Below are 135918 nucleotides of genomic sequence, written 5' to 3' on the forward strand. Positions count from 1 at the left end.
ATTTTTCCCAAAGTGATGGCAACACCCCTTTAATTCCAGCACCAGGGGGGCAGAGGCAGGCAGATCTAGGAGTTGGAGGCGACATTGGTCTACAGAGCAATTTCCAGGATAGCCAGGTATACTCAGAGAACCCTGTCTCAAAAAGACAAAAATCCAATGACATAAAAACTCCAGGCGTCATTCTGTATCCCTGGCTGACCCGGATCTTGTTACTAGACCAGGCTAGTCTCAAACTCACAAAGATCCACATGCTTTTGACTCCAGATTGTATTAGGATTAGGGGTATTCTCTCCCCTGTCCCCCGCTTTAGACTGGGGGGTGGGGCAAGGATGTCACTGTGAAGTTCAGTCTCACCTTGAATTTCTGGCAATTTTACTAGCACCAATCTTCCTGCCTCAGCCTCCAATGTCTTGCTGGGATTAATCTAACTCTGAATGAAGTGCCTACTCTTCATTTTAGTTGGTATGTGGGGAAATGTACACCATAGAGGATAATTCCTGGTTCTAATGTACATATTTTTAAACTAAGTAGGTTATTAGCTGGGCTGTGGTGGCTCAGGCCTTTATCCCAGAACTTGTGAGTGAGGAAGAGGCAGGCGGATCTCTGAGTCTGAAACCAGCCTGGTCTACAGAACGAGTTCCAGGACAACCAGGGCTACACAGAAAAACCAAAAACATTAAAAAAAAAAAAAAAGGGTTGGGGACTTAGCTCAGTGGTAGAGCGCTTACCTAGGAAGCGCAAGGCCCTGGGTTCGGACCCCAGCTCCGAAAAAAAGAACCAAAAAAAAAAAAAAAAAAAAAAAAAACAAGATAAAAAAAATCCATCTTGAAAAATCACAAACTTTAAAAATATAAACTAGTAGGTTGTTGGTCGGTATCTTTTTTTCTTTTGGTTGGGTCCAAATGTTATACTATCAGGTACCATATTGCTCTCACTTCGTTCTTCCTTTAGGAAATGAAAATACCATTCCCGGGAAAATAAGAGGAGTGTTTGGGAAAGCTAAGGTTAAAACGATATTGCTGTGAGCTGGTGTTCAGCGGGATCAGCATTACGTTCACCCCTCTCCTACATTAATTTGTTCTTCCTAATTTCACAAGAATAAGGCAGAACTAAAGTAACTCATACAGATAAAGTTTTGGTATTAGACCAGTAGGTCTAATTCTGTATGCTAAATTCCTTTCCTCCATTGTTCAATAATATCCCCTCCAGGTAGCCAAACCCTCCATCTAACTCTTTCTTGCCCTTCCACGTCTGCCTTCCAGTCACCCTTGACTTCCCAAGTCATCTTCCTCAGGATCCTATCTGCACACGACCTTAAGGTTCCGCGGGCCACCTGGCCCTGTGGTCAAGGTAAATCCACGCCTAAGCTGCCCGGTAGAGGTGGTCTCAGAAAGTGCTGCGGGGTCGAGGGGGTGAGGAGAGAGCTCGTACGACGTGACCCTCTCATTCATTTGCCTGGAGTTCTCATGCCAGAGGCCTGGCAGGTTCTACTATTTCCCAATTGTTTACTCGCCAAGATTTCGGGTCCACGGGCCTCCCGGCTGCGCCTCGCACGCTGAAACTTCATTCAAAGGCCAGGCAGGGAGGCCCACGAGGTGGTAAATGGGCTGATGGATGACCTCAAGGCCACTTCCTCCCTCTTGGCGCCCTTCCCCCAGTCCACTGACCACCTTCTTGTAAACAAAACTGTCCCCCAGGGCGAGGGGAGGTCTTGCTCTTCTGCGCCCTCTCGCGCAAAGGGTTAATTTTCCGGATCGCACGAGGGGGAGGAGATTTCCCTGTAGACGAGTAAAAAGCGTGATGGACAAACGTGCGGGCACTAAGACCGCAAGGCATTCATTTCCTCCTACGGTGGATGCGGACGCTGGGAGGAGAGCCCCTGAGCTAGGAGCTGGGAGCCGAGGCGCAGGCAATGCTCAACCCTGGATGTAGCTGAGGCTGGGAGAGAGATCGGCCAGGAGACTGACGGCGGGGCAATACCTAGGGGGGTGGGTGGGGGAAGCAGACAGGAGAGCACTCAAAATAAAAGGCTCTTTACAGATTTTTTTATTTTGTATAGAGAACACGTAGCGACTCCGAAGATCAGCCCCAATGAACATGTCAGTGTTGACTTTACAAGAATATGAATTCGAGAAGCAGTTCAACGAGAATGAAGCCATCCAATGGATGCAGGAAAACTGGTAGGTGATGCTTTCGCGTGATACTGTCCCCGGGAGTGCATTAATGTCGGTATTCCCAGTCTGAGCGTGAGCGGAGCGATGGATTGCCGGCGGTAGCCAGCAGATCGCGGAGTTCTAGGGTCTCATGTCTGCAGGAGACTCTGAGGCTGCATGAAGCGTGTGTTTTGGGGGTGCCCTGTGTGAGCTGCGGCCACGCGGGCATCTTTGTGTAGATTATATAACGTAGAATGTATAATATGTGTACTTGGAATGATATACGGAGGACGGAGGCATGTTACAATCCAGCTACCCCACCTGTGCTGTCTGTCTCCCTGCTTTCGCTTAGATTTGGGGGTTCTGCTTGGCCTCCCGCAACTGGAGCGTGCAAGGCTGTGGAGGGAGGACCGGGTCTTCTCTCCCTTTAACCCTCTTCAGCCCGCCTCTCTCTGGTCCTTTCCCTCTCCCCATCCCTCGTGTCCTTCCTTTCTCCTTGTAGTTCTTCCACTTTACTGCCCTCCCTTGACTGCCGCCTCCAGCCATAGATGCCCAAGGGTCCTGGACCCCTTCCCCACTCAGATTACTTTCCGGTTTCATAAAGACATCGGGGAGGAGGGGACAATGAAAACTGCAATAAAAATGAATGAACCGGAGCAAGTGGAGCCACGCCATTATTAAGTTTCTGTGTAAAGGAAACGCCTTTTGGACACGCTTGTCTGTGCGGAGCGCCAGTTTAGGTACTAGGAGGCTCTTGCCCGGCAGTCTTGGAGGTCTTTCCCCAGAACTTCGAATGCTGGAAAACATCTTGTTTACTGAGTTCCTCCTGTCAGTCTTGAAAAAAAATCCCTGTGTGGGAGGCGATCCAGTGTCACCTTGCAATATTTAAGAAGGGAGCTCCCTCCTTCCCGTAGACTGAGCAGTGTTGGAGACCTTTCCCTCTGGTTTAGTGCGAGCCCCACGACCTCCCCACCCCCACCCCACCACCCCCTCTGCGCAGCGGCCGGCCCTCGAGGGGCTTCCGGACTCGGGGAGGTTCCGCTGCCGCGTGCGAGGGCGCTCGCGACCTGCCTTCCCTCCCTCCATTCATCAATGGGAAACCGGAGACGCCGGCGCTCCCGGGCTGGGGCGGGTGGTGGCAGCCGCCCGGGGAGTTGCGGGAGGCGGAGGCCGGGAGTTCGCCTTCCCCAGCCGGGTCCGGAGCTGGCGGCTCCCGCCCCTTCCCGCCCGCCGGGCGCGCGCCCACCCTTGGCCTTCAGCTTGCGAGTTGGGCCCCTGGGCGGTTTACGGCGGCGACCGGGCGGAGCCAAGACTCCGGGGCGCGCGAGTTTGGGCTGTAGCATGGCGGCTGCCTGCCTGAAGCCCCGAACCCCAGAGCCACCTTGGTGCGGTCGCCCGCGTCCTCCAGGAAGCCGAGGCCGAGGGCGCAGGCCCGGGTCCGGGGCGGGATTGCACCCGCGGGGAGTCTGGATCGCCCTGTAAGGGGGCGGCCATTGGGACGCCCGAGCGCTGCAGGAAGCCCAGCCCCCTCGGGCTGGCGTTCAGGGGGCTTGGAGGTGCACTTCCGCTAGGGGTTTGGAGGGCGGTGACCTGAGCTCAGCTTGCCAGCCTAGGGCTCCGGTCTTCTCTGAGACTGTTTGTCACCGTCCCTTGCAGGGCTCTAGCCTGCCTTTCTCTGCCTTCCTCTAGTAGCCCGCTGCTCGCGTTTCCTAACATGCTGTCTCTAGCTTGCTGCATCCCGGTTGGGCCTGCCATTCCGGAGTAGGCTTTCCCAGCCTCTGCAGGCGCATGGCACTCACTGCCCGCCCTCGCTGCTGCACCACCCTGGTGCATACTGTCTCTGTTTGTTGCCCCCCACCCCCACCCCGTTTTTTTCCTTAAGGCTACTTTCTGTGCCTGCCCCAGGACCATTTCCCGCCTCTTTCTCCAGACACTCAGTTAAGTGACAGTCGCTGTCAGAACTAGGCAGGTCCATGGTCCTCATTGGGACTGGAAATATCCCAAATACACTAATTTCTTTTCTCTTGTTACTATTTGACCACTGCTTATTAGCTCTTGAACAGTACTTTTGTTCTTCCTGACAAAGCATTTTCGTTATTTTATTTTACTTATTATTTTTATTTCTTATTTTAAAGGTGGATATTTACACGTGTGTGTGTCTCTTAGCGCATCACAGGCTGATGAGGGCAAGGTTCTGGTCTTTTTTCCCGTCTTGAGTTTGCAAAGCATTTTGTAACGTGCTTTATACGTGGCAGATGCTTGCAAAGTCCAGCGATTAAAACGTTCGTTTTGCCGCCAGCACTACCTGTTCATATCCCTGCCTGAGGTTCAGCATGCTTGGCTAGAGTTTTGAATGCTATTCTAGTCACGCTGTAGAATGTATGTCCTTTCGGTCTTTTGATCCTTGGCGTTATATTTTTGGATTGCTTATTACAGTGGAAAGGCCTGTCCCTTCCTTGCTGATCCTAGCCACGTTCCCTTTCTACTTCATTATCTAGTCCCCTCACAGCCTGATTTTAGAACTTTCCTACCCGCTCTCCCAAACCCCAGCAACCAAGATGTCTTGGTCAAAATGAAGGTTCTCTTCTCATGTCATTAGGCGGGAATGCCATCATAAAAGCTTGTATATACCCTCTTGAGAGGGGAGTTGAGGGGCTTGAAAACCATGAAGTCTCATCTTCACCTGATCTAGTCACTTAGAATGGTTTCAAATAGCTTCTGAAAGAGAAACATGCAGATAAGCCTGTGCGCTCCCTGTCTTTTGAGAACTTATTTGCAACTGTTCTTTAAAAATCTGGTAGACCTAATCTAAACAAAGCTGCTAATTGTAACAAATCTCTAGTGAGCTGAGTTACCACAGCATCTGACCACTGCTGAGGTCTGGGAGTGGGCGAGCCAGGCATGGTGCCTTACATTACACTAGTCTGTATATAGGAACTAGCCTCATTTAGGAGCACTCAGAATAAGGAGTTGGTAAAAAACCAATCCTACAATGCTTTCTTACCTTAGTTCCTTCAGCATCCATTCATGGGATGGGGCCCCAGGTCTCGAGTAGTCTTAGGTGTAAACTCCTGCTGGCTAGGCTGAGACAAACTCCTGAAGTTTATTGTTGCTTTCTTAGTTTAACCTGATACTCACTGGCTTAGATATGAAACAGTGTAGACTTTACTTTTGTAGCAAATAGTTTCATTATAGAATAGACTGCAATTACAATTTTCCTGCAAAGTGGTAAATATGTATTCCTTTGGAGAATCCCTGTGTGATTTTCTTGAAACTGCTTCCCAGTTAAAAATATCTTGGGGTAATATTATCTGGTGCAGTTTCTAACATCAGGTAGAGAAAACTGCCTGCCTTTTAGCCCCAAATAACATTTTGGAGTTCCAGTTTCAGACTGGAAACCCCTTGAGATTTAATAGTATCCATATAGACGTTTTGTTCTTTTATGACCTGGCTGGCCAGTACTTGTGCTCGCTCACAAGGTACTCAATCGGTAAATGCTGCAAGCGAGGGAGCAAAGTCAGAAAGGCTGGAGAGAAGACATAAACTTCGTTGAGAAGGAAAGCAGGCTGTGCCTTCTCCTCTCCTGCAGCCTGCCAGGTTTGTGCTAAGACAGTGGATGCTAGTTGCTCCGGTTGTAATTGCCTGGCCAATGATGATTATCTTCTGATGTCGGCTGACACGCTGTTCACCAATAGGAAAGCAGGAGGCCTGTGCTGACTGCTGTAACATTATGTATGTGGGGTGACATCATCAAAGGGCTTGCCTAGACTCTCACGAGCCCCTCCCCCCTCTCCTGGCATCCTCCACACATCCAGCTTTGAGTGCTTTGTATATTTTTTCTGACTTTCTCCTCTCCCGCGGTGATTTCTAGAAGGCTTCTTATTGTTTTTCACGTTTTGTTCTGTATTCTAGGGTTATGAGACAAATTTCAGAATGAAATACTACCCAACAGAGGAAACACTTTTAACTCACAAATTTATTTTTACTGAAGGGGAAAAGGGGACTTTAAAGGGAGCTACATTGTGTCTCTACATCCTTATGTATGAAGTTGAAAAAGTAATATGGCGTAGCATGTCAGCATTCTAGAGCATTATAAACCTGTGTCAGCAGTTCACATTTTTTTTTCTCGAATGGATAGATTTAGGCTGTTTATCCTGTAGGGAGAGCAGCTCTGAATTGCTGCAAAATTTTTCCATGTAACTTGGCTGCATACATCTGAGGGAAATGCTGGGAAACTGTGGCATCCATGGTGTGTACAGAATAGGCTAGAATTTTACCGGGTGATTATTAACATTACCTGAATTTGGATCGGTTATCAAGACAATATATTTAATTCTATATGTAATTGTTAATTATTTTGAAGAATCACACCTCATGCTAGCAAAATGACTGGTAGGGAGGTCTAAGGGACTGACAGCCTTTCCAGTGAACTTCAGGGTACAAGTTCATATACGTTAAGAGATAGAAGCTCTGTATCGTAGAGAAGGAATCAAGCCTATTGTAATCTAGGAAGTAATAAAAAGTTATGTGGGAACTTGGACCTGAACTTCCAAGTATCTCTCAAGTATTCATATGTCTTTCCTTGTTCAGGGTCCCAGGGATGAGAGCCAGCTTAATGCAGATTACTTTATTAATCCGTTACCTACCTATATGTTCGTGTTAGTCTATGGGGGCCAAGGGGGGTTGTTTGGATTTTTATTTTTGTTTTTTTGCTGTTTTTTTTTCTTTTTTCTTTTTTTTTTCCGGGGCTGGGGACCGAACCCAGGACCTTCCTAAGTAAGCTTCCTAGGTAAGCGCTCTACCACTGAGCCAAATCCCCAACCCCTTTGCTGGTTTTTTTGTTTGTTTGTTTGCATAAGGCTTTTTGTTATATCTGTAGTTTTTTATTTCTTCTCGAAAATTGGTTGCCTTTGATTATAAAGGTGTCATGATACACATTAGAATTTACCCTGCGGTCTGCATCCAACAGTCTCTTCATATGTTTCCTTGAAAGAAGACTCAACCCAAGAAATTGGAAAAGTTACAAGAGGGAAGAAGACCTTTAAACGTAGGAAGAAATAACCCACCCTCTTAGTCATTAGCTCGCAAAGTAAAATGCAGAGTGGATCGATATTACAGCAAATCAACCATCCATCCCGTTCAGCGATCTCGGTGAAGTTAGGTCCAAGCGTTTTCTGAAATTGGTTTTCCGGAATCATTTGCCTTGGTGATATCCTTCATTCTCACGGAAGGACAGTGAGCTGTGCTGTGCTTTATTATGAGGAGTCAGACGCCAGTGCATCAGGCTTGACTCGACCTAGCCTTTGTTTACCCCTTCAGGGCCATCTGCCAGCTCCTAGTTGTTTCCCAGTATCATCTTTGTCGGGTGAACTCAGGCATTTACTTAGAAAAGTTACCCATGATTCATGTCGACAACCGAATGGAGTCTGCATGAAGCCATCCTTGGCCAGGAAGGACTACATTTACCTATATTACGTTGAGGCCGGTGCAGATATGTAATGTTTGCATATTATTCAGATAAGTCCTTTTAAAAGTGTCTCTTCTCGTATTTACTCTTCAGTAATAAATTTTACAAATAAACAGGCCTTTTAAAAGTGTCCAGCCACAGGGTAAGAGACTAGGAATTTGGTAAATCTTTTTATACAAGAGCACCCAAAGGCACAGGCTGGAGTCTGTGCATTTAACCTGCTTTGTTTCTATGTTTTGATGTTGAGCATGGGTGATTTTTAGTCTTCAACGTTTTGTCTTGTTTTTAAGACAGGTTGGGTATATTTAAAAAAAAAAAAAAGCCAAGCTCAGCTGGAACTCAATCCTCCTGCCTCCATGCTAGAACTACAGGTGTGAACCCCTTTAGCCCCAGCTGATTTCCTGGACCTTTATTCTTTGTGCATCGGAACCACCAGTCCTTTTAGGGACCCCTTGGTGTAACTGGTCATCCACTGTTACATTTGACTTTTAAGGCTTCACTTTGAACCCAAGGGGGAAAAAAAACCAGTAAAGCAGCTAAGACAACTGTGCAGAATGTATTAGGTCAGTTGCCGAGTTAAATTATGCATGCTAATTAGCAGACTGATGGACAGCCACTGGTGTCTCTCAGATGTTTGCTTTCAAAGCTTCGAGCTTCAGGCATTCTTTCTGAAGTTGTGTGGAAAGTTAATTGCAAGGATACAGGGAACATATCATAGACATGCATTTCATACATGAGATTTATGATCACATTTTAAGTGAAATATAGCTCCATTTCCTCAAACTATTTTTCTTTAAAAAAATTTCTTTTTCATGTGTACGGTGTTTTTGCCTGAATGAATGTCTTTGTACCACTTGTCTGGTGCCCTTGAGGATCAGAAGGAAGGCATCCCTAGACCCCGAGTTGCAAATGGTTGTGAGCCACTGTGTGTCTGCTGGGCCCTCAGGAAAAGCAACCAGTGTGTTCCTCTTAATCATTAAGCATCTCTCTAGCCCTTTGAGAGATATTTCTTTAAAACTCGTTCACTTTTACTTATGTGAATCGTGTGTTTGCAAGTGGCCATGGAAGACAGGAGACATTGGATCCCCTGGAATTGGAGTTCTATCTCATGTAAGCTTTTAGCAAGTGCTGACCTCTCCAGCTTACAAAAGGCATTTATTTCATAAAGAGAAGTTTCTTTCATAAAGAGAAGTTTCGGATGTCTTAGTTCAATCCTTACTTCTTTTAACGTCTGTCCTTGTTTTTTTCTGAGCTAGGAAGTTGAATGTCTGAATGAATGTTACTTCTTTGGATTATCGGAATGCTGTTCTTTGAGGACTGTGTACAGGTGGTTGAGAGGTGCCCATTCGACGTTTGTCTTTGTTAGAAGATTCTGTGTGTGCTCGTGACCACGCATGTACACAGCAAATGCTAAACGTAACTTCAGAAATAATGAAGACTTGATATCCATTTTTTAAAGAAAAACTTCTACAAGAACTTTCTGAGTTAAACAGACTGCTAACATTTTCAGTAAGCTATGTCCTAGTAAAATTTACAATGTCAGAGGCTAGCTCAGGCACTTGCATAAATCCAGCACTTGGGAGGCAGAGTCAGGTGGATCTCTGTGAGTTCGACGCTAGCCCGGTCCTAGAGTGAGCTCCAGGCCTGCAAGGCTACATGGCAAGACAATTTCAAAATGAACATGGAAAGAACAAAGGGCAATGCTGTGATCTTAATAAGTATTAAGACTGTGATACTTGGCCATTTATCCTAATATTTCACCCAGTTACTGCTGGGGTGTTTTGCTGTCGTTGTTAATAATTATTAGCATCCTCGAGTTTTTTGTTTATTGTTTTCTGTCTCTTGGGCCAGGAATTTAGTTTCTGTCCAGGGAGGAATGGACTTTCAGGTGAAGGTCAGGCAGTGGAACTGAATGCTTTGAGGTTGGGATTTCAGGGTCTTGTTTGGACCCTGGGGCCTAATGAAAACAACACTGATGAAAAGATTTGTCTCCAAAACTTAAAAAAAAAATCCTTTGTGGAGACTCTATCAAAGCCCCTGGGTGACGTAACTACAGAGGAACCGGGGTAGCTGTCCCTAACGCGGTCAGAAGTTCAATAGAAGGCATTTTACAAGGAAAAGTACCTTGCACGTCAACTTCAGCAACTTCCTCTCAACTTTATGACATCCAGGTATAAAGTTAAGGGTCTAAGAAGGTAGAATAGATTTTCTTCGATTCAGTGCAAGGATGATAATGCCTCTTACTACTTATTGATTACTTATTGATTACAATGTTCCTTTTCTGAGATTTTAAGAGCAATGATTAATCCCTGCACCAAACTCATACCACATTATTCATTCATTCATTCATTCATTTATTTATTTATTTATTTATTTATTTATTTATTTATTTATTTTCTACCAAAAGCATACTGCTTTATATAAAAAGAAACAGTCACTGTGTGTGATTTGCCGGTAGGGACAAGTAGATAAAACAGCCTTTAGGCCTACCTAAGGCTTGAATGGGGGAGGAAGTCGTACAGGCCCAATTGTCCTATGGCTTAAATATTATTAAGTATTCAGTTAATACAACAATACACATGAAACCGTAGCTGCCCCCCAAACATTCCTGTGGTTTTAGTCAGTGGTCTTCAAGTGTCTCTTACCTTAACCTGCTTTAAGTGGATTCCCAAACACAGCCAGAATAACTGCGGAAAGCCCTTGTCCAATTTACTGTGTGCAGTGGCCATAAGCCGTGTAAATTACTTTAATCACTGTACGCATTTTTAGCGAATATTACTGGTTCCCGAGTTTTACCACCTTTAATGATACTTGAATTATAGGACGTTGACAGTTTCATCTAAAATACTGGCACCGAGATTTGGAACGTCTCTTAAGCTTTGGTCTTCACGGTGTTCTTTGTTTCTTACACTGAGCGTGGTTCTAGACCCTACAGGGGATGCCGGCAGTCATGCTCTCCTGGGACAGGTTTTAGTTGCTGGTTCCAATCTGATCTGCTGATAGAAGCACAGTTAGAACCTAGGAAGTGGGGGTTGGGGATTTAGCTCAGTGGTAGAGCGCTTGCCTAGCAAGCGCAAGGCCCTGGGTTCGGTCCCCAGCTCTGAAAAAAAAGAAAAGAAAAAGAAAAAAAAAAAGCCTAGGAACTGCCGGACTTCCTACAGTATGGACGCTTAAAAAACAGCTTTCATTTTCTTTTTGAAACTTTTTCCCAGTTCTAATGCCACAAAAGTACTTGTTATAGGAAACATAAAAAAATTATAAAAAAAAAAAAGAGCCAGGGGGAAAAGACATTTTCATTTCTTACTTAAAAGTAACCCCTGCTCTTTCCATACATTCCAGTTCTCTTCACAAGGCTTCTGTGGCCACTAAGGCATTTGGTGACAAGGTGCCTGACATTGGCATGGTCTTACGATCTCTCGACATCTTTCTATGCTGCTGTTTTGCTTTTACATAATAGATTTTGTTGTGTCTTATTTAAGCTTTAACAGTGGCTACTTCCTGTTTGCCTTCTTGTAGGTAAGCACCCCTTTCCCTCCCCCACCCCCAATTTTGGTTTTTTGTTATTTTGAGCCATGGTCTCCTGCCTAGCTCTGGCTGTCCGAAAACTTGCTATGTAAACCATGCTGGCCAGGAACTCACAGAGACACCTGCCTCTGCCTTCTGAGCACTCCCAGCTTAGGGAACATTCTTATCAGGTAGAATGTTAGACTTTGAGTATTTTGTTATAAATATAAATATCTTTACATTTATTTTTGTTTTATGAATGTTTGCTTGCATATATGTGTACTGTGTGTGTGCCTGGTGCCCTCAGGCGTCAGAAAGAGTGTAGGATTCCAGGGGCTGGACCTATAGGTGTTTGCCAACCACTGTATGGATGCTGGGAACTAAACTTGGGATAAACTTGGATTGACTTCAGGAGCAGGAAGTGTCCTTGACCGCTGAGCCCTTGCTCTAGCCCCAAGGTGATGATGAGCGTCTTTAAATGTTCATTTGTTTACTCCGTGACTTCTTTCGGAGAAGTGTTAAGTTTTAATTTCAAAGATTATGCTGTTCACAGCATGGCTGATAATGAGAGAAGTTGGATGGATTTATACTCTGGCCAGGATGGGCAGAATCTAGACTTGTGACAGGGCAGTATTTAGACTCACCAGTAAAGATGATTGCCGGGGTCCAGCCTCGACACAGGGTCGGAGTTCTCAACTGGAAGCAGGGATATCTGGAGGGCGCATAACAAATATACACAGACTACTCTTTGGGTACAAACCGACAGGCAATTTCAAGGCTTAAAGTCTCCTCTCTCTCTCTCTCTCTCTCTCTCTCTCTCTCTCTCTCTCTCTCTCTCATCGCTTGTGCACTCTGCTTTTTTATTGCGCTTTTCTTTTCTCGAACTCCCACACTCACGCACACCTCTGTTCATTACCCTTTCATTCTCGCACACAATCTTCATACACACCTCACATTCCCTCTTCACTCACTCTTCACATGTTCTCTCATGCTCTCTAGCCTTTCTCTTGCCCCAGTCTTTTATTGATAATCCAAAAGCAGGAAGAAAAAAGACGTTGTATAATCATTGCCAAATCAAATTCAAAAGAGCAACCACATCCCACAAAGAATTAAGAAGTACAGTTGTTCCCTTTGGGAATGTTTCACGCTTCCCCTACTCCCAGGCATGTGGCCAAAATAATAATAATTGCAAACTTACCATTATTTAAACTTTCACTTTTAACTTATTATACTTCAGAGCTGAGAGCCCCGAGGTCAGCTACTTGCATTTTCCTGTGAAGCTCTAATGATAAATGACATGGGCAAAGCTGCCAGGCAGTGTCCAGAAAGAATCAAGTTAACCCTTAACTCAGTGGTTCCGCTAGCTCTCTCTTCCTTGCACACAATGACTCTCGTAAGAGTCCCAGTATTTTTACTTAGTTTACTAGTGTATAATTTTATATATTCTATACTTCCTTATCCAGCAACCACTCTCAAATGTTATATAAAACTTAATTCCTAACTTCAATAACTTTTTCCTTTCTTAGGGTCCCAGTGTTGGCTCTAATTCATTTTCTAATAATTTCTTCAAACTTTCTTTGCAAGTCAAGCACTAATCTGGAACTACCATTGTGCAGTCATTACATTGTTTCCAAGATGAGAACACAGGGCATGCACCTGGGCCATTAGGGCTGTGCTGTGCCCCTATGCCCCAATTTCCAATTCTTTAAGAATCATTACATCAAGGAACATCTAGTTTCATAGAATCCACCAGAGCAGAAGGAGAAAGAAGTAGGAAAGTCAGATATAATAGAATAATTATGCACACCAAGGCCAACTGAAAGGCAGTCATGCACAAATGAAATCTATGCAGCTGTTGTCCAGGGCTAAGGTTAGGAGAAATGGGAACAACAGCTTTTTACAAAGAGCTGCTGCAGGCTACTGAGATGTCTCCATCCCGGCCTACTGCTGGCAGTCCCTGTCATTGTATGCTGTCCCCAGCAGATGATGTCATGTTAAACACCTTTGATAAGTTGATTGTGGACAAATGAAGACATCCCATTGTCATTTAACTCTCATCTAAATCTCTGGTGGCCTCAGAGATTCCGTTTCTGTTTGTGTTCTTTTGTGTCCTTGTAAATGGTTTCCTCCTGTCTTTTCCACCTCGCTAGTTGTGTACCGTACTTTGTGTTAGAAAGATTAGCATGTTGTCCAACATGACCTCATACTTTCTTCTCTGGGAGGATTAGTGTGGTCTCTACTGCACTAATTACATAGTTGGGAGCAAATTAGAACCAGTTTAGTGGCTGGGTATTGGCCCACGCCTTTAATCCCAACACTTGAGAGGCAGAGCTTTGAGTTCAAGGCCAGCCTGATTTACATAGTGCGTTCCATGACAGAAAGAAAGAGAAGCGACAATTTAGTGTATTCCGAAAAGACGAAAAGACTCATTTTGTATCAAATCAATCGAAACATTTGTGGTTGCCCGAAGAAAGGTATTAGATTCATCCTTCAAGTGCATATAGAGAGAAGTTGTATCTTTAGCTTCCTGCCAGTGTTGCGCTTTCTTACTGTTGAACTCACTTTGCAGGTTTTGGGGGGTGGGGGGGGTGTTCGGCAATCATTTCTTATGGTAGGATAGTACAGTGGTGAGTGCTCAGCCTGCAGATTCAAGGTGGCTGGGTTTAGGTTCTTGCTCTATCTTATAGAAGCCTGGTAATCTCTGCTCCAAGCTGGAGATGTTCTTTGCTACTCGTCTTTGACTTCCACTTGGGGAAGGTGATACAATGAAGTCAGCTGTCTGCAGGCTGTCAGAATGAAACCTACAAGCAAGTGCGTTCGATCTCCAGCACCCTGCCTAGCCCATACATTTTTTATTACACGATTTACAGTCGCCCCCATTGTTGACTCTGTGGGTTCAGGTGAGAAGAGGGAGTCTCTGGAATTATAATACAATTTATGAGGTAACCCCCAAGATGGCTGCGTGTCAATCCTGCAAGCTGATAGGTGCCAGTGGGTAGGGTCCTGAGGGATGAGAAGGGAACATGGTTTCAACTGCACCTGAAGAAATCTGCACTCCAGATCTTGGCAAGAGAAAATATTAATAATATTAATGCAGTGTCATCAGAAGCCTTTCCTGGGCGCATTTTGAAGTACTTTGAGAATCGGTGCTTTTTCTGTGATCCCACCTAATGATGAAGATGAAGGACAGCCAATTGATAGATGAATCGATGGTATATTTTCATAGAGGACCTGGGGTCACTGCAGTCACTTACGTGTCAAATGCATGCAGCCTTCCTCTGTGTTACACCAAAGGTACAATTGCTCTGCTGGTCAGTGAAGTGATAGTGACTGAACATTTGGGGACGGTTTGTGCTTTCATGAAATGTTTGGTGATTGTTCAGAGAACCTTCTATTTTTGGTGGCCGAGGCCCGACTGTTTTGTTAATGAACTTGAAATTCCACATTATCCCCTATTGGTTTCCTTTGCTGTGCATGCAGAGTCAGGGGACAAGGGTGTTTCTTCTGTCTGTTCAGGTAGGGTTTTGCCTGGTGGCCTTAGTGGAACCCTTAGTGGCGTGCCTTGCAGCTAAGTGGGAGCCTGTGTTAGCTAATGTTTATATTATCCGTAGGTTGTTTCTATGGGCAGTTCCACAGTAAAGTCCTTCTCAGATGGAGGGATTTAAATCCTTGGTATTTATGGTCTTAATACAGAGTAAAGCAATTCTTCATTCTTTTTTCTTTTTTAAGCACACACACACTCTTCCTGTATCAGATTCATAGATGCTAGGCCAGTGCTCCGCTCTGAACCATATCCCCAGCAATAGCTTTATTCTCGACGTGATGGTCCAGGTTCCGAAATAGAGAACTTCCTTAGATGGCTTTCAGTCCATTCCTCTCTGGGTGGCTTTCATTCCTTTAGGATCTTTTTATTACATATTGATTTAAAAGCTACCCGTCTTTTATGGTTCTATTCTAACTAAACTTGTTCAAGACCAATACATATTTTCAAATGCCTATTCTGACCTTTCTCTGAGCCTTTTCTAATGCAGTTCCTCAAATGTCACTTGGGAGCCCACTGGTAATCTACATAGACATTTTAAAAATGTTGGGCATCTTTGGGATTTGTAGAGGAATTTTAATCCAGCAACATGGCCACTCTGGCAAGGGATCACATCCAAAAACCTAGGTCTGTGTGATCCAGTGGAATGCAGACAAGCCACACCCCTTTAATCCCTTTGGCTGGAAAGCAGACATACCCTTAGTACACACCTTTCAGGTAAAATTAGTTTGTAGAAGGAAGCAGACATATTTGAAAGTGACATCTAATCGAGTGGCAAAGGACTCCGAGAAAAGTTTGACCGAATGAGTCAGATAGGATACGCCCAACTTTCATGACAATAGCACCAGAAAGAAAAGCTATTTAAATGCAGCACAGGGAGAGTCAGTTGTAAGGCAGTGTGCAGTGAGTGCAGGACAGTGGAGTTGACTTCACCTCTGAGTTCATGCAGTTGGGTTCCTGAAGTTCAGAGGCAGTTTTTCCAAGCAGAGCAGTTCATTCAGAAGCCGAGAGAAGTCAATTGGTATCAGTCAGCTTGGGGAGGAGTTTGGGCCAGAATAGCTGAGTTGAACCAGCCAGCCAGAGTTCAGGGGTGGGATGAGCTTAATCACCAGTAAGTCTCCCAGACAGCTACACTGGAGAATAAGTGTTTTGAAGGGTTTAAACAATTAAATACTTTTTATTAGGATACTAACTTTATTGAAGCTTATGAAAAATTGATAGTTACATTCAATGAGGGAGCCTGTATTAGACTTGCCTAGAGGAAGAAATATTGGAGACTTTCCCAAAACTACTGCCTATGAAATTCTAGAAAACGTAAGCATCCTGTCTCCAGCGAACCACTAGCGTTGTCTTTAGTTGCAGCCGTCTGCCCCCTTCCACCAAGAGCAGGTTTCTCTGTTTCGCCCTGGCAGTCCTTGAACTCTTGTGTAGAGCAGGCATCATTTTGCATACTCAGGTATTTTAGGTCTGTGGAGGACTCTGGTGAATGGAGAAGCTCTGATCCCTGTAACTTGGTGCTGTCCTGTCTTCTTTGAGGCTGGGTCCCTAAACCCTGGATTTCAGACTCAACTCCTCATCTAAGGCCAAACTCTGGGCTGCTCCTCTTGTAACCTCAGATCCCAGCCAAGTCTTGTGTGATCTCTGTCCAGTTTCCTTTCTCTGAGCACCCTCTAGCCTTCCACCACTGCCCTTTCTTCTGTTAGTCACCTGCCTCCTTCTCTTTAGTCCTTAGCATTATTACCTGCCGATCTTATCATCCCTGTGCTTTTAAAACACACAGTGGCTTCCCATTGTTTACGTTTTGAGAGGCTCTTCGACCTCCGTGACCTTATTAAAGTTACCTGCTGTGGCTGCTCTCCTCCCAGCCTGTCAATATTCCTTTTGCTTTTTCCTTGTGGTTTGCTCTCACTTGATTCATAAAAAGATTACTGTTTCCTCCCCTAGTAAGTCTGTGCCAGCCACAGTATTTATCAGTAGTTACGCGTGTTGTGCATGTTGTGTATGACTAGAAGTTTGGATCTATGCGGCCATGCCGAGGGCTCTCTTCTCGAATTCAGATGTATCTGATTGTTCTCTAATACAGCTTTTTTATTTCCTCAGTGAGTTGTAGAAGGCTGACCAGTGTCTTGAAAATGCACGTCTTAATTGTGTTAGCTGGTCTTATTTTTACGATGAAAAGACTTAAAGTTAGTCATGAGTGTGTAACTTTTAAGAGATGCTTGCTAATTTGGGAGAGGAGTCGTTCTTTTTAGTTTCCCCTAGAAACAGGGTGGAAGGATAAACTCTAATGTGCAGGGGGTACTGGTTGGTGGAAGGCTGTTTTTGTAAAGAAAGTTTACATTTACAAGAAATCTCTGTGTGTCTGTATAGCATCTAGTGTGTCTCACTCAGGTGACCATTTTTGTTTTTATATTGTATTTATTTCTTCAAGGCATTGAGAGTTTTTCTGTGTAGCTCTGGCTGTCCCAGAACTTTCTTTGTAGACCAGGCTGCCCTTGAACTCAAAGACATTGAAAGGTGTCTGTGGTAACAGACAGTTTGACTGTATGCTTTGAAGTGAACACATTTTAAAGTTAGCATTAAGGCCAGCCTATAGTTGAGTAGAGGCGCACAGTTTGAGAGGGCTAATGAATTCCAGTCTTCATCCCACTAACTGTGCTTCTTGGACTAGGAGTTAAGGTAGAGGGGAGGCCATAGTTTGGGGTTATATTCAAGGTCTTTCTCTAGTAAGAATTTACTACTCCTCATTTTATTTTTTTGTTTTTGTAGGAAAGGACGTTATTCTTTAAGAGAGAAGGTTAAAAGATATTAATTAACCTTAATATTTTTATGCACCGACTCAGGAGTGGATCTAGTGGGGCTAAGGCCCCCTAGGGATAGAATTATCTAATCTAATCGAGCTGAAAGATTATGCATAAACCTCTCCCTAGAGAGAAAGCATGAATCCCATAATTAGCCAAGGGACCTTGTGGCACCTGGCAACATGCTGCACACATTCCTGGGATAGCTTATTAGCAACTCTGCCTCACTGAAGGGCGTCTAGGCCGGATCTAGGGCAGCTAAAATAAAAGGTCTTGTTGCTGAAGTGATGGCTGTTTGTGGATGGCAGGTTTGTCCCAGGGTATGGATCCCAGGCGGTGTGGTCTGGGCGGAGCAACGGGCTCAGCTTCCTCGTGGGACTGCTTGGTAGAGAAAATTGTTCTAGGCGTTGTTCTGACATCCGCCTGCTTCTAGACTCCTCGAACCCCTTAGGGAGAGATGGAGTGTCGCTTCGGAGAGTACAGAAAGTAAGGTTGTTGTTTGTTCTGCTTTTCATCTGACTGAGCTAGCCAGGAAGTTTTCTCAGTCCAGGACTCGCCTTTCCATCCTAGTCTTTGGCTGTCTAGTGGTCATGCCAAGAAACAAGATGGCGGGAGAGGAAAAGAGACACTTCAGAAAGCTGCTCTAAAGTCATCTGGGTTCGCTTTCTAAAAACCTGAAAGGAGCTAGCGGCACTCAGAAAGATGAGATACCATTATTAAATTGCATACCGAGTTAAACACTTTTTTTAAAAGATTTATTTTATTTATATAAGTACACTGTTGCTGTCTTCAGACACACCAGAAGAGGACATTGGATCTCATTACAGATGGCTGTGAGCCACCATGTGGTTACTGGGAATTGAACTCAGGACCTCTGGAAGAGCAGTCAGTGCTCTTAACCGCTGAGCCATCTCTCCAGCCCCGAGTTAAACACTCTTGAGTGGAAAAAAGCAAGCTGTCGATTAGAAAGGAGAACGCTGTTTCAGTATAGATTTGTTGTCAAAAACAAATGCTGTGGATTTATTAAGGTGAATTACTAAGCTAATGATTCATATACTAATTGAATTACGATAATTAATGTTCCGGGCATAGTAGACTTGGCTTTTTAAGAATAGCATTAAAACGTTGTTTCCTCACAGGCTAATGTATCCTGTAGTACTTTAGTCATTTAATCTGCTCAACACTGTAACTTCTTTTATGTTATTAAAAGAAAGGGCAGGCTTCTCTTTCAAGTAATTTTAAGGGAAACTTTCTTATTATAGAAATTCATTGTTAACGTTCACTTTTTTTTAACAATTAGCTACCCCAGAACAAACCATGAAAACTACGTGTTGCTTCGTGTTCTAGAGCCACACGTCTTTACATTTGTCAGTATTAAAACTACCACTTGTTAAACTCAAACTTTTCTAACTAGGGTGATTTCTGAAGATGTAGGCACAGCTCCCAACAGAAGAGAAAGGCCTCCTGCCCTCTCTCTACCTCTTTAAAACCTTCCATGCAGAGTTTAAAAAAAAAATTATCTTGTTTGATTCTTTCTTTCTCTTTTTCAGACAGGGTTTCTCTATGTAGCCCTGGTTTTCCTAGACCTAGCTCTGTAGACCAGGCTGGCCTCAACCTGGAGAGCCACCTGCCTCTGCCTCTGTAGTACTGGGATTAAAGGAATAAAGTCACTTCCAGCTAGTTTCTTTGTCTGTCTGTCTATTATCTATCTATCTATCTATCTATCTATCTATCTATCTATCTATCTAATCACAATATAATTACATCTTTTCCCCCATCTCTTCCCTTCCTCCGAACCTTTCCCTCTTGCTTTCTTTCAAATTCATGACTTTTTAAAAAAATTGTTACACCCATGTATCTATATGTGTTTGCGTATTCCTAACTACCTAGATACAACCTGTTCCGTCTATGCGATGTTCCCTGTGTGTTTTCAGGACTGACCACTTGGTATTGGGCAGCCAATTGCTGTACTCTTTCTTCCCCAGAGGAGACCACGTGCACAGCGTTCCTTTTCTTTCTTTGGTTGCTTTATTTAGTTCTTTGTGTAGGGCTGAAGCCTTCTGGGCTTTTCACAATTTCAACCGAGTAAGATTAAGCTGCTTTCATTTTAAAAAATAAGTTTCAGTACTGTTGCCATTTAAGATGGGTATTGTGATTATAAATAAACGTCACTGAGGACGGGGTTTATACCCTGAGTCTAGCATCTGTGGATGCAAACCTCAAGTTTGGATGTTAGAGTGTGGTGAGCTCACCGAGCGGGTCCTGTGGCTTAGCTTTGTTATTCTCTGTGGAGAATTCAGGCAAGCCTAGGGTTTCATTTTGTTTTGGTTTTAGGGTTTTTGTTTTTTGTTTTTGTTTTTGCTGTTGTTGTTTGTTTGTTTGTTTGCATTACAAGGATGAAATGACACACCCAGGATGGGACGCTTAACAGATCAAACGAAAGTTTCCACTAGTTTTTTAGAATTATCGGAATAAGGAAGAGGAAGCCCCGCCTGGGACCTATGAGTTTATCTGTCCTCTGACTAAAGCTTTTGTGGGGACTAGGCATATATAAGCGCCCTGACCCCAGCCCTGCTGAAGGCACTAGGAAACTGTGAGGTTGAGTGTATCTAATGTGTCTCAGTGGATTACAGGAAGTCACAAGTAGGTGCAAGGTGAAGCCTGCCTCAGGACTGAGGTTACACAATGGAAGGAGCTTGGTTTGTTCTGGGTTTGCAGTTTATGATGTCTGGGTGTGTTGTAACAGATCGTGTGTTGTCTTTAGGTAGTTAACCGTATAACAGCTCCATAAGTCTTGTCGAAGTGCGTTATCCAGGAACATTGGCAGTGCAGCTGTCCTCTGAGATAAGAGTTACGATGCCTTGTGTTACTTATGTTTTCCTGGGTGTTCAGCTGGCCTTAGCCACTCAGGACACATACTCAACTTTCTGAAATAAAAACTTGCAAATTTACATTTGTGTATATATATTGTTTTACTCTAGAATTATAGAGATAGACACACTTTTTTTTTTCTGTTTAAGTGCAAGGAGTACTATGTTTTAAATTGTTAGAGAAAAGATGTGTGTTCCTCCAGACAACTATTTTTACATTATTGTATTTTATTTTTGTGTGTTTGGGTATTTTGACAGTATGCATGACTGCAACATATGTGTGCCTGGTGTCCTTAGACCACTGAGATCCCTCGGAATTGGGATTCCCGGTGGTTGGTTGTAGGTTGGGTGCTGGGAATCCTGCCTGGATCCTCTGCCAGAGCTGCCAATGTGATCTCCTTCCCTCACACCCTCCCGTGCCCCACTCCCCCCAGTGACCTATTATTTTCACTGACAAATGGGTGTTTTCTGCAGTTTACCAAATTCTAGGACAATTCGGTGAACATGAAGTACAGTGGCATGCCTATGTATGGTACTATGAGGACATGCCTAATAAGTCAGCTAGAGCGCCTAACCACTGAGCCATCCCACCCTCTCACTTGACTGAGCCCACAGACCTTTCGAAAGAAATAAACTGTTACCATTTAATACTTTTTGTTAAGAATAGGCCTGAAAACAAGATAATACATTAGAGAAGATTTGGAAAATATAATTAAGCAAAAAAATAGTTACCACCAAGATAGTTCTTATATTTTAGGATAAATATTTTTAAAACATTCGATCCATCTCTTTTGCTTGTCTGTTTTCGAGACTCTAGTTATCAGGGTGGGTTTCTATCCCAAGCCCCGTCTTTCTTAAAAAGGATGGAGAAAGAAAAGAACTTTAAGAATGTGGAGCTTCGGGGGGTGGTGGAGAAGTGGCTCAGTGGTTAAGAGCACTGACTGCTCTTCCAGAGGTCCTGAGTTCAAATCCCCCACAACCACATGGTGGCTCCCAGCCATCTGGGATCCGATGCCCTCAGAGCAACAATGTACTCATCCCTAACATAAGTAATTCTTTAAGAATGTGGAGCTTCTCTGAACTGTAGCATTTCTAAGGTTCTAACTCTGGGCTGGAGATGTATGTAATTCAGTAGAATTATTCCCTGTTTGAGCATAGCTCTGGGGTCAGTTCGTGGGACCGCATAAATCGAGGGTGGTAGAGGCAGGAAGATCAGGGATTTATGATTATCTTCCGCTACTAGCAAGTTCTAGGCTGGCTGGACGGGAGATTAAACAACAAAAAACACACCCAGGACACCCTACTCCCCCACCCCTCCACACTTGACCTCAAGGATTTAACTGTGATCTTTGGAGTACAAAATTTTGTCAACGTCGAGATCAAGTCACAGCTCCATACTCCTGATTATGGTAGTTAGGGAAGTTTTCTTTCAAGACTCCACGCAGGTGAAGCCAGGGGTTTTGACCTTGGGTTCACTCCGTGACCCTGGCTTTGTTTTGAGTTTGTGTAGTCTTGGCTGGCCTGGTTCTCAGATAATGCCAGCCTCTGCCTGGAGTGATGGGATCAAAGATGTGCACTACCACGTCGAGCGTTTTTCAGGGTCAGACCAGGCTGTCTGACCACCTACCTGCCTCTGTCTCCTGAGAGCTAGGATTAAAGGTGTGCACTACCATGCCCAGGTCTCAATAACACCTATACGGAAGATGTTGGTGGCTTCTGAAATGATGTTCTTCAGAGCGTTTTTGAGGAACTAGGGGTGTGTGTGTGTGTGTGTGTGTGTGTGTGTGTGTGTGTGTGTGTGTGTGTGTTTAGAATCATGTTGCCCACACTCTCTTTTTAAGTAAATGAGATTCTAGACTGATTTTTTTTTTTCTTTGAGGCACACTGGATAGGAAGGATTGCAATTTGGGAAGATAAAATTGATCAACGTTTAGAGACGTTTTTACTGTAAGTCACAAGGAAGTTAAGAAACAATTTGACTGTAAACAAAGTTCCTGGTCTGAGATTGTTCAGAAATTTCCAGTTTATAGCTAGCGAAGGGGAGGGTAAAGTTTGTATATACTTAGGCCTTAACATGCATGATTCACCGTTGCTTTGACGTTTTTATTTGAAATATCTTTTTATTTTAAAAAGGAGTATTATCTCTGTAGGCAATCTTCCCAAGAGTTTTGTTAGTTATCAAAATTCATGACTTTAAGCTGTTTTAGAAACTTTAACCAGACGCTGGGCATGAACTACCCCCTCCTCACCATGTTCCCTTCGTTTTCCTTGTCTTTCCAACTTCCTTTCTCTTAATATTTTTTTTCAGTACTATGACCTCCTTGGTGGTTCTTTCTCAGTTTTTGTGCAAAATGAGCTAATCGAGGACTTCCGAGCTGCTCCGACTGTAGGTAACAGGATTTTAAGGCCCAGAAAATGATAATGCTTTTACTAGTTTGCGTTCATAAGCCATTGGTCACTGAATTGTCATGTCAAATTCTAGGTTCTATTGGAATTGCCTTCTGTCACCTTTAACCTATAAGCAGTTTTTCCTGCATAGTTACAAGATGGCTGCCGTCCCATGTCGCCAAGCTTCTGACCAGCTTTCAAACAGAAAGGAAGAAATGAGAAAGTTATCTCTTCTTTTTTTTTTTTTTTTTTTTCTTTTCTTTTGGAGCGGGGGACCGAACCCAGGGCCTTGCTCTTGTTAGGCAAGCGCTCTACCACTGAGCTAAATCCCTAACCCGAGGAACTTCTAAAGCAGCATCTTGGTCATGTTTGTTTGTGTGTGTGTGTGTGTGTGTGTGTGTGTGTGTAGGTCAGAGGATAGCTTGTAGGAGTTGGTTCTTTTCTTCCACTATGTGGGTCCTGGGGACCATACAGAGAATCGTCCTTGCTTGGTGGCAGGTACTTTTTTGCTGAGCCATGTCGCTGGCCCCCAACAGGTAGTAAGAACCTTATACAAGGCTTTGTCCTTCTTCTTCTTCTTTGAAAGACTTATTATGTACAAGTAGCCGTCTTCAGACACACCAGAAGAGGGCATCAGATCCCATTACAGATGGTTGTGAGCCACCATGTGGTTGCTGGGATTTGAACTCGGGACCTGGCAGAGCAGTCAGTGCTCTAACCACTCATCTCTCCAGCCCAGCGTTGGCCTTCTTACAGAACGGTTATCCCTGCCACCAAACCTGGATCACACCTTGTGGACCCTTTGATGGCAAAGAGCCTGGGATTTCTTTCCCCACCCTTAACAAAGGCACCGATGACCCCGAGACACATGGTCCAGCAGTGTCTGTGTTAGCATGGGGAGGCAGGGGCAAGATGAACTCCGACTGTGTTAGCCAGTGCATCCACTCTGAGGAAAAGGAAGTCCCTTTAGACTGAAATAAACCCTGTTCATCACGCACTTCTTAGAGAATACGCTTAAAAATGTGCAAGTATTGAGTTGTTAGTGGCGTTGAATGTGATTTACTCTTAAATCTCTACAAAGAGAGAATACAAAGTGCATCCCTAATGGAAGTGGGAGAGAGACGCTTAAATCCTGTGAAGCCAACCCTCCGAATTGCTGGGACAGGAACCATTTCTGCATTCCAGAAGACCCTGGCCTGCAGTTCCTATGAGGAAGCGATTGTAAAGTTGGACTTTCTTTTTAATTCCATTGACCTTTGATGTCATGGGAATTACACTCAGAATCAGTGATTGGGTTTTGTTTTTTGTTTTTTTTCTATTCTGGGACCCTGGAATCTCTCCCTACCTCCTGTTTTTTTTTTTTTTCATTTAAAACTATCAAATCATTCTATTATAGTGTTATTTAATATATCGGTTGTATTGGTATACAACAGTGTTAATTGGTTTCAACTTCAGGACAAGGGATAGGGTGCATCTCAAGGCAGACATGGCCTCCTGGTTCTTCCAGCATCCCTCACTCCCTATCTGGTATACCCTGTCCTGAACCTTGAACTTTTCAGCCCAGGGGCTGGGCTACCCTTCCCCCAGAGGTTCCTCCCTATGTAGTCCAAACATTTGCCCCCTCCTCTCTCGCTCTTGCTCTCTTCTAACTCCAAGTTCAACCATTCTTCCCCCCACAACTCCCCTGGCCTCAATCCTTGTGGCCAGTGTGTAAGACCCGACACTTGGTCAGTGGTACTTACTTAGAGACACCCCCACCCCACCCCTCACATACACCCCACCTCACCCCCTCAGTGAGACACTGAGACACAGATTGATGCAAATTGAGGCGGGAAGCTGGAACCTGGCCTAGCCTTGACCTGAGATGGGTTGGTATAAGGCTGCAAAAGCCCCTAGAGTCCTTCATTCCCCCCTTTTTCTTGTAAAGCTCCAATCTTGGAACTACAATCGGGGGTCTCTGGTGACTAACTCATATTCTTCAGGTCCTGTCCTCAGGGTCTCATGTTGCTGGCGCAAGACCAACAGCTATACTACACCTATTCTCTCTTTTATGAAGGCTATAAACTTGTTCAATATGCAGGGTCCAAAGGTCAACAATAGCAGGAGAGCAATTAGGGGTCCTAACAAGGTGGATATGAGGGTGGTTAGCCAGTTAAACCAAGACTCACAACCAGCTCTAACTCTGTTCTCTTTCTCTCTTCCGTTTGGGTAGACCTTCTCTTACCTTGACCATCGTCATACCCCAATTTGAACAACCTGAGTCCCCAGGTTTTTCTCTTTAGCCATCCCGTTCTTTGCCTGAGTGAATCTGATTATTATTGGGTTACAGGTGGCGTTTGCACGGGGGCCTGTTCCAATACCCTTGGTCCCCCTGGTACGGCCCCCCAGTCATTAATTTTTGTTTACCATGATCAAGTCCCAAGAGGAGGAGGGGTTCCAGTAGGTGTCTCCTGTAGTCTCGCATCCCCCAGGCAGCGTAATAAAACTGTTCTGGACCCCCACATTGGTGAACTTCTGCCAGGCTTCTTCCATCATGAGGGCACACGTAAATGGGGGTCCTCCACAGGTCATGCCTCTGTGCAGGGGATGCACAGTCTATAGCCGTGGTGTCCCTGAGCCCCACCCCCCAGCCCATGGGCAGTTTGCTTCCGTTAGCGCTCCCATCATGGGTCAGGATGTCCCACAAGTCAAGTCCCTCCGCCAGCTGGCAGAGGTTGAAAGTGAGGTCAGGCCACCAGGGGTTGAGGGGTCTGGAGGCCGTCAGGGAGGCGACCTCATCGCCAAGTCCAGTGGAAACCACAGTCCAGGTTTGACAGACGGGCCCTGCGTAGGAGTTGCACAGGATGGGGGAAGGAATCAAAATCCAGAGGTACCACTGGGCGATCATGCTTGTAGGGAAAGCCGCAACCCATCCAGAGAAAGTATCTACACATACTAGGAGGTATTCGTTACCATATTTTCCTGGCTTAACCTCTGTGAAATTGACCTCCCATTATACCCCAGGTCGTTCTCCCCTAGGTAGGTCTCTTGTCCTGTTAGTTTTTTTGCTGCACGAGTGTTCACTGGCTGGTGTATCTTACACTGTTCTACTGTCTCTCTGGCTACAAACCTAAGGTCTGTTACATATACCTTAGATCCCTTGACTGCTTGGATGAGCTTGCTATCCCCTGAATGAGTCCATTTATGCATTTGGCCTAGTGACTCTTTTGCTTGTTCTCTGGGGAGTATAGTTTTCCCCTCTTGAGTGTGCCATTGTCCTTCCTCCTCTAAGTAATAGTTGGTGGGGTGGCTAGCAATTTGGGCCTTTTCTTCTGCTCTATATTCTAAGTGAGGGCATCCCTTAGTCCAATCCCAGTTCCCAGAGGCTGTACCTTGCAGGCCCATAACCAGGATAGGCTCCTGCATAGCCACTTCTTGAGCCACTCAATCTGCCTGGTTATTGCCCCGGGCCACTGAGTCTCTTCCCTTCTGATGTCCTGGGCAATGAAATGAATAATACTCACAGTTTCTGGCTTCATCAGGGCATTTAAGAGATCCAAGATGTCCCGCTTGTTTCTTATTCCTTTTCCCTCTGATGTGAGCAGTCCTCTCTCTCTTGCTATATAGCCCCGTGGACGTGGGCTTTGGCAAAGGCGTACCTGTTATCTGTGCCCAGAGGTAGAGGTTCAGCCATCCCAGATGACATTGTGTCGTTCACCATGGCAGCACCCACTCATCTCTGACCTTCATGGAGAAAACTGCTCCTGTCTAAACCGGGTAGCCTCGGCTCCTGGCAGGGGTCGATCGGAGAAGTCTTTCCTTCACCCATGGACTTCCGCCAGTATTTCTTGACACTCGTGCTGTGGTGGCTCCAGGTTGGGATCGGGCAGCAAAGTGGCCGGATTGAGCCCAACTGATGGAGAATGTAATCCATGTCAGCTGACCAGTGGCTCCAACTTCTGGGTCTTTCAAGTCTAAAACGGGTTACCAAATTCCGAAGGTGGCAAAGAACTTAACAGAGTGTAGGGTCAGGCATAGTAGGGTGGATGTTAGCCGCTTGACGGTTTACCTCTCTTAAGTCCTGGACTGGGTGATAATCATTAGTGCCAGGATTCTTAACTGGCAGGAGCAGGGTGTTCCAGGCTGAACGGCACTTACGAAACATCCAAGCTGGAGGAGCTTTTTGTGCTTCTCAAGACACAAAAGTAGCCTGCGCCTTGAGTTCTACCACCACAGGGGGATGGCATTTTGCTTTACCCATCTCTGCCACTTCCACCCAAGTTCTAGTGGCCCCTTGGATGCATGTTTTTTGTTTGTTTTGTTTTGTTTGCTGGAGATTGGCCCATCAGCTTGGAGGACTGAGTGTTGAGCCCCAGTATCCACCAAGAATTGGGTTTCCCCTCCACTTTCAAGGTTACTGTGGGCTCAGGGAGGGGGTCCGGACCCCATCCTCCCTAGTCGCTGTCTTCCCCCAGGGCTAACACCTTCCCTTTTGGGGGAGCTTTTCCCAAGATCTGGGATTTCCTGCCCCCAGTTCCGTTTGTCAGGGCACTCTCGGGTGGGCCCACTGGCCCCTCTCCTCACAGCATGCATGGTCCTTTTCAAGAGGTTTTCTGTCTTTCTTTGGTTGGAGTCTCTCTTCTCTGCTTTCCCTAACTACTGTAGCTAAGATTCTCTGTAAATTCCTTTCCTGTCACTTTTCTTTTCTCATCTCCCTTTCATCTTCCTTTCTCTTTCTCTGCTCCTTCTCCTCTGTCTCCCGGTTATGGTAGACTTTCTCAGCAACCTGTACTAAATCCACAACCGCTTATCCTTTTGTCCCTCTGGCCTCTGAAGCTTTTTCCTGATTTCTCTACTAGCCTGGTCTATAAAAGCCATGGTCACAGTAGCTTTGTGCTCCTTGCTGCTGGGGTCATGGGCGTATTTTGGCAGAATGCCTCCACGAGCCACTCTAGAAAGGCTAAGTCCCTGCTCAACTTCATGTACCTTGGTCAAATTAGCAGGTCATCCTGTGGCACCCTCGAGACCTGTCAGCAGAGCCTTGTGGTCCTTCTTCCACATTAAAGTTTCAACCAGGTCTAGTCAGGAGAAAGCCGCTGTCGACAATGACAGCCTGGTCAATGTAGAGCTCATTACGGAAATGTAGATTCAAAATATCGGAATGGCTTTACATCCCCTTAAGTCTTTTTAGAAACTACATTGCAAGCGATGAACTTTATTTTTACTTGTTTCACATTTTGATCCAGAGTTTCACCATGTGGCCCAGGCTGGTCTCAATTTTGTGTCTTCCTACTTTAGCCTCCTGACATACAGGGACTCCCAGCCTGTACCGTCCCTCCCACGGCTTCATTTCCGCCCCCGAATCCCCAAGCATAAGTATAACTTAAGGAAGCATTTGGTTTTTTTTCATAGTTTGAGAGTTGTTTTGGCAGAATGCTGACTGACTTGGGACTGTTTAATAACAGGAGAATTACATTATGGATAGCCTGCTGTATATCATGAGATCAGGTCAGGAATTAGTCCCATCCTCAGGTGGAATTAAGTTTCCTGTTACAGTTTTTCAGGGTATGTAGACTGAATGTCCTAGTATTGGCTATTGGTGGGTGTTAGCCGTGGGTGGTACCGATCAGTGCCAGCCCTGGGTGTTGTCAGGGGCAGGACATGAGGCAGTTATTGCTGCCCTGAGACTCACAGTCCCAGAAAACTGGTCTGCAGACACCACACAGCCTTGCTTCCTTTTCATGCCCGTCTCAGGCTGGTTGAGCCTCTCTAAGTCCCACCCTGCAGTCTGTTCTGTGTAGGTGGAGAAAGTAGGTCGGAGGAACTATTTCAGTGCACAGGTGTGCAGGTGGACCTTGGTCTTTCCTCTCAAACCTGTATGTTAGTTCAGTGCATGGGGAACCCTAAAACATTGCTCCCAGAGGGGATATAAAGGTAGGTTTATGGTCAAACAGTTGACTGATTGGTCAATATGTAACCTTATTTTATGTGTGCTCGTGCTAAAGACACCTTCCTATATATATATATATATATATATATATATATATATATATATATATATATACACACACACATATCAACCATTCACTGCCACCACCTCATGTGACAAAGCAGCTCATGTAATGAATGCATTTCTTTAGAAAACATGTCTCAGGCTAGAGAGATGGCTCAGCAGTTAAAAGCACTTGCTGTTCTTTCAGGGGTCCTGAGTTCAATTCCCAGCAATCGCATGGTGGCTCACAACCATCTGAAAACACGATCTGATGCGCTCTTCTGAGGACAGCAATAGCGTACCCATATACTTAGAAAGCGTGTCTCATTTTTGTGCTTAAGAGTATTGTACAGCATTTTAGTCTTCGGGGCCACTTTAAGGGAAAATATTGTAACCAACAAAACTGAGGAAAGGGTACTTGTTTTAATGTATCTAGTACGGAGGGCATTGAGAGATCGCCATCTTGCTTGACCTCAATGAGCATGTGCCATCAAGTTGGAGATGTTCCCCTGCCTCGAGCCTGACAAGTGACCATGAGTACACACATGCAAAAGTACCACAAGGTTTTAAAAAAATACCTCTTACTATTTTTTTGACCACTTCATGCCTGTATCTTGGTCATACCCACCCGGAGCTATGAAATTTTAAGTCTGTCTTCTTGAGGTGACAACGAGGTTGGACTCCACTGGTGGAAAGTCATATCCTCAGTTTAAGTTTTGTGGGACAGAGGACAGGCCCCAGAGTTGGAGCTCTTGCTTAACCATTCTCAAGGCCACGAGAAAACCAAGAATAAAACAGAGTTCCATCTACATTTATAATGGCAACTTTCACCCTAAAATACTTTTCCACAGGACACTGGAAAGGGAAGTCCTTGTCCCCTTTCGAATTTAAATAATTAAAGCCTGCTTTTAAAGTCGGAGGTCAGAAAACATCATTACAGGAGGTAAGAATGAGATGAGAACAATTGTTTTCCTCCCGATCTGGGGAGGGAGGTGGCTCATTCCGGATAGGCAGTGAGTTCTTCGTTCTTTTATGAAGATGGAAGGAAACTGGATTGTGTCTGCTCGAAATGCTTAGTTAGGGACTTGGCTTGGGCATTTACCAAAGATAAGATCTGATTACGGAGAGCTTACCCTGTGCCTACCTAGGGGACAGTATGCCACGTTGGGTTTTGTGAAGGTTGGTCTCTCTGATTGAGTCTTGAAAACAGGATAGGGTCAGAGGTAAACTGGCAGAATGTCGTGCATTGCTAGTCAGTGAGCCAGGTTTCAAACCCGGTCTGGGGGCATCTCCAAATGGATGGCCCCCATCTCCAAATGGATGGCCCCCATCTCCAAACAGATGGCCCCCCATTTCTTCCTTTGGTGTAAGACTTTGGCACATACTTGGGACATCATGGAAAACCATCTCTTCAGAAATGCATTTTTGTTGAAGAAGGTTCAGCTGAAGAAGGTTCAGCTCAGAGAAAATACATGAGATAATCAGGATTTGAAGACATCTGTTTACCTCTATCAGTTGTCTGTTAATTCAGACCAGTATGAATACCCAAGGGAAAATCAGGTCAGAATGCCTATTCATTCTTTGAAGACTGCTAATGTTTTCTTCAAATGATTCCTTTTATGTTACCTAAATTCTGGTTGCACTCAAAGCAACACGAATGCAAAGTTTCTACTAAAACGTGAGTCATAGATAACACACCCTCCCTAACTAGCCCTTCCAAGCACTAAATCTGAAGTAGCAGCCCTAAACAGCACAGGGGAGCCCTCCTTAAATGGTCAGATACTTGTTGGCCCCCAAAGGCCTTGCAGGAGTTTTATACAAACCGTCAGGATAACTTGAGAGACATTTGGTCCCATGAAAGCTATTTTGCGCGTGTTCTTGATGAAGAAAAACTATATAATAAAATATATGCTGATAGGGTTTCCCCCGGTTCCTGATCCTTCAGTGGGCCCTTATATAACCATTAAAATCTTGCTATTTTGACAGGAAATTGACACTCTAAAATGGGAACAAGCCTACAGCAGGTGTAATACAATAAATGTCAACTTATAGAGCACATGTGCACACAATATACAAACATACAAATATAGTTACAAATATACAAATGTTCTTTGACATAAAGTATAGTTAGCCTAGGGTTAGGATTTACACAGTGTCTACACTCATACCATATTCTAATTGTGATTATCTCACACGACTAATGTTTACACATTGTCAGGGGTCTCAGAGTAAATCAGTGCACCACATACTCTTCCTAGTTCAGAGTGTTGGCCCACAGCAGCCGTGTGTAGGGAGGTTGTGCAAACAATCCTTCGGGTCAGCCAGCTGGTGACCACGGAATGACCGGAGTAACTGGCTATTACGAGAGACAGGCAAGGTCGGCTTAACTATTTCAACTTGGGCTACTGTCTATCCAGAAAGGAAAAGTGTGCATGCAAAATACAGGTTGGTCGCTGACCTACAGCAACTACTGGCCACTCCAGGCCATGGGCTTTGTAGGCGACTAAGAGGCAGGGACTCATATGGTTAGAGTAACCAAGTGGACACTGGAGGTACTGTCATGGAGTACTGCCGTGTGCTAGAAGCAGGAGGGCTAACCACACTGAGATATGGTGGCAGTGTGCAAAAAAAAAAAAGAAAAGAAAAAGAAACCCAGAAGAGCAGATTTTTAAGAGCATTCTTACTATCTCCAAAAAGCAACGTCTAATGACTGCTGGAGGGGGCTAAGTGCTTTCCCAGGCGTAAAGGACAAACCAAGGTATTAGAGAAAGACTCGGGCAAGTTAGAGATGAAAATGTCAAAGAACATGCAGTCCAGGGGCTAATATGGGCTTGAGCAACCTTCCGGCGATCTCAGCTGATAGCAGGTTGGAAATTAACCTTCAGTGCCTGAGGAACAGTCAGTGCTGCTGGTATCTGCACCTAAGATCGGCTCTGGGCTAGGCTATTCTTTTTCTTTTTCTTTTTTTTTCTTTTTTCTTCTTCTTCTTTTTTTTTTTTTGCTAAACTTTTGACACATGCTGTATTTGTTTCTTGGGAATCTAGGGAAGCCTAAATTGAAGTGATCTTGCCAGCTGAAGAGAACCCTGCCCTCCCACTTTCTCCGGTAGAGGCAAGGATACAGGCTGCCAACAAGGTGCTGTCTTGGAGAATTTACTCTTGGGTTTTTCCTGGGTAAATGTTCTGTTTTCCAAAGCAGGTGTTAGACCTGATGATTTCCACATACCTCATTTGGTAAATCCTGATAATCCTGGCAGGAATGCGGTATCTTTGTTAGCCTGTAATCCAGCGGATAGATTAGCTCACTCCTGCCCTACATGGGGTGTGTGACCGATCAGAGCTGCCTGCCCAACCCACTGTAGCTCCCCGGCCCACTCAGCAGCACCACATGTGTCAGAGAATGCGGCTGATGTGCAGCCTTCTCACGCCTCGGTGAGCTGGACGAGCTCATCTGTGCTCTTTCTGATTTTTGCAGCGCCATTAAAATGCTGGGTTGATCGGCAGCTGCCGAGAGGAGAGCCATCCAGACTTGACTGAGGGTTACAAGTGTTTATTGGGAAGGGTAAAGTTGGGGACCTGAGCGAGTGTAGAGCTAGCAGCAGTCTGGAAACCAGCCTAAGGAAGTGGGGGGAGATAAGGTAGACAGATGGGAACCTACGGATCAAGAAGGGACAGGATGGCTGAAGTGGCTTCGTCTTCTGTAAATTTGAATACATAGGGGATGATTGGTACAGACTTTCTTGTCTGAGCCTATGAAATGGCTCCTCCAAAATGGGTTTCACGGTATTGTTTTCCTCCCCCGTTTGCTTTTATGTGAAGGAGAATGGCAGAGGCTGTCTCCTGGCCAATTGCTGCTTGCAAGTGTCCAGCACACAAGCTGTTTGACTTGTCCAACAAGTTGAAGCCAATTCTCTTTTGGCAAAATAGAGGTCAAACAAAACCTGCCTCACAGGCTTTGTGTCTGTCACTCTTTGGGTGGGTATTTTGAAGTCTAAATACACAAAGGCCATGCACGGCAACAGCGTCACGTTTCAGCAATCCTTCCATGCTGCCCGCTTTCAGTTCATCTTCCCAGAACTTACAGTTGATTTGTGGAGCTCGAGTTGGGTGATAACGTTCATGTAACCACCTTGCTCAGAATTCTTCAGCTTTCCTTTTCTAAGAAGGCTGTGGCCTCCGCTTTCCTTACCCTGAACTTATTAAAAGAATGGGGCTTATGGGTTCTTACACAGGTCTGTCTTTGACACTAATAGGTCTGTGAACATGAGCCTATGCTCTTCCAGTGAATGGGCTTTTTCATTTCTAAGATTAACCAGAAAACTGGATAATCAAATGGGGCCAGGGTAAGAATTTCACAGGTTAAGGTGTGCCGATGGCTTACACAGCATCAGACACTTTCTGGTTCCTCTGTAGACAATAGCTCTACTGATAGGAACGTCAGAAACCCTGGTAGCCTCACCTTGCTCTCTGCATAGCAGCTGACAGTGCTTTTAACTAAAGGGTGCCAGAATGTCACACCATGTCACCACCCTGTCCAGGATTTTCATTGCTGCCAAATTACTGTCACAGTGGGTCCCGTTTCCCATCCTGATATGAAAGACTCCTCATGTTCTGGCTTCAGCTCCTCGTTTAGGCCTTAGAGGCTCTTCCTCATAATCCAGCTTAGGGCTCTGGCCAGCTCACCTGCCAGCATGTCTCCTGGAATACCTGTCACCCTTCCTTATTCGTGCTGCCACCTCATAAAGTCTTTTCGGGTTCTCTGGTAGTCTGGAACTTTGTGTTTGCACTCCTAATTCTTCAGGTTATACTTTGTTTTGGGCACTTTTCTCATAACCACTTATGGTTAGTACTTGATAGGCTCTAGCTGTTTTTATATTCCTGATAAGACTTAGCCATCATCCATCTACTGTGCACTGCCTTTGGCCACAGCTGCAGAGTTTCACTGACCCAGTACGATGTTTCTAGAGGCATGCTGGCCGGATGCTGTTGTCGTTCATAGGTGATTCTGCCATGGTGTCAAAGCTATTAAACAGGCAAAAGGTGAGAGCTGTGAACAGGTCAGGAGGGGCCTCTAAAAGGGCCATTGTATCAACCTGTGTGTGGCAAGCCCTTCGGGGGCGTCTAATGACCTTTTCTTTTTTTTTTTTGGTTCTTTTTTTTTTTTCGGAGCTGGGGACCGAACCCAGGGCCTTGCGCTTCCTAGGTAAGCGCTCTACCACTGAGCTAAATCCCCAGCCCCTCTAATGACCTTTTCTTAGGAGTCTCATATCAGATCCATAAAAGTAGCAAAATTATAGTTATGAGGTAGAGACAAAAATAATTTTATGGTTGGGGGTCACCACAGCATTAGGAAGGTTGAGAATTATTGCACTAAAGGATCTCCATCTTTGAGAAGACCATGGCAGAGTCCAGGCTGTAAGAGAGGAGGAACCAGATGAGACCCAGTAAATCATGGGCTTCCCCTGAGCTACTGTAAACACCGGCTCCCCGTGCTGTTTTGTAACGTTTCTCAGATATTCATTGCATGCATAAGTCATATTTTTGAGTTTGCGTGTTCTCAATATGGATGGGAGTTATTTTTACCTAAGTTGATTGGCTGTTCTCACAGGATGCTGTGCTTCTCTTGTGTGTTCTTAGGCACTGAACATTTAGTTCCCGTTTACTACCTCGATGTAAGTTAACCTCCCCCCCACCCCCCATGACTCCGGCTTCCTCCCTTGACTAAGGATCTCATTGGCTCTCATTGGCTACTCGGAGGCGGGTAACTGAAACTCACTAAGTAGTAGATATCAATCAAGGGCTTGGCGTGCAAGCTCAAAATATAGTAAAATCCCTTATGTTGTGTACCACTGGAGTTTGATCTCCATCTTGTTCGGGGGCCGACCCTCGCCCACCCGGATAAGTGCTGCCCATCCCGGTGTTCTTAAGCAAGGGGGCAGGCGCACGTTGGTACTCATCCAAGCTGCTGCGCGCGCAGATGTGGAGCCGGTTCCTGAGGCAACAGTGAGCGAGCAGATTTTCATCTCCCTCACCTCGCCAGATCCCATCTGCCTTTGGATGGAGAAATCGTACTGAAGGGGCATTTCTTGTCTGTGTAGGTGTCCCTGATGACTTACTTGGGTGTCACAAAGCCTTGAAAATATTCTTGTAGTAATAAGGGAGTTAGTTGTCCCTTTGCCAGTTTCTCCTGGCAGAGCCCTCTTGTTTTGAAATATAGACAGATGCTGTGTCCAGATAGCAGCTCACCATCTTCCTACTTGCTGGAAGAGAAGGGTGATGGTTTCCTTTCAAGGTGGAGCTTTGTGGGTCACTGCAGGCTTGCCCTCTGGAGGACGATGGGACACAGCAGGGATGTGACCTGCAACACCAGGAATATACCACCGTAGGCCCAAAGACGCGCCAAGATAATGCGTTAGGGCCCTTCACACTAGCTATATTATAGTCAAGAGAGTCAAGTTTTCATATTTGTCGTTCTACTCTTTTAAGGTCGGTTTGTCCCTGGATAGTCTCTTAAGAAGCCTTTGTTCTTGGGGTTGGGGATTTAGCTCAGTGGTAGAGCGCTTGCCTAGCAAGCGCAAGGCCCTGGGTTCGGTCCCCAGCTCCGGGAAAAAAAAAAAAAAAAAGAACCAAAAAAAAAAAAAAGAAGCCTTTGTTCAGTATTCGCCTGCGAGCGTTCTGTTTAACTTTTGATTTTTTTCCCTTAATCTACTTCATGGAATGAAAACTAGACATAGAAATAATTTAAAATTTGCACAACAGCATGTAGTTGATGTTGAGTATGAGGGGTGACACTCCTTTCCTGAGCCACATGGTACCTGTCCCTGAGGATCGTTGAATAACTTTCTAGAGACAACGCAAATTACAAATACATTCAGGACTCACGCCAGGTAGCTAAATAGTCAGGTTGCTGAGAGCCTCTGGAAACAGGTTTCTTTTTTAATTTATTTTTATGTGTGTAGCTGTTCTGTTTCCACATATGCCTCTGTACAATGCAGCTGCCCGTGCTTTCAGAGATGACAAAATTTGAATTGGGGCTATGGGTGCTTATGAGCCTTCATGTGGGTGATGGGAAGCAAGCCACCGATTGTTCCTGACCACTGAGCCACCTGTCCAGCCCTTGGGCATGGCGTTTTGACAGATGGTTGATCATAGCGCTGCCTTAGGGATGTTGTATTCAGTAGGTGCTGTCGATTCATTATCATTGAGCTCTCATGCCTAAGAGGGCTTAGTTCATGCACAGTTCCTCTTCGAGGTACATCACAGCCTCCTTGAGCTAAGGTACAAGTCCTTCTGCCCTAACCACAGGCACAGCTTAGTTGGTAAATTAAAAAAAGAAGACAAAATGGGACATTAAATCGAAGCCTGAACATTAGGTGAGAGGATGAGTTCTTGCTGCAGTGACCACTGAGACGGGAGGCAGAGCCCTGCCTTGTTCCACTGCAGCTGTGATGGGGGTCAGGGAGCTCCAGTTTTGACTCTGCGTGGCTGAGAGTCACTTGGACAAAGCCATGATTATTGATTTTTGTAGGGAGGGTGAGTAAAGATGGGCTTGGTGACACAGGCCCTTAACCCCAGCACTCAAGAGACAGGAGAGGCAGGTCTTTGAGTTCGAGGCCAGCCTGGTCTACAGAGTGAGTTCTAGGACAGCCAGAGCTACACAGAGAAACCCCACCTTGAAAAATAAATAATCACCACCATCACCAACACTATCACCACTATCATCATCATCGTCGTCGTGAATGATGGTATCCTGCAAAACACAGTGCTCCATACTACCCTGTCTTTACTTAAGGATGCAATTCAATTGTATTTTATACACATCCATTTTACTTCTGCTTCTGAAGTTGTATACTCTATTAAGCAGGTATTTGTTATTGCAAATAACCATATTTATCTACTTACATGTAGCCGTGTATATGTGTGTGTGTGTGTGTGTGTGTGTGTGTGTGTGTGTGTGTGTGTATTTGTAGATACACAAAGGTTTGGGTTGCACTGGGAATGTTACCCAGTATTGTCAAATTGCCCTCCATCTCGAGTGTGTATTATAGATGTATTCCTACCCCTCCTACAAAAAAGGAATGGCTTTCTTTCAATAACAGTATTATCCTTTGTGTGAATAAGGAATTCTATTTCTTCCTTTGACTAGTCCTTTCAGAGGAAGCAATGACTTCTAAACTCACCAAGTAGAAAAGCAACCATTCAAACCCCAGGTGCATCAGTGAGGGTCTTGGTTTCCTTTCTCTGCTCACTCCTTCTACAGCAGTTTGCCATTTTCTTTCCTAAGTTCTCCACAGGTGGGAGTGGGGGTGCTGTGAGTAAAAAAGTGGTGCACATTGTAACAACATACCTGAGAAAGCCATTGTTTTTCAGGGTTGTTATAGGCTGGAGGATAGCTTCCTAGGCTAGCTATAGAAGCTTTAATGCTGTGAAGTTGATGTTAGCGGAGATTGTAAAATGGCAGAGTCATGCAGGTTACTGATCTTTGGTTTCATGAAGCGTTCCTTTCAGTAGCAAGAGATAGACCAGTAGTGTGAAACATGATGCCCTGACTTGTAGTTTATGCATCTGCTGTGGCCATTGGTGTGTTCATGGGGAGAGCTATGTGGGAAGGGGGAGGCGGGTTGGGAGGGAGACATGGTTTCTCAGGATTTTTAATATTCAGTTAAAGACACACGTTGAGTGAGGGTCAAGCGGGAGAAGAGTCTGCATAGAGTTGGCAGGCCAGTTCACTCAGCACTTGGAGAAAGGCCAGGCAGTCATGATGCTCGAGAGGCAGCTGATGGCTGTAGTCTTCCTCAGAGAACTTCTATTATGCCTACTACGTCCACGCTTACCCATATGTCTAGAAGGATGTAGTGTGAGGGAGTTTATTGCCCCACGGTGTTACAGGGTAAGGCCCTCGAAAGCACGACACACTGAGCAATGGAACACCATTTAACTGTAAAAAGTGAGTGAATGCAAGGTACTTTGAGGAAAGTTCTTCAGGTTGCACAGTTAAGCAGCAAAGGCTAGCATTTCCTATGTTTGCAAGCACCTGTGTCTTGGGTACACATGTGTGTAATGAACACATTCATTCTCGGATATTTCTTAATGATATCAAACAAACTTGAGGGTTTTTTTTTTTTCTTATAAGGTACCTGTAATGTTAGGAGGTTTTGCAGATTCATAAGAAAAAGATGGGTAACAAAGACCTGAATAGGAGGATCACAAAAAGAATGTTACTCAGTCATTCTTTTTGTAACAGGCCTATAAAAAAAAAAGTGCTTAACTACACTCATAACTGAAGAAATAAAATTACAGTTATTTTAGGTTTTTAGACACTAAAATTTTTGAGCAATCTCAATGTTCCAGGAAAATGCTGTTGGTGGAAGTGTGAACTCCTTCACTGTTTCAAGGGCTTTTTGGGTTTTCTACTTGTTAAAAATACCAGTTTCAAGTGTTGGCAAGAAGGGTTTCAGAAATATGTCAGGGTATGTAGCAGATGCCAAGATCCCCAGTGATTTGTCGAGGTTTTCCTATCTGAACATGTATCTATTAATATACACAAGTACTGTGCAAGTTGGAGGAATGGAATTGAGAGAAAAGTAAGGCGAGCTTTTACTTTACACTGTTACTTTTGATTTAAAAATATCCACGTGGAGGTTTTGTAGTTAAAAAATTTAAACTTACTAATTAAAACTGGAAAGCCAATTTCTTCGAGTATAATGAAGCAGAGAAGGAGGTCACAGCATTATTTTTATTCTCCCCCTCGTGTATCATTGGCTGATCATCTCCTTATATTATCAATTCCATGAAGATGTTTCTGAATTACCTGACGAGGCCCTAATAATGAGTATGTGGTGAGTCCTTCGTGGAAGTTTGCTAATACATAATGGAAAGGTTATGTGGGAGTGGGAGTAGGGGGAGCAGGTCTGGGTGTGTGTATAAGTGTAGAGGCCAGAAGTTGACATTGGGTATCTTACTTGAATGGGCTCCATTTGATTCTTTGAGACAGGGTTTCTCACTGAACAGAGAGCTCAGTGAGAGCTAGGCTGGCCAGTGTTGCAGTTGCAGGCAACTAGGCTTGGGCTTTGTGAAGGTGGTGGGGATTTGAGCTCAGCTCGTCCTGCTTGGGTGGCAAGCACTTCACCAACTCAAGCCATCTCCCCGGCAGCATTGAAAATTCTCTTTCGTAGCTGTTCAGCATTCCGATATTCTTACTATGCTTCTCATACACATAATGACTTTTAATTTTACAACTAAAGGAGAGGAGATACTCTAGACCCCCAAGTATTTCCCAAAGTGATCAAAGTAGATTTAAAAAGAAAAAAAAAAGCTGTGCTAAGTATATTTAGTATTCTATTCTAACAGGCTAGAATTGTGAGTCATGATGAGTCAGATTTCCCAACTTCCTTGTTGTTTTTTGAGGATGGTTCTGACCTTTCCTCTGGTTCTTAACCTTGATAAGGATGGAGTTTTTCTTTGCCAAAGATGTGTTCCTATCTTAATAAACTAGGGTGTTTGAAAAAAAGGTGTAGCTTGGTCCAATGCTACAAAAATAGTTTCGGGTCTTGCTTAGTTATCTTTGTGTGTGATAATTTAAAATGGTGCTGTTAGGTTACAGACTGTGAATATGATGACCCACTGTAGCCCTCTGTGCTGATGGGTAAAGTGTACTGACTGAGAAGATGAACTCGTCCATGACAGAAAGTAGAATATGGATGTATACTATGGTTGACTTAGAAATAACATATGCCAAGTGCTCTTAATTGACTCTAAGTGCAAGAAAATTAGCAGGTTTTTTTTTTTTTCCTTTTTCTTTTTTTCGGAGAAGCTCTCTACCACTGAGCTAAATCCCCAACCCCATTGGCAGGTTTTTTTTGAGTGATACATTTAGACTTAGTTGACTGACTGGATACTGTGTTTTTGTTTGTTTGCTTGCTTGCTTGCTTGCTTGCTTGCTTGCTTTTTCCCAACTTAGTGACAAAGCACTATGAGGAAGCCAACTTATAGAAAACATTTAGTTTGGGGCTCACTGTTGCAGACAGAGTTCATGTTCATCTAGGCAAGCAGCAGGCAGGCTTAGTGCTGGAGCAGTAGGCGAGAACTTCCATCTTGATCTTCAGCATGGGACAGAGAAAGAGCTAAGTGGGCATGACTTTTGAAACATCAACTCAGTGACACGCCTCCTCCAACAAGGCCACGCCTCCTCCAACAAGGCCACGCCTCCTCCAACAAGGCCACGCCTCCTCCAACAAGGCCACGCCTCCTCCAACAAGGCCACGCCTCCTCCAACAAGGCCACGCCTCCTCCAACAAGGCCACGCCTCCTCCAACAAGGCCACGCCTCCTCCAACAAGGCCACGCCTCCTAATGCTTCCCAAACAGTTCCACCAACTGGTAACCGCTTACTCAAACCTGAGCCAGGCCATTTTCCTCCAAACCACCACCTCTTATACCCACGAACTTTGCTTTACCCTTGTGTTTATTATAAAGTAATGGCACACTTAGTTACCATTTAAGTGTATCTTCTTGGTCCTTCCTGTTCCTAGATAAATCATTTCTCCAGTACACTCTCAACTTTAGAAGTATTTGTTTCCTATTTCCCACGCTTGTAATGATTTACTTAATGTGATGAGACAAAGTATTTCATCTGTTGCAGCATGTGTAGTGCTCACCAGGTTTTGTTGTCTGCCCCAGGAACTCTGATTCTTTTAGGATGTTCAAAATGGTTGTCCAGTGGCTCCTGTTTGTTGGTATTGGTTTGGCCTTACAGCATTGTTCTCAACCTGTGGGTCGCGACCCCTTTGCAGAGGTCACATATCAGATGTCCTGTATTTCAGATATTTTACCTCACAACTCACAACAGTAGCAAAATTACAGTTCTGGAGTAGCAACAAAATGAAGAACTGCATTATAGGGTCCCAGCGCTAGGAAGATGGAGAACCACTGCTTTAAAGGGAGACAGATATCTTAAATTTATTTCAGGGTATTCGGTAATTTCTTTTACTTCTCCAATTATTGTATATACTTAGCACGTGCTGCTCAATATAGAATAGTGCTAGGTAGTCTTGTCTCGCATTCTGTACATTGAATTTTAACTTCTTAGACTCCTGTGGACCCTTCTGTTTGGAGCAGTGAGCTATGAAGAAAATAAGTACAGGTCGTGGTTCTTTAACAGTGGGTAGCGTCTTGAGGCTTGTCTTGAGGATCACCTTCTTGTCTGGTCTTTGCTAGGTCATGTCCTTGCTTAAGGGCCTCACAGTATTAACTGGCCTTTCCTTACCTGCCTCTGCAGATCTGTCAAAAGTGCCTTAGGGTCTTGGGAGGCTGAGTCAGTAAAGTGCCTCACACACAATTCTGAGTGCCTGAGTTTAGATCTGAGCGTGTGTTGATACCAGCAGACTCAGACCAGCCAGACTAGCCAGAGGGTGAGTTCTCAGTCCCAAGTTCAGTGGTAGATCCTGGCTCAAAAAAGCCAAAGTAGTGCTCGCTTCGGCAGCACATATACTAAAAACAAAACAACAACACCAAAAACCAAGGTGGACTGTGTTCAAAACCAACCTCTAATCTTCATTTATACTTCCACATCTAGACATACATTTACAAGATAATTGGCTAGGTTCTCTCAGCTGTCACCAGTCAGTAAGTAGCATCTTCTGTTAGTTTTTCTATGACTTTTATTAGCCACAAGCAAATTTAGCCATTTACCAGGAGAAAGGGACATTATGGCTGCAGAATAACTTTGTTTACTTAAAGAAAAATCCATGGGTAAGTACTATGAGGAGCCCATTCCCATGTCCTGGGGTGTGTCTTTCTTCCTGAGTGTTCCCCTCTCTCTCTCTCTCTCTCTCTCTCTCTCTCTCTCTCTCTCTCTCCCCCTCCCTCCCTCCCTCCCTCCCTCCCTCCCTCCCCTCCTCTCTCTCCTCTTGTGCTTTATGTCTCTATGAAAACCTCATTTAATAAATTCCACTTCTGCTTCACCTTGGCTCATCCTGAAGGTCTTTTCTGTAACAACACGGGAATCCAGGATTTGCCAGAGTCCGAGAAGTAGTTGCCTGGTTGTCACGTGTGCTGTGTGAGATCGCTGATGGAGATGACACTGAGAGGGAAATGATACTTTACAGGAAGAGAGCCCTCCCAGAACCATGAGTGTATGCATGGGGGTGAATCCCGCTCGAGAAGTGTCCTGAGTTCCCGCTCAGGAAAGGGTACGCTGCCTTTGGATGTCTTTGCTATGGGCACAGGGACTTGGGTGCTTTACCCTACAGGGAGGAAGAGTTAGGATGGGTGAGGTCATTCCCTTCAGAGGGCGTTCTCCTCACGCTCAGCCCCTGCATTAACAGATGAAAGACCACCATAGCCTTAGGTGACGCCGATCGCTTTGTCATGCTCCAGAGGCCCTTGTGGAGTTAACCAAGACACTCAGGTCTGAGTCACAAGTGGATTCTGCTCTGCGCTGCTGTGGCAGGAGACTAGGGCTTGGAATAAGAGGCGTCCAGATTAGCATTAAGAAAGAAGGCGGGCAGAAAGACAGGTAATACCTCCTACCTGCATGTAACGTAGTGTAGTGTCAGCCCCGTCCCTGTGGTGAGGGAGCAGAGAGGGGGAGGCGGGCCCTGTGTATATAAATGACCCAGGACTTTCAGGGCAGTGACTTTTGAGGTCACACGTGTCCTGGCCCTCTACCTCACTTCCATTCTCAGAAATATTTTTCTTTTTCTTTTTTTTTTTTTTTTTTTTTTTGGTTCTTTTTTTCGGAGCTGGGGACCGAACCTATTTTTCTTTTTCTTAATCCGTTGTATCTAGTTCTCTTATTTAAAACAACAAAACCCCCAAAGAACAACAACAAAACACGATATTTTGTGGTGTGGGCAGACATTGATTAATCTTATTTTTTGCTTAAAAGAAATTTCCCCCTAAATATTAACTGCTCAGTCCTGAAAGAAGCCTGGGCTCTCTTACCACTGGGCCCTGAATTCCTGCTAATGTCCATGGAATAGCCGGTAGATGAAGGCCTAATGCCAGTCAAGCATGGAATGTCCTTGGGGAAGCCCTTAGCGGTTCATCTCCATACCGCAGCCCTTTGTGGAGGATCACTTCCTGTAGTTCACTTGTTATCTAATCCCTCGCTTCAAAACCTCCCATTCCAGAAGATATTTTAATTTATTGAATGTTTTATATCTTACCCATCCCTGTCAGGGTCATCAGGACTACCTGGTCTTTGTTTAGTCAGGGTGACCGACCACTCCTTAGCCTTGCTGTCTTACAGCTTTGAGGTTGTCCCTTGCTCTTTTGTTTATGTTTTGAAAGAGATAGGATTGTCTGTCACATAGCTTCTGCTAGCCTGGGGCTTCGCCTCTGACTCCCGAGTGTACCTCAGGAATCCATTTTAATTCTGCCTTTCTAGCATTGAATAGGCGTTCAGAGCAAGGCAGCCGTAGTTGGGTAGTTGGCGTTCTGTCAGCTGAGGCACTAATCTAAGGGACTGTTTGTATGGCAGCTTTTTGAAAAATCTTATGTTTTTTTATTTGTGCACACACACACACATACACACACGCCCCCACGTATGTGTAGAGGCCAGAGGACAACTTGTTAGGATTAGTTCTCTTTCCACCATGTGGGTGCTAGGAATTGAACTCAGGTCTTCAGCCTTGGCAGCAAGCACCTTTATGCTCTGAGCCATCTCACCAGCCGAACAACTTTCTAATAATGACTATTATTCCTACACTCTTTGTAACAGCCACCATTTAGAATAGCGATTTGTGCTTCTTACCTGGAAGTTTCCTGGAAGGTTTTCTAGCCGCCAAGACCAAAATCTTCAAATCTCTGCCAAGGGGCGATCCTTGGGTATGTGATGAGAACCAGTTACTAAAGAAATAATAGAAATGAGGACCGATTTACCTGTGTAGACATTTACGCAATTGCTGTAAATGCCCTTGCAATGTGTAGCCATTCTAGCATGACATGTTGAGCTGTCTGTGAATCAGGCTGTGGGATATATGAACTAGGTAATTTGGGACTCTTCTATCTGGAAAGAATGGGATTGTGTTAGAGTAAAAGTAAATATTGCAACAAAATCCAGGGGCATAACTAAACCCTGAAATTTGTGGAACAAATTACTAAGTTTATGATACAAACTTTAATCTTGTAGAATACTCACTTTGCAGTAGGGTGTAGTTGAATTTTGGTAGACTCCAGGGAGGCACAAAAACAAACGTTTTCTTATTCGTGTTTGGCTGTAGACTAGGCAAGCTACCATGCTCCCAGTCTCTAGCGCTATAACCCGTAATCACAATTGGATGAACGTGTATAAACGTGAGAAGACGTTTAAAGTCACAGTCATGATTTCAGTCTAGAAAAAACAACATAACTGGTAACCTGAAAGTTTTAAGTGAAAGGGTTTTGTTTTTGTTTTTCCTATATGGTAAGTGTATACTACAAAATTATATTTTTATGGAACTTTTAAGAAGTATTACCAGTTGTACCCCATATTTGCTAAAAATAAAATCATGTTGGAGCTAAGCAAGAATATGCCAAATGCTTAAGAGGCTTCGACTATACTAACGTTCACAGTAATGTCAAGAAAGGGATGGTTTCATCGGAAGTGGGGGCCTCGGTCACAGAATAAATAATTGTCACAGGGCCTTGTCTGCTCTCTCTAGAAAGCTCTTACTCCGTGCTTCCATGGTTTTCTCTGGCTTTATAGCAAGCATAGCATTCCTTCTCCGTGTGGATATGGACAAGAGTCCAAGGCAGAGAGGGATGCCCCAGACCTGCTTTGTGTCCTGGTGTGGTAGTCTCATTTCTCCTTTGCTGTGATCAAACACCTATAAAGAAGCAACCTAAAGGAGGAAGTGTGTATCTTGGTTTACAGTTGAAGGGAGAGTCTATCCAGTGAACGGCCTGGAGACAGGATCAGGAGAGGGCCGGCCATGTTGCATCCAGACCACAACACCTACACTGCCTTTTCCTGTGGTACCAGGGTTTCTTCTCAGTCTCAGTGGGACCCATTGGCATTTGATGGAAGATAGCTAAAAACTAATTTCAGGATGAGTTAAAGGACACCTTAAAGTTGGCATTTAGAAATTACTAGTGATCAACGTCGGGCCTGTACTTTTCAAACTTCCTAAGGCTGTCACTGAGCGAAAGAGGTTTTGTTGCTTTTGGATTAGCCTCATTGTTAGCCCAGACTATCCTCACCCTTCATCCTCCTGCCTCAGCTTGCCAAGGACTGAGACTGCGACTGTTATTTTTATTAGACTTTTATTAAGGTCTGCACTTTGCTAGAAAAGTGGGGAGAAAGCTCCATTTCTGTTCCCGTGTGGGTAAGGTCAAGAACGCTGTTAGGTCAGCAGGGCCAGCTGAGCCTCTGAAAGCCGCTTACATCTGCAGTGAGAAAGAAGTTCCACAGAAAGAAAAGCCCACGAGTCCCTCTGAGAGTTATTTCAGGAATGTCTGTGGATGCCTCTGGAGGACCTTGCTTTAAACAAAGAACTGTAAGCTCTGCTCTACTCTGTGAGGCCAGATTTAAATTCTTAAAAATTTTAAGATCATAGCACTTTTAAGTATTAACATTTAAAAATATATAACTTATTAAATTAAAACAACCTTTTTCTAGATTATAATATTTCTGATTTGAATGGGAACATGGCATTTGAAAACTATGTTAAGAATGTGATTTACCTGAGGATAAAATGTGTCAGTTTATAGTTTATAAATCTTAAGAGATTATCTATTTACTTAGTTAAGGATGTAGCCTTTCCTTCTATATCTGACCACACTCTTGATTTTTATCAGTGAGTGAATTTCTCATCTTCTGTAACAAAAAAGATCTTAATTTGTCCCACTATCAATGGAGGCTTATAACTAGCTATTAAATATTCACACAGTATTAAAGTTGAAAGCTTGTAAAGAGAGTTGGGTGTGATACGTGTCCCAAGTCTCAGCATTTGAGAGGAAGAAGCAGGGTAGTCACTTCAAGTTGAGGCCTGCCTGATGTACCCTGTGCACTCTAGGGCAACCTGGGCTAGAAAGGAGCCAGACTCCCAATCTCAAAACACCCTCCCAAAAAAAAACAAACAAAACAAACTCTCAAGATAGGCTAAGAAGTAATAATAAATAAGAAGTGCTGTTACTGTAAATACTTTCAGCAGGAAACTAAGTCACACTGAGAGGTGGTGGTGCACACCTTGAATCCCAGCGCGCTGAGATTGAGGTCTGCTTGGTCTATAGAGCTAGTTCCTGAACCGCCAACCAGTTATATAGAGGAACACTGTATCAGAACAACAAACAAAGAGGGAAAAGAATCCAGAGCCTCCTGACACGATGCTGTGCTTGCTACAGTCTTAAAATACAATTCCTTTCTCCGCCTTATTGTGGAGTTTGAAAACCTTTACCATGATGGTAGAGGTTGTCCTGGCCTGCATTCTGACTGAAGTCGCTTCCTTCTGTCTGTCAGTTGCTGCTGCTTTCTACCTGCAACCTGGGTTGAGGAAATACAAGGCTGTGCACTTCTTACTTCTAACCACAGGAGCATTCAAACACCAGGTTGACCAAGGGTTGTACATCCTCATTTTGCAAGGGGGAAAAAGGTTAATTTTGGAAATTTCAAACAGTAAAGTTTTGGGAAGAGTCAAATGTTCCTTTTGAAATAGCATTTCTAGGAGAGAGCAGAGAGGCCCCTTTGTCATCTAAAACCCTGTGGACTATTTTTAGCTGTCTGCAATATGCACAGAGGTGTGCTGGAGTGGTCACATGCTCTCACATACACAGTCATACTGAGGTGATCCAGTAGTCCCAGCCTTCCTTACAGAGAGAGAACCATGCAGCAACAGCAGGACTGCACAGCCTGCAGGATCTCAGACAGGACCCAGCCTAGACCACATCTAAATTCTAACTTAAACCAATGGCATGCTGGCTTCCTGGGTTCAGTCACCTCGAATGCAGGGCACCCTGGGGTTGAGTGGCACGGCCTGGCAGGAAGGTGAGGCATGACTTTCTGGTGTTTTCTTGAATACTTTCTTTACCTGCCTGAGAGGACCCATACTCTTTGTAAAATGAGAGAAAGGTGCCAGAGAGGTAAGGTGCAGATGAATGCAGGTTTTAGAGACGTAACAATTAACAATAGCAGCTAAAATATGCCAGGAAGCTAAGTCATAGACCCCTTTAAGGGTTTCTCTCAGTAGCTCTCCCACTGTTAATATGCTCAGTGAACTTTCTCCAAAAAAGGACGGATAAGGTGGTAACAAGGAGGTGGAAAAGAGACAACCTTCTTGTTGGGACAGTTCTTGGGGAACTGTTCAGTAGTTCTATCTGCCTTGAACCCAGGCTTTCTCTGACTTAGCCCCCTGTATGCTAAGGTGATATAGTCCTATGTACCCACATTCAACTGGAAATTTTCTTATAAGCTAACCTAGCTAGGACTACTACTAGCCTCTGAAAATACATGGAGGGTAGAAGCAAGGGTAGGAGAGCCCTGTGACAGTTAGTAGCTTCGTTTGGAGATAGACACTTCTCGTGGGAATATTATACCCTGCGGTAAAAATCTCCTTTCTCTCACCAAAGCAGTAATGTTGACATGCGATTGCTAACCGTCACAGCTTCCGCAGTCGTTGACTGATAACTAAGTGTGTCCTGGGTAGCCCTAGGTAAGTTAACCTTAACAGAAACTGTCATAAACCACAAGGCATTTTCCAGATCTCCTTTTTACTAATGAGGAAACCGAAAGAAAATGGAAAACTAAATAGTTCCTCCCAAACCATATAGCTAGTGAGTGGCAGAGGCGGGCATTTAAATGTGAGAACTTGGTCTGGTAAGCTGACTCAGCAGGTAAAAGTATCTGCCATGCAAGCCTTCTGGCTTCAGTTTGATCCCTGGAACCTACAGGGAACGAGCTAGCTTCCAAAATTTCTCCTAGCTTCCACATACATACACTGCGGTGGACACACCCACACTCACTTAGACCCATATTATATAGACATACAATAATAATAAATGACATCAAGAAATTTCTAAAAAGGGCTGGAGAGATGGCTCAGTGGTGAAGAGCACTGACTGCTCTTCCAGAGGTCCCGAGTTCAAATCCCAGCAACCACACGGCAGCTCACGACCCTCTGTAATGGGATCTGATGCCCTCTTCTGCTGTGTCTGAAGACAGCTACAGTGTACTCATATATGTAAAAATAAATATTTAAAAAAAAGAAATTTAAAAAGCAAACGGACACAAGATCTCTTGTTGCATAAAGTAAATGCAGCGTTGGCTCCGAAGGAAAAAGGGTTGGTTTGTTTAGTAATAACCATATTCTTGCAAGCCCCGTTCTCTTCTGACATCAAGTACCTTGAGACTGACTCATAATGAGTCAGCATGTAAAACCATTCCATTACTGTTCTAATTAGTTGTGATCCTTTTGGTAATAATTATACATAGGCTCGACACACCCACGCGTATCTACTGTCTTGGTCACACCCCAGTGCTGATCTTATTGCTGGCTTCTTTGTGCATTAGTGATACTAGAGTACTTCCCAGGCTCCAGTCATCAGGACCTTAGGACATAAAGAGATACAGACATTCAGGACTGGGGAGATAGCGTGGTAGGTCAACTGCTTGCTTGGCCAGCACGAGGACATTGTGATAGATCCCACAGAGAAGAAGCAAGGAATGGTAGCACATGCTTGTCATTCCAGCACTGTGGAAGAGGAGGAAGTAGAGGATGTGAAGAGACTGGAGTGTTTCTGGAACTCTTAGATTAGGTAGAGCTTAATCGGGGAACGTTAGCCAGCGAGAGACTGTCGCAAAAAATAAAGTGGACAGCCTTTGAAGAATGACTTTGTCTTACAAACATGCTGGTGTGTGTGCACATACACACAATCACCAAATAATGCAAGGATCTTTTTGACTCAGAGGATCCAAAATAATTTAAACAATGTCAACATAAATTTTAAATATTCTGTTAAATATCCACTTCTGGAGAGAGGACTTAATGGTTAAGAGAACTGGCTGCTCTTCTGGAGGACTAGGGTTCGATTCCCAGCACCATAACTGTCTGTATGTAATTCCAGTTCTCGGGGATTGCATGTTGTCATCTGATCTCCTTGGGCAAGCTCACACATGCTACACAGACATCCATGAAGGCAAACAACCCAGATACATAGGATAATAGGGGGGAAATTGTAAGCCCCTTTTAAAGGGGGTTTAAAAATATAAATCAGGATTAATTTTCTTTTATGGACTGTTGATAAATCATTTCAGGAAGCGGCTGATGGAGACAGATGAATTAAAGGTGTCTGTCACAGTGCCAGGAAATAGTGACACATAAATGCAAGCACACCAGAAATAATTGATACACAAACCAATGGCTTGCATTTCGTTGTAGCCAGTGCATTCAGACATCAATTGGATTAAAAACCACATTGAACAAGTCTAGGTCGATTGGTGCAAAGAATCCCAAACTGGGAAAAGTTCATTTCTGGTGGCACTTCTGTTGAAGTTTGGCGGGCCAGGCGATGAGAAGGCTGTGTGAACCTGGGTGTAACAGATTTGTGAAGGGAGTTCTATCATTTGCATCGTCAGGGTTATTTCAAAATGCCTTGAAATATGGTGCTGAAAAAAGGAAGAGTTGCTTCTGTTTAAATTTCTATTTTTCAACACACAGAGTGCTTTTTTGGTCTCATGATGTACTTGCTTTAAAGAAAATTAAGAAGGCTTAAGACCTAAGCCTGTAGGTTTTTGACAAAGAATCCATTCATTTGTGTATCAATTACTTCTGCCTTGCTTGCACCGTTCACGCAGACAGACGGCTTAGGTCTTAGGAAGAGGTAGGAGGAAATTAATAGCCACTTCAAAATATCTCGAGAGCGAGCAGCCAGCCTATTTGTCAGTCTCTCCCTTCCGATTGCTCCACATCACAGGCTTGACAAGTCTGAGGTATCATTCATCTCTGTTTTAGACAAATCCTCCAAGGTCAGTGATGGAATTTGAGGTCAGGAAAGAATTCAAACCCACACCTGTTTTTATTCCTAAAGCCACATCCCATATTTAATAATAATGGTGTGCCATTCCAGCATTGTGCTGGTTTGCCACTCAATGTGGATAGACTGGTCTACAACTCAAGGGCCAACTGGTCTTGATTAAAAAAGCCATTTCCTAAGGAGAGCACTACTGACCAGCAGCCTCCTGCCTGGGTATCCAGTACATTTGGGTGTCTCGTCCTATAAATTAGAGGTTGAGAGAGTATGGAGCTGGGGAGAATTGCCCCAGGCCACTGGCTGGGTTTGTTCTCCTTTATTTCTGCCAGTCCAGTTAACCAAGAGCTGGGTCCTGTTTCTCTTCATGCAGCCTGTCCCTCCCTTGATTCATCCCTGTACACGTGTCAGCCTGTCCTGCTCACCACCATCAGAAAGACAATTCACCTCCACCCTGGACCACCCAAGTCAGCATCTCTGTGGCTACATTGTAGCACGCTGAGCACCAGCCTTCTAAGACCCTGTCATGGCCATCACACACTTCTCTGAACTTGTCCTGAGCAAGGCAGTTTTGATGGAGGCAGGAGAAGGGTGGCTGGCATCTGGATGACAGGACAGGAAGAAAGGCTTTCAGCAGTCCATGGCTTTTGTCATTTAAATTAAATCTTCTTAAGTGCTGGCCTCTCCTCCATCTTTAACCGTATGTTTGTTGTTAGGCTTCCTCTTCACAGTGATACAATTGCTCCATTTGTAATTAGTTCAGCTTTTCAAGCCAATGGAGTCTGTTGAAAGAGTTGTTAATGCTATTAGTCTGATTTTGCGGGTGGTAAACACCTTGATCAAAAGTAACTAGGGAAGAAAAGGTTCATTTGGCCCGAGCTATCTGTTTACAGTCCATCCTGAGGAGAAACCAAGGGCAGGGACTCAAGGCGCCAACCTGGAGGCAGGAACAGACCATAGAGGGGCGCTGCTTATTGGCTTATTCCTTTTGACTTTCATAGCCTGCTGTTGCACAGCCCAGGACCACCCACCTGCCTGGGGTTGGTACCACCCATATTGCATTAGGCCCCACCCATATTAATCATCAAGTTGATAAAGTAAGTGGATGGAGGCATTTTTCTCAATTGAGATTTCTTCTTCTTGGCTGTCTCCAGCTTATGTCATGTTGACCGGTCCCCCTACCCCACCCCACCCCCAAAAGAAAAAGATACAAAAAAAAAAAAAACCAAAAAAAACAAAACACTGTCACACTGTCAGTAAGGAATGGGCTTTTGAGTGGTGATGGTCATCCTTGGGTTGCACTCTAACAAGAGAATGACTGCCTCCACCCGAGTTCATTGTGTCTTCCATCACATTCTTTCTGCACAGAGCAGGAGGAGTGCTGAGGAAGGACTTCTTGAGTTACCAAGCATTCTGATGACTATCGCCATGTTGAGCTAGGAAAAACTGCATTCCCATGAATCTTACTCATCACAGAGTTCAGACAGAGGTGGGCAGACCAGATCTTTATACCAGTATAGTACACTATATAACTACGTTCTTAAGCAGTGAGCCAAATATTTTGGTTTAACAGTAGAAGAGAGCTTTTCTGTGGGAAGTATTCATAGCTACTCCCCATGGCTCTCCATTCCTTTTGAGGCTATCTACATAAAATGCGGGCATACCTGGTTCTGTGGGTGGGTCCCACAGAAATACATGATGACGACACTTGCTCTTATCTACTGTGCCCTAGAAAATGTCCCTGTGTGTCTCAGGGTTTCCATTGCTGTGAACAGACACCATGACCCAGGCGACTCTTATAAGAATAACTTTTAATTTGGGGCTGGCTTACAGGTTCAGAGGTTCAGTCCATTATCATCAAGGCAGGAAGCATGGCAGCATCCAGGCAGGCATAGCCCTGGAGGAACGGAGAGTTCTACATCTTGTTCTGAAGGGAAACAAAAGACTGTCTTGGGTAGCTAGGAGGAGGGTCTCAAAGCCCACACCCTTAGTGACTCACTTCCTCCATGGCCACACCTACTCCAACAAGGCCACACCTCCTAATAGCGCCATTCCCTGGGCCAAGCATATTCAAACCACCACACTGACAGAGTCAATATTGTACTATCAAATTGCTTTGTTAGTTCCTTGGTTTATATTTTTTTTCAAGACTTCTCTCATATTATGATGGGTGAAAGTGACTCGCTCCTGTTACTGCGTGTGTGTGGTTTTGGTTTTTTTTTTGTTTTTTTTTTTTTTTTTTTTTTGGTTCTTTTTTTCGGAGCTGGGGACCGAACCCAGGGCCTTGTGCTTCCTAGGTAAGCGCTCTACCACTGAGCTATAATCCCCAGCCCCTTGGTTTTTTAAGATGGAAGACAAATTCTTTAATTGCAGTGCCAATAAGATTTTAGTGTGTATCTGAATAGCCATAGGGAATCCCATGAAATGTGGATCCGCAGGAAGTTTGTAGAAAGAAACACAGAGTCTTTCCTTGGATGTTGACAGGGAGCTGTTATCTTCATCCTTTTTTTCCAATTTGAAAAGACATTTTTAGGGTGGGTGTTTCTATATAAACTAAAAATTTAAAGCCATTCCACGGATGCAAATATTGTATTTTAAATTGAACTAATAAAATAAAAGACCTATAATATGTGTCAAAAGTCTTCAGAGGCAGATCAGGGTTGGAGTTGGTCAAGGACTTACCCAGGTTACATGAAGTCCTGAGTTAGATAAGCTGCATGTGCTTGTTGTATATACACCATAAAATCTTCATCATTAAATCATTAGGTTGGGCTGGAGAGATGGCTCAGTGGTTAAAAGCACTGACTGCTCTTCCAGAGGTCCTGAGTTCAATTTCCAGCCACCACTTAGTGGTTCACAACCATCTGTAAGGAGATCTGATGCCCTTTTCTGGTGTGTCTGAAGACAGCGTCAGTGTACCTACATACATTAAATAAATAAATAAATCCTTTTAAAAAAATCATTAAGTCATCCCAGCCTTCAGGAAGTGGAGACAGTGTGATCAGAAGTTCAAAGTCGTCCCCAGGAGAATCAGGAGTTCGAGGACATCTTTACCTATATAGTGTGTTTGAGAGCAAGCCCACTACAAGAGACCCTGTCCCACAACATAGGGAAATATTTCTTTCAATAGATCTCTAGAAGAGGAAACATACTTTGGGCACTGTTGTGATCTCGGTTACTGGGGCATTTGTTGGTGCCATTTGCTTAAGAAGTTGTATGTAGGCTGACAATCAACTTATTCCCACAGTGGACCATTCCTCGGGTCATTTCTTAGTACCAACATCATGTATGCAGGGTTCTTTCTCTGGAAGGCTCCATTTCGAGAGTTAACTAACTGTACCATTCCCTGTTTTCTACATAGGGTACGTTTTCTGTTTTCACACATCTCTTGGCAGAGAGGCAACTGATCATCCAGCATCCCCTGGGTTGAAGCTGTAACTGAGTTGTGAGACTTTGGGCAGTCAGGAAGCATACAACATGTTTGAAATCCTCACTATTGCCTTGGCAAAGTGTTAGATGAAGCTTGGGAAACAGCCCAGAGATTTCCCAAACATCTCCCAATTTCTATAGTGGCTACAGTCTCTTCCTTATCTCCTAGTACCATTCTTAAATGATGCTCATAAATGAATAATCTGCCTTACAACTTTTAGTGATTTTTTTTTCCTATACAAAAATATAAATTTTTGTCCCTAAGCTGAGGCTCATGAGAGTCAAGGAGCTCCTGGGTGGTCATCAATCCGCTTGTCTGTGTTGCATGAACATGTTTCCAACCCTGCAGTGTTTCCTGGTTTCCCTGGAGAACAAGAGACTCACAAAGGAACAGAACACCAGAAGAATGAAGCAGACATAGTTTTTAGGGAAGAGTTTAACCATGAAAATAAACAACAATGAAAGGGAGAGGGGCAGGGGCATTTGCTGCCCTTTGAGAAGATCCAAGTTCAGTTCCCAGCACCTACATGTACTCCACAACCATGTGTAACTCCAGTTCCAGGAATCTGTCCTCTTCCAACATCCACCAGACATAGGCAGACACAGGTGATACATGCACACACATGCAGACAAAACACTCATGCACATAAAATAATAGGATAATAATAAAAAAAACCACAGTGGAGGAACTTACTTAATATAAAAGTCTCCATGTATTGGAGCAGACACGGCTGAGACACCTTCTGAACCTAGCACCATGGAAGAGGTTATTTTTATATGTTAGGGATGATCCCATGTCAAATCCTAATGTTCTTCGTGTACTCATCAAAAATTGAGTATCAGCCTACTTCCTACGTGGTTGTACCGGCTGGTTTTGTGTTAACTTGGAACACGAGTTAGAGTCATCAGAGAGGAAGGAGCTTCAGTTGAGGAAATGCCTCCATGAGATCCAGCTGTAAGGCATTTTTCTCAGTGATCAAGGAGAGAGGACCCAGCCCATTGTGGGTGGTGCCATCCCTGGGCTGGTGGTCCTGGGTTTTATAAGAGAACAAGCTGAGCAAGCCAGGGGAAGCAAGCCAGAAAGCATCTCTCCTCCATGGCCTCTGCATCAGCTCGTGCCCCCAGGTTCCAACCATGCTTGAGTTCCTGACTTGACTTCCTTTGGCGATGAACAGCCGATATGGAAGTGTGAGCTGAATAAATCTTTCTTCCCCGATTTGCTTTTTTGGTCATGGTGTTTCCTTGCAGTAATAGAAACTCGAACTAAGACAATGGTAGAGAGATATTAACTTTTTCACTTTAAAGAATTTTTTTTGAAGCTATGTATGTCTGTGTGTGTCTGTGTATGGGCATAGAGGCCAGAGCTATTGAATCACCCTGCAGTTGGAGTCACTTTTAACTACCCCCTCTCCCCAGTGCTACCAACTTACTAGATCTAAGGGTGTAAGGAACTTGGAAAGAGATAAGTCGTTTCATGTACTCTGAAAGAAATTGGTGGGTCATCTATATGAGAAATAGTCAGAAAACCATTAAGTTAAAGAGATTTTGTGTTGATATAATTAATAACTTTTGAGAAGGTATGCCCATAATTAAAAGATAGTTTATGGAGTTGGGGATTTAGCTCAGCGGTAGAGCGCTTGCCTAGTAAGCGCAAGGCCCTGGGTTCGGTTCCCAGCTCCGAAAAAAAAAAAAAAGTAGAAAAAAAGATAGTTTATACTGAAAAATCAGTAGATGACAGTGTTGGGGGAAGTGGTGACCAGCCAACCAATCTCTCAGTCATTGGGACATTAAATGGTTTAAAAAATTAGCCTGGAGTCAGTAATCATGCCACCTGCTCACTCACGGTTAAGTGAATGCCACGATCTGTCCTAGGGAGGAAGAACCAGTTCGATTATTGAGAGAGAACAGGTTAATTGGATTTTCTGGTTGTTACATTAATTATTCATCCCTCCAATCGAATTATCACAGCTTCCTTAGGTAGACCAACTGTAGAGACTGACAGCCCTAGTGGTCAGCGGCTACAGTGCTGGCGGGCCCACCTGGAGAAGTAAGTTGCATCTGTCAATTCTGTCTAGAACAGAAGCAAAGCTAACTATGCCAGTTTCTTTAATTTTTTTTTTTGAGATTTGTTTATTTTAAACACTTTTCTTTATTACTATGTGTATGGGTGCTTTACCAGAATGTATGTTTGTACCACTGTGTGTCTGATGTCCATAGAAGCCAGAGGAAGGCATTTAGGACTGGAGTTTCAGGCGATTATGAACTGCCATACGGGAACTGGGCATCGAACCCTGGTCCTCTGGAAGACCAGCCTGTGGCATCCCTCCAGCCTGTTGGCAATGTCTTTTAAAGCAATGGTTCTCAACCTATGAGTAGTGACCTTTTTGGGGTTGCCTAAGTCCATTGGAAATCACAGATATTTATTTATGGTACAACTCAGAAACAGTAATGAAATTACACTTACGAAGTAGCAGTGAAAATCATGTTACGGCTGGGGTCACAGCAACATGAGGAGCTGTATTAAAGACATCGGAAGATCGGGAACCACTACTTTAAAGAAACCGGGCAGATTTCCATTGACCCTGTGTGTGATATTGCTAAACCTTGGTAAAGGGCAGGATATCCAGGATGGATGAAGTTCACCACACCTCAGAAACTGAAGACCCATGGGTGGATGATAGTTGACAGATACAGAGCAAGATCAGCTTTGCAGTAAGACATCAGACCCCTTCCACGTCTGTACTCACTGTCCACCCGGTTACAAGTCAGTGGGAATCCACTGCTGCCGCCGAACTGGCTGGGCAGTCATCCTCTCGGTGAATGAATGTTATCAGTTAGCACCTTCGATCCGTAATCCAAACGGCATTGGATTTTATCTTTTAAAAAAAATTTACTATTTTAGGTTAACAAAAAGGAGTAATGCACTTTTAAATCCCAGAGTACCATTTAATAGTCTCAGGAAACACATGTGTCGATTGATTTTTCTTTTGAGTGTCAAAGCCCAGTCTAATGTCACTGTTAAACACGGGCTGGAGGAGACAGTAAATATAAGCTCCCACACCCTCATCTGCAGCTTCTCTGCCAGAAACCATAGAAGCTCCGAGCTTGTTTTGAACCAGGGAGGATACACTTTTACAGCCTGCTAAATCAAGCGAAAGCACACGGCTGAAAAGTGAGGTCTTAAAATACAATAGACAAGGAGGAAATTCCGACATTCACATCCACAGTCTAAACGGCACATACCAAAAATTATCGTTCCTCGGGAGGATGAAATTCTTTGGGGTCCAGAGATCCTGTCCTTGGGTTGAAGGGAGGTGCAAACTACCCGCTCTGTTTCCCACCCGCCTGTCATAGACGAAAGGATACCTCTGTGGGGATGTGGTAACTTTTCCTTGTGAAGAAAACATCGAAAATATTTCAAAACCGGTTCACAGTAGAGGGCAACAGCATTTGGGGGATTCAATCAGGAAACATCCCATTCAGGCAGGAGAACTACTCATTTTAGAATCAATAATTTCATTATACCAGAATGAAGAGGGAGACATTTTGCCCACGAGGAAATTAGATAAGAAGCAAAGAGCTTCTGTAATCTTATCAAGTTTCCTTTTTTGGTGTCAGACTGCCTACCCACTGTGCTGTGACACCCAAAAGGCATTAGCATTTCGTCAGTGCTCCCAAGAGATCCTAGTGCCACCATTAAAAAAAAGGCTTGGTGACAACTGTGGTTTATTAAGGTCACTTCTTCAGACAACCGGTACTGCTGTAGCCGTTTGAGTGACCACGGAGAGAATGGGGTTTGAATGGTGTGCACGGAATCAGAAAGATAGAACCAGATGGTGGAAAAGCCACAGAGGGGGAAGTCGGAGGCAGTGTTGGTGTTTCCCCTAATCACTACATTTCTGTGAAAGATGAGTTAGTTCTGAGGCTGTCTGCTTGTCCTGGTCACAAGTGACCCAGAGAGCAAAGGGCTGAAAGCCAGCTGTGGAAGAAGGACACACAGGAGTCAGTGCAGCAGCGTGTGCTGGAGGGATGTGTGGTGCATGAATCCTGGATGGTGGTTGCGTGAGAACAGTGGGGAATGCCAAGCGTACCTGACAGGGCCAGCACTGAAAGTTCAGTGAGCAGCCTAAAGGATGGGTTATGTAAGGTTTCCTGCGAGGGAAGGGTTATGACAGGACACAGCCATCTATCACATAGAGATTGCAAAATCAGTTACAATCAAGTAGGGGAGTGAGACAGCCTGCAAGGGAGGCGACCCCAAGTTTCTTGCAGCTTGTTGGTTGGTGAGAATGTTTAAAGCAGACCAGGGAAGGCGAACAGAGCTAGGCTATGGTCCTTACGGGGGAAGGGGAAGCCTAGCCCAGCAAAGCTAACCTCTGCCTTACAATTGTAAACCAAGGGCCTGGACGGGCGGCCATCAATAAAATGCCCACCACATGTCATGAGGACTGAATTTGGATCCTTAGTCCTGGGGAAAAAGAGAGGGGAGGACCCAGCCCTTGGTGGCCAGTCTAGCCAAATCAAACTCCATGTTTCCAGTGAGGGACCCTGCTCCAAAAAAGTGATGTAGAGAGGAATTAAGGAACACGTGGAACATTGACTTCTGGCCTCAGAACAGACATGAACACATGTATGTGTATAGATGTGCACACAGCCGCATGAATCTGGACGCACACACAATTCTAAGTCAGAAACACTCTTTTGATAGGAGAAGTGGTGTTTTTTTTGTAACAGATTTTCCCCCCTTTGCTTGTAGACCAAATTCCAAAGGACAAAGTAGACAGAGGAGGGAAAGTCTGTGTCCAGAAGAGCATGGAAAAAAAAAATTGATATGTGTGCATACAAAATGTATGCCCCAGCCTTAACAGAAAGATCATCCAAATAGACAAAGGGGTAGCTTCGGAGTCACCTAAGCTGCCATCGCTGTCAACGTATGCCTGCCCCTGGAGAGTGACGTACTGACAGACAAGGTCTCCAAAGGGGCAGAAACACAACCAGTTTTCAAATAAAAATATGCTGGGTCCCTTCCAGTGAATATTCTTGGATTCCATTTTTTTTTCAAGGACTAATTTAAACAGCCGGTGTAGAAGATAATTTCATTTTGTTCTTTCCTTAATTAATATGCACATCCTCAAAAACCAACCTAGCCATAGTCTCACTGTTTCTCTTAAAATTTAAGCGTGATAATTGCCTTGAGATAAAACTTAGCAGCCCCAGTTTCTGTAGGAGGGATGTACCGTACTCATCAGTCGTGTGTCTGCATCAGGAGCTATGACGATGTCATTAGTTCCTGATATCCTTTACTGAAGTGCTGGTAATACTAACACGCTTGATCTGTGATGGTGCTGGGCTCACAATGGTTCAGTTATTCTGATCCATGGTTCAGAATCAGGAGTTCAGCACAGTGTGGACCGTGTGCCATCCCATCACCACGCGATGGCTGTTTTCAGCTCCTGATAAAGATGAATTCTGGTCTTCAGGTTCTCTGGAATACATTCTCTTCTCCGTGGACCTCTTCCTTCCATCGAGGCTGTCTTCTGTGATGCCATTTCTTGGCGAGACATTTCCATTCTGTTGAAGCCTTCCCACATCATACACAGAACCTTGTGTGCTTTGCTGATGAATAATTTATTGTTGGGTTACTTTTATTTGTCCGTTGCATAATACCGGCCTCTCCTAGTCACCAGAACAAGCTCTGTGAGGCTCGTGTCAGTGACCAGTCTTGTTCAGCACCATGTAGCCAACCCTCAAATAGGGCCTGGCAAGGTGCTACATTTCTGGAAGTATTTGTAGACTAAAACAGAAGACAGCAGAAACCCATGCTGCAAGGAAGAGAGGGGTTGTCCTTTGAATGGTGCTTGACAGTTAAGTTTCTAAAACTTAGAAGTGGATCCCTTAGTGAAGAAATATCACAGTTAAGTGACAGCAAGTAGCAGTGGCATTATGTTTTCTTAGCAAGTACACCCGTTCTCATCCCAGCTAAGGCACCAGCCATTGACCGAAAGTCCCGAATGAGTTTAATTGAGGTTACTTACAGGAACATGGGTCGGGGGTTACTTGAGTAGGCAATTTATAGGCGTCTCCACTATGAAAGACAAGTACTACCTATTAACACCCCCAGCAGCCATTAAACCTGGGAGTCATGCTCCTACCACCACCGTCTCATGAGCCACATGTCTCTCGCATGCCACCACATGCACTGCATGAGCCCTCCCTTTCCTCAGGAAGGAAGTGTTAGTGGCCCGGTCTTGTGAGCGGTCTTTCAGTTGGCTGTGATGAAGGTGACCCATGCCGTTCCGGAAAGACAGACAGCCTCCTTAAGCTATGTTGCTGAACCTAAGCCGTAGGGAACCGGAAGTCTCTACGTAAGGTTTTAAGCAGAAGCTGCCGGAAGAATAAAGAACTTGTTGAGATTCAGTCCTTTGCTATGACCTGCATTGTTAACACACCTCAGAGATCTGGTTGCCACAGGGATGAGGAGAACCTCACACACACCAAGTGATACTTTGTAGCCTTGTTCATTAACTTAAGACTATTGGTTGAATAAAGATGCCAACAGCCTATAACCCAGCGGAAGAGAGGTAGGCAGCGTTTTAGTTCCTGGCCTGGGGGTCTGAGGAGGACCATAAGGGAGGAAGAGAGTGCAGGTGGAGAGAGAAGGCACCATGAAGGAAGGAGAACTGACCATGAGGGCAGGCCCAGGCGGAACATGGCAAGTCATATCTCGTAGTTAATGGCAGGAAAGTAGACACGATAGTGTAGAGGGTAGATACTTGCCTGCTCTGGGGCTGTAAAGGCTCGTTATAAATATAAAGGTTTTGTGCCTTTTATCTGGGAATTGAATGATAATTGGAGGGGCAGAAACCTCTGATTGAGATTACATATTTCCAACAACAGAATGCGTCTGGCTTTGAACCCTGGTCTGTAATGCATTAGTCATTAATGGGTCCATTTTGTGATCTTACTCGTAAAAGGCTATAATGTTGCCTCATAACAATGATATGGGCTTCCACTAATTCCCAACCTCGTCAGAACTCAGAGTCATCGTTCCTGAATACAACTGTCTAGGAGTTCTGGGCAGCTCTGCTAGCACGACAAAAAGTGTTGTTGTATTGGCATGAAACACGTGTGTGTCGTCAAGGAAATTTAGTGTCAGAATTATAGGTGAGAGTTCCCCAGATTCTATCAGTAAGTTAGAGGAATCTGTTAGTACTGGCTTGGCTCTACCCTTTTCATTTAGATGGATTTGATGGGAACATAAATTCTGAAGTGTTTGCTTGTAAAGCCAGGGCTGCTGGTGTTCCAGAGTGAGGCTTTTCTGGGTGAAAGGTCAGTTGGCTCCATGTCTGAGTGACTTTGACCTCAGCATGTTAACCCGGTGCGTGTTAGCCAGGGTAATGAACGTAATAGGGAGTAATCACAAAAAGGAAGGTTACTGTGTTCTATAAGAGTAAAATTCTGTTGTCAAGAAAATCTGTGTTGTGCTAAAGTATTTTGTGAACCGTGAACTGTCATTACAGGGTTAAAGGGAAAAAAAATCTATGGTTAAAAAATTGCAGTGACTGTCTGGTCATCCCGGTCACTGCTTTTTTGAAAGGTTATTTTAATCCTGGATCCAAGTCGGAATTATTGATGTCTAGTTCTTTCTAGAACTCACAGTTGTTCCTATAAACTCTAAAGTCTGAAGTTCTCTTGACTTCTAGTCTTCTAAGGAAATAAGAACGATTAGGTTTTATTTGTTGACAGATCTGTATATGAGGAGGGATATATTTAAGATTTCCAGAGTTACTAATTTCCTTTCTCAGCTCTGATGTCTTTAGCTACTTAATGTCATGGTGCCCTTGGCCTTCCAGCAAGAAAGGGGACTCGGGGTGGGGGTGGGGGGCTAATTCTGCAGTTGCCTGGTTTCATGGCTCTTTAGCTGACAGTCCCAGAAAACACTGGAACGTGTGGGGTCACGTTCCTTGCCAGGTCTTCATTTCCCTTGATTTCCACCTTCCTCTTCCTTCTACCCTAACTTTGAGGCTCTGTGTGGTGGTACAGGAGAGGCATTTGTTAATTTAGCCTCAAAAACAAAAACAAAAAAAACCAAAACGAACAAACCAAAAAAAAAAATGGTTTGAGGAAGAGACACTTGGGGACTTTAAGAAGAAATACTTAAAGGCTTGAAATATAAAGGTGATATGAACTCAGAAAACCTTGACTGGTCCCGAGCCAGCTGTCCCAAGGGTCATGCTCACTTGGCCATCGGGCACAGACAGAATAATTAAGGGAATGGTGGCCTTGCAGAAAGCTGTTCATGGGAAAACAGAATCAATAGTCATAACCTGGGGCGTTTGCGTCTCTAACTTTATTTCAAACTGGATCATATCTGTTCATAGTCCCGCCTTGCTTAGAAGAAGACAGATGAATTTTCTTTATTGCTTCTTACGTGTTTCTAAAAGAGCTTTATGTAACTTATTCAATAAGGAGTGGACTTTTTATTACAGGCAATCCTAAAATTGTATGGATTCTGTTGAGAAGCGGTATTGGCGCTGCAGGACTGACTGAGCCTCACTGTGAAAACCCAGAGTATGTTGCATTTGTCCTCGTGTAAAATGCAGAAACACCAGAGATTGTCACAAAGTGGATGAGAAGTTGAGGAACTTTATTGAGAAATCAGACCAAATTTACACCAAGGAAAACAGTAATAGAACGCATAGAATGCTGGCCTGCTGGGGTGTGTGTGTGTGTGTGTGTGTGTGTGTGTCTGTGTGTTTCATGTGTAAGGCTGGCTTTGAAGTCTTGATCTTTTCGTTTCTGTCTCCTGTTTGCCAGGGTTGTTGTATGTGTTGCTATGTGTTTGTGTGTTTGGAAGACTGCACCCATCTTCTAAGGTAACACTTACTAAATGGGTATTTAATGAATATTTTTATAACAAATAAAGTAAGTCTATTGCATCCATTCATCATATTGTTGTGTGCCTCACGCCCACTGCAGTAAGCTGGATTTGCTGCTGATAATTCTAAAAGTATGCATCATGTTTACAAAACAGGCAGCTCTCAGAGAAAAGATCGCCTATCTAAAGTGACGTGGGGGATTTGGAAATCCCATAGCCGGTTTTGATCGACATAAACAAACAATTCGAATAGTTCAGGTGAAAAATAATGCACACAAGAACTGCTTTGCTAAGCGCGCTGTCTCACAATGCTCACAGAAGCTAAGACTCAGTGCAAAGCCCAGAGTTGCCCAGGGGGACGGGAGCGATGCTTTGGCCGACATTTTCTAAGTGTCTCGTGATCTTTGCTTCACTGTCCAAGGTGCAGATGTAGGTGTTAATGAGCTGGGAAGCTTCTGTTATATTGAACAAATACCGATAAAACCAAACTGCAGACAGAGTTCCTGTGCAGAAGTGGGAGTCCGGCTGCTGACAGTCTTTATCCTGTGTGAATGGAAATGCACACCCGCCTATATTTATATGTGTGCGGTTCATGTACAGACACAAGCATGCTGCCTTTGATACCTTGAGGTGATTACACATGAAGTTCATGTAAGCCGTCCTAAGACGCCTAGAGAATTCCAGACAGGTCACGCCTCAGTAAGTATGTGAAGGGATTGATTCCCCAGCCCACACGATACAATGTTACTTCAAGCAAACTATCCAGTAGCTGCCAAGATGGGTGATGGCCAAACCATTGGTTGATTTGAAGATTACTTACTACTGTGTTACTTTAATTTCCCCAAGGGGATTTTCCTGGGGCCTTTGTCCTTTCCTTTTTCCTTGGTGGTGGCGGGGCAACAGAGGTTACATCCTGGGCTTTTCTTAGTTGAGTCTAATCTGCCAGTGAGTAGACTAACTTATGGCCTGATTGAGTCCAAGATGGTTAGGAAATATGTGCAGTTTTGAATTCTGTTTTCTTGTTCCTTTTCGTACGTTAGGTCAGGTCAGTGTTTTGATAGAAGGAGGCTATTTAGATGTTATTGTGCAGGGGTGTGTGTGTATGAGCACGTGTATGTGATTTCTACAGAATTCTTTATACCATTCCTAGTTTGGACAGGGTGTTATGTTTATGTTGTTCTGGTCGTAATGAAGAGTCAAGAAGCCAGGCCTTGATTAGAAGGTGGGGATTTCCTTCACAAGGTGTGTTTCAATCACAAGTCCGAGTAACCTAATGTAGACCTTGAAACCTCATTGATGGTATCAGTAATAGCTCCCTTGTGTCTCACTCTGTCTTTCCCGAGAGTGTTGACTCACAGTTCAAGATGACTACTGTCGGGAGCAGGTCTTAATCAAGCCGAGGTAGAGGAGCAGAGGACCCAGGCTCCAAATAGGGTGTGCCCCTGGTGTGGACGCGTTTTCAGACGCTTTTCTTGGAGTCATGCCAATCAGCCACATCTGCCTAAGTAGTCATTGCTATAGCATTGGGCTGTCTCTGTTGTCACTAGGAGGAAAAAGCAAGGCTGAAACATGGGGGGGGACATTGAATCAAGATGAAGAGGCCCTCATCGAGCCTGCCTACTACCACTAGCTTCCCATTGGGATCATCTTACAGGGCAGATCAAGGTCTATTGTCCGTCCTGGTGATGTGGTGTCTCTTACAAGAGTCGAGGACTTCTGAACACCCTTATTTAGCTGGCAAGAAGGAAGAGACTTCCTTCCAGCAGTTGTGTGTCCCCAAGGAAATACAGAAGACAGTGCTAATATTTGCTATTCACAGGTATTTACTTTCTCTTCTGGGAGGAAAACATGCTCGACCTTTTACAAAGTACAATTCCATGTCAAAAGACACATTTATAATCCTTCCCTTGGGTAGATCTGTCTATAGTGGAAGAGGATACTCTTTTTATGAAAAAAAAATTGGTCTTATGCTGGAGGCCCCAAGTGGGTTACCTTGCTCACCAGTCTCATGTTTACGCCATCTCATCAGTCCAGCCTTTCTCGGATCTTCTAAAACACATCTCCAGGTTGCAGAGGACTTTGTGCTTTGTTGCCCAGTCTAGAAACCAGACACACAGGGTGGGGATGTCTGACCCAGGATTAAACCCCAAAACAAACGCGGAAGCGTCCGCCTTGACCGAATGCCCAGTGCTCATCGATAAATATGGAGGCGACGTTTGCAGAAAGCATGTGCGAACCTTATTCACTTACACCTCTGTGGAGCATTTATTTGATCCACTGCACTGATGTACTTCCCACCTGCAGTGTGCTGACCTGAGACTGTAACCATGGCACTTACTTACCCTGTTCACCTCAGCCTCAGCCACTGCTGGTAAACCTAGCTTCTCCTGTAAGATTAGTTCAGGCTTTTGTCTTCTGTTTCATCCCCAAGTGATACCACAAATCCAAAGCCAGGCTTCTGGGACATAGAGCCATCTGACTTTGAACTGCTTGGATTTAAACAGAACTTTGCATGGTCCACTGGAGCTGTCTTAGTTAGGGTTTCTGTTGCTATGACTGTGGCAACTCTTACAAAAGGAAAGCATTTAATTGGGGCTGGCTTACAGTTCAGAGGTTTCTGCCACCATCATAGCAGAAAGCGTGGTGTCGTGCAGGCAGACATGAGCTGAAGAAGTAGCTGAGAGTTCTACATCTACAACCAACCCTGCCCCCCAACACTGTTCATTTTAATTCAGTCTTTCATCTTCATTTTTATTCATTCTTTTTATATAGATAATAGTAATGTTTAACTTTATTATAGACTACAGTTGATTTTGATTTGTGGTACAGTCTCATTATTTAAAGCTAGGACATCTGTATTATTAACATCCAGGGAGGCTCTTTTGTAGGGTAGGCCATTATGGAAAAATACTGAAGGGAAAGGCACTTAGAAAGTGGGAACATGGGTGAGAGAGATAGCTCGGCCATTAGGTGTCTGCCATTGTGAGCAAGTCCGGGGAGCTGAGTTAGAGCCCCGTCATCCACGTAAAAAGCCGGAAGTGGCTTTACTAGCTTTACTTTTTTAGATTAAAAGTCGTGCGTGTTTCATTTGTTCTCACTGAATGGCTTCTTCTGGTGGTTTTCGTTTCTGCAGTGTCTGACAAGCTTCTCTCTGAGCATGCGCTAGAGCAAGTTTGCTGTACGAGCCACCTGAGTGCTCTGCTCCCTGCTGACTCACCAAGAAAACTCAAAATCCATTTCCTCATCCTTGTCAAGACTCACGCTTGCCTAAAACCAGCTTGCTAGTGAAGCCAGATCAATGTGCCTACAGTCAGTCTCTTGTCTAATTAAGAAATTATCTTGGCAGCTTTCTTAAAGAGCCAGTCCTTCCTTGCTGGGAGCAGGGGAGGGACTCGTGTATACCCGAGTACGTGTGGAAGCCAAATGTTGACTGTGTATCGTTCTTTCCACTCAGGTTTCTCCTCCAAAGCCAAACCTGAACTTAGGAAGACACAGCTAGGTATAAAGTAGTTGCCGAGCAACCATGACGGGCAGAGTTCAAATCCCCGGCTCCCACATATAAAAGTTGAGTGGGCATGGCAGTGTCCTGTCATTGCCAGTGCTGGGGAAATAGAGAGAGGGAAGCCTGAGGTCAAACTCGCTAGTTTGGCCAGCTAAACCACTGAGGTCCATCCAGTTCCAGTGAGAGATTGCCTCAGTAAACCAAGAGCAACAGAGAAGGAAAAGATCAGGTGGCCAGCTTAGAGGCAAGTGCCTTTACTTGTCGAGCCGTCTCGCTAGCTAGTCACCACATATCCAGATCACTCTGCCCTGTGACAAGGTCGGCTCCTGGACGGCTGGCGAGGCTGAAACACTGGGTTACCACTCTTCAGTTCTCAGCCCTTCTCAGCCCCAGTGAGCACAAAGAGGGCATTTGTAGACCAGAGACCCTAACTCCAGAGTTCTTTGGTCGTATGACCTGAGTTACTTTTATAGCCCTTCCGACTTCCTTCCATAGAAGGATCTATGGGAGCACATGGGCAAAAAGGGCAGACATTAAAAACCTAATAGCATGAGTTTACTAATGGCCAAAGGGTGAAGCGCTTCTTCCAGTCACAAAGCTGGTATTTGCTGAGGTTTCAGTTGAGTTCACCCCACAGCAGTTCTGTAGAATGAGGGCTAAGCTCTGGCCAATAGTTAGATGATGGTGCCATGCCTGTGGTCCTCCAGCTTGATACCCACAACTAATAGATACCAAAGAGGCAGAGGCCAGGGATAGACACTTAGCTAGCTTCGTGAGAAGCCCTCCACCTGTCACCGCAAGGCAGAGAAGCCACCCTTATAACATTTAGATGTGGTAACTCGGCCCTCTACTCTGAAAGGGATCAACGGTACTTCTGATTGGTGGTGAAAAGAATGAGAAGTTTGCCGTTTAGCTTTCGGGACCTAACAAATAATGTTTGTGCAAATAATGCACGTGGATAATTACCAGCACGTCATGGTCTTTTAACTTCTGATTGAATCAACCGGCTGGATATTTATGACTCTCTTCCTTACTGCCGCTCAGTACAGAATTAGATATGTACAAGGAGAAAGCTTTTTTTTCTTCAGAAACACCTTCTGGAGAAGGCTAGTAAGAGTCCCTTTATTTAGCATGTCCCTTTCTCAGTAATGTCTTTAAGTGGCCGCTTTCAACTGAGCTCAGAATCTTGTGACTTTTGCACTGAATTTCTTTTCGGTTGTGCGTGTTGGGGGAGAGGGTGCTGTCCGTCTGCCTGTGTGTGGTGTTTGTGCATGCGAGTGTGGGGTTGTGCATGCCGCCTTGCCATGTGTGTGGAGGTCCAAGGACAACTTTTGAGAGTGCATTCCTGCCTTCCACTGTGGCCTCTGCAAGCCCAGCCCAAGCCATCCATCCAGTCCGTGCTTTTATTTTACCTTGAGCCAGCGCTGCTCCTCCAACCCCCACAAATTTCTTTGAACAAAATATTCCAATCCCTGTGGTACAGTATCACACCGTTCACTCTCAGGCTGATCGGAATAATAGGCTTTGATATTGGCCAACCCTTGCTTACCAAAGCACGATATGTTCTGCTTAGTTCAGTGCCCTTTTGAGTTTGCTGGCTGAGGAGGAGGAGGACCCAGAGGAGGACAGGTCGTGCATTCACAGCTCGGATGTCAGTCCTTCCTGTCCACGTTGCTTTGCTGACTTTAATAGTCACACTTAGAAAATGGTAGGTGGTGCTAGGCCCCAGAGGAGTGGGCACATAGATGCTGTTTTCCAGCCTTGCCCAACTGAGCTGTTGAAGCAGAAACCTGCCTGCAAAGCCACGGCAAGCTTGCCACAAATGTTAAAAACAAAACAAAAAGCTAAGGGAGTTAACAGGAACTTGCTGGACACTTAGCACCTGGGAAGAGGAAAGCCATAAAATCGAGGGTTTTTTTTTTGTTTTTTGTTTTTTTTTTTATTAAAGCTATCTAGATTTAGAAATTCGTACGTTCGAAGCACAGACTCATAGCCAGCATAACTTATCCCACCCACTAATATATTTTCTTTTTCCTTAAAATATGTCCCCTGGTGCAAGGTTTTATTTTAGAAAGAGGGTCTTCCTGTGTAGGCGTGGTTGGCCTGGAACCCACACTGTAGACCAGGTTGGCTTCAGACTCATAGAACCACCTGCTCTGTGTCGTGAGTTCTAGGACCAATGGTATGGCCTGTCATACCCAGCAACACGACATCTGTTAAATATCCAAAATGTTACGTATTCATTCATATAATAGAGAGGCACTTCTGGGAAGCTCTGATGTAAGACCCTGGGTATTCAAAATTAAGGAAGACAGCTACGACTCACCAGGATGTTGGTGCTAAAGATCCAGAAACTCAGTCCTCTTACTTATCCAGCAGGTACTTACCTGTTGAGATACTCCCCTGCCTCTCAAACATCTTATATTACATCCCGTCCTTAAGTGGTCAAGGAACTCTGTCTGTCAATATGGGTGGAGAACCTCTGGAAAGACAGTTGTCAGTTGGTGACTTAAAGCATGCAGAGGCCTGCAAAGGGACACTACTTTCCAGGTTTTCTTTTTTCTTGTATTATTTTTCTCCCTGTGAAAATTTAATTGTCTTAACAATAGCTGAACTGAACACAGCTCAAGGGAAGATACACTTTCTTAGAGAAAAAAAAAAGGGGTTCCCACCGTGCTTTGCCGTCTTAAAGCCAAAAACTGGGGGCTGGTGAGATGGCTCAGTGAATTAGGAGCTTGCTGAGTTACATGTACCCTGAGATTGACCCCTGGAAGCCAGGTGGAAGGAGAGAGCTGACTTTGCAAAATTGTCCTCTGCTGTAGCGATGCAGTGAGCACGTGTGGGTGCCAGTTGGTGGCTGACACATCCTGGCAGTGTGTGTACCTAAAGAGGATGCCCCTGGGAATGTGAGGACATCAGCCTTCCAGTTCTCCCGGGAAAAGAGACTGAGTTTCCCTGTGCTTAACCATTTTTTCTTCTGAGACTGCCTTGGGGGAAACAGCCAGAGCCGTCAGAACTGGAGTTTTGAGAACTTTTTCTTTGAAGCCACACTGAGGAATCCATCCAGACTACACACTCCCCATGCCCCAAACATCACCTGACTTGCCAATGAAAAAGATACTCGTGGACCGTCTCAGGGCTGTCTCACAAACTAACCATCAACAGAGACCGACAGATAAACAAAGTCTTTCATACTCAAAAGAAATGGATGAGTGCTTATTTTCTGAGTGATCTTGACGTTTTTCTTGTTAGGAATTTCGCCCCCCAGGATGCCTTTGTATCTTTTTTTTCCCTCTTGGTTTTGAAGTTATAAATAAAGGAGGGGGGCACACTAAAGTCTTTGTGGAAAATGATGTGGAAATAGATATAAAGATAAAAGTCGCCTAAACTATGAAGATAAAAGGCTTGAGCCGGCTGGGAACACTGGCTGGCAGGCCTCGCTCTGGTTCCCCCGTGAGAAACCGATGACCAGGGTGCAGACAGAGGGAATGGCCACCAGGCACACTCAACTGTTTGTATTATTGGGGGAAAGTCTGCCTGCAACACTGCTAACATAGAGCCAAAGCCTTTGAGGAGATGTAACAGGCTGAGTCATTCTTTCTCCCACTTATACGACCTTGAATTTGTTCATCACAGCCAATACCTAGTTTCTTCACAATTCCGGCCCTTAAGAAACGGAGCGATTCCCACAGAAACCTTCTTATCAGATCGACTTGTCTTGAACCTGACATCATTCCCATGCTGACGACGCAGACCCGAGGAGCGGAGGGTTAGGAACAATCACTCCCTCCTGGGTCAAGATTGCCTTTTTGTGCAGTTACCTTGTGAAGACTGAGCTGGTGGGAACGTAAAAGCATCGTGACAACTTGGAGCTCGGCTGTAAGAAGTTGAACGCGTGTGGGATGAGCGAGGGGGTGTCCTCGGTGGCGGTGTCTATACCCTCTTCTTTCCTGTCTGCAGATGCATTTTCAAACGCGCCTTCGGTGCTCCTCCAGGTAGAGGAGGCTTGCGGCACTCCAACGGTCTGGATGATTGAACCTAAAGCCTTCATGGCCAGCTGGACCAGTGTCCCATCTCTGTGAGACTAGTGAAGTCCTCAAAGGATGAAGGGAGAAATGTGGGGCCTGTGTTGGCTGCCAGTTTTAGCTGGGACTGCTGGCTAAGGCCTTGCTGGATGTAGGATGCTTAGAGTAATACGGTACGGTAAAGGGAGTTGAGCTTAACAGAGCATCAGGCTGTACCATCCCGGCAGGGCATCAGGCTGTACCATCCCAGCAGTAAGCATATTTGTGAGGCTGTTTCTGAGTTCAGCAAGATGTCTTTAAGCTTTCTAATTTCTCTTAGTATCTTTCTTAGGTTTTGTTTGTTTGTTTGGTTGGTTTTTTTTTTGTTTTTTTTTTTTTTTTTTTTTTTTTTTCTTATCCAGAGCTTCCCCATCTCAGCACCATTGAGACTTGGTGTTGGGTCACGTTCTGCGGTGGATGGCTGAAACTCAGTGTCACCCCGCCAAGCCCCCATCCACATACTAGGAGCTGGGCACCACCTTCCACTTAACTGAAGATGTATAATGTCATCACATGTCTTCCTAGGGACAAAAAGTATCACCTCCTATTGTCCTTGGTGTTAGTGGAGAAGTCTGTAGGTGAACTCAAGGGTCTCCATGGCAAACTGAGTAAGAGCTCCTCAGAGGTGTGCGTGGGTTAGCCCTGCATCCCTGTGACTGCTTCCCTTTACTTTCCGTCAGAGACTCTGCAGTTGTGCAGAGGTTAGGAGACTTGAGATGGGGAGATGGATAAGGAATAAATGGAGCCAGTCAAACCTCGTGGGCCCTTGAGATCGGAACACCTTTCTTGGCTGTGGTCATAGATGATCTCATAGGCCCGTAGTAATTGCAAGAGCCCTGGAAAGGGAGCCAAAGGACAAGAGTCAGAGAAGTTGACAGTGTGGCTTGGGGGACAGTATGCTTGGAAGATGAAGGTGAGGTAACAAAAGCCCAGGGCCTCTGTGTTGTGAAGGGCGGGAAAACAGTCTCTGTATGGAGCCACCAGGAGGAAGCAGCCATTTTGGCCCCCTTGACTTTAGCCACAAGAGACTTAGTTCAAACTTGTAACCTCCATACCATAATATTAAAAACTCTTGTCTCAACCACCGATATTCTTTGAAACTAATCCAATCCAACTATGTTGCCGAAGGAGTGCGCTTTCAGATTTCGTTTGCTTTTAAGCGTAAGAGTCAAAGGCTTTTAATTACTATTGAGAGTGAAGATGTCTGTTGTTAGGAATTTTTTTCCCATATTTCTGTACTTTGTGTTACTTGCGCACAGTAATGGTTTCCGTTGTGGGGATGTGTGTTCGGATTTTGAAGGAGCAATATGGATATCTGAGTAAAAACTTTGCCACTATTTTCAAGAGAAATCAAATCCATATTCCTTTCCTGGTTTAATGGGCCACAATCTCTGGTTAAAAACAATGCTTAAGTCATTTTTCAGTTTGTTAGCTTCAAACGCATGGCTACTTTTTTTGCTCAAGCTTAATTTCCCACTGTGAGATAATCATTGTCATGGCTGTAGAACCGTTTCCTCTCCGCCCTAGAAATAGCATTTGCTGTGTTTTCTCACGGCATCTCCCTTTTCCTCCTGAGTTTTTAATCAAGGGAAAAGTCAGTGATGGGTGCATTCACTCAACTAGAGGTCACCATGGAAACACTGGAAACACGGTTCCCATCCTTAACTTTACTTTGTAGCTTGCGGTGCACGTCCAGTTGTGGTCTCTAGCTCTCCGGCAAATCTAGTTCGTTCTTTTAAATGTATTACTTTTTATGTGTATGTTCGTACACCTAGGTGAGTGTATGTGCGGTTAGGACAGTTGTCAGATCTGTTGGAGCTGGAGTTACAGGGGTTTATAAGGCATGCTGGAAACTGAGCCCAGGTTTCTACAAGAGCAATAAGGTCTCTTAACTGGTGGGCCATTTCTCAGGCCCCAACTATGTCACCTCACAGAGATCCACCTGCCTCTGCCTCCCACACGCTAGGACTAAAGGCCTATAAGTTGCCACTCCTGTCAAGGAAGCAGACTTTTAAATTTTACTCTTAAATAGTATCTTGGACAGGCTTATTAATCCACAAAGGAAGGATGAGTGATGCTGGATTTGGAGTAGTTTATTTGGTTGATTGGTCTAATTTTATTGGTTTGTTGAGGGTGTGTGTACAGGCGTGCGCTAATTCCTGTGCATGTGTACCTGTGCAAGTCAGAGGTCAACTTCAGGAATCATTGTACAGGAGCTGACCACCTTTTTTTTGAGTCATGGTCTCTCACTAGCCTAGAGTTCACCACGTAGGCTAGTTTGGCTAGTCAGAGAGCTTCATGTCCTTGGATGCACCCCTGTGACTGGCTTTTTACCAGGATGCTGGTACTCGAACCTCCTGCTTCGATTTTGACTGAGGACTGTTATATCTGATTGCACACTCTCCCCCTCTGGTCCTGTTTCCAGGTATAACCAGGCACCCCATTTTCCTTCTTTAAAATGTGGTGAATAGGAAGCATTGTTTGCCGACATGGGCAGCCTTGTGCCAGGTCTGCGCCTACGAGGTCTAGACCTTAGTGGGAAGATGCCTGTGGTGATGTTAGTTTCACCGAATGTAATTATGCTTTGGCCTGCTTTAAAAGAGAAAAACAATTCCAAAACCATGGTTTTCTCACCTTAAAGAAATACATAAGGAAAACCTGTGATCTCCAAATTAGCACCTGGGGAAGGGGGCTGAGTGAGAGAGAGGCGTTTGCACCCAAAGTAGCTCAGAGATCACACATTCCTGAGGTTCTCGGGTCAAAACCGAACGACGAGAACACCGCCCTTTTTGTTAGTTTACCAGCTTCGCCTTCTCATCTCCAAGCCTCTATTAATCCCAGGTATATTTCTGTTTATTCACAAACTTTATTTTTCAGGATTTCAAAGCATGTTAAAACACTTAACAAAACTACTGAGGAAATTCTGATCCCTTCCATAGGAAAAGAAATTGTTTTGGAAATCTTAGAATTTGCCAAAATGTGACAGACTTCACCCATCCCTGGAACATCAAGAGTACAGCCTGAGAACTTATCTCAAGAAAAGATCGTTTTTATCTTCTTACCTAATCCGAAACACCTTGACAACCAAAGCCAAGTGCTGTCCGCTTTGCTTTCCAGGATCCCTACTTTCCAGACTGCGCCAAAGCATGAGCCAGCATCTGAACTGGAGACATCTTGGATTCCCTTGTAGTGTAAACCCTGTCTTTCTGTTTTGATTTGATTTAATTTTACCTCTTTGAGACAAGAGTCCTGGACCAGGACTCTATAGACCAGGCTGGCCTTGAACTCACGGAGATCCTCCTGTCTCTGCTTCCTAAGAGCTGGGATTAGATGCATGCCCCACAATGCCCAGCCAGTGTAGACCCTTTTTTTATATCAACTGAACTGGGAGGTGCAGAGGTCTCTCCTCTATTCTCCTCTGACATTGGTTTTCACTTCCACAGATTTTTTTTCTTCATACTTTGGACAGGCATGGCAGCCATAAACAAGCCATTTAGGCACAACATAAGAGACCAAGGAAGGCGCTCAGACCGCCTCTCATTAGTCCTTATCCTGTGTCGAAATAGCACCCACATCAGAAGTTCTTTCATTGGAACATCAATGAAAGAACTCTTGGAGGAGGGCCCTGTAGCTGTCAGATTTTCAGTGTGAGCACTGAGGTGCAGGCTAAGTACTGGTTTCAGAGGCATCGCACGAGGTCTTTTTTAAAATGCGTTTGGATTTATGCAAGGTGTTCCGTTATTCTGGTGAGCCTAATCCTCCAGGAGTGATTAGGGATAAAGTAGTGTTGTAGGGAAACCCCAATCTGTAAGCAGCTGCTTAATTGATGACTACTAGTTATAGACACGGATCATTACTAGTTATAGACACTATTACTAGTTATAGACACTGATCATTACTAGTTATAGACACTTATTATTACTAGTTATAGACACTGATTATTACTAGTTATGGACACTTATTATTACTAGTTATAGACACTGATCATGACTAGTTATAGACACTGATTATTACTAGTTACAGACTAATTTCATTATTGTTCACTTTCACTATTGATGATGGAAGGATAAGGGACAAAAAGTTTCTGCATGTTAAAAGAAATAAAAACCCAGGCCCGACATAGCCATACACACTAGGGGTGTGTGCACATGTTACGCCCACATGTGTGCATGCATGCCAGTGCCTGTGTCCCCACTGCAGAGGCCAGAAGAGAGTGCTATTTTGTGTCGTTCTCCATATTATTTCTTGTGGCTCTGCTATTTGGTTGATTTTTGGTTTTGTTCCTGAGAATTGTTTCTCACTGGACCAGACGTTTCCCAGTAGGCTGACTAACCAGAGAGCTCTTGAGATCTCCTTTCTGAGCCCAGCAGTGCCGGTGTTCTAGGCACACATGACCATGAGAGGCTTTTTACATGGCTGCTGGAGACTCGAACTCATAGCCTCACCTGTTGACTTGTCTTCTCAGGCCCCACGCTAGAGATTGTTTTGTTTTGTTTTGTTTGCCTAACTCTTATTTGGTTCGGTGCCTAGTATCAGCTGGTTTCACCACCCGGAGAGTACTTATTAAATTCCCGTGAGTAAGGGCTGTGTGGTATGATGAACATTAAGGTTTATTAAGCAGAGTAACTCTGCGCTACCTAGAAATTACTAATATCTGATAGTCAAGCATTGTAGTAACCCCATTCTTCCCATCCCTGGATGCCTACAGGAAAATGGAGAATTGTTGGAGTCCTATTGAAGTTTCAGGGCATTAATCCGCCCTAAATAATAGTAGGCCAGCCACCGGTCACCTGACTTCAGCCTGACTCGCTCAACCTGACTTCAGTTGAACCTTTACCACAGAGGTACAGGCTGGAAGACCTATTCCAAGCCAGTTCAGTGGCCCAGATTGCCAAACCTTCCACACAGTGGGAAAGTAGTTATACTTTTTGAAGCATGTGTTAATACTTCAGTGGGTGGCTCTCCTACCGAGGGAGTCTTAAGCTTTTTACTCTGTGTTTTCACACACACAGGTAATGTACTTTGAATCACATCCCTTCCATCACCCTCCTTCCTCCTGCTGGCCACTCACCAAATAGTCTCCTATCTGCTGTCAAGCTTCGTCCTCCTCTTCCTCCTTCCTCTTCCTCTTTCTCCTCCCCCTCCTCCCCCTTCCTCCCTCTCCTCCCCCTCCTCCCCCTCCTCCTCATCCCCCTCCTCCTCCCCTCCTCCTCATCCCCCTCCTCCTCTCCTCCTCCCTCATCCTTCCCTCTCCTCCTCCCTCATCCTCTTCCCCCCCTCCTCCTCCCTCCTTGCTTTCTTCTTTCATCCGACTTTCACATGTGAGAGGGAGCACTCTCCACTTGTCTTTCTGAATCTGCTTCTTTTGCTTGTTATTAAGACACCCAGTTTAATTCATTCTCCTTGCAAGTGCCATGATTTTGTTCTTTATGGAAAAACCCCATTTAACTCAAACTCATCCAAAGCATGACTTGCATTTCACCAAAGTAGAAGATGCCTGGAGGTGCAGTGGCTCTTAAGCCGATGGCTTCCTCATTGCTGACTGTCTGGGACTCACACAGAGCCCGAGACAATCTGTTTCTGACTCCCGACCATTTTGGTATTAACCACGACTGTTTAGAGTGGTCTTGACCAGTGTATACAGTGACTGTGAGCTACTAATACCAAGACCCTTCTTACTCCCTCCACTGTGGAAGAGGGGCGTGGCCTCTCCCTAGACTCTACTTCTAAGTTTCCTTATAATTCTCCGGTTCTGGGCCATGGTCTGTTTCCCTTGGAGGTCCTAGCTGTTGACTGATAATTTCCTCAGATAAATGGTCTCCCACAGCTAAGGCTGGCTTCAAACTTGCTAAACAGCTGAAGCTCCTGATCTTCCCTTCTCTATTTAGATGTTAGGGTTGCTAACAGGCCTGAAATTATGGAAGGTTTTTAAAGGAATGTTCTCTTTGGTCCTTGAAGTACATTTTCCTCTGGCTGACTTAGAATGATATGACATCATTTTATTGATTACAAGATTATGGTGGTCATATGATTACAAGAGATTCAATCCATGCATCCGAAACCAGGGCTTGTGGCTAAGAAATAATGCTGAGGGCTGGGAGAGATGACTCAGCGATTGAAAGCCCTCGCTGCTCTTGCAGAGGATCCAGGTTCAGTTCTGAATACCCACTTGACTGCTCCCAATTCTCTGTAACTCCTGTTCCGGGGGACTCTATGACCTGCTCTGGCCCCTTCAGACAGCAGGCGTGCATGGGGTGCACATGCGTGTATGCAAGCAAGCACTCAGACATGTCGAATGAAAATACATCTTTTTTTTTTTAAAAAAAAAAAATGAAGTCATCCCCAGGGAATGTATTGAGCATTCTCAAGGAAACTGGGAGGATGTGGACGAACGTTTGACAGATCTGGGGGATTCAGCAGTTGGAGCATTGATGGTGTGTGCCTTGGGGCTTTCCCCATAAAACTGTTCTGCTCAGTTATTCAGTGGTCACCCAAGGAGCCCTTCTTACCTAGGAGTCAGCACGTGGAGATCCAACCCCCCTTTCAGCTGAAGTTTACTGAGAAGAACGGGCAAGCCTCAGGGCTACTTCAGCTCTAAACTTTCCTTTTTCTCTAAAATGGATGTAGTACTTTAGCAGAAGGTGAGGTCATTAGGATTGGGAGATAGGGCCTTTCAGTGCGGTGTCCACACAAGAGAATTCCTAGGTAAAGAAAGGCGTCGTGCAGTAACTTGTTAACCCTTTACCTTTCTAATTAAGAAGAAAAGAATCATGCTGTCTACCGCTGCCATTGCCTGCATTAACAGCAGGGTTCCATTTCTCCTTTTCCTTTAGAAAGTCATTGCTTATGTGTGAGCATTACATGTTTTATGTATCTTCAAATGCGTGTAGAAACAGCAGCGTCTCATTCTATGTGATCTAATACCACACCCCTGGGAGATTTTAGAGCCAAAAAATACAGTCATGTGTATGTTTTACGGACGAGAGTAACCTCTTGAATAACAGCCTGGTTATTTCTTTCCATAAAATTGCCTTATTTTTTTTCACTTTGTGTTTGAGGGAAAAATATTTGTCAGAGGAGGAAAATGTGCCATGATCTATTTCTGAATAGTTTTTTCTTCAGACATTTTAAAATACACTGCCGGGGAAATACATTTTTTTTTCTTTCAGTGTCCCCAACTTCCCATCTGTTCAGTGTCTACTGAGGACCCTCTGGTATCAATGTGCCGTTGTTTGCCCTGTTTAAAAATAGCTTTGATAGCATGAGATTGTCATCATGTGTTCAGTCAGAGCCTGCTTTGTGCCAGGCCTGTCTTGTCAGCTGGCACTTTTGGTGTGGTTGGGTTACATTTGGTTGATTCCTGGAATCAGGTTCACAAGGTGCGGCTCAGCAAGTAGGTGTACGTAAGGGGCGCTGTCTCCTGAGTAAATAGTAAATGCCAACAATCAGAGGACTAATTTATGAAGCATTTTACATGCTCCGCTCTCTAGCATATTTTGGTTTCCATGCTATAGCTTGCAGTTTATTCCACCATTTTCCTCTCAGTCTAGTTAGTTGCCTTGGGAATACCCATTCTAAGAGATGGGTTTCTATCTCTAGAAGTGTGCTTTAAACTATTTGCCAGGCTCCTGAAGTCCCCATCCCAACCCCCTCATTGTCTCACTCTTTCTCTGCACGGCATCACGAAACTGTACAGTAACAAATCAGTAGTTAGTGGGAACTTGGGGGTCCTGGTACCTTGCTGACCTATCTAACAGCCCCCACCAAAAATTGAACTTCTGCCGTGCTGTGATGGAACTCCGACGATGACCACCCTCCTACGATGTCCTTACATAGGCTCCAAATGTTTACACGTTTATTTTCCAATCTAATCATCCATTTAAACTATTTACTATGGAATGGTTTTTTAGAAGATTTTATTTTATTTATTCTATATAAGTGCACTATAGCTGTCTTCAGACACACCAGAAGAGGGCATCAGATCTCATTACAGGTGGTCGTGAGCCATCATGTGGTTGCTGGGATTTGAACTCAGGACCTCTGGGAGAGCAGTCGGTGCTCTAACCACTGAGCCATCTCTCCAGTCCTGGAGTATTATAAACTGTGAAATATTTTTACGTCTTTCGGTGGGTAAAGAGGTTTCTGTGTGTTTGTAAGAGAGAAGGGGGTAGAGATGATGAACCCAGCCTCCATCCTCCTTTGTGTCTACCTTTTGTTTGTTTCCTGGGGTATTTTAAAACAACTCTAAGGTACGTTATCTCATTCCTAAATACATCTCAGTGTGTATCTAATATTGAACCTAGCATTTTGATTTTTTGTTACAACTGCTCTTTTATACTAGTTGTTCAAATATGATTTTTTTATACATATTGTATGTGATTTTTTGTGTCCCTCAAGCTGGTTTTAATCTGATCAGTCCAGGATCCTTAGTCAGGTGGGTAAAGAGTACATTGTACAACTCACCTGAAGAGAACCAGTGGTGCTGCCCATGGCTATGTCAGAGACATGCTTAAATTGAGGGGTGTGTGCGGTGTGTGTGAGGTGTCTGACAGTTATGCATTTTTATTAATGGTAATATCACAAGTTAATACTCGCCTTCTACCAAAACCATGACTCTACTTTAGATTCATTTATCTAAAAAGAATAAAGACAATTCCTTCAGTGAAATGGTCACTCTTTGTCCTTTGGTGCTATGTTGAAACTTTTGATTTTGGAGCCTGAAAAGAACATCTGTCTACCCTGAGCGGTGTTCCCTGAGTCCTGTTGGCAACCGCAGGAGGAGTCTGCCAACAGGCCATGTCTCCAAGGAGACTGATTTTTCCATTGAAGTGGGGCGTATACTCGAGAAAATGCCGTTGGTAAAGACAGGCAAGCTGTTGAGAGAGGTATTTCAGAACTGTTGTCTCACAGGGTTTGTGTCCGTCTTTTTCTCCATAGGAAGAAATCTTTCCTGTTTTCTGCGCTGTACGCTGCCTTTATATTTGGTGGTCGGCATCTGATGAACAAGCGGGCCAAGTTTGAACTGCGGAAGCCGCTCGTGCTCTGGTCACTGACTCTTGCGGTCTTCAGGTAGGTTGCTTTCATTCCCTCAGGACACTCGGGTCTGCCAAGAGGAAGCCACCCTTGCATCTGATCGGTTTTTGTTTGTTTTTGTTTTTTTTTTTTTTTAATTCACTGTGACCATAAAGACACATGCAGAGAAATGGCTTTGTTCTGGTCACAGTGACTCTGGTGTGCTCCGTCTTCTTTTGGGTGAAGTCTTGGGCGGTTTCTTTTGCTATCGAAGTTGCCATTCAGTAATTCCAGTTGCCTAAATACGAATATAAAATCCCAAAAGACACAAGTAAGTTGTGAAGTCCATTGGAGATCAGGACTCGGGGTCATGAGTGAGCTGTTACGAGTACTTAATCTAAAGATGGCACTGGGTGTGCGCGTATAGACATCACTACACCAGAGAGCGTCATCGCTCTGCATCCCCCAAAGCCCCGCCCACTCTCATCCCCCATGCTCCCCTGCGCTCGCATGGCTTACAAGTTTCTCCAGTGTGCCTGGCAGAACCCAACACAGACGCTGTGATGCCTAGCCTCTCCAAGGACTTCTGTCAACCCGCAGGCAGACACATTCCTTTGTTTTTTTAATATTTGATGATGTCAGCCATCGCAGTCTGATTAGCACACAGCTGGAATCCAGGCCGGTGCCAGAATTCACCAACTGAGCTATCAAAGTCACTTGTCCTGTTCCGTGATTTGCTTTTCAAAGCCATCAAAGTTTGTGACTCAGTTGAGGAGAAGGGCCAGTGGGGGTAGGATGGGGGGGATGGGGGATCCAAGACAAAGCACGTCTCTGTCACCTTTTACAACTGTCTTTATGTTTTTTGGAATGATAGGATAACTTTTCTAGCACTAAGTAAGGAAAGATGGATGGTACCATTAAAAGCCTCATTAGTCACCTAAAGCTCGTTAGAGTCACTCGGGAAGAGGATTTTCCCATGGAGCTCCAGCAGTCGCACATTCCGCGATGCTGGCTGTCCACGTGGGAACCCCAACTGCTTATCACTGTGGGGTCCATTTTTTATTTCGCTGGATTTGGGGAGGCCTGGGATTTGAAGAGCCTGCGCTTGGGTCTTTTGCTGAAGACTTCCAGTTCTTTTCCTGTCAGGTTGTGAGTCTCTAAGAAACCACAAGAGTAGCATTTCCATTTGTGTTTCTCTGTATTTTGTTACTTCCCTATAACCAAGCACGTTTTACTTACAGAATTTTGAAATTGGACCAGGGGGAGGGATGTCCTCTATATTCTAAGAGGATTTTTTGAAAAATTGTTTGGTTTTTTTTTTTTTCCAGTATTCTCCCAAATCCTTTCCCTTTGCTGTTCTGTGACACATAAACAGATTAAAGTACAGTGATGATCCATGCACCCAGCACCCTGCTTAACACATACTCAGCTTTCGGTGGGTTTCCTTTCTTCTCTATACCTAACTCTCCTCCTATCCCCAAATTTGGAAATAATACGGGCCAAAGCAATTCTGTGAGAGCTAAAAGAGCAGGGCTATTTCCTCGCCTAAATTAACATCTTTGTTAAATCTTCGAATTTTTCTATTTGACTTACAGCTTCCTTTTTATAGTTTGTTTATAAAAACCTGGACCAAAATGAGGTCTGCGTGTTTTCATTAACCCTCCAGATTTCCCTGCCTTCTCTTCCCCTCCCTCCCCCTCTAACGCACCCTATGAGGAAATACTTTGCTCTGTATAATTCATCCCATAGAGTTGTCCCTGGCCTGCACTTTGCCTGACTTGACTCCCTTGAACCCTGCGTGTCATAAGTTGGCTTACTATATTCATGTTTAATATTTGACCACATTTTCTATAAGAATGTTACCTTTACAAGTGTCTTAGTTAGGGTTTCCACTGCTGTGAAGATATACCATGGCCATGGCAACTCTTATAAAGGAAAACATTTAATTGGAGCTGGCTTACAGCTGGGGAGGTAGCTGAGAGTCCTGCAGACAGACCAGCAGGCAGCAGGAAGAGAGGCCCTGGGCCTGGCTTAGGCATCTGAAACCTCAAAGCCCCCGTCCAGTGGTACACCTCCAACAATGCACACCTTCCCATCAAGGACACACCTGAATTGTGCCACTGTTTATGGACCCCTGGGGGCCATTTTTAATCAAACCAGTAATCTAAAGTGAATTCATCTCCCCCCCCCCCTTTTTTTTTTTTTTTTGGTTCTTTTTTTCGGAGCTGGGGACCGAACCCAGGGCCTTGCGCTTCCTAGGCAAGCGCTCTACCACTGAGCTAAATCCCCAACCCCGAATTCATCTTTCCCGTAACCTGAAGTATGTAATATGGTTGGAATAACAAAGTAAGCTGTAGAGTTGTGTTTAAAAATAAATATTGCTCAATAATGTACATTCAAAGTTTATTCATTAACAATAACATCTGTATATCATTGATTTAAATATTTATAAAAGTGTGTGAAGAGGAACTAGAAAATGATGCCGTGAGGACATATTTTGGAGACATGTTTTAATTATTAAATACCTACTATTTACCGGGGTTTTAAAAAAAGCCAAATTTCAGTAATGAGAGCCTGGTTTCAGTGGACATAGTGTTTGCAAAATTTAAACTTTCTTCCTTTGTTCTTATTCAGAACAAAGCAGATATACTATACTTGTCCTTTTTTGAAGGTTGAATGTAGAAAAGTTTCCTTCGTTGAATCAGATTTTTGTCAGTCCATTCCTGGAGCATCGAACAGTCAAGGTGAGGGAGAAGAACACAGGAGCCGTGTTACCTGACACACATGGGGTGTGTCAGATGTTAAGTCACAGACTGATGCCTAACATCTGTGCAAACAGAGATGAAGTATCTGGGTGATATAAACAGCAGATGATAAGTATAAATGCCCAACACAGCCTAGCCAAAGAACCCACTGCCATTGATACATTAACCCCTCTGCTTAGTCAGCACCCCCACTTCTGGATATCTGCCTGCAGGAAGACATCTGCTAACGTTTTCATAACTAAACACACCAACGTCTTGTCTGAAGAGTAACTTGCTTTTTCCCCCCCCTCAGAGCCCACGTAGGTGTTAAATGTTCCTTTTCTAAAATGAGTAAAGGAGATTAAGGAAGGTGACTTACTAACAACCGTTTTACATTTCTTTCTAAAAGGGGATACGACCGATGGAATCTAGAAACAAAAGAGTTGTTGAGTGTTTCCAAGGAAGTAGTTATTAGATTAATTAAGTAAATTTGTAGTTTGGTCTTGTGGTAGGATATGTTCGTGGTTTCCCAGCTGTTATAGGAGGGGTTTACTGAAGAGAACACAGGAGGACTTCTGCTCTGCCGTCCGCACACAGGCTCCGGCCTGGTCACAAGCACCTCTGTGAACAGGTTGCTGTCTTGTGATGAGCGCTGACCCTCAGGTTGTTCTCCTGCTGTAGACTTGGATACGCACAAACCCCCACACAGCAGGGTTGTTTCTTCACAGAGAACAGCTTCTGGCTATAGGCTCTCCGTGTTTTGCAGGTAGATGACAGGTTCACAGCCTTTGCTGACCTATCACCAGGAGCACTGTCCAGTCGTCACAGCAGCTCTGCTTTTGTAATTATATGGTAGCTTTTGAAAATTTAATTTCTAGTTTTAGAAGTAGTCTTTGTTCATGAAAACAAACAAAAAATAATCAGGAAAAAGAAAAGCACATATACCGTCTTAAATCTCATTACGCACAGATATCTACTCTTAATGATGAATGTTCTTCCAGGAATCTTTTGTCACGACTTAAACTTTTCAGTTTGGGCAAAGACACGAGTTCTGTACTGATATGAGGCAGCACACCTTGCAAGGTGCTCTGTATCTCTCGCCGAATCATGAACAGCACCTTGGGGCATCCCAACTGGGCGGAAGTAGCCTGCCTTTTCTAAAGGAGATTACATGAACTTACAACTGTATCATTCAGTAGTGATTGTTTTGAATTAAGGATTAAGCTAAAGATTATGATGCTTATAAATTTCGCGTGTTACCTCAGTAATCTCTCAAGGCTCTTGTTTGCTACAATTTTGCATGGGATGGTGTATATTGTGTGTGTGTGTGTGTGTGTGTGTGTGTGTGTGTGTGTGTGTGTGTGTGTGTGTGTGTTTGTATGTGGGGGTGGGTGTGAGTATGTGGGGGTGGGGGTGTGCATGTGTGGGGGATGGGGCGGTGGGGGCGTGTGTGTACGTGGTGGGGGGTGTAGGTCAAGAACTTGAATTTCTTCAGAAGCCCCTCACACCAAAGGAATGAATTTTTCTGAAACTGCCGGATTCTGTAATCTGAAATGTTCCGGGTGACACTGACGACAGCCATTCTTAGTCTGAAGCAACCACAGTTATCTGTTGATTAGCAGAGGAAAACATTAAAGGGAACAGCATGGGTGGTTGCTAGATATTCCTACTGAGGAGATTTCTCTTAGAAACAAAGAAGTAGCTGCAGTTCTGAGGAATGAGCCTTCCTTCTTCCAGGAGCCCACACGTCTTCAAGGTATGGATGTGAGTGGAAGACCATGGCGGAATGGTGGGATCCTTGCTGTATAGAAACATTGCTTGCACACCCAGTGGGTCTCTTGTTACATCACTGAAATTTCTCCTTCTGAAATCTCCCATATGAGACATACTTGCAGACCACCAGCGAGCCTGTTCTTTCGTGCTTTCAAGCTCTTTCTTGAAAGCTTTCGACCTGTCTCTCTCTACATTCCCAATACTCCGTGCGTGACTGTTTGGGCTGATACTGTGGTATGGGTAGGTACCTGGGTCCCCTTGCCTTGGCTATGACCTCAGAAGCAGGAGGTTTTTCCCTTGCTGCTAGCAATTGGTTTTGCCAGCACTACCAGGGGATGGATTTGCTTAGCTAATAGCAATCTCGTTGCCTACCATTTGGAGCAGAAAATTCACAAGGGAAAAATGGATGCAGGCTGTCCGACCACTTCTTATTCTCACTGAAAACTAAATTGTACCTCCTTGAAGCTGTAGTACCCAGACAACCCCCACTGAATTCATTGCTATTCTCCTAATAGAATTCCTAATGGTCTGAAGGCATTAGGAACCATAAGATATTAAGAGTTATCTTACTTATAAGGGTCGGTGTCTGGGTTCTCTGAAGGCATTTAACTTCATGTTAATCCCAATGCTTCAGAACAGGAGAGATGAGCTAAGAGGACCCATCTAAAGTGTCAGAGCTTTCCCAGGCTCGAGGTGTTGTTTCTGAGAGCAAACTCATTTTCATCACAAGATTAAAGGAATTGCACACGAGTGTCCTCTAATGTGACGTGTGTATGTCTGTGTGTCTGTGTTCTTTTGGCAGCACAGCCCCTTTAGTCGATAGTTCCAGATTATGCAAAGTCAAGGAAAAAGCATAATCTCATAGCTCAGTATCTCAGCTTAAATGCCTCTGTCTGCTTCCTGACCTCTGCCTGACCTATGACTATTTCACTGGACTTCCTTCCACCTGCCCTGGTAAGATGTTTACTGTTGTCCCTTTCACGTTCAAATACTAAGGTAGGGCTACAAACTGAATGAGATCTAAAGTCAGCTCTCAATCAGGGATGCTAGCTTGCTTCAGGGTCTCCAGAGGAACCCCCTCCTCTGGTCCTGCCTACAAGAGTGATGTCACCCCTTTCTTCTGCATCTCCAGCTGCTTCCCCAGAAAGACATGACATGTGCAGTAACACCTGGCTTCCATGTGTAACTGAGGGCACAACACATCTGGCAGTTAAGTATGTGGCATCCTTATGGGTCGAGTGTGGACATCAGGGGCACAGATTACATCACACAGAATTAAGGGGGAGCTTTGTGTGATGTCACCTTCGAGACTGTAATCTTAATGTGGACCAACAGTAACAGATTGACTAGGAAAAAGGTGTGCCATGGTCATGGCCTTGAATTACAAGAAAGACTTTCACTGGTGGTGGCCAAGGTGCACTTGGGAGGCAGAGGCAGGTGATATCTGAGTTCAAGGCCAAGATGGTCTACAGGGCTAGTTACAGGACAGCCTAGGCTACACAGAGAAACCCTGTCTCAAAAACAAAACAAACAAACAAACAAACAAAAAAGACAGACTCTTCCTGTAATACATATAACTCAGCGTCCTGATTCTTTAAAGAGTGGCTTTCTCTGACAGTGGTCTGTGTGCTCAGAAGTTCTCATTAACCAGGGATCAACCAATTAGCATTATGGTCTTAATTCTCCGCTCACGTCACCCATAAGTTAAAGTAGAAACTTTAGAAGTTTGACAGGGCTGGAGAGATGGCTGAGTGGTCAAGTGCACTTAACTGCTCTTCCAGAGGTCCTGAGTTCAACTCCCAGCAATCACATGGTGGCTCACAACCATCTGCAATGGGATCTGATGCCCTCTTCTGGTGTGTCTGAAGATAGTGACAGTGTGCTCATACATTAAATCAATCAATAAATAAATCTAAAAAAAAAAAAAAAAGAAGTTTGACGTTAGCCTGCATTTCTGAAACTCTCTCTAGAAATCCATTCCAGGCTTATAGACTGCATCTAGGTGGGCGATGTGGCTGCCTTCACATACTCTGTTTTCATGGGTGTTCAAAGGGAACACTGAACCTGTTTTCACTGTTGATCCTCCTCCAAGCATTTTATCCTAAGCTGAGTTTATAAAATAACTCCTGGAAAGAAGGGGAAGTGAATAGCAGAATAAAAAAAAGATTAGCGTGGGTCTCTTCACAAGGAAAACGGAACTGGCAAAAAAAGTTCTAGCTAACAAATTGTGGGGCGTCTATGCCAGACATCCCCCAGGCTCTCTAGGCGGTTGTTGTGGTCAGCTTTTTGATAGAATTACTCTACATTTCCTTTTGACTCCCATGAAGTACACAGCTGCTGCACCCTAATGAGAGCCCCGTGGTCTGTTGCCTTGGATTAGGACATTCTATACACAGCTCCACTAGTCCCTTTGATGGGAAATGCCACAGGAGGCTGGAGGTTTTCAGACTGATGATGGTTGGGATCATCTTAGTTGCCCTGTGCTCTAGTTCTGGTTTTCTTAATATGATATGTTCTATAAACCCTTAAGTAGATTTATGTTTAATAATCAATACGTGTATCACTTTTGCTCCAAAGGGCAGGGAACTGATAAAAGGAGAGACTATCTATTTGAGTCTAATTACTGAGCATAGAAGAAGAAATCTTTAGGGGCTAGAGAAATGAGATGTAGTTAAGAGATCCAGGGGTCTGATGCCCTCTGGCTTCTGTGGGCACTGTATATATGTAGCCGTGCCCACGGCATTCACATAAGTTCACATATATAAATAAAAATAATAAATCATTTAAAATTAAGCTTTAAAAATGTGTCTTCTAACAAAACAAAGTCACCAGAATTCTTTCTGTTTACAAGTATTTTGTAGTGGGAACCACATCTTAAGAAAAAGACTACTTTTCAAAGATTATTTTTTCCTTCATCCCACCCACCAAAAGCTGCAAATTATCATTTCTTTATGCAAACCCATAGCTCTGAGTCCAGTGTAGTGGTGTGCACTTGCCGATAGCACCAGGAAGGAAAATAGAGAGTTCTGGGCCACCTTGGGCAACACAGGAGGACCCTGTCTCAAAAAAAAAATCATGAAATCACACAAAAATGTAGATGTGGTTAAGGAACTGTGCGAGCACAGTGACAGGTGCACGCTAAGAAATCCGTTCAGACATTATTTTGCAGAACGAGGAGTGTTGCGAGCAGCTGGCCTGGGAATGTTCCAGGAGAGTCCTCTGTTGTTTCCTGTTTTGGATCAAGTCCAAAAGTGAAAATAATTGCTTTTGCACTGGTAAATTGTCCAGCTGTTTGGGTGACTCTGATCTCTTACTGGAGGGGCCGGAGAAGACATGGACCTGAGTGGAGGCGCACACGGGGTGAGCGTGTGGTTGTGAAGCCGCATTGCAGCACTGACAGCTCAGAGCCCACTCCACCCTTCTGTAGAACGTACGCTCGCTCATACGCTCGAGGAAAGGCCGAGCCAGCCGCTGCACTGAGGCAGCGCGGGAGCTGAGGGAGGAAGGCATCCTCCATATTTAATGGGAAATGTTTGCTGTTCCAAAACTTGTTTTAGCCTAATTTAAAACGAACAGCTCTCCTCTGTTCCAAACAGAGAAATTACAGGCCCTCCTGGAACTTTCTAACAATGAATTTATGTATGTCAGGTTTTTCAGCCACGCCATCCTGCAACCAACCTCCAAAGAATATACTGACTAGGCTTGCAACCTCTAGCTATGCCAGGCAAGGTCTTCCGATACGTCAGAAGAGTCAAGGGTTTCTGAACTGCTGTAACTCAAGATTGATTTTTCCATAGGAATGAAGGCAAAACTGGGATTGTCAGAACAAATAGATCTCCGTGAAACTTCATGTTTCGAAACATAATTCCAAACACAGCAAATATATGTTAACAGTAATTTTCTATCCTAAGGTGTTTTGTTTTGTTTTGTTTTTTTAATTTGAAAGTGTGACTCTGATGGTTGTTTTAGCATTACCACTTAATAGTGACATGGGTAGCGTTACCGAGGTTCACCAGTTGTCATTGTCCAACTGGACTGAGTAGTAGTGCAGTGCCAGGGCTAGGGAGGCAGAGGCAGGAGGATTGCAAGTTTGAGGACTGCCGGTGGGGGGTGGGGGGAGCAATCAGGTTGTCGGTGTGTGTGTTGGGGGGAAGGCAACAGATCAGGTTGTCAGTGTGGCTCCGTGTACTAGAGCACTTGGGCCACCGGGCCACCGTAGGCCCAGGATTCATCCCATAAGTCACACTGGCGGCTTACCGCTTTCCTGATCAACATAATTGCCAAGGTGACAATGAACAACTGGGAGAAACTTCAAACGCTGCTTCTTTGTGGCACGATTACAGCTCAGCTTTGGGATTTTTTTCTTGAATATAGCTTACGTGTAGGAGTACACGTTTCATCAAATTGTATGCATGAGCCTATACAGATTATTGTATATAGGAGTATTTTCAGGATGTTGTGATTTGTGTGACATGTACACACCCAACACGGTCTGACCTGAGAGGGCTGTTTGCTCGGTTCCACATTCTTTACATAATTGGAGGGCCAGAGTTTTGAAGAGGGCTAAACCGTGAGAGACTAAGGAGATCCTGCCAGAGAGGACCATGGGCTGGGCGTGTGGCCTGCTGGCAGAGTGCTACAGAAAGGAACTAAGTCAGAAAGGCTATAGACAGGGTTTCTCAAACCCTGATTTGGGGGCCATTTACATAACAGCATCTGAATGTTAATTAAAAGCTGTGTTTTCTGGGTTCTCCCTTCAAGCCTGTCACCTTGGAACCCCTGGTGACCAAGCCTAAACATCTGCATTTATTGTCACCGTGACAGTTTATTCTGTCACGAGTCCATGTCATTTGAGGGGCTAACATCTGGGCTCCACATCCTTAACATCTCCTTTCGGCTTCCAGGTCAAGACATGAAGCCCAGTGTGGCCTGCTGTGCTCCAGCACAGTCTGACTGGACCTCTGGCCCACTTGGCATGCTCGTCTGTGTTCCTAAGCCTCCTGTTTGTAGTCTGACCTCTCTACAGCCATTCTGCCTCCCCTCTGTGGACTATTAAGTACACACCTTCTCCTGAGATAACAGCACTTTTCTGGTCGACTCTCACTTCAGGGAGTGGTTCTTTTCAGCCAGCTTCCTGGTTGGCCTAATGCCATCTTGGCAGTACCAGTAGAGACAGGCAAGCCTAGAGCAAGGCTCATCTCTCTAGTGGCTCCCTGAGAGGGACACCATCCCCGAATCCCTGCTTCATCTCAGTTTACATTTTCTTTCAGTTTGTCTTGCCTCCCACTCAGTATGCTCTGGAAAGCCTTATTTTTATTTATTTTTTTTTCCTTTTCTTTTTTTCGGAGCTGGGGACCGAACCCAGGGCCTTGCGGTTGCTAGGCAAGTGCTCTACCACTGAGCTAAATCCCCAACCCCTTTATTTATTTTTAAATGCTCTTGGTCAACTTGTAAAGCATTCCTTGTAAGTTAATTAATCAGTAGGAAATAAGTTAATAATTAAATTAGTTCCTCTTTATCGTAAGACACTTATTGCTTAGGCCGGTGACCTTTAGTCTTTCCTTCCTTGCTGACACCCACGACAGTGTTTCAGAGAGCTGCTAAAAAGGCATCACAAATTTGTCTTTCTTTCATGTCTCGTTACCATTTACAGCTCCCAGCGTCCTTAGGAATGAGAGAGCTAACCCTTTCTAAATGTTCTCTTCAGTCACTCTGTTACATAATAAGAATAAATGTTCTTTATTAAAAACCCGCAATTGTGTATGTTAACAATGTGGGGTTTATTGCTCCATGCCATGGTCTTTCTCCACGTGGCAGCCTGCACGGTGTCTGAAAGCATAAAGTGTTTCCTATCCCTGTCCTGCTCAACGCCAGACAGCACTCTGCGGTGCTACTGAGTAAATGATTTTTATTGCTGCTAATTAGTATGGCTTATAAAATCTTCAGAAGCTCTAGCTACAGGCTGTGGCCGTACAGTCCGAGAGGCTGAAGCTGCATCTCATCCCTGTCCCCGCACAGCCAGCCTTCTTGGCCTTGGACTGGCATCCCCATCTCTTCTGCTGTGAGGCTGGTCTGTGTGTTCATATCGAGGCTGTGGAAGGACAGGCTCCTTCTCACGGATCCATTATCAGCTCACCTGTCACCTCCCTGGTGTCTCATCTCAGCAGCTTGCCCTGACACGTTTTGTCATTCCTGAGATATTTAACCACTACAGGAAATCATTAAGTTACTCTATCCTTCCCCCCTTCTTCTCCCTCCCTCCCTCCCCCTCCCCCCCTCTCTCCCTCCCCCTCCCCCCCTCTCTCCCTCCCCCTCCCCCCCTCTCTCCCTCATATGTGTGTGTGTGTGTGTGCGCGCGCGTGCGCGTGCCTTAGTTGACCCCAGCAGAATATAGACTTGGTAAAAGAGATTCCTTCTAGGATACTAAGGAGAACCTAGCATGGGATAAGGGTAGAATAAGTTTTTCTACGAATAAACCCAGAGAGAAGCGATCCACTTAAGCCAGAGTTTTATAGACAGCTACCTGTGTGCTCTCTAGCTCTTCCAGGTAGGACAGTAAATTCTTGAGTGACAATTCAGTTCAGGTTAACTGGTTAGGGCATTTACACGGAGCTGCCTGAAAAGGGAAAGCTTCATTAGTTTGAGATGATGTTGTCATTGTTGTCTGTCGATGATGATGGCTGCGTCTATGTGCATCCTGCAAACTTGGTCCAGCTCTCATAACTATACATATTACTGAGACAGGTCTGTCCTTAGCCAACCCGGTCTCGTGACATCCACGGCGTTTCTCTTCTTCTTAGTACCTATCTCAAATTCCTCACTGTTGCCCATTAGCTGACCTGTAGATTGAGGTGCAGAGTCATGATCCAGCAGTTTCTCCCACGATCCCCTTGCAGGAGGCTGGCTGTGACGGGCTGCTCGCTGTATGCTGGCCTGAGTGCCCTGGCTCTGTGGCCCGCCCTGTGCCGGTCGGAGCTTCGATCTACAAGGTTCAGACTTCCGTCTCCTCATTGTTGGAGCTTTTGATTAACCTCAGGAAGCCACTTGAGCATTTTTCTCAAAAGCATGTGCTACTAATTGGGGGGAGGCTCTGGGAGGGTGGGCGATGTTTGGACAAAAGTCTTGCTATGTAGCACAGACTGGCCAATACTTTTAGCTCACAATTGAACTTTTTTTCCTCTTTTTTTCTCCTTAGCATCGTAAATGTCATTGATCAAGGAATTCACTTAACTTGGTTTTTTGGAAGTAAGACCTCAAAGCACAGGAATTTAGACTTGGAGGTGTCTAAAGGCCCATTTCTAATCTTGCTTTTTACTTACTTTTTTTTAATCTCAGTCACTTTTGTCTGTGTACCAAGTGTGTTCACTGTGTTGTCCAATCAGGTTTAGAAGTTGTTTTTTTATTTTTGTTTTTTAAGATTCATTTATTTATTATATGTGAGTACACTGTAGCTGTCTTCAGACACCAGAAGAGGGCATCAGATCCCATTACAGATGGTTGGGAGCCACCATGTGGTTGCTGGAAATTGAACTCAGGACCTCTGGAAGAGCAGTCAGTGCTCTTAATTAACCGCTGAGCCATATTCTCTCCAGCCCTAATTAAACGGTAACTCTCCATTTCCACCTCCCTAGCCCCGTGCCCCCAAGAAGTCACCACTGTCCTTCCTCCGTCTGTACCTGCTTGGCTTACTCCACAATCTAATTGAGTTGTGTCTGTCTTTTTGTGGTGGGCTTATTTCACTTAGCACAACGTCCCCACTGTTTCTCGCCGTGGCTCTTTAATACATCATTTTAACATCACATTTCGCTATCCATTCGCCCTCTGACAGACACTTGGGTTACTCCCACCTCCTGGCTGTTATGAATAATGTTGCTGGAACACGTGTGTGAAGAAAACTTTTTAAAGGTTTTTAAACTTTTTAAGGTTTCGTTTTTAGTTCTTACGGATAAACTACAGGCCCCGGGTGAGGTTGCTGAATTATGTAGTCGTGTGTCTTCACCTTTTAGGGTGACAGCCATATGGTCTCCTAAGCACTTCCTTCCATTTCACGTCCCCTCCGCCCGCACACCAAGGGTCTAGGCTAACCCCCTTCTCGACAGCACTGACCGTTTTCTGATAGGAGGCCACATGTCTGGTGTGGCACTGACTGAATGCTGAGCCAGGCTGTAGTCTGAGGAGCCAGGCAGAGGCAGACCTCCTCACTAAAGAGGTAAAGTGTCCATTGGTGCCTCTAGGAAAAGTACCCAAGCTGTCGTGGAAATCCACAGATTGACCTTCAGAAGTACAGTGCATGAAGAAAAGCCCAGACATCCTCTGAATGCCCAGGAAATGCCCCGCCTGACCTTAGTGAGATTGATGGGCCCAAGCTATTTTTTCTTCTTCTTAAATAGACCTATTAAGCACTTAAGATGTGCCCGTGGTGTGCACTGGTTTTCTTTTTCAAAATCACTCTGTGATTCCATCAGGGTTGCGAGTTCTTCCAGACCCTCATACAGACCAATGAAAGGCTTTGATTTGGGGTTTTAAGTGCCAACAAGCAAAAATAGCCAGGCCACCTAACAAAAGGGAAGTCTTGAAGTTTAGGATGCCAGGGATGGCAATGGCCATTCACAAATGGCAGCGGGGCTGTGCCAGCATTCTGGAGCAATAACGTTGGGAACTCGCCGTCATCTACAAGTTCAGTGCTGAACGTGCCACGGGACCAGCTCTGCTGATTGTCTCTTGGAGATGGCGCCTGTGCCTCAGCCAGGGACAACTGCTGTAAGGGCTTTGCATTTGAAGGGTAACTCTTCTGAGCTCCATCCGTGTACACTTCGCAGTTGAAAAACTAATAATGAGTTTCAGTTAGAAGGAAAATCCTGTTTATGTATTTTTATTATGTGTGCCTGGTGTCCGAGAAAGTCAGAAGAAGAAAGTCAGATCCCTGGAACTGGAGTTACAGACAGTGATGGGCCAACTTGTGGGTGCTAGGAAGTGATCTCCGGTCTTCTAGAAGAGCACCAATGCCCTTAACCTCAAGGCTGTCTATCTCCACCCACGTCTATCCCCGTGATTGTTAAAGATAAAAGTACAAAGGCTTTTTATTGGCATTGTCTCCGCATCCCCCTCTAATCCTGCAGACATGGAGCTCTGAAGGATGTCTGCCAGATTCTAGTGAGTCAGTTATACAGGCCAACGGGTCAACCTGTCTTTCCCATCCAAAGGTGGTGAACTGAGCTAGGTATGAACATTTCTTTGTTTCCGATGTAAAGGTGATGGCAGGACTGGCCCTTGGCCTTCTAATTATGTTCCTCTGACACACTGCTTGCCAGACCCAGGAAACAATCCTGCTTGCTCAGGGCGGTTTTTGTTGCTTTGGTAAAACATTCTGGTCAAAAGCAACTGGGGAGAAAAAGTTTTATTTCGTCATACGAGTCTCGGGTCACGGTTGATGTGTGATGGAAGTCGGAGCGAAACTTCCAGAGGCAGGAACTAGGGTGGACAACAAGCTTGCTCAGTTCACTTTTTCTACACCCTAGGATCATTGCCCAAGGAAGAAAAGCCATCCACAGTGGGCGGGGCCCTACCACATCAAAAATCAGTCAAGAAAGTGCCACACAGGCTTATCTATGGGCCAATGTGGTGGGGGCATTTTCTCAGATGACTCCAGTTTGTGTCAGGATAACCAAAAATCAATCAATCAATCAATAAAACCAAAAAATAAAATCAAAACAAAAACCAAAAAGCACCCAATATACTTGTACTTCTGTACATACCTGTCTATTTTTTAATCAGCTAATGATATAATTTAAGAAGAAATATCTTTTCCTATCATCTCTTTCCAGATAACTTCTTGGTCAATTGCTTAGTAAATAAAAATCCCCACCCCAAGGTTTCTCGTGTGAGTGGGTGCCTGGCTTCATGTGTTAACTCATGAGTTTGCCAAGAGAAATAAAATGGATGACCCTAGAGGGAAAATTAAGACTGAGAGGTTACCTGAGGAAAGGAGTTCTACTTATGGGTCTAAGATTGAAGCTCCATTCCCTCTAAAAGGAATGTGATTTGTTACCTTGAGGTAGCTTGTTGTGTCTGGACCCTGGGAGTAATCTGTGGCAGTCAGTGACAGAGAAAGGCATTTAACTATTTATGTTCACAAGTGGATGAATATTTTGCAGACATGCCCCACCCAGTAAAAATACTTAAATATGAGAGAAAGCAAAACTAAACTTTTCTCCAATGAAGATACAGCCTTCTATCCAGTGATCGTCTATACTCAATATTTGTGGAGTGATCAGCTATTGACTTCCCCTTCTTTGATAGGCTCATGATACTAGTGATTCAATTGTGTGCTGACAAGGACGATTTCTGAAGGAATTGCTGTGCTGTTTTAAAGAGTGATCTAGATCTGGTGGGCCTTTAGATTAATGTACCCAAAGGAAGACACTGGATGTGTGAAGGAGCAGAGAGTTAATGATTTATGGCCCCTCCTTTCCTCGAAGCTCTAGTACAAGCTCATGGAAGACTGGAGCTGGCCCTGAAGGACATCCACAGCCCGCTCGTTTTAAGGATGTGAGAAACTGAGCACCACAGTGACCTCGAATCACCTCCTCCTCCTTTCCTTCCTCCTCCTCTGAACGTAATGTTCTGTAGCATGCTTCAGGGACTCTCCCCACGAGATTGTCATTAATCATCTCCTAGAAGGATTCAGTTTCCTCCTGCAGCCGTGTAAGCCCAGGAACGCCTGTCCAGTTGTGTCGATGGAGCAGGGCTATCGGCACTGGAATTACCTCTGCTCTAATAATCTGCTCCCATTCCAAACACCATGCGTGTTCCTGAGGAGCTAAGTTTTCTGGGGAAACAGGATGACTAACCGTTTTCGTGGTTCCCATGAGGTTTTTTGTTGTCGTTGTTTTGGTTTGGGTTTTTTGTTTGGTTTGGTTTGTTTTATTTTGTGTGGTTGGTTTGGTTTGGTTTTTGTTTTGGCCTCAGCGTACACTCATTCATTTCAGCTTCTTTCTGGTTCACAGAACGCGGGTTCTCTAACACCCAGTCACTAATGGTAGAGTTTTGTTTGTTGTTCTCATTATAAAAATTCAGAAACCTGCATATTGTTCTTCCCTTAGGAAATTGAAAATATCTCTTAGGCCTGGGCAAACCTTCTTAGAAATGGGTCAGGTGGCACTGTGTGTCAGAGGAAGCCCACCCATCAGAAGACACTGGCTTTGGAAAGTTTAACAAGAACTCTCTGAGTTTTCACGTTCTAACTTGGATGTCCGTGGCTCATAGCTGGGTGACTCCCTCCATTGATTACTGACGTAGCTTCACGCACAGATTCACGGAGCAAGACGACAGGCAAGATGGTATCTTAAAGAGGAGCATCTCCAGAATGATCTTAGCTTAGAGTTAGAACCAGTCGTTGCTCCCAAGACGAAGGGCTAAACCTCTTGGTGTGAGCTTTCTTTGTTCTGGGCATTGAAATTGTTTTTAGGGCTTGCAGATTTTCTTATCAGACAAACTGAGAGCCACTCCCCTAAGTGACTCTGGTGAGTTTTCAGAAGAGCTCTGGGCTGTAGGTGGAAGTGTCTGCTACATAGGAACTGGGAGTCCAAGGGCTGGCTTACAAGCCCCTTGCTGTCCGTGTCTTTGCCTGTAAAGTAGAGACGATAATGTCTCATGGAGCTAGGGGCTTGCATCATCTAGTGGCTCACATGTGAGAGACATCCGGAGAAGTTTGCAGAGTCAAGTTTGAGCCAGCCAGAGCTGAGCTTCTGCTAGGGCTTAAACCGAAGGAGAGCTTGGCACTTTCCCTATGGGTCCTGAGGGGACGGAAGCCATCATTGTACTAGGCAGATAGAAACCCATGTGACTCGTAGGGAGATGCAATAGTAGTTTCAGTAATGTAAGATCCTGGTGCACTTGAAAACATGCATCCTAAACCGAGGCGTCAGATCCTACAGCCGTCCATCTATTCCTGTATCGGCTGATAATGGATGCCCACCGTGGTACCGGATGCCCTCAGGGTTATCCTAATTTCTCCTTGCCTCCCGCTCTGCACTCTGCAAGGCTGTTTTTTATCAAGCTGCTCATTCCAAGTTGGCCCCAGAGTGTCAGTATTTTGCCAGGTTCTTGAAACAAGTGGGTCATTTTCAAGTTGTCCACTCCAGATGTAAGGACCTGCTTGGCTGTATTTAACACGTCAGGTCACTGGGCGACAAGGAGTTATATTATTTAAACAACACTCAACCCCTTAAACCTTTTTTTTTATTTGGGAAAAAAAAGTCGCTTGCATTTACAAGAGAATTAAACGCACATATCAGAGGTTGACTCAAAGCCAGCTCCATGCTATCAGACATAGTCAGAGCTGTCCAAAGCAGGAGGTCACTGACTTACCAAGGGGGTGTTGTGAATGGAGACAGAGCGTGTACACTCATACCCACCGGAGTGCGTGTCTTCTGGGGCACATAAGAAGCTGTTTACAAAGCCTCTGTGCACTGAGACTTTCCCCTGCCTGAAGCCTTCAGGACCAGTGGAATCCATACCACCACACGTGACATTTACTTAGCCTAGAAGTGCATTAAGTGGTTATGTGCTACTCATCACTCACTCTCAGATGTCACTACAAGTGAAAGTGAACCGGAAGCGACTTCCTCCTCCTCGTAAACTTTTCCACCCCGCACTTTCCTCATCAACTGTCTTCATTTCCAGTTACTCATGCCTGTCCTGTTGCGGGGCTGTTGGTCTTCAGGGAGTAATGTCTGTGTAATGCAAAAATTCCAAAGCAATCTTTTTCATTTTTGTTGTTTTCAAACTAAAGATGAATCCCAAGGACTTAATATGAAGTAAACATTATAAACATTAGAAATCAGAGTTTCTCCATACAGAGAAATCTCTCACTTTGTATGTGACAAAAATAAAACTGGTCTAAAAAGACGACAGGAAACAATGAGACTGTGAAGTTAACTTTCCAGAACCTTCTGGGGGGAAGAAGAGGGTCCTGTTGAACTCTGGGGTCCAGGTATTTGTGCCATGGCAGCTATGATTCGTCTCACATACAGTTCACTAGACCTTTTGAGCCACTGTATTTGGGAGATTTTCCAAGTTTCTAATTGAAGTATCTGGTTTAATATTCCAAGGAGATATAAATGAATCAAGAGGCTGGAGAGATGGCTCAGTGGCTAAGAGCTGTATTGGTCCATAGGATTCAGATTGAATCTCTAGTCTGTGTGTGTGTGTGTGTGTGTGTGTGTGTGTGTGTGTGTGTGTGTCTGTGTCTGTGTCTGTGTCTGTGTGTCTGTGTGTGTCTGTGTGTGTGTGTGTGATTTATTTATTTAATGTATATGAGTACACGGTTAGCTGTGTTCAGATGCACCAGAAGAGGGCATCAAATCTCGTTACAGATGGTTGTGAGCCACCATGTGGTTGCTGGGAATCGTACTCAGGACCTCCGGATGAGCTGTCAGTGCTCTAACCACTGAGCCATTTCTCCAACCCAAATTCCCAGTCTTAACTTCAGTCCCAGGGGAATGCAACACCCCCTTCTGGCCTCCATGGGTACTACAGGCCAATACATCACAGACATACAACAAGCTAAACATACACATAAAGTAATAAGATAAAATTTTAAACTAATACATAAAACCTATAGAAATACTTCTCAGTAGTCAGAGCTAAATAAAATTATATACACATAGTGGAAGGACAGAGTAAGTAACCAAGTATCTCAGGTTAGCTGCTGGCTTAATGAACAGTTGGATTGCTGTGTTGTCGAACAACGGTTTAGCAAAGGATAAACAAAATAGAAACAATCGTCCCCTAAAGTTTGACATTCTCTACTGAGTGGAAGGCTTCAGCCCTTGAGCTGTGTACCTTTGGTGGAGATGACAGGGGTGTGGAGATGACCTGATGGCACCCGACCTCTGCAGTCTGGATCCTCTCCTTCTGTAAATGCATGACAGCGGTTGCTGGGTGGCGGTTGTCTTTTTGGTTTTGTTTTATCCTGTTCTGGAATCGTTGGGTACTTGTCCTACTATAGGTATTGTCTGAGTCGAAGAACAATGTCAGCTCAGATTTTGTTATCAGAAGTATCATTGGCCTCTCCTGTGTTTCTAAAGAGCTGCTATGCTGGGTCAGCCATTGTCATGTTTTAGCAACTGACAAAATTTCAGACAACTATTATGAAAATAATTGTAACTCTGGTGCAGTTTCTTTTCTATGGATGAATGGATGGATGGATAGATGGACGGACAGATGGACAGACAGATACATAGGGATATAGATTGCACAATTCCTTTTGTGTGTGTGTGTGTGTGTGTGTGTGTGTGTGTGTGTGTGTGTGTAAAATCTCCCAAGGTCTGCACCAAGAGTACAATTGTGTCCAGGATTGGGTAATGAAATTGTCTTACGATGTGAGTGTGGGGAGGGAGGGGTTTCACGTGTCTGTGTCCCCTCCGGGATGTTAGAGGTTTGCCCTCTGCATTTGTACTTCAGTATCTGACCCTTGCTGATAGTTAAATAGTTGGTGGCTCAGTAAATGCATCGGGATTTCTCCAACAATCCCAGTGCTGGTTTGTGACTAATACACAGGGTGATTATCATATTAACATTTCCTCACACTGAAAGCCACCCAAGCCTCAGTGCATGTTGTTTATGTTTATCGGGGTAAGCAGCCACCCATTTAAGTAGAGTTTTTGAAAATGTCGGTGTGATACACCTTTTTTTTTTCAGGCAATACTGAATGTATAGGCCTGGAGTATAGGGTTCTCTTGACAGCCGGTGGGCTGTTTCCTTCCCAACTTAGTGTCTCTAGCTATGCCTAGTGTCTCCTGTGGAAATTCAAAACACACTTCCTTACTCCGTATCAGGAGACCAGAGGTAGCCCCTTAGCTGAGCAGGACAGTTGGCCGACCTCCTCCTTGCAGTTACGCTTTCGGTTGCTGAGGGAAGAGCAGAGACACCCACTACACCCTCCCAAAGCACTCTGCTCTCCCATTACTGTTAAAAACCGAACTAAACTCTGTAAGAAATGTATGCCTTCAGAACTAGCACCAGCTAAGTATAGGATGGCAGCGGAAAAGGCCTGTCTGTGGTGCTTCTCTGGCCACAATACCCACCATCGCCCAGACTCTCAGCTCACCTGCCCCTCCCTCAGAAGAGTCTTTTGTCAGCTGATTAAAGAAACCATGCACAAGAATTAGCTGCTTTCCCCTGCCAACAATCTTTCTTCCAAGACGTTCCTTGGAAAATGCTCGTGTCTGTCCAATTATGAACTTGCTGGCTGACACAGATTGTGAAATTCTGGCAGACATGGGGTTTGCAATCTGGATGAGAAAGTGGGGAGTCTGGGCCAACTAGGTATAGAGTATCCATCCCCTGCCCAGTTGGTCCCCTTCTCAGTCAGCCCACCCACCACCCCTGTCCTCTGTCCTCTGTCCCTATCCCCGTCCCTGCTTATCCCCTGGGCCAGAGGCCCCTCAGCAGTGTGCTCTCAGAGCAAGCCCTGCCGGCCACCAGAAGCTCTCCGGGAAGGGGGCAAATAAAACAATTCCTATCAACTCCTCCGTAAGCTCAGAAGACTCAAACTTAAGCCTCGGGTGTGAATAGAGTGTTTCTTTACAAAAAGGACCCAGTGGTGTGTCCCGGTGAGGGACAGGCCTGTCAAGCCTACCAGAGAAGCATGGTCAACGTAACCAAAACTGCACTCTCGCAGCTATGTCTGTCACACTGCCTGTAGAAGTAACACAACTTAGAGACGAAAGAGGTCTCGCCTTAAAGTATGTTTTAGTAATGTGTCATGGCACGACGCTGGTCCAAGAGCCACCTGATCCAAAGCACACATGGCTGAGATGTGGCAGAAGCAGAGCTGGTGGCTTCCCACAGATGATGAACCCCCCTGGCTGAGCAGCCCTACGATGCTGCCCAACAGTAGCATTGTCAGAGCCCAACAATGCGCCTTTGCCCATGAATGCATGGGCCTAATGGTTGGCATTGACATGGCCCCTCAAAAGTGCCACTGTCCTCAGTTCTGAGGCAGCCTTGTTGTTCAGAGCTCAGGGAATGAGGCTTACGTCCAAATATGAGACAATAATTTGTGCTGTATACTTGGTTGCAGTATTGTGGGTCATCGTGATGCAAAAGATTCTCTGCGGTGGTTTTTCCCAGGCTCTAACCCTCAACCCTGTGAATAACTATTTACCCCCAACCGAAATGCCAGCAAAATGTCTGCCGAATTTCCAGACAATACACACTAGGAGGAAAGAAACCCGAAGCAGCTCTCACACTACATTGGCTAGAGTTGGCCACATGCCTACCCTACACAGGAAGTCTCCCAGAACCCATCAAAACCATTGCGCCAAACATTTAACAACCGAGGGGTGTAAGTTTAAGAACAATCAACAATAAGTAATAAATTACAGTGACCTCCAAAGTTTGGAAGACTGTTTTGGATCTGCTCTGCCCACTTGCAGTCAATCGGACAGCACTACAGTAGAGAAACATCTCTGGGCCACATGGGTTTCGGGTATGTCTGATGGGCTGGGTATGATGGGGAAGGTTATGGTTTACAAAATAGACTCACACAGAAAAGTCCCAGATGTAGCCGATGTGTTTTGAAGAGTACCACACACTTGCTTTAGACTTTGCAGAAGTCACTGACAGTCCCTCTATTGGTATAGGATGCGAGATAAGCATCGTGTGTACAGTATACACTGTTCCAGCAGTACCCATGACTACCTGCACTTTTGACCCACAAAGGTGAACGGCACCAAGTGTTAAAGAAACAAGTCAATTGAAAGTCACACCCGTGTGTTGGATTTACCTAGGGCTTTGGGCTGCAGGTAATAGGAAGAAAGTTTCCAAATGACTTAGCGAGATTGGTTTCTGAAATGCAATTTATTCACCACCTCAGCCACATCCACACCACCTGTTTTGCTGTCCTGGCTGGACTTTGTCCTCATAGCTGCAAAATGCCCGCTGAATTTTCAAACAATGCCTATTAGAGAACAAAGAAACCTTTCCCAACCCATTTGGCTAGGACTGGCCACATGTACTCTAACAGACCGCTCCTGAGGAAAATGGGGGTGCTAAAACTGGCTTATATACTCAAGATTGCTCCTAAACTCTACATAAGGTGTTTGATGTTCTTAGAAGACTGGGACACCTTGAACAAGACTCTTAGTATGAAGGGGGAGATTTGACTCTTCCTCAGACAACCAGACATTGGATGGATGGGACATCTGTGTTTCTTCCAAAACATCAGAGTGTCTAAGATGTAAAAACCTTAATTTGGAAAAGTTGGAACCTTGCATATTAAAGCTGAACCATCATCTAAGGGAAGCAAAAGGAGAGGGAGTCGAGTCAGGAATGAAAATTTCCATTATGCAACTTGTCCGGTGAAATCCAGACCACTGTCTCTACGTTAGGGCTATAGAATCTAAATGTGGAGGCATCCTCACCAGGAGATAATAATACCTATTCGAGATTTGAAAGGGACCAGGAGCCAGCCTTGGGGTAAATACCAATAAGCTTCCAGAGGGAAGAGTACTCAAAAAGCCCTGAGGCAGAGAACGGGCCGTACCCAGCCGTGCTGGCACACAGAGCAGAACATCGGGAGGTGAAGGTGAGCGGTAAAGAAGCCATTCAGAATCATGTGATTCCCGGTCAAGAGTCGGGAGGGGCAGCTGGGTGCAGAGGGCCACGGAAGGATAAATTGCATCAATAACGAAGAAGTCACAGTATCTATTGTAATGAGGGACACTGTCCTTAGAGATGATGCTTCCAGTCCTGATTTAGACAGTAATGGGGAAGTCGATTTAATTTCCTTAAATCTCAGCAAAATCAACGTTTTGTTCTATGTATGTAGTGGACAAAGTTGATGGTCTGATAGCGGAGTGACTTGAAACTCTTCCACAGAGAAAGTGTTTCTGTATCTCCTCTTGGAAAATTCCATTACCCAACCTGGTGAGGATGCCACTTCGTCCCACAGTGGATCATTCACGTAGCTCCCACTGACTTCTGGGAGACTATGGTATCCTATGGCGAGGAGAAGGGGAGGCCGACACATCTCTCCCTGGGTCACACACCTAAAGGGTTCACTCACAATCGCATCTCCTTGCTCCAACTGCCAAGTGCTTTAATGTTTCCAGTTACAGTATTGCGTATGTTCCAAAATGCTCCTGTTTCCTCATCAGGTCCTGGTTGAAGGGGGGTTTTGTTTGTTTTATGTGTATATTGTCAGTAAGCTTTCCCCTTTTTGGCACTTTTATGAAACATCTGTGACTGTGTGAAGGGAAGCATATCAGACGAAGAACAGTGTTGGTAGTTTGTGTACACAGTTGGGTGAATACTGAGCTCTTCTTCACCAGACTGGTAGTAGAAATAAGTCTAGAAGGTTCTCCTAGTATAGACACAGATGATGACAGAACCAGAGGACATGGACAGGCCCAGCAGCTTGGATCCCTGCAGCAAGAGCCAAGGAATCGGGTCCAGATGTGGAGGGAGAGTTAGCTTAAAGACACTAATGGGCTTTCAATAAGAGCCAGTGGGACTTGAAAAGTGACTGGATGCAGACAGAGCTGAGGTAACACCAAGGACATACAGCTCTTCTGTCTCCTGTCAGCGAACTAGTTCCCAGGAGGAAATAGGTCCACATGAAATCCTAGTGAGACCTGGCTCTAAATTTCCAAGACCTCATTCCAGAACACAGATGAGGGCAAACAGTCTTCAAAGCAAAGTACCAAGAGTTGTGCTAGCTCCTTTAACTATGGCTGTATTAGGGCTGGAGAGATGGCTCAGGGGTTAAGAGCACTGACTGTTCTTCCAGAGGTCCTGAGTTCAAATCCCAGCAACTGCATGGTGTCTCACAACCATCTATAATGAGATCTGATGACCTCTTTTGGGGCGTCTGAAGACAGCTACAGTGTACTTATATAGAATAAATAAGTTAATCTTTAAAAAAAAAAGAATGGCTGTTTTAGTTATACAGCACATCATTTGGGGGAGGGAGATGTGGCAGGAGGAACCTCGGGTAGCTGGTCTTGATCCATCACAGTCCGGTGACAGAGAAGACAGGAACTATGACCAGGCCATAGAGCTTCAGAGCCATGTCCAGTGGCATGCTTTGTCTCGGCAGGAGCTTTACCTTGTAAATGTCCCAGCACCTTCCAACAGACCATCCGCTGGGGACGAGGGTTCAGAAGAATGAGATGAATGGGGGTTAATTCATACTCAGACCGTAACAAAGGTTAATGTCAACAGTGAAATTGGTCCCCTGACTGGTGTTTCTTTTCTTTATTTTTTTTTCCTCTTCCTTTCGAAAGTATATTCGGTGCTCTTCGAACTGGTGCTTACATGCTGTACATTTTGATGACCAAAGGCCTGAAGCAGTCAGTTTGTGACCAGAGTTTTTACAACGGACCTGTCAGCAAATTCTGGGCTTACGCGTTTGTGCTCAGCAAAGCACCCGAACTAGGTGAGTGTCTGCTTCTGTTTCCACCCCCACACCCACACCCACACCCACACCCACACCCACACCCACACCCACACCCACACCCACCTCCATTGCAGCTCCACATGCACAGGACTTACTAAGAATGGACAAAGAAACGTACAACGTGTAGGTCTGTCTTTGCTGGTTGCCGAAAAGCTAGAATGCTTGAACTTTAAAAATTTGACCGACTCTCTCCCACCCCTTTGCTCGCTCCGTTTTAAGTCACCGCACGTTATGTATATTGATAGAAAAGGAGTTTTCAAATGCCAATTTCCTAGCAATACTAAAAATAGGCCACTCTCGGGATTTATAAAATAACACACGCTCTCTTCGCTAAGGCCCATTAACAGCTGAGCTAACGTTAAAATCGGAGAAAAAGACGGGGCCATGGTTTCCAAGTCACGGAGATAAGCAAGCATTTATCTCCACAGCCAAGATCCAGACTGGGAGATCAAGCTTCCCTTCAAGGGCTCGTGTCGTTCTCATTGTCGGACACTAACTGTTGACTTCTGCTGCTTGGTTTACTCACCCCTGAGTCTGGCCCTAGGGAAAGTGAATGTAGGACACCTGCGAGAAATTCTCGCTCTGCTTAGATTCTGCTCACCAGATTCTCCTCACCGTTTGGTGGTCTCGAAATTAGGTTTGCTGAAGCATTGGCAGCTTATGTCATGGACCTGTTGTGAGCACAGTTTTCTAATATCTGTCCTTATTGCCAGAGTAAGGAATCCACTGGGAGGGCGGGGGTCTGAGTGAAGACCTAACAGCCGCTAGCTCACAAACTGGTGTGTGTTCTTCTTGAGGAAGACAGGTCGCTCTTCTATCTGGGATTCCTAATACCTCCAATCCAAGATTAATAATTATATGGCTTTAGTGAAATTAAATTGAATTGTGGAGTTAGAAGGTTCATTGTTTTTTCTCTCCTTTAGCCAGAGGCGAGAGGGCGTAGGTTTATCAGGAGACTTCTTCGATCTGTTCTGACCGTGGTGTTTTGTGAGCACCTCACAGTTCGAGGTCACACATCCATGTAGATACAAGTTCTCTCCAGTGTGTTGGGGAGCAGCTGAGCCACGTGTCACAATGTGCTATAAGTCCACCGCCTATGAATAGCTGGCAGTTGGATTGATGGCTGACTTCCGAGGTCAAAGACTAAGAAAGAGAGCCAAAAGATCTCTCTGAAGACCTTTCCTATGAGGATCAGAATATGATCCCGGGTCTCTGCGTGATCCAGATTGACTAGGTAAACAATGGGGCGTGTACACGTGGTAGGCACATAACACATGGAGCACCATGAACACAAATTGAGAATAAGATGTATTGACATAGATTCAGTCAGTCAGTGAATGCACCTACCATTGGGATGTATGCAAATCTATTTTACCCAGATTTTTACAATTGTACTTACAATATGGTAAGTACAGATCAAGCCCCAGGACATGTTGTGTGACTGTGGGGGTGTGTTTGCACATTCGTGTGGGGGGGGGTGTGTAGGATGTGGGTATATACATGACATAATGCCCATTTGGAGGATGGAGGCCAGCCTTGCTTGTTCAGTTCTTAACTTGCACCATTAGAATTAAGGTCTCAGGGAGGGAGTGGCGCATGCCTTTCATCCCAGCACTCAGGAGGCAGAGGCAGGAGGGTCTCTGAGTTCAAGACCAGCCTACTCTACAGAGTATGTTCCAGGACAGCCAGGGCTACAGTGTTTTCCTAGAGTGTACACCATGCTCGCTGGCCCTGTGCCTGTCTCCGTCTAATCCCTTAGACGCTCGCTGGCTCTACGCATCCAGCTTTTTTATGAGTTCTGAGAATTCCATCATAGGCCCTCACATTTCTTGTTGAAGTTGTTCACCTTGACTAACATGTAGAAACTCTATGCTAACAGTTCTGTACTGAGCCTAGTGTGGTGACATTTGCCATACAGTTCCAGATCCTTCATGTAACCTCACGGAAGTCAGAATCCTTCGTGGAAGGATCTTAAGATCTGGCTACCCTTTCTTAATTTAACCACATGGAACAGAGTGGCCTTGTCTCTGGGGTCAGCTGCTGAGTGTCACAGGTCAAAAAATCCAAACAGTTGGCACTTACAGAGTGTTTGCCTGTGTGTTTTAAAGGTTAAATTAACTCCTTTTGCAGTTAGTAAGTCTTACCATTATCATTTGATAAGAAAGTCTCTTCATTAGAATTACTTTTAAGTTTTCTTATCCTTAGATCCTACCTTCTCTGCCTTTGTATGTTCTAAGAATTATGGAGTCCTTTATGAACACCAAAGAGAAAGGTACAGACACACACACACACACACACACACACACACACACACACACACACCATAGAGTTCAACTGTGAAACTTTCTATTCCTCGAAAGCACACACCTATAGTTTTCACTAGTCTCTTCCCTTCCCTTGGGGGTTAAGCAAGCATAATGTTCACATCCTGGCGTAACCATAACACTGTCCATTTCTGGAACTTTGTATCTTCTCCCAACTGAAACTAAACTCACTCCCCCACTGACTCCTCATGACTAAACTCCTAGTGATGGCAATAAGGTTTCTCCATTCCAGTGGAAACAGTGAACTTGTTTCAGTGGATTTAAAGGACTCCACTCTGCTAGTGAGAGAGAGCAAAAGGGCTGGCCCTCTCCTCTTCATGCCAAGAGGTCAGTGCCTACTGTTTGGATCCTAGTAAAACCTGCTGAGATTTGCTTTTGTTGAAACTCGGAAACATCTGCTGTGAGTCAGGCTGGGCCCTTGCTCAGTTGAGCGCATTGTTGTTTTGAAGTGCCTACCAGGCAGCTCTTCAGCTAACTCTTCCAAGAGGAGCTCAGCCGTCCGTGACAAGCCACATACGCTGACTTGGATCAGTGCATCTCTTGGTGGCCGTGATTGCCTTGGGAGAAAAGTAGCTATTGACCTCACCATAGGCACACAGAGATCTTGGGTACAAGAAACACCGTGTCTTGTCTGCTAGCTGCCTCTTGGCTGAAAATAACTGAGCCAGGGGTTGTAGGAATCGCCATCAACATCTGATCCTGAGTCAGAAGTAACAAAGATAAATGACAAAGCAGATACCGTCAAGAAATCAAAGCCCTATGTCTAGACTTGGCCAGTACCAATTCCATAGCAAGGCATATTTGCTCAAGAAAGATTGGTTGGCCAACATCAAGCCCTTCTCAGTCTTTGGGGTATCGTGTATGTTTTAGTCACTCTGTAGCTTCGGCCGTACCTACAAACTCCATGTTTTGGCATGACTCAGGAAAATGGAAAGTGATTCTGGACTGTTTCATCAGACTGTTACAATTAAATTATCATTTAATTGTAATAGCCAAGTCCACGGAGTCGTGGTTGGCCCTTCCGGAACCTCAGGGTTGTATGTATGTATGTATGTATGTATGTATGTATGTATGTATGCATGTATGTATGTATGTATGTTGATAACTATGGAGATAGTTATCCTCAGCTTCTGCCATCCTGAACATGAGTTCTGAACAAGACTCAGTGTAAATTTAGATGGATATTGCTTTCAAGATTTCATGACAGATTGTTCTCCCATTCTTGCTTTCCTCCCAAAGTAATCAGGCCTACTGAAACACTCAAGCATACAGACAGGAGAAAACACAGAGTATTTCAGTACTGCAGGTCCTGCTTGCATTTCCACGCTGTCTTGTTAAGTAAGAAGGTCGTCATGCGGGGTTGGGGATTTAGCTCAGTGGTAGAGCACTTGCCTAGCAAGCGCAAGGCCCTGGGTTCGGTCCCCAGCTCTGAAAAAAAAAAAAAAAGAGAAAAAAAAAAGGTCGATATGATAGGATGATATTTAAAGAGTTAGGCAGGATGAAGTGCTTATAATATTACAGCAAATTGCTTTTACTACAATTGGGTATTGTATCAAATTGATATTTTAATGAATGTTAAGAGACTCATTAAGACCCATCTTGATTAGAACTGACTAAATTAGTTTTGAACATGAAATTCCTTAGACTTCCACCATCCTTCCACTACTAACAAAGGTCAGCTAGAAGTGTTGTGTCTACATTGTAGTCTGGAGAGGAAAGGAAGGCACAGAGTGGTATAGTTTAGTGTCCAGGAGAGTTTGGCCCTTAATGATACACACGAGAGTGGTCATTGCCTTCTGTCATTATAGACATAATAAAATTCAGCATCTCACAAGAGAGCAGAGGCTTTCAATAGGCTGAGAAACTGGCAACTTGGCTTTTAGTTCTAAGCAAACAAAGTTATTGGGTTTAATAATTCAGTAGGGAAGTAAATAATACTTGTTGGTGAATGTCTGTATTGACGCTACCACAGCCATCAGAACCTTGAAGCTTCCCAAGGTCCAGCATTACTTGGCCTTGTCTGTACCAAGAACTCCAGGCCATTCACCAAGTGTGTGAGGGGTAAGCCTTGGGTTGTACTGGTTCCGTTTGTCTGTCATGAAATCTCGGAGTGTTTTTGTTGGGCACTTGAGTTTGTACTTCAGTCTGCCACCTGGTTTTGCTTGCTGAGACCAGTCGCCTGTCCCTCTTCTGGTCATTTTTCCTGTTATGGATGGTTGAATCTGGTTGGTAATGTCCATTTTTCAGATCAGAAGCTGATACAATGTTCTGTTGACGATATTGAAGAGTAGCCCGTCTTGCTTGTTCAAGATGTCTGCTCTACTCCTTAGAGCCAGCCTTGGTCCTCACTCACGTAGCTTTGTTCCACTCCTTGTCTTCCAGGTGATACGATATTCATCATTCTGAGGAAGCAGAAGCTGATCTTCCTGCACTGGTACCACCACATCACTGTGCTCCTGTACTCTTGGTACTCCTATAAAGACATGGTAGCTGGGGGTGGTTGGTTCATGACTATGAACTATGGCGTACACGCCGTCATGTACTCTTACTACGCCTTGCGGGCTGCGGGTTTCCGGGTCTCCCGGAAGTTTGCCATGTTCATCACGTTGTCCCAGATCACTCAGATGCTGATGGGCTGTGTCATTAACTACCTGGTCTTCAACTGGATGCAGCATGACAATGACCAGTGCTACTCCCACTTTCAGAACATCTTCTGGTCCTCACTCATGTACCTCAGCTACCTTCTGCTCTTCTGCCATTTCTTCTTTGAGGCCTACATCGGCAAAGTGAAGAAAGCGACGAAGGCCGAGTAGTGTCAGAGCTGAGGAGGAAGACATAGCTCAGGGTCATCACGAAAAATAATAGACAAAAAGAAAATGGCACAAGGAATCACATATGGTGCAGCTAAAACAAAACAAAACATTATGAGCAGACGCTAAGCCCAAGGCAGCTTGGGAGTGAAGATTAGGTTGTAAGTTTATGATCCTTTTTGGGTGAGGACTCACTGAGAACACTGCTGCTGAGGGACCCCCTTCCCTCTTACCTGTCAACTCTAGAACACACTAGAAGCCAAGGCAGCCATGGGCAAGGAGATTAGTGGACAGCAAGCAAAACACTGCAGGAAGAGGGGGGAGATCTATTCAGAGTTTTTTGTTTTGTTTTGTTTTGTTTTTCTCTAAGGATAAAGGAGTTTCCCCTTTTCAAACTGTGTGAGCACACCCACGCGCATGCGGACACACACACACACACACATACACACACACACACACATACACACATACACACACACACACACACACACACACACACAATCTTTTCCACAGGAAACCAGAGCTGGTAGAAAAGATAAACGGTAAGCGACAGGGTTTCTATCTAGGACAGCAATGCTTTTGCAAAAACCTAAGCCTTTTAAAGAAGTTAGCTTGTAACTCCTTGACAAAAGATGTCTTAATTCTTTTTACTGTAACTGAAAGTCAAAAAGGTAGATACCTTCCCCTTCACTGCACAGCCTCGGGCTTGTTCGTTTGCTACAACGGAGCAGAGGACAGTTCTTCCGTGATACTTTATTTCTGGGAGAAAGAAAACCATGCAGCCCAAATCCCGAGAAGGCGGCCCATAGCTAACCCTGCAGTTGAAGCATCACACTGACAGCTGTTATTTCTGCTCTTCGGTGAGAATTGAAGCAGCCGTTGTTCAATTACCCCAAACTTTAGGATGGGGGAGTAAATACGGAATTGAAAAGAAAGAAGCTCGACTGGTTGGCTTGAAAATGGAATCTTGTACTATCTATAACAAAACTCAGCCCATCGTCCCTGGAGCTGGAAGGACTATCAGAAGAGACCAGAACTGAAGATTCATCCAATACACAGATGGCATGTTCGCCTCCTTCCCCGTTTGACCTCACACATAGTCCTGGCTTTCTAAATGAGGTCCTATGACCCAGTCTGTGTTTTCTATATTTTTGTGACTTTCAAAAACAGATCCGCAGGGCTCTGCATTTGGGGTAAACACTGTGTTTCTGCAGCCTCTGCATTCGCTCCCTTCAGCAATGCAGAGGCGTGAGAAGTGCCCTCTGCTGGCTTAGTGAGAAGCTTCAACAAACACTTCATAATAGGTTGAAATAGCTGACCACAAAGGGCCTGCGTAGATTAAACCCTAAGTTAAGTTCTAAGTGCTGTCAAACACCTGACATATATTTGACCAAATCAGAAGAGAGAGAACCTCTATGCTTCAAGTAAGCTTCATAAAAAATTTTTAAAGTGACTTTCACTTGGGAACTCAGAAAGTCAATGTATTAAGAGCCATATTCTTAAAAAAAAAAAGAAAGAAAGAAAAGAAGAAGAAAGCTAGACAATGTTATCTGTAATATTTCAGTCCTTTACAAGCCAAATAAATGTGTCGATGTTCCTAATATTTCAAAGATGCAATTACATAAAGTTGTTCAATGTGACATAATAGTATTCTAATTGGTTAAGTAGTTTAATGATTAGGCAAACTAGAGGAACAATTAGGCTACTACACTGCGTAGATTAGACGTGTAGCCACATACGCACAGAACTGTGAGGTACACAGAGTTGTAGAGCTCGGATCAGTAGTAACACAATTTTTGGCTAGCAGAAGCTATCACCTATCTTACTTGAGAGTGTACAGTAAAAGGGATTTTTTTTCCTCAAATTATTTTTATATTATTTTAGCTTTAACTGTGCTGTCCTTCATGAAACAGCTGCTCAGCCTTTCCGTGAGAGGTGGCATGGGTGTTTTTCGTGTGGCTTGTTTACGTGTGGAATCGGGAAAGAATAAATTTGATTCTGTTCGGCGGGAATGGGATCAAGGGTGAGCAAGGAATCCGTGCAGATCGAGTCGTGACTGAAAGGCCAGGGGAGAGAGCCAAGCAGGGGCTGGAGTCAGCTGTGGTATCCATGCTAATATTGTGTGGCGGCTGATGAAATGAGTCGTGGCTGGAGGGATGTTCTGCCATGAGGGTAGAAGTTAAGAAAGTCCAGAAGCCGCTCCGTCCAGCGGAGTCTTAGGACACACTTGTTCCTTTCGAGCTTTGTAAATGCACAGTAGTGTACAATAATAAACCTTCCCCTTGCCTTATAGAAGAAAGTGAACAAGATAATGAACCAAGAGGGCCACATTACCAGTTGACTTGAGTCTAAATCAAAAGGCCAGCCCGAGGCTCATCTGGTTGGCTCAGTTTAATTCAGATATTTATCATAGAATACAGGTTACCATATGGAAATCATAAGCATAAACTTTTAAAAAAAAGAGAGAGACTAAGCTATGCTTCCAAAGCACTTTAATCTCAATGCTTGCTTCTCGCTCTCCTCACTTGTAAAATAACTTAAGACTTTTCATTCGCAGGATGAATATATAATGAATAGTTTCTAAACCAGCTAACTATGGCTACAGGCAATTCCAGTGTTCATCATGGGAAGAAAAAAGCCACATGTTTTTTTAAAAAAAAAAATAAACAAAAAACAGAATTCTGATATAGGCTCAGCACACGGTTTTTAACATATCAGCTTAGCTGCTCTGATTATATCAAGATACGAGGCTGGACCACTGGCCTATGACACATCTGAAACCTGCCAGGGAATTTGACTGCCACGTAGATAGTGCTACTGTCGGTGAACATTCCGGGCAAGCAAGTTTTTGTAGCTGCCCCACTATGCTGCAATAGATTACCTTTCTATCGAAGATTTCTTCTCACTGCATTCCAATCCCGGTGTGGTGAAAACTTAATTCCTGGATTGAATGAACACGAATCCGAGATTTCATACAAATGCAGTTGCGTTCACTAGGTCTGAGCATCAACTCAAATGTGTGAGTTTTGCAATGAAATTCTAGTGAGAATCACTCCATTCACACAGTAGGAGGTTTTTTTTGTTTTTTGTTTTTTTAAAATCTGGACCTTCTAGTGTCACTTGTGAGAAAATAACAGCTATCCTTATTATTTATTTATTGTATTTATACTCCAATGCCAGGCCAAAGTATTGATTTAAAATTACAGCATATTTCAAGCAGTGTTTCTCCCCGCCAGCTTCCATAGCTCTATGCTTCTGCACTGTAGAAAGTCAAGACTGGAAGGGACTGGACAACAAGTGGATTGCTGTAGGAGAAAGCACGTTTACTAGTCCTCTGGCTGTCTTTATTTATAAAATGAGACCGATTGGTCCACTTACCAATGTAGCTCAGTCAGAAGCTTCATGTGGGTGGAATATCTACAGGAGCCTAGGAGAACACTTCCAGAGAAGATAACCACAGATTGTTTTTTGTTTGTTTGTTTGTTTTATATCTTCATGGTAAGATAAGCCTGTCACAGAGTTACAAAGCACTATTATACTGGGGTAGAATGTTCCAGAAGTCTGGCTATATTCCCAGGCTGCTCAGTTACCTGAGAGTGTCTGGTTACTTGCTATCTTGTTCTGATAGAAGGAGCTTTTGCTCAGGAAATACAAGGTACAGAAACTGAGTCAGCCCTTTTTCTGAGAGCCTTTTCCAGGCATAGGTAACGGGTCCTTGACTATTGGATGGCCTGTGTCAAGTGAGTTCCTAGGAGAACGGAGACGAAGTAGACCCCCACCCCTTGTGTTCCAAGCTTTGAGTGCATCGGCAGGATCGATGTCTAGACATGGTTCTGAAAAGCTGTGACGGTGTCAGTGCTGGAGGGCAGCCCAGAGCTTTCTAGCCTTCCAGTGCATCCTTTGTCCAGTCTTTGTTTTGATAATAAATAGTTTGCTATCAGTTTGGGACAGCAGTAGAGTCTGTGGTCATGTGACCTACTGCTTAAGATGATTCTGTCCCTGTTCTTATATCCAGCACCCATTTCTGGTGCCTGAGATCCCTGCCGTCAGAAAGTGATTTGAGTGAGGATTCACAACATAATCCTAGGTTACTTCTGCATATCGGAGTGGCAGCTCATGAAGCAAGGGTGCCCCGTTTGGTCTGAACACACAGTATGAAGCTCTGCATCCTAGTCGGTCATTTGAGCCACCGTCCTCTGTACCTGATAGTGACCCAAAGCAGATGTCGGTACCTGTAGAGAATTCTCAGTGCCTGTTGGGACAGACTGTGCTTATAACCGTGCATGAGCCATAAAAGCAGGAGCCACAGGTGAAAGGGCCAGTTGACGTTCACCTACTCGGAGCAGTCCCAGAAAACCCAAAAGTCTGTCGTGTAACCCAGTACTGTCCCCATCCCCCAGATACTTGGAAAGTTAGGGTTCTCAGAGCGGTAGATACCCACGTTTCTATTTTCTAGCAATCGTTTCCTACAGTTATTCTGGTGGTGCAGAGCCATCTAGGTTGTTTTGGGGTGGGGGCGGTCTTGGAAACTACTCCGATTGCAAGTCAGACAAAGCCAAATCCAGGTATTTTCTGTGTCACTCACCAGTTGTCCATGCCCACCCACAAAACAACAGCATTATTATAGTCGAGTTTTCCTGGAGTATACTTAGCTGATTGGTCTGTTGGATCAGATTGCAACCACGTTTGCAACCCAGTTAGGACTCGTTAGAAAGAGCCTGACTCACTAGCATCTGAACAATATTATTTCCCCAGTGCTTGATGGCGCTCAAGCCTTTGGTTCTCCTGGTTGACAATGATCAAGATGTCGCCTGGCGGTGCCTCCTACTAGTGTGAATGTGTTTCAGTTAAGTGTGGGTCTGAGCATGATCGGGCTGGGCTTTGCTCACTGCTACTCTGAAAATGACTGGCATTCTGCTTCTTAGGCCCTAGATTCATATCCAGAGGGAAAATTCACTCTCAAGCCTCACAGCGAATCACAGCAGTGTTGGAATTCTTATTTTCAAGTGCTTATCTCACAACATTGAAAAATATTTTTGGTGTATTAAGATTTAAAATAAAGTCATCATAACTTTTGATTTAAAACTATTTCTGGTTTTGTATGTTTGTCTTTGTTTTTCGTCTGGTCTGGAGCCGTCCAAAGAGGACTTTCCAGAATTCTCTGGAAAATCATTCCAATAAACCATGTGTTGCTAGGATACACGAGTGGCTAACACTGAACTTGCTTTCCCTGGCAGCCCACTGATGACACTCAAGGACTACGAACACGGGGATGTCGATTCCACAAGGTGCGTGACTCCTCCAGAATGCCTATCCTGGTTACGACGTCTTACAGATGACACGGCCCCCGTGCCTTACGTCTCTTCATGAAGTTTTACTGAGACGGATGAAAGACTCCCAGTTAAAACCACTGTGGGGGAGGTGGGACTGGAGATACAGTCCCCTCAGACACTGCGATTTTGCCGTAGCCATTCATTTGAAAAGAAGTTGAATATAAATGAATAAAACAATCCCCTACTGGGCACTAGGCTGAGTAACGTTTCAGGGCACGATAGGTTGGAGAAAACATTGAGAGTGGGCAGCATGTCCTTAGTAAGGCCTCAGTGGACAGTCCAGGTCAGGCACCCCTGACCCTAAGGTACTCTAACCTGTCGAAGGCTGGGTGCTCAACCACTGCTGGCATGCAGTTAGTGGTTCAGTGGTTTATGTCATCCTTCATGGCTCTTTGGAACCTTGCTCTAAGGCATTAATGTTTTGAACCCAAGACCCTGATGTCTGTGGAGGTTTTCCACAGCCAGAGGATGCCATTCACCTTATATCTAAATGTATCATTAAGATAGAACTTTTTAATTCCGGCTATCACCTGTTAAATGTACTTTCTTAACTGGGGGTTGATGAGGGGTATGTGCATATTATATAAAGTATTTTTATTCGAATAAAAAGAGGGAGTAAGAAGATAGCCAGATATGAACATATAATTCCTGTTCGGATGTGTCTGAAGAAACAGGTTTCAGAAATTAGTACACCAAGCGAAAGTATATAAAGGTTACCGCTGCCTAGCTATAGATAGTGCAGTGGCCTAACGCTGTGAAATAATCATACTCAGAATCTGAGAGATCACAACACCACTTTACTGGAGTGGGGCACTAGGGTGGGCTCAGGTTTTGTTTCAGAACTTTGGTTTGGTATCTTAAGGCAGTGGTCACAGTGGACAGCCTACACCAATGATCAGATCAGTTACAGTCACCGAAACGGCGGTAGTGGCCTGCTGTGCCGGTGTCTCCCCAGACTTCACACATCTGTACTGAGGCTTTCTTTGGGTGATGTCTGTTTCTGACACCAGATTGACAGACGCGACTAAACACAGGCGTGCGTGAATGGGCGTGGGCTTGTATTCTACGGAACACACAGAAATACCAGCTTTCCTTCTCTGTCTGTATTTCTGGTTTGGACTGACTGGACTTTTACATCTCTGCTGCTTCTTCCTACAGCAGCAGACCAGCCAGTCCCAGACTACAGCCTCCACAACCACCAGAACTAACCTTCCTTCTTCCTAAGTTGATCAGTTCAGGTATCAATCATAACCAAATGCTCCTTGCTATAGTCCCTTTACATCTTTAAATTGCCCTTGGCTGGAGGTGGGTGCCTCTGAGATTTTACTCTATTATTATGTAATTACGGAGTCCAGTTCTTTATGGAAGAGATCACGATCACGTGACACACTACGAAGTCGAAGGGTTAAATCCACGTGGCAGCCTCCTCCTGACTCAGGCCTGCCTCTCACACTAGGATTCTGTCATCTCTGCTATCTTCGGCCTCCCTGGGTGGAAGCCCTGGGTTTCACACACAGCTTTCTTTCTTACCGACTACACTAATTCCTTTTATACTACAGGGGAAACTACCCCCCCACCGCTGCCGCTGCCACTGAGTGTGCCCAGGCTGTTGCTTTGCTATGTTTTATTCATGAAAACTCCTGTGGGTGTTTGAGGCAGCCAATATCCTTGTGAGGAGAAAGAAAATGTTCCCTGCATCCTCTGGCTCGTAGCTCGTAGTTATACATGAGTTGCTTTAAAATATCAGCATTTTTGTAAAATGAGCACTCGGTCTCCAAGAGAGAAGCAATTATGATTTCCACTGAGTTATCAAATAATAAAATCAGTAAAACATAAATAAATTGACTTTTCATACCGACTTAAGCAACCCTACCAACTCATCCGTTCACTGTATGTAACCTGACTGGGAGCCACTAGCCTCCGAGGCTGGTGTGTGGTCCCACAGATACCCCTGACATTTGCCATCTAACTCTAGAAGTCACCAGAAGAAAGGTCGCTGACTTGCAGGCGATCAGGTGTCCTCCTCCAGTCTTTGTTAAGCCTGTTACTGCATTTTTCTCGTGGCCCTGGAAACCTCTCCACAGAGCCAGGTTCCCAGCCAGCAGCAGCTGCTTCTCTCCATCAGTCACCTCTGCCTTGGCTCTGCAGTGACATAAGCTGTGGCTTCCCTGTGATTAGATGTTCTGTGAGGAAGCTCCTCCTTCTCTCTTGGAGGAGTTGGGGGGGGGTCTCTATTCCACTCCTGGTCAGAGGTTTTCCTGGGTAGAGCTCACGGACCTAGTTCTTCAGCTCCCTACACCTGCCCTAATGGGGCCTTGTCTATGGCTCCTTTCCTCAAAGCCCCAGCTCTCCCACTCAGGTTACCTTTATCATAGGTAGAGACATTTCTGAGACTGACTGAAATCACCCAGACTACGAGAGAGAGAGAGAGAGAGAGAGAGAGAGAGAGAGAGAGAGAGAGAGAGAGAGGGAGAGGGAGAGGGAGAGGGAGAGGGAGAGGGAGAGGGAGAGAGAGAGAGAGAGAGAGAGAGAGAGAGAGAGAGAGGAGAGAGAGAGAGTCTATAACACTCAGACTCCAGGAGTTAAGGCATGGATTGGTTTGGAGTACATAGCTCAGTGGGAGGCCAAAGACTGAAGCCCACCAGGCTCCTCCCCCACCCCCTCCAACCAAGAGATAAGACCAACTCGAAGCTGATCCTTGGAGTGTAGTATATCCAAACTGAAGCTTGAAAGAAGCAATGATTTCTCCCCAAGGACCAAACCATTCCTCCTCAAAACAGGAGATTCCAGTCTACCAGGGTCAATAGGAAGCACTCCCAATCCCTGCTGTAATTCTTAGAAAAGCACAGTGTAGAGGCTAGAGAAAGAGATGGTTCGGCAGTTAAGAGCATGCACTGTTCTTCTATCAGACCTGGATTTGACTACCAGCACCTGAATCAGGTGACTTATACCTGCCTATAACTGCAGTCCAGAGGGATCTGACTCTGTCACCTGTGTGTACCTACATGCACATAGATGGCACAGGCACACAGGCACAGGAACATCATAGAGTGAAAACATACTTAGTCCCATACAAGTCCAACCCTTGCAGTGGGGGGTTGGCTTTTTGAGTTAAAAGCTCAAGCAGACAATTACTGAGATTGAATTTGTTCCTCAGAGCCATCACATGCGCCCCATTCCCTGGCTGGAGTATGCAGAGTAGACGCCCCTCATCTGTGACCTTGTTACCACAGGAAACAGCATTGGTTGTCTGTTCTAGCATGTCCATTTTACTCCAGACTTCTAGGGACAGGTAGAGAACTAAAGATTTGCTAGAAGAATTAAGGGATATTAATATGCGGTTATGAATACAATACATGCCACAGTAGATCTCTAGCTTCTTCATGCCCAAGTGTAGGGAGGAGAGGCCTTGTGGTTTTCCATTGTAAGGACTCACCTGTTGGTTCTTTGTGTATGTGCAATGCAGCTGGAAGCTAAGGGCCATGACTGCTTCCCCACCAGTTGGCCACCCTCTATTTTGAGATGAGATATCTCACAGATGCCCTGAGCTTGCTGTGACCAGTGAGCCCCTGGGATCCACCCCACCTAGCTAATTGTGTGTGCGTGCCGGGGATCAAACAAATGTCCCCAGGCTTGCACGGGAGTGCTCCCCTGACTTAGCCATCTCCCCAGCCTCACAATGTTCACTTCTAGACAGCAGAACTGTGTTTGGGACCTCTGCATATTAGCATTTCTTATCCTATTGGGAAAGTCACCATTTCCTGTGGAGCAGTGTCTGGGATTGACAAGCGCCCTCTTTCAGGCTTGAGAGTGTAGGTCTGGAGAACTCTGTAGGTATTTGACCATTCTGGGACTCAGTTTTTCATTTATGCAAAGGATGGTTTGACTGGGTAGAGGACTGACATAGAGAATACCTGCAGGGCCTTATCATAGCTGTCGATACCTGGAACTGCTGGAAGAATGAATGCTGGTCAATATCGTCACCTCTCCTATTGTTTCTTTCTCTTCTCCAGCTGTTACAACTTACTCCAAGCAATGATACCCCAAACATCCACCAATAAAGTCCCCACCCATCCTTTGTTCAAAATAGGAACTATAGTCAGAACTTAGAGAATCAGATGTAGGTGTCAATACACAAATACGTTTCAATAATTATACCATATTTCAGTGCGGGTGGTATAGTGTTTGGTTTTGTACATTCATCCACAAAAAAGAAGCCAAGACCTTTGAGGGGGGAAAAGAGGCTTCCGAGAATGTCCACTACTGACTGACATCTTTCTAACTTGCCCCAGGATGATCATTTATTTATTTATTATTTATTATTTATTTATTTTCACTATAGGCTCACCTCTAACATTAATATTGTGAAGCAAAAAAAAAAAAAGAATGTTTAAGGCGACAGAGAGTAACGTCTGTATTATGTAGCTTAAACTTCTGCACAACACAATTTATAATAACCAGGCCATTGTACACATTTAAACACCCGGATTTAAAGTGAAATGGGGGGTTGGGGATTTGGCTCAGTGGTAGAGCGCTTGCCTAGGAGGCGCAAGGTCCTGGGTTCGGTCCCCAGCCCCAGAAAAAAAAAAAAAAAAAAAAAAAAAAAAAAAAAAAAAAAAAGATGGGTCTCCTGTAACCCAGGCTGGCCTTAAAAATGTAAAGTGAAATGGGTGTCCATCCCACTTTAGCGTGCTCTTCATGGGGCAAGTTTGTCAAGAACAGGACTTTTATCCATGCCTGGAAGTCAAGCTGCAGGACTGCTGGGAGTTGAAGGTCAGACTCTGCGATACCCAGTGAGCAACCTGCAGGATACCGACGACGTCAAACCTAGGGGGAACAAAAGAAAGGAGAGGAGGAGACAGCGGGAGGGAGGGAGAGAGGGAAAGAGGGAGGGAGAGAGGGAGAGAGGGAGAGAGAGACATGGAGGGAGGGAGAAGGGGAGAGGGAGGGGGAGAAGGGGAGAGGGAAAGAGGGAGAGAGAGGGAGGGAGAGAGGGAAAGAGGGAGGGAGAGAGGGAGAGAGAGACATGGAGGGAGGGAGAAGGGGAGAGGGGGGAGAAGGGGAGAGGGAGGGAGGGAAAGAGGGAGGGGGAGAGAGGGAGGGAAAGAGGGAGAGAGAGGGAGGGAGAGAGGGAAGGGGAAGGGAGGGGGGAAAGAGAGAAAGAGAGAGCATTTGCATTTGCATCCTTCCTACACAGGCTTTCTGCTTTCTGCTGAAAGAAACTTGACCCCCCTGGACATAGCCAAGTCCCTGAAGATGATTATTTTCAAAGCATCCCAGCCGGGATTTCTCCTATAAAATGCTAGGTAAACATGCACCTGTCGTCCAAGCCTGTGACTTAGAAGTATGATTTGACGCACACTACCTGCTAATCTTCCATTTTTAAGCATCTGTAAGGAAACCATGGGAAGAAAACTGTCCCTGGTCTCGGCCGAGGAATTGCTTTTATCCACACAGAGCCAGCGAGCCGTTCATGGAGCTTTCTTCAGGCGGTTGGCGCTAACTTGTGGAGATGTATGAAGCTCCTCTCTGACAGACATACATTTCCTCTAAGATCTCCGTGCACTTTCTACTCCTGCACTATCCATGGTAATAGCTGGCCCCAGGCAACGAGTCACTAGAGCTTAGCCTTCGTTAGCGTCCAGCCTACAGCCCACAGTCCAATACTCAGCGCAAACAGAATATTATGTTTCCATATTTCTCTCTCTCTCTCTCTCTCTCTCTCTCTCTCTCTCTCTCTCTCTCTCTCTCTCTCTCTCCCCCTTCACTACATAAAGTTTAATTGTCAAGAAAACCATATCTTACATCCAAAAATTATTCCAGCTTTCACTAAACGGTGCACACTAAAAGCTACCTGTGCATAGAGGGCAACGTGACATAGCCACTGCATTTTTAAATGCTCCTGATAGTCTGATTAGTAACTGTATTGTTATCAGCCAGCAATCAAACCTTCTATCGGGAGAGTTTTAGGAAATGAAAGGGTAGAGAGCATGGCCAGAGTAGAGCACAGCACCGTCATACTCCATGACTAATTCTCCTACCATATTTATTTTGAAGCAAACTTCAGGCATGACATTCTACCATTAAGCACTTCAAAAGCATTTTCCTCCAGAGACATTTTCTCCTTGTTATATAACCATGCTATTGATGTTATAAAAGTTTGCAAACGTAGTAGTTTCTATCATGTAGCATCCTATATGCGTTTTAAAAGTCCATAATTGACCTGGAGAGATGGATATAGCCACGTCCCACAACCCTTCCATCGTTACTTCAGTCTCCAGGACAGACACATTGTGAAAGGAGAAAACTCTCAGAAGTTGTTCTCTACTCTCCACACGTGCTGTGGAACAAGTACACACAAACACACATACACACACAAACATACACACACACACATTCACACACACATGCACACATTCACACACACACATTCACACACACTCACACATACACACATATACACACACATTCACACACACACATTCACACACACATATACACATTCACACACACACATTCACACACACATGCACACATTCACACACACACATTCACACACACTCACACATACACACATATACACACACAAACATTCACACACACATTCACATATACACACACATTCACACACACACATTCACACACACATGCACACATTCACACACATATACACATTCACACACACACATTCACACACACTCACACATACACACATATACACACACATTCACACACACATACACACATACACATTCACACACACATACACACACATTCACACACACATACACACATACACACACATTCACACACACATTCACACACATTCACACACATTCACACACACACTCACACACACACACTCACACATTCACACACACTTACACACACACACACATGAAACAAAAATTTAAAATGAAGCCTATGGCTATCCCCAAGAGGCCTGTCTGTCTCTTTAGTTCCCAGCTGGCCTTGAACTTGTGATCCTGTCTCAGTGTTGGGGTGACAAGGGGGCAGCACCACACCCGGCTTCAACATTTCCCCTTTTTTCCATTTGCAGAGATTTTTTTCAAAAATAGCTTGTTCCTAAGAGAGTTCACCATTCTGGGCTTTTCTGTCAGCTCATGGTATCATTTAGCTAATTTCTCTGTTCCCTGGCATTGCCTATTAATGAGAATTGAATGGGATACAGGCATAGAGATTTTATAAGAACACTGGAGGTGATTCCTAGGTGCCTGGGCTGCTTCTACCTGGAGGCACACTGTGTGCTTCGGTGCCCATGCTGGGAGGCCCGTTCCCACAGGTCAGTGGGAACAACTCTCTCCTTTTTTTTTTTTCCCCCCTTCGGAGCTGGGGACCGAACCCAGGGCCTTGCGCTTCCTAGGCAAGCGCTCTACCACTGAGCTAAATCCCCAACCCCAACTCTCTCCTTATAAACTTGACTTCGCTACCTTGCCTTTGCCGTGTGTCAGTTCCTCCTGACATCCTCCCTAGAGTCTTAGTATCTGTTTTGACGACTTCCTCAATCATTTGTGTCCTTAAAAGATGAAGCACAAGCTTAGTGTTGTGCCTTTCCTTTCCCCATATGTATTACCTAGACTTCCTGTGCATTAAGATCTAACCAAAAGAAACCATTCCCTACCGTAGAGTAGTAGTTCTCAACCTTCCAAATGCAGTTAGACTCAATCTTTAATACAGTTCTCATGCCACGATGACACCCAACCATAAAACTATTTTGCTGCTACTTCATAACTGTCATTTTGATGCTGTTGTGAACTATAATGTAAATATCTGATATGCAGGATATCAGACCACAGATAAGAGAACCACTGCCCAGTGCCACCCCGCCAGTCTGACCTGCAGTCATACACACAGGATGGGCAAGGCTCTGACTCTGCTGACATAACCAGTTTCCAGGTTTGAACGCAGCCACCGTAAATGCTCATGAGTCCTGGATTTGTTTCTGTGACTCTTCCGTCATTTTGATGAATGATTTCTCTGTATTCAACGTGTTTGACCCAAGTGGAGTCCTTGCCGGTGCTTGACTTCTCGGATTCTCCTGTCTGAGAGCATGGCTTCCACAGTTTCTCGCCATGTCCTCGGCAGCCTGGGACAACTTCTGTTTTTCTTCTTAGCCTAGCAGGATTTCCTGTGCTTTGCAGGCCCAAAGCCCAGACCCAACCATTTCCTCCAAAGACCAAAAGCTTCCTTCAGTGGCAAAATGTGAATATTTCCTACAACTCTAAATTACTCATATTTTTGACACCGTCTTCATTGAAATACATCATCAGGTTGAAAATAGGGATATTTCCAAGACTGAAGCCCCTATATGTGTCTGCGTGCTGAAATCCCTATTTCAGTCAGCAGTTGTACCAAAAACACAGAGTAAGATCACCAAAGAGCTTTGCATCTCCCTCCCCTTCTGCAATATTCCCGATCAATTCCTACAAGACCACTTTATCCCCAGTTAACACACTGAGCCGACTAGAAGGGCGGAGATCTAATTGTACAATCAGGTGCAGGTAAAGCTCGAGGCTCCAAACGTGTTCTTTCGCCATTACAAAAGCAGGTCAGGCTTCAGAGAAATTTCACGAAGCCCACCGCACAGCATCCTGCAAATGCTCGTGACAGTTGTTTAATTACACTTCAGTTAAATAATTTAAAAGAAGTGTTTGATCATAATTTTAATATTTTATTCTACATAAAGCAGAAAGAACAATGAGAGGATAGTCTCAGCAAGGGCAAACACTGATTTATTCAGTCAATAAATATTTATGTGCCTGGAAATCTAAAGCACCCATACTTGGTTCTTATAGCGGTGAGGTTTAAAATTAATTTCTAAAGTAGGCACTTTGGAGTGGAGAAATGGCTCAGCAGTTAAGAGCACTCTGCTCTGCAATCACAAAGACCAGGGTTCGGATCCTAGCGTGTATGTAATAAGTTAGTGTGTGCATTACCTGCAAATGCCTGTAACTATAGCTCTGAAGGACCTGACTGCCTCTTCTGGTTCACACACACACACACACACACACACACACACACACACACACACAGGCACACACACACACACAGGCACACACACACACAGGCACACACACATGCACATATACCCACCCCCTCCCACCCCGACACACACACAAATGTTTACAGACACTCACAGACACACTCACACACACACACACACACACATTTTTTACAAGTTATAAAAAGGAATTAATTTAAAGTTTTTTTCAAAGATTATATATATATATGTATGTATACATATATACCATAGCTGTCTTCAGACACACCAGAAGAGGGCATCAGATCTCATTACAGATGGTTGTGAGCCACCATGTGGTTGCTGGGAATTGAACTCATGACCTCTGGAAGAGCAGTCTGTGCTCTTAACTGTGAGCCATCTCTCCAGCCCTATTTTAAAGTTTTAAATAAATGAAATATTTCGTGTACTGGAGCTGGACATGAGGGTGAATATCTGTAATGGGATATAAAGGGGATCTAATGTGGAAATAAGACAACCAGGAGTTTAAGGTCAACTTCATCTATAGAAGGAGTTTGAGGCACATGTGGGCTACATGAAACTCTCATAAAGGGGACTTTTAAGGAAGGAAGGAGTTGAAATGTAAATCAATTACCACAAGGCTATTTCCATACTGTAGGGTGTTGTGATAGTTTCCTGATGGACCCAGGCAGGACTTGCCTGATTTCTCCAGCTGACAAAGCCCCAAAGTTCTTGGTCGTTTGTAAGTGTCAGCCTCTTGCCTTCCACCGAGGTATGGGTTCTGCTCTCAGGTCATAAATCTGTGTCAAGTTCCTTTGGCTGCCATCTTGTCATGGCCGCTCCCCCACAGCCCTGGCCACCTCACTTGTGGCAGAATGAAACTTCCAGAAGGGAGCTTCCTGTTTGGCTTTGCCTTGTTGTCAGTAACACCTTGTTACCAGAGACTTGTGCTGCTGCTTTTTTCAAGTGTCCCTTTTGGCCAGCTTCTTCACGTTAACAGGCATGAGTGGCTTTAAAGGACTCTGTTCTTGCCAGCTTGAGTCCTGCATTCCCTTTAAACTCCTTTCGGACCATTTTCTGTGTTCCCAGCTAAGTACCTCACCTCCGTCTGTCACATTCCTCATCTCTCAATTACCCATGAGGAGAATAATGACCCTAGTCCTTTCTCCGGGCTGGAGCACACCTGCCTCTGTTAATCCCCACAGGCAGAGACTCACTTGAGGTCAAGTTCAGCCAACTTTCTTACCTGTACGCCCTACTTTGGTCCTTTTCAGCTGGCACAGATTCAAACAAAATCAAATAGAGACTCTAGAAACTGGGGACTCAGAAACAGCCAGCCCCACCTTGACTTTTACCCAAAAAGACAAACTATGAAACAGAGTGGACAGATTCACTTATTGGAAAAGAGTTTAGTATGACTTTGCCTACAAATTCCTTCTGCATGTACTCATACCCTTGAACCTAGTAGGCTGTGCTACTTCTCGCTGTCCCGATTTACTTATCAATCAGACGTGGACGGTAACAGCATCTTACTCATAAATAAGTAAGGATCTCGGTATTTGGCAGTTTTTAGCTGTCAGTGAGTGTTACTTAGTATTGCCTTACCCAGCCACTCTTGAGCAGAACCCAAGAAATTTGACTTGCCTTTGGCATATCCCATGCCCTCTTCACCACTCCATTTAGACGTCCAGGAGCTCCCACAGAGCTCACTGCTCACAGAGCACTTGGAGGGATGGTTAAATTTCCAATGCAATTTAGAAGAGACCATAACTTCTAAATATCTCTCAAGCACATTCTTCAAACTGATACCCAGACAGCTGCAAAGCAGTCAACCCTGGGCTGGCCGTTCTTGCTCTTACAGAGCCACCCAACCCAACATCGTTTTTGGCAGGAAGAACACTCACATCGTTCGTGGTTTGTTTTTTTTTTTTTTTTTTTCCTTTCCTGGAAGGCCACAGCTGTTTGCGGTCTTAGAAATATATGTGAATGCCAAAATCTATGAGTACAAGATACTATAGCTCACTACCCAGAGACCACAGGCTTGCCTGTGTCTGTGTGGCTTCCATTTAACAATGTTCATAATTGATAGCTTGAACCAAAGCCAAGTGCCTCTTTTTCCCATGTTTGCTGCAGCAGTTACAATATTTTTATAAGAAAAATTGGTAAAAGGGCCCCACTAAATGCAAGGTTTCTCCAAATTCCTTCACGTATTCTGAAGTGTGGAAGGGAATCAGAATGGCTTCTCCAAAAGAACTCCCCTTCCCCCTTCCCTGCTGTGAGAACTAGCTGGAGAAGACCAAATCTATAAAAATATGCCTGAGGCTTATTTTCTTGTAAATTATAATTAAATTTACATTTATGGTTCAATAGATCACTCTGGGGATTTCCCAGAAGTTTGCAGGGGTGGGGGTGGGGGTGGGGGGAATGGATGATAAAATTAAATGATTGCAGCAAAATTGACTTTTCTACAGCAGGCATTAATTAATTCCAGTTCCTGCATTAAACCATCCATTTGTGAATATATGATAGGGAGCCATACCCTTCTTGGCTGCTCAAAAGCAGTATATGGTGGACTCATTCCACATTGGCAACCCTTGCCTGGGTTACAGCAGACTAAATAAGGAAAGTTGTGTTGCTTAGGAAGCCAGCGCAGTCCTTAGGAGAGCGACGTGTGCGGTGTGTGTGTAAGATGCCTTTTGGGAAGTGAGACAAGAGCGCGTCTACGAGCCTCGGATTAACTTCCAGTTAGCGAAGTTTGCTAGCATCTGTCCTTCCGCCCGGCAGGCGTTTGTGCCTAGACGCAGTTTTACATTACAGAAAGAATAACTCCCTCCCCCCACCACACACACTTTTTTACAACATTTTGTGGGTGTGTGTGCTGTGCGCGTGTGTGATCTTGTGTTTGTATGTAAGTTCATGCAGTGGAGGCGGGGTACAAGTGTGTATTTGCATGTCTATGGATATCTCCTTTGATCAAGTGCCATGTTTTTATTTTTGAGGCAGAGTTTAGGGAGCTGACCAGTTCCAGCTAGTCTAAGAGCCAGCTTACTCCAGGCATCCACTGTCTTTATGCCCAATGTGCTAGGCTCTCTTGCTGGGTGGTTTCTATGTGGGTATTGGGGATTTGAACTCTGATCTTCATTGGTAAGTTCAGCCCAGTTGACACCCACTGACTGGTTATCATCACTGAGATTATCAGGGAAGTTTGGACTTTTGTAATCTGAGAAATTTCCTTGTTATCTTTTTTATTGATTATTTAATTCATTTCTATCCTAAATGTTGTCCCCCTATGAACACACACAGGATTAAGTGTGTCCTCTCCCACTGAAGCCAGACAAAGCAGCCCTCTGCTACACATGTGCGGGGGTTGGGGGGAGGGGATTTCAGACCAGCCCATTCATGTTCTTCGGTTGGTGGCTCAGTCTCTGGGAGTTCCCAGGGGTCTGGTTAGTTGACACTGTTGGATTTCCTATGAGGTTGCCATCCTCTTCATTTCCTTCAATCCTTCCAGAAATTTCCCTTCTTTTTTTTTTTTATATTTTATTTATTTATTATATATATGAGTACACTGTAGCTGTCTTCAGACACACCAGAAGAGGGCATCAGATCTCATTACAGATGGTTGTGAGCCACCATGTGGTTGCTGGGATTTGAACTCAGGACCTCGGGAAGAGCAGTCGGTGCCCTTAACCACTGAGCCATCTCTCCAGCCCCAGAAATTTCCCTTCTTAATAGTGGCTGCGAAACATGCAATTTCTGCTACTGTCTTTATTCAAACACTGAGGAGATGGCTTGGTGGAGAAAGCGCCAGTGCCATGAAACTCACACCAGTCTCCAGTTATAGAGCTCAGCCTTTCCCACTCAACCCAGTACCTCTTCAGCTCTTCCAAGGAGGCAGCTGCCCCTCCTCCATTCTCCCTCCTTTTCTCCATTCTGCATCAGGACCTTCATGAGTCTCCAGGCTTCTATCTCTGCCTCTTCCTCTTCCACTTCCTCCTCCTCCTCCTGCTCTTCATTCACTTCACGTCTTCAGAGCGGTCTTTGCTGACCCTATCAGGGTTAGCTCTAGTACCCTCAGCTGTGACTCGTCTTAGCAGTTAGAACCAGCGTAGTAGCGTAGTAACTGTTTCCAGATGGACTAGAACCCTGCAAGGAGACACTTTTACAGCATCCCTTTGTACAGCCTCTGTACCATAAGTGGACATGGCTTTGAACTTTTAGATTTCTTTACTTAATTTGAAGTGCCCCTCTACCGAGGCTACAAGCAAGAAAAAAAGTGGAGGTTGGGAGTTAAAGAGCCTTAAGGGCAGCAGGTCTCAATCTGTGGGTCATGACCCCTTCAGGGTTACGTATCAGAAATCCTGCACACCAGAATATCTGACATGATTCGTAACAGTGGCAAAAATCACAGTTATGAAGTAGCAGTGAGATAATTTTATGGTCAGTCCAGCATGAGAAAATGTATTAAAGGGTGGTAGCATCAGGACATTTGAGAACTGGGGCTTTGGGGTAGGGACATTTAAATAATGCACTATGACAGTAGAGAAGAGAAACTGTAGGCGTAAGAAAGTTTTAAAAAACAATAGGAGTTCAGGAGTCTGGGAAGAATGAGGTTGGGAGGTGGAGCGGGAGGGAGGGTGAGGTAACCACAGCTAAAGATGTGTGAGAAGGCGAAAGGAAACTTACTACTTTATAAGCCAACTATAGAATTTTTTAATTGAATGGAAACACTGTATACGAGTGGATAATGCTGACAAGAAGTCATAGTGTTGATATGGAGACACCTTCCCATAACTTGTTGGCCAGGGAGACTTGAGAGACTCCCAAAACAATACTTGCTGTAGCCAGGCCTCTTGGTTGCCTACCAGAACTCAATGGTAAGACCCTATTGCTGAAGACTTCGCTTAGGGAGAAATCAACCTAGAACTGAGCTGGAAGCTACCTCGTTGTGAGCTAGCATTCATAGACATGAGAGGTCCTGTGTAGGCTGCTAAGGGAGAAAAAGCACAATGGCCTAATATGCCCGTGGACTGTGTGTTAGTTACACTTAAAATCACTGTGATCAAAATACCTGACATGTAATTTCGTGGAAAGGAAGAGTTGGCTTGGTTCCTAGTTTCGGAGGGTTCACTCATCACGGAGTGGAAGACCCCCATGACAACTGGGTTTGTGGTGATGTAAGTATATAGTGAAGGCTTTCACATGACACATCAGGAAGCAGGAAGCAGGGGTTGAATATAACTTCGAGTCCACCCCCACTGACCTTCCTCCTCCAGCTGGGCCACACTTTCAAAGGTTCCTCCCCAAATAGCACTACACCTAGGGAACAAGCATTCAAAACACCATCCTGTCAGAAGCACTTTGGATTTAACGTTCCACAGCCAAGACATTTTGGTTAGCCAACACAGGTTAACACAACCGTCTACCCGCCTGTATCTTTTCTTTCTGTCCCCAGTTTCACTCATTCCTTAGCACTCTTAGTATGCCTTACTATTAGTTTGGGTTCCAGGTGTCTGTCTTTTAGAGTTAGAACAATTACTACCAAGAACGAACCCTTGAGTCCTCACTTAGTTATGTTAAGGAAACAGCTTTACCACCACCCCCACCCACCCCACAGTGATTGACCTGAGCCATAACTTCCGGGAACCCTCCACTCATCTTCCCAAAGCATGCACAGTCCTCTGAGTCTCACCTTGCTCGTTAGGAGTAACTGCTCTTTGAGGCACGTGAGATGTTCAACAGGAATGAGAGGGATTATCCAGCTTTGCGATGGGAAGGCAAACTCATTGATTCTGTGATTAGGGAGTCACTAAATATAGATGTGGTAATCTTGGGCTTAGTTCTAGCACAGCCAGATGATTGCAAGGCACCTTTTCCAGATGGCCCACATGTCTGAAGTCAGATGAGTGCACTAACTATGCTTACTGGAGTCTTAGTCCAGGCAAAGGGATGATATAAGGATCTTCATGAAAGGCCGTGGGTAACAAGGAGGACTGAGACCTGGAAGCACAGGTCCTGGATATCTCAGTAGCAACAATTAAGAGGACACAGAGAAGGAATGACTCTGTTCCCTGATCTCTGATCTCTCCAGCCTATTTGCCAAAAAAAAAAAAAAAGTGCCTTGCAATCATCTGGCAGAGCTGAAACTAAGCCAATGATTACCACATCTGTTTTTGCAGTGCCAGGGCAACAGCTGGGAGACAGTCCTGCTTTAATCACTCCCACAGCCCAGCCAGCTCCATCTCACCATGGGATCCAGTCCATACAATGCTTCTCAATAAACTGGCTAGCTGGCATTGTCTTTCTCCCAAGCCATTTCCCTCTCGGCTTAACTATTTAAACATCCTGGTTTTGGCAGTGTCTACTACAGCCAATAAAAACCACCTATAGATATTTCGGCAGAGAAACACATTCACAGAAACCCTGAGACACCCTGTGCCCAGCAAGGCCATGTGGTGACAGAGGGACTTGTTTCCTGCCCCTGGGACAGGGCTCCTGTGTGAGCCTTCAGGAATGTGGATGGCTGCGATGAGCATGAGGCTTGTTTGTATAATAATGCACATACTTTACATTCCTCTGAGGAATGTCCCCGTTAATGCTAATGACCCCAGGATAATCTGAGATAGCACAAGTTCAGGAATCGAAGGTGTGGCTAATGTCTCCAAAAAATGGAAAATTCGGGGACCTTAAGGACAGCCCTTAGGGTTATGGGAAAGAGCTCTAAATTCATGAGTTCAAATGTATATATAATTTCTCAACTATGCAAAATATAAGGGTGCAATATAAATTCTGAAGTGCCTGAACTTAAAGGAACAAAGGCAGCTATACTAAGAGCCAGCTTGTCAGAAAGATACAAAAGCAGGCTGATTCCTGAGTTCAAGGTCAGCCTAGGATAGAGTGAAGTTAGGCCCAGGTGTGTAGAAATGGTAATTTCAGGGCAGGGTTCCACACAAAACTAGTTTATCATCTGTGCAATCTCTGAATTCTTTTGCAATGTTAAGAAAAAAGGTGTGTGCTTGCTGCCACCTGAGAATCAAAGGGCTGGGGTCATGGGATGTTGATTCATAAGATAATCAAAAGGAACTCTGGAGTAAATGACTTGATTGATAAGAGATGTGCTATTCTGGGAATGTTTTTAGGATAATGTTTTTAGGGCTTGGAGAACAGACAGACACAGAGACACACGCACTCAAGCAAGCAGGACATGGACAGAGATCTCTTAGAATAGCAAGCAAGCATAATATAGAAAGAAAATTTTCGAGAGAGCCCGTGGGCAGCACCCCACGAGCGAACTTGAGCCTCGGGACCACAGGTAAGACCAACTTTTCTGCTGCAAGAAAGCTGCCTGGTGAGCTCGGGACACGGAGGCAGAATTCCTCTAGGACCGGGCACGTCCTGTGTTTACCGGAAGTCCCACACCCGCGGATCCCGGCCCGCAGCAGCTCTCTGCTCCCAGACCCCGTGAGAGAGAGACCCAACCGCCTGGTCAGGTGGGCACTCCTGAGGCTGCAGAGCGGAAGAGACCACCAACACTGCCCACCCCTGCCCACATCCCTGGCCCAAGAGGAAACTGTATAAGGCCACTGGGCTCCCGTGGGGGAGGGCCCAGGAGCGGCAGGACCCCTGCCTGAGACACCGCCGGAACCTGAAGGAAACAGACCAGATAAACAGTTCTCTGCACCCAAATACCGTGGGAGGGAGAGCTAAACCTTCAGAGAGGCAGACAAGCCTGGAAAACCAGAAGAGACTGCTCTCTGCACACACATCTCGGACGCCAGAGAAAAAAACACCAAAGGCCATCTGGAACCCTGGTGCACTGAAGCTCCCGGAAGGGGCGGCGCATATCTTCCTGGTTGCTGCCGCTGCAGAGAGCCGGTGGGCAGCACCCCACGAGCGAACTTGAGCCTCGGGACCACAGGTAAGACCAACTTTTCTGCTGCAAGAAAGCTGCCTGGTGAACTCAAGACACAGGCCCACAGGAACAACTGAAGACCTGTAGAGAGGAAAAACTACACGCCCGAAAGCAGAACACTCTGTCCCCATAACTGACTGAAAGAGAGGAAAACAGGTCTACAGCACTCCTGACACACAGGCTTATAGGACAGTCTAGCCACTGTCAGAAATAGCAGAACAAAGTAACACTAGAGATAATCTGATGGCGAGAGGCAAGCGCAGGAACCCAAGCAACAGAAACCAAGACTACATGGCATCATCGGAGCACAATTCTCCCACCAAAACAAACATGGAATATCCAAACACACCAGAAAAGCAAGATCTAGTTTCAAAATCATATTTGATCATGATGCTGGAGGACTTCAAGAAAGACGTGAAGAACTCCCTTAGGGAAACACAGGAAAACATTAATAAACAAGTAGAAGCCTACAGAGAGGAATCGCAAAAATCCCTGAAAGAATTCCAGGAAAACACAATCAAACAGTTGAAGGAATTAAAAATGGAAATAGAAGCAATCAAGAAAGAATACATGGAAACAACCCTGGATATAGAAAACCAAAAGAAGAGACAAGGAGCTGTAGATACAAGCTTCACCAACAGAATACAAGAGATGGAAGAGAGAATCTCAGGAGCAGAAGATTCCATAGAAATCATTGACTCAACTGTCAAAGACAATGTAAAGCGGAAAAAGCTACTGGTCCAAAACATACAGGAAATCCAGGACTCAATGAGAAGATCAAACCAAAGAATAATAGGTATAGAAGAGAGTGAAGACTCCCAGCTCAAAGGACCAGTAAATATCTTCAACAAAATCATAGAAGAAAACTTCCCTAACCTAAAAAAAGAGATACCCATAGACATACAAGAAGCCTACAGAACTCCAAATAGATTGGACCAGAAAAGAAACACCTCCCGTCACATAATTGTCAAAACACCAAACGCACAAAATAAAGAAAGAATATTAAAAGCAGTAAGGGAAAAAGGTCAAGTAACATATAAAGGGAGACCTATCAGAATCACACCAGACTTCTCGCCAGAAACTATGAAGGCCAGAAGATCCTGGACTGATGTCATACAGACCCTAAGAGAACACAAATGCCAGCCCAGGTTACTGTATCCTGCAAAACTCTCAATTAACATAGATGGAGAAACCAAGATATTCCATGACAAAACCAAATTTACACAATATCTTTCTACAAATTCAGCACTACAAAGGATAATAAATGGTAAAGCCCAACATAAGGAGGCAAGCTATACCCTAGAAGAAGCAAGAAACTAATCATCTTGGCAACAAAACAAAGAGAATGAAAGCACACAAACATAACCTCACATCCAAATATGAATATAACGGGAAGCAATAATCACTATTCCTTAATATCTCTCAACATCAATGGCCTCAACTCCCCAATAAAAAGAAATAGATTAACAAACTGGATACGCAACGAGGACCCTGCATTCTGCTGCCTACAGGAAACACACCTCAGAGACAAAGACAGACACTACCTCAGAGTAAAAGGCTGGAAAACAACTTTCCAAGCAAATGGTCAGAAGAAGCAAGCTGGAGTAGCCATTCTAATATCAAATAAAATCAATTTTCAACTAAAAGTCATCAAAAAAGATAAGGAAGGACACTTCATATTCATCAAAGGAAAAATCCACCAAGATGAACTCTCAATCCTAAATATCTATGCCCCAAATACAAGGGCACCTACATACATAAAAGAAACCTTACTAAAGCTCAAAACACACATTGCACCTCACACAATAATAGTGGGAGATTTCAACACCCCACTCTCATCAATGGACAGATCATGGAAACAGAAATTAAACCGAGATGTCGACAGACTAAGAGAAGTCATGAGCCAAATGGACTTAATGGATATTAATAGAACATTCTATCCTAAAGCAAAAGGATATACGTTCTTCTCAGCTCCTCATGGTACTTTCTCCAAAATTGACCATATAATTGGTCAAAAAACGGGCCTCAACAGGTACAGAAAGATAGAAATAATCCCAAGCGTGCTATCGGACCACCACGGCCTAAAACTGGTCTTCAATAACAATAAGGGAAGAATGCCCACATATACGTGGAAATTGAACAATGCTCTACTCAATGATAACCTGGTCAAGGAAGAAATAAAGAAAGAAATGAAAAACTTTTTAGAATTTAATGAAAATGAAGGTACAACATACCCAAATTTATGGGACACAATGAAAGCTGTGCTAAGAGGAAAACTCATAGCGCGGAGTGCCTGCAGAAAGAAACAGGAAAGAGCATATGTCAGCAGCTTGACAGCACACCTAAAAGCTCTAGAACAAAAAGAAGCAAATACACCCAGGAGGAGTAGAAGGCAGGAAATAATCAAACTCAGAGCTGAAATCAACCAAGTAGAAACAAAAAGGACCATAGAAAGAATCAACAGAACCAAAAGTTGGTTCTTTGAGAAAATCAACAAGATAGATAAACCCTTAGCCAGACTAACAAGAGGACACAGAGAGTGCGTCCAAATTAACAAAATCAGAAATGAAAAGGGAGACATAACTACAGATTCAGAGGAAATTCAAAAAATCATCAGATCTTACTATAAAAACCTATATTCAACAAAACTTGAAAATCTTCAGGAAATGGACAATTTCCTAGACAGATACCAGGTATCGAAGTTAAATCAGGAACAGATAAACCAGTTAAACAACCCCATAACTCCTAAGGAAATAGAAGCAGTCATTAAAGGTCTCCCAACCAAAAAGAGCCCAGGTCCAGACGGGTTTAGTGCAGAATTCTATCAGACCTTCATAGAAGACCTCATACCAATATTATCCAAACTATTCCACAAAATTGAAACAGATGGATCACTCCTGAATTCCTTCTATGAAGCCACAATTACTCTTATACCTAAACCACACAAAGACACAACAAAGAAAGAGAACTTCAGACCAATTTCCCTTATGAATATCGACGCAAAAATACTCAATAAAATTCTGGCAAACCGAATTCAAGAGCACATCAAAACAATCATCCACCATGATCAAGTAGGCTTCATCCCAGGCATGCAGGGATGGTTTAATATACGGAAAACCATCAACGTGATCCATTATATAAACAAACTGAAAGAACAGAACCACATGATCATTTCATTAGATGCTGAGAAAGCATTTGACAAAATTCAACACCCCTTCATGATAAAAGTCCTGGAAAGAATAGGAATTCAAGGCCCTTACCTAAACATAGTAAAAGCCATATACAGCAAACCAGTTGCTAACATTAAACTAAATGGAGAGAAACTTGAAGCAATCCCACTAAAATCAGGGACTAGACAAGGCTGCCCACTCTCTCCCTACTTATTCAATATAGTTCTTGAAGTTCTAGCCAGAGCAATCAGACAACAAAAGGAGATCAAGGGGATACAGATCGGAAAAGAAGAGGTCAAAATATCACTATTTGCAGATGATATGATAGTATATTTAAGTGATCCCAAAAGTTCCACCAGAGAACTACTAAAGCTGATAAACAACTTCAGCAAAGTGGCTGGGTATAAAATTAACTCAAATAAATCAGTTGCCTTCCTCTATACAAAAGAGAAACAAGCCGAGAAAGAAATTAGGGAAACGACACCCTTCATAATAGACCCAAATAATATAAAGTACCTCGGTGTGACTTTAACCAAGCAAGTAAAAGATCTGTACAATAAGAACTTCAAGACACTGAGGAAAGAAATTGAAGAAGACCTCAGAAGATGGAAAGATCTCCCATGCTCATGGATTGGCAGGATTAATATAGTAAAAATGGCCATTTTACCAAAAGCAATCTACAGATTCAATGCAATCCCCATCAAAATTCCAATCCAATTCTTCAAAGAGTTAGACAGAACAATTTGCAAATTCATCTGGAATAACAAAAATCCCAGGATAGCTAAAGCTATCCTCAACAATAAAAGGACTTCAGGGGGAATCACTATCCCTGAACTCAAGCAGTATTACAGAGCAATAGTGATAAAAATTGCATGGTATTGGTACAGAGACAGACAGATAGACCAATGGAATAGAATTGAAGACCCAGAAATGAACCCACACACCTATGGTCACTTGATTTTTGACAAAGGAGCCAAAACCATCCAATGGAAAAAAGATAGCATTTTCAGCAAATGGTGCTGGTTCAACTGGAGGGCAACATGTAGAAGAATGCAGATCGATCCATGCTTATCACCCTGTACAAAGCTTAAGTCCAAGTGGATCAAGGACCTCCACATCAAACCAGACACACTCAAACTAATAGAAGAAAAACTAGGGAAGCATCTGGAACACATGGGCACTGGAAAAAATTTCCTGAACAAAACACCAATGGCTTACGCTCTAAGATCAAGAATCGACAAATGGGATCTCATAAAACTGCAAAGCTTCTGTAAGGCAAAGGACACTGTGGTTAGGACAAAACGGCAACCAACAGATTGGGAAAAGATCTTTACCAATCCTACAACAGATAGAGGCCTTATATCCAAAATATACAAAGAACTCAAGAAGTTAGACCGCAGGGAAACAAATAACCCTATTAAAAATGGGGTTCAGAGCTAAACAAAGAATTCACAGCTGAGGAATGCCGAATGGCTGAGAAACACCTAGAGAAATGTTCAACATCTTTAGTCATAAGGGAAATGCAAATCAAAACAACCCTGAGATTTCACCTCACACCAGTGAGAATGGCTAAGATCAAAAACTCAGGTGACAGCAGATGCTGGCGAGGATGTGGAGAAAGAGGAACACTCCTCCATTGTTGGTGGGATTGCAGACTGGTAAAACCATTCTGGAAATCAGTCTGGAGGTTCCTCAGAAAATTGGACATTGAACTGCCTGAGGACCCAGCTATACCTCTCTTGGGCATATACCCAAAAGATGCCTCAACATATAAAGAGACACGTGCTCCACTATGTTCATCGCAGCCTTATTTATAATAGCCAGAAAATGGAAAGAACCCAGATGCCCTTCAACAGAGGAATGGATACAGAAAATGTGGTACATCTACACAATGGAATATTACTCAGCTATTAAAAACAACGAGTTTATGAAATTCGTAGGCAAATGGTTGGCACTGGAAAATATCATCCTGAGTGAGCTAACCCAATCACAGAAAGACATACATGGTATGCACTCATTGATAAGTGGCTATTAGCCCAAATGCTTGAATTACCCTAGATCCCTAGAACAAACGAAACTCAAGACGGATGATCAAAATGTGAATGCTTCACTCCTTCTTTAAATGAGGAAAAAGAATACCCTTGGCAGGGAAGGGAGAGGCAAAGATTAAAACAGAGACTGAAGGAACACCCATTCAGAGCCTGCCCCACATGTGGCCCATACATATACAGCCACCCAATTAGACAAGATGGATGAAGCAAAGAAGTGCAGACCTACAGGAGCCGGATGTAGATCGCTCCTGAGAGACACAGCCAGAATACAGCAAATACAGAGGCGAATGCCAGCAGCAAACCACTGAACTGAGAATAGGACCCCCGTTGAAGGAATCAGAGAAAGAACTGGAAGAGCTTGAAGGGGCTCGAGACCCCATATGTACAACAATGTCAAGCAACCAGAGCTTCCAGGGACTAAGCCACTACCTAAAGACTATACATGGACTGACCCTGGACTCTGACCTCATAGGTAGCAATGAATATCCTAGTAAGAGCAGCAGTGCAAGGGGAAGCCCTGGGTCCTGCTAAGACTGAACCCCCAGTGAACTAGACTGTGGGGGGGAGGGCGGCAATGGGGGGAGGGTTGGGAGGGGAACACCCATAAGGAAGGGGAGGGTGGAGGGGGATGTTTGCCCGGAAACCGGGAAAGGGAATAACACTCGAAATGTATATAAGAAATACTCAAGTTAATAAAAAAAAAGAAAGAAAGAAAATTTTCCAGAGAGAAAGCAGAACAAAATGGCTGAGAAGCACCTAAAAAATATTCAATATCCTTAGTCATCAAGGAAATGCAAATCAAAACAACCCTGAG

General features: G+C 44.5%; 1 protein-coding gene across 1 annotated transcript; it reads left to right on the forward strand.

Annotated features, from left to right (window-relative positions):
* Nucleotides 1-1852: 1852 nt before the first annotated feature.
* Elovl6 (ELOVL fatty acid elongase 6) lies at nt 1853-109236 on the forward strand. The gene is given in 5 exon segments (NM_134383.3): nt 1853-1909; nt 2060-2180; nt 78447-78578; nt 102331-102482; nt 107210-109236. Coding segments are annotated over 4 exon segments (804 nt in total). The 5' UTR covers nt 1853-1909; nt 2060-2091; the 3' UTR covers nt 107641-109236.
* Nucleotides 109237-135918: the final 26682 nt, after the last annotated feature.

Source organism: Rattus norvegicus, chromosome 2, assembly GCF_021556685.1.
Source record: "Rattus norvegicus strain SHRSP/BbbUtx chromosome 2, alternate assembly SHRSP_T2T, whole genome shotgun sequence".
Lineage (NCBI taxonomy): Eukaryota > Metazoa > Chordata > Mammalia > Rodentia > Muridae > Rattus > Rattus norvegicus.